At 41.7% G+C, this 144,179-nt stretch overlaps 2 protein-coding genes across 7 annotated transcripts; both read left to right on the forward strand.

Annotated features, from left to right (window-relative positions):
• Positions 1-11,871: 11,871 nt before the first annotated feature.
• Positions 11,872-107,516, forward strand: POC1B (POC1 centriolar protein B). Of its 6 annotated transcripts, none has more exons than XM_037885378.2 (12): positions 11,872-12,106; positions 13,325-13,409; positions 20,453-20,624; positions 21,474-21,653; positions 23,027-23,134; positions 25,346-25,461; positions 38,057-38,190; positions 39,189-39,257; positions 46,741-46,893; positions 60,324-60,410; positions 105,860-106,084; positions 107,327-107,516. In XM_037885378.2, the coding sequence occupies exons 1-12, from the start codon at positions 12,092-12,094 to the stop codon at positions 107,429-107,431; spliced, it is 1,449 nt and encodes a 482-aa protein (XP_037741306.1). In that variant the 5' UTR covers positions 11,872-12,091; the 3' UTR covers positions 107,432-107,516. The 6 variants fall into 6 exon arrangements, with proteins under 6 accessions (XP_037741306.1, XP_043402291.1, XP_037741312.1 ...); XM_043546356.1 differs by having other exon boundaries at positions 11,879-12,106; positions 20,431-20,624; XM_037885384.2 differs by having other exon boundaries at positions 11,879-12,106; positions 105,860-106,037.
• Positions 13,885-18,958, forward strand: LOC102937411 (polypeptide N-acetylgalactosaminyltransferase 4). Its single transcript, XM_043546349.1, has 2 exons — positions 13,885-17,803; positions 17,915-18,958. Exon 1 carries the CDS (start codon positions 14,146-14,148, stop codon positions 15,895-15,897), a length of 1,752 nt encoding a protein of 583 aa, XP_043402284.1. The 5' UTR covers positions 13,885-14,145; the 3' UTR covers positions 15,898-17,803; positions 17,915-18,958.
• Positions 107,517-144,179: the final 36,663 nt, after the last annotated feature.

Genomic DNA, 144,179 nt, shown 5'->3' on the forward strand with positions numbered 1-144,179 from the left:
TAATTCTTGGCCGCTTTCTAATTCTGCACAGCCATTCAGCCGATAACAGAAAGGGAGGCTGGGCTCCCAAGGTCATCTCTGTGAAATTTAAATGCAACATTTTACAGAACCAGTACTGTTTGCAACACACAGAACACTGATTCAGTGATTTAAAACACAGCCACTCTCACACCTATCACTAACTGGCTGACCTCAGGCAAGCACACGAGCCACAAGACCCCCAAAATGGTGAGTAGCTGCAGGGGCAGGGTAAATCACTCTTCCCGGATCCTGCTGTACACTGGGCACGAGGACAGAAAGCATGGTAGGGTGGGCCTGATAATCAATCCTGTCCCCACACTTTCCACAGGATGTGATCATTATGGAAGATATCTCGCTGCTGAAGGTGAGCAGGGAATCAAGGGAGAGTGTTCTTCAAGACTGCGGCTTCCGCCCTGGCCTTTATGCAGCTCGCCTGTGTGCAGCAATGGTCCCCTTCTCCCCCCATGACGGCACAGTGGTGCAGGAAAGTTACTGTTAACGGGGCAAGAAACAGAGCAGCTCTGCCAAAGAACCTGCAGCAATGGATTGTCCAGTATCTCCAAGAGAGTTTCCTGGAGATCCCCATGAAGTGAGGGAGTCAATCAACAGCCTGTTCCGCCACTCCAACTAGGCATGCGGTGGGAGACAAGCCTGCTTTCTGCAATCCTCCTTCCCCCAACAATTCGCTTCAGTGATTCTGAAAATCAAATCCACTTACCAGGGGCCTCCTCTCCTGTTTGTACTTTGCCAACATCCAACAGCTGTGACTTGCTAGCCTCCTCCGGGGTAGAAAAGAGCTCCTGGCTGCATGCATCTCTGACCGAGTCATCCTCTGTGTCCCCCTCCACATCCTCATCCAAGATTTCCTCCTCCTGGCTCGGTCCACTTTCGACTGGCATGCGAGCCACTGAAGTATCCACAGTGGTCTCTGCAGTGGAAGTGGGGTTGCCACCAAATATCGCATCCAGCTTTTTGTAGAACCGGCAGCTTGCAGGCGTAGCACCTCAGTTTGCCTCCTACGCCTTGTGGTAGGCTTTCCACAGCTCCTACACTTTGACCCTGCACTGCAACGTGTCCCAGTCATGGCTCCTTTCTCTCATGCATCGTGAAATCTGTCCGTAGGTATCATAATTCCTATAGCTGGAGTGCAGCTGGGACTGGACAGCCTCCTCCCCCCAAATGCTGATGAGGTCCAGCAGCTCGGCATTGCTCCAAGCGGGGGATCGCCTGGTGCATGGAGCAGGCATGGCCACCTGCAAAGACGCGCTGAGACTACTGCAAGCACCACCAAGCAAACAGGAAGGGGACTTTCAAAACTCCGAAGGAATTTACGGGGTGGGGATGACGGTTGGTCACCTGAGGGCAGGGCAGCAGAGTTCAAACCGATGACCAGAGAGGCGAAAACAGGCATTGTGGGACACCTCCTGGAGGTCAATAGCAGCGCTGTAATCGACCATGGTGTCTACACTGGCATTGCAGCACTGTAGCCCTGGCGCAGAAAGCTGTACGTCTCTCGCTGGGGTGGCTTTTTTACAGTGCTACAACTGCGCAGTTTCTGCGCACTAAGTGTCGTGGCAGTGTGTACACTTCGGGAGTTACTGTGCAGAAACTTGCACAGTGTAAACAAGGCCTAAATGTTAAGGCTGAAAGTTACATATCCTCCATCAAAACAGCTGTGAAAGGGGAAGTAGAAGAAATATGACCTAAATCCCACACTCCCTTTTGAAAACTCTTAAAGGGACATTGTCAACAGGAGTTCTTTAATTTCCAAAAATAAATGTTCAGGGAGCTCCCTTTAAATCAGGGGTGGGCAAACTTTTTGGCCCGAGGGCACATCGGGGTGTGAAACTGTATCGAGGGCTGGGAAGGCTGTGCCTCCCTAAACAGCCTGGCCCCTGCCCCCTATCCGCCCCCTATCCGCCCCCCTCAGAACTTCCCACCCATCCAACCCCCGCCCCCCGCTCCTTGTCCCCTGACCACTCCCTCCCGGGACCCCCACCCCTAACCGCCCCCCCACCCCCTATGTAATCCCCCCCGCTCCCCATCCTGCGTGGGAGGGGGGGCAATGGGGAAAGGGCCGGGGGCTAGCCTCCCGGGCCAGGAGCTCAGGGGCCAGGCAGGATGGTCCCATGGGCTAGATGTGGCCTGCGGGCCGTAGTTTGCCCACCTCTGCTTTAAATAGTATGTTCTGACCTTTTCAAAACATGGAAATCTCATTTCCTGTTCCATACTGATGTTTATAGGAGTCTTTTAGGCAGAACCAGGAGCAACAGCAAATGTTCAGAAGCACACCTTCTTCTCCCTCCCCTTCATCTCTGCATACACGTACCTGCTTTTTTTCAGTTTCAGCTCTTCTGCTGTTGAACACCCTTTCATGGGGCCTGGCCAGAAGAGGCACATGAGCAATGCAAGAGAAAATAGAGAAACTGCACTGACAGCACTTTATGTACAGTCAAAGCAAGAAAACAAACTGGGGGTGGAGGAGAAAATTTAACTTTTTTTTTAATAAAAATCTCAAATATTACAAGTAATACTACTACATGCAATTTCAAATGGAAACTTTGTTTTTTAAAATAAAACATCAGCTTGAAGTCAATCTCCAGTACCATATCAGAAGATAATGAGAGGAAATAAGAGATATTTCTTTTAACAGACTAAGGCCCTCAGTGAGGTTGCAGGAACGCACATGAATCTGCCCACGTGGTGCTCACTGCAGGATTGGAGCCTAAACTTTGCAAATGGAGGAGAAAGAGTGGTGGAGGAGAATTGTGCAGGGGAATGGCCTGAATTTTACTGTGGTGTGTAAGCTAACCATGAGCTAGAAATGATACTGGCATGTCTGGCATATTTAAAAATATCTGGAATGACCCATGCTCTGATACCTGTATTCAATTCTATATGCAGAAGCCAGAGGATGAGAGGCAGGAGAGGGAGCAAGAGCCAGGGACTTGAGGGTATACAGTAGTAGGGGAACTAGCATAAGAGCTGGGAATAAGGGAGAGGGGGCCAGAGGTCTATAACCATGAGTGCACAGTCCCCTCTAGAACCTGGAACTGAACCCAGGAGTCTTGAATGTCTGCATTTCTTTGTCAGCAAACAGCTCTGAAACTCACTAGCAAAGTGTGTTGCACTCCCTCTTGTGCCTATCCACATACTCAACCTACTACTGCAACCAGTTACTCTGTTAAAACTATGCTGTGATCAAAAGGTCTGACCCCTGCTGAGACCCAAGTTGGGGGTCAATATGGTCCCACGTAATAGGATTTCTGATATTTCAATTTTGTTTTAAAAATTAGGGAACTACAGTAAAAAAAAAATCTATAAAAATATCAATAAGGTTGCAAAGTAAAACACTCAAGCTAGGAAAGGACTGACTTAAGGTTTCTTCTGCAACTTTAATTTAGCCACCTTGTGGATATGTATTATAGTAGTCTTTAATTACATGAAAAATATGTGATCAGTAATTAACATTTTTTATCCTACTGTATATGCATAACGTGGCAAAATGTAAGGTTGCACAGGCACCCTTAGTTCTGTTCTTTCCTAACTTGAGTGTGTGACTTTGCAACCTTTTCATGTAGCATCGTTTTTTGAATGTTTATATATAAAATACAGTTTTTCCTAGGGATGTCAGCCATTAAAACAATGCTTTTGTTCCCAACCTTGGGAAAAGACATTTTTTAATTGGTGACTCTCTCATTCACAATGATGAGGATTTTCATGTTGGACTAACACTTCTAGCAAAAAAGAACCATTTTCACTCAGTACCTGAGGCCCTTCCACACAGCTACTGGAGTGACTGCCAAATGAAACATAGTATTTTGATGCTATTTTTTGAGGCATCATTTATTACTGCCATCGAAGCTGTGCAATAACTTGGTACAGTAGATGGCACTTTTGTATCACAGAAGAATCATTCTGAACCTTAAAAGGACATAGGCAAATATGAGAATTTACAGAATTATTACAAATTTTGTTACCAATAATCTCTGATTACTTTTTTTTTAAATGAGAGGGGAACAAATATTTTCATTTTTTATTATGTATATTTGCCAGCTCTTTGTGTATAACTTTAGTTTAACTTACTATCATGCACTGCTTTGGGGGAGCTCACCTGCACGTTCAAGGCCCTAGACCTTGAAAGAGAGTTTTTTACCAGTAAGAGGCAGAGCTCCTGCTGTTTCTGAATTTTGGGCCCAGTGTCTCTTTCTGGAAGCAATGAGAACTGACTGGGGAGCCCCCTATCTGCCCAAACCCCTCAACTCTGATAGGACTACAGAATCTGTCCCTTTCCCCCTTACTCCCACCTTGTGCAGAAAGCTAAGGACTTCATTTTTTATTCTACAGACATTTGCACTGGGAGGCTGAGGGAACCCATTTCTTCACTGCTCAGAACATACTCCTCCTTGCTCCTCACTGGATTGGGGAACTATCTCGGACATCCATGCAGGAGAAAGGGAAGGGCAGCCCTTTTTCATCTTCAGTCTTTCTTCTCGGCTATCCTTCTATTTCCTCTTCCAAAATCCTCCAGTCCCTCTACCCAACGCCTAATAATCTTCAACCCCAAAGGTTTCAAATTTACACCTATGATGGTCCACCACTCTGCCTCCCATGATCTCACTTTGCTTTATGACCCCTTTGTCCCTCATGTTTTCCCTATTTTCTTTTGCTCTGCTTCTCCCAGGGCTCCTGGGTCAATCCAGACCTCTTCCATATCTCCACAATCCCCCGCCTTGCCCAATCTCCCTCGCCTACACCTTCTGTTACCCATCTATTCACAAAAATGATCACCTCCATCCCAAAGGCTTTGTCTCCCAAGTGCCCCTGTACCTGTTCATCCATGCTTTGCCCCTCCCTAAGGCTTCCTCCTCTCCAGCTTACCCACTGTATCTGTCCCTCAAGGGGAAAGGAGAAGTAGCTGCGGCCTGCTGGCAGGCCCGCATCTGGGACTCCACTCTCAAATCTGCACAGCTCATTCTCTACTCAGGCAGGTTCCTAACTCTGCCCTATTGTGACACAGAGCTAGCTGGAAAGGGAAGAGGCGCTCAGGTAGGGAAAGAGTTGAGCTGGCTGTGAACAAGTGTTCACTTCTTAAACCCCCTGCCTGCCTACCAGGTGGAGGGGGAGAGAAAGGGAGGGAAGACAGAGGCAAGCCAAGAGACACCATTGCTGCTGCCTCAAGTCTACTGAGATGCTTAGTTTCAGAGTAGCCGCCGTGTTAGTCTGTATCCGCAAAAAGAACAGGAGTACTTGTGGCACCTTAGAGACTAACAAATTTATTTGAGCATAAACTTTCGTGGGCTAAAACCCACTTCATCGGATGCATGCAGTGGAAAATACGGTAGGAAGATATATATATATATATACACACACACACAGAGAACATGAAACAATGGGTGTTATCATACACACTATAACTAGAGTGATCAGCTAAGGTGAGCTATTACGGGGGGAGGGGGGGACCTTTTGTAGTGATAATCAAGATGGGCCATTTCCAGCAGTTGACAAGAACATGTGAGGAACAGTGTGTGTGGGGGGGAATTTTGTTTATTTCCCCCCCCCTACTGTTCCTCACATTTTCTTATCAAGTGCTGGAAATGGCCCATCTTGATTAACACTACAAAAGGTTTTTTTTCTCTCCTGCTAATAATAGCTCACCTTAACTGAAAAGGAGTACTTGTGGCACCTTAGAGACTAACCAGTTTATTTGAGCATGAGCTTTCGTGAGCTACAGCTCACTTCATCGGATGCATAGCATATCGTGGAAACTGCAGAAGACATTATATACACACAGAGACCATGAAACAAAACTTCCTCCCACCTCACTCCCCCGCTGGCAACAGCTTATCTAAAGTGATCCTCAAGTAGAGCCATTTCCAGCACAAATCCAGGTTTTCTCACCCTCCCCCCCTCACACACACATACAAACTCACTCTCCTGCTGGCAACAGCCCATCCCCCTTTGAAACCCCTCTTTATAATGCGCATGATAATCAAGGTGGGTCACCTCCAGCACTAATCCAGGTTTTCTCACCCCCCCCCCTTTTTTTTTTTTTTTCCAAAAACCACACACACAAACTCATTCTCCTGCTGGCAACAGCTCATCTTACAATGTGCACAGCAATAATCCAAGTTTAACCAGAACGTCTTGGGGGGGGTTTTGCAGGAAAAAAACAAGGGGAGACAGGCTACCTTGCATAATGACTTAGCCACTCCCAGTCTCTATTCAAGCCCAAATTAATAGTATCCAATTTGCAAATGAATTCCAATTCAGCAGTTTCTCGCTGGAGTCTGGATTTGAAGTTTTTTTGCTTTAAGATAGCGACCCTCATGTCTGTGATTGCGTGACCAGAGAGATTGAAGTGTTCTCCGACTGGTTTATGAATGTTATAATTCTTGACATCTGATTTGTGTCCATTTATTCTTTTACGTAGAGACTGTCCAGTTTGACCAATGTACATGGCAGAGGGGCATTGCTGGCACATGATGGCATATATCACATTGGTGGATGTGCAGGTGAACGAGCCTCTGATAGTGTGGCTGATGTTGTTAGGCCCTGTGATGGTGTCCCCTGAATAGATATGTGGGCACAGTTGGCAACGGGCTTTGTTGCAAGGATAGGTTCCTGGGCTAGTGGTTCTGTTGTGTGGTATGTGGTTGTTGGTGAGTATTCGCTTCCGGTTGGGGGGCTGTCTGTAGGCAAGGACTGGCCTTTCTCCCAAGATTTGTGAGAGTGTTGGGTCATCCTTCAGGATAGGTTGTAGATCCTTAATAATGCGTTGGAGGGGTTTTAGTTGGGGGCTGAAGGTGACGGCTAGTGGCGTTCTGTTATTTTCTTTGTTAGGCCTGTCCTGTAGTAGGTGACTTCTGGGAACTCTTCTGGCTCTATCAATCTGTTTCTTCACTTCCGCAGGTGGGTATTGTAGTTGTAAGAATGCTTGATAGAGATCTTGTAGGTGTTTGTCTCTGTCTGAGGGGTTGGAGCAAATGCGGTTGTATCGCAGAGCTTGGCTGTAGACGATGGATCGTGTGGTGTGGTCAGGGTGAAAGCTGGAGGCATGTAGGTAGGAATAGCGGTCAGTAGGTTTCTGGTATAGGGTGGTGTTGATGTGACCATCGTTTATTAGCACTGTAGTGTCCAGGAAGTGGATCTCTTGTGTGGACTGGACCAGGCTGAGGTTGATGGTGGGATGGAAATTGTTGAAATCATGGTGGAATTCCTCAAGGGCTTCTTTTCCATGGGTCCAGATGATGAAGATGTCATCAATATAGCGCAAGTAAAGTAGGGGCGTTAGGGGACGAGAGCTGAGGAAGCGTTGTTCTAAATCAGCCATAAAAATGTTGGCATACTGTGGGGCCATGCGGGTACCCATAGCAGTGCCGCTGATCTGAAGGTATACATTGTCCCCAAATGTAAAATAGTTATGGGTAAGGACAAAGTCACAAAGTTCAGCCACCAGGTTAGCCGTGACATTATCGGGGATAGTGTTCTTGATGGCTTGTAGTCCATCTTTGTGTGGAATGTTGGTGTAGAGGGCTTCTACATCCATAGTGGCCAGGATGGTGTTATCAGGAAGATCACCAATGGATTGTAGAACACTTCAATCTCTCTGGTCACGCAATCACAGACATGAGGGTCGCTATCTTAAAGCAAAAAAACTTGTTGCCAGCGGGGGAGTGAGGTGGGAGGAAGTTTTGTTTCATGGTCTCTGTGTGTATATAATGTCTTCTGCAGTTTCCACGATATGCTATGCATCCGATGAAGTGAGCTGTAGCTCACGAAAGCTCATGCTCAAATAAACTGGTTAGTCTCTAAGGTGCCACAAGTACTCCTTTTCTTTTTACGAATACAGACTAACACGGCTGTTACTCTGAAACCTGTCACCTTAACTGATCACTCTCGTTATAGTGTGTATGTTTCATGTTCCCATTGTTTCATGTTCTCTGTGTGTGATAGCTCAGTGGTTTGAGCATTGGCCTGCTAAACCCAGGGTTGTGAGCTCAATCCTTGAGGGGGCCATTTGGGATATGGGGCAAAAATTGGGGATTGGTCCTGCTTTGAGCAGGGGGTTGACTAGATGACCTCCTGAGGTCCCTTCCAACTCTGATATTCTATGATATATATTTTCCACTGCATGCATCCAATGAAGTGGGTTTTAGCCCATGAAAGCTTATGCTCAAATAAATTTGTTAGTCTCTAAGGTGCCACAAGTACTTCTGTTCTTTTTGAGATGCTTAGCTAATCAATAGCCTGCATACAGGGGGTGGTGATGTTTTGTGAAGCACATATTGTAGTTATGGGTAAATGCAGGTAAACAGAGTTTACCCACTATTTATTTTGAGGAACATTGAGAGTTTGCATTGTTAGTCTACCCACTTCTTTTTTTACCACTACACCACTGGGGAGGCCTGCAACAGCCATTCTCCTCTGCTATTTCTCTTCCTTTCTCAACTGAAATTTAGGAGGTGAGAGGACAGAGCCTCATTGCTGAGCAGTAGAACACAATAATTTCCCAGTTCTTGAGAAGGAAGACTCTTCCCTCTACTGCTTAAGACCCCTACCTCTGTTTCCTAGTCATATTCATAGCTTCCAAGTTTTATGCAGATCCATGTAACATTTTATGTAAATTACCTCATGAAATAATTTGCACATAACTGTAAATTTCAGTTTAAGGCCAATAAACCCTGCAGCGATCAGAGACTGGGGTAAGACATGGAGCTGCACAAAACTTGGCAGGTGGGTGGAGGCTAAAGGGTGTTGGGTGGGGGGAGGGGAGAAGGTGAAGGGAGAATTGTTAAGGGACAATGCCAGGACTACTAGCTTTGATTTTTGCTTCTCCTTTAGCTACCCTACAAAAGTGCTTTGGACCAGGACAGGAAAAGGCCTGTGATCCCAGGCAATCAAAAGAACTCAGGTAGGTTTAAAAGGGAACATTCGACCGAGGACAGCTGTTTAGGGGAAACAGATTGAGACATGTGATACTCCACTAAGGGTGCCTGAAGAAGTTAGTTCTGCCTAGGATACAATCAGGGGATGGGAATGGAAATGGAAGCTTTTAAGTAAAATCAATAATGTACACGTCTTAAAATCCTTTTTTCCCCTTTTAACTGCTTTGTTCCTACTATTAAAACAAACAATATTTTGGTTTTAAGAAGGCTGTCTCATTGTATACAACCAACTACAGCCTGCCTAAGGGAAGGACTGTGCAGGTACTCAAACACTGTCAGCCCCGCAGGGCAAGCCTGTTTTATAGACCAGGCTTTGAGCTTCTGTACACTGTGGGGAATGCAGTCAAAGACCAAAAGTGCCAGCTAGTCGCATAACCATGACACCAAGATTTTCAAAAGTGACTAATGATTTTTAGTATCCAACTGGGGACACCTTTTAAAGGAGCCAGGTTTTCAGAGGAGAGGTGATCGGCCCTTTCTAACAATTTGGACCTCTGAAGGTCTCAAGTTAAATACTCAGAATTACTAGGAAAATCAAAAGCTTCTGAAAATCTTGGCCTTTGGTATCTTCTGCTCTCCCCACAACCACTCACCTCTCAAAGCCCACCAAGGTCAACAAATTGAAAGAAACATGAAGTTTATAGACCAAACCATTTTAGAGATATAAGCCAAAATTTAAATTTCCAGACTAGATGAGATGTAGTATGTGAAATTTGAGGACGATTAACTTTTTTCGGGGGAAGCTGTGTGGGAGGGAGAAGGAATTTAAAATCAGGCTTGTAATTGAAAGCTAGCCCAAACTATGCAGTGGTTACTGCCGATGAAGTGAGCTGTAGCTCACGAAAGCTTATGCTCAAATAAATTGGTTAGTCTCTAAGGTGCCACAAGTACTCCTTTTCTTTTTACTCCATAATAAGCTCACCTTATCTGTCTCTCCCAAAATATCAAAGAATAACAAATAATGTGGTTTTTAGAGAGAGCTTCTAACTAAAATTCTCAGTGACTTATGAAAGTTTGCCAAACCTGTTTACGTAAGCCACAAAGATTTCATAAATGTTTACTATGAAAATAAGATTCATAAAATGACCAATAGAAAACTACGTGCAACCCAAGCTCCTCATAAATCTTGCCCTTTTCCTGGTCCCTAGCCTTCCCATATCCTGGCAGCACAATTTTAAGCCCCATCTCACCCTTTGCCTATTCGTTATCAAATGCTCAAGGTGCAACACCTCCTCCTTTTAGCGTTGATTCATTTCTTCTGTTGTGGAATCACCTTAATAACAGCCACCAGTTCCAATTACTTAAATAAAGCAATAATATTTGACATAGAAAATACAGAAAAGTAAATAGTATAGAACAAAAGAATACTAAGCTATCCTATATTAAATTACCTTTTCTATAAGTGTTTTCTCCTTTCCTTGAGATCAGTAAGTAGTCTCCTTCATGATTGCTTTATTTGGGGTTTATCCGTTTCTTCCTGTCTGGCTTTAAGGAATGCAACATCTGGGAGAAGGAATTTTTGTGATCTGATTCAGTCCATACCCCATTAATGATGGCTAAACAAATTTTGGATTCTGCCCATTTTCAGCCATTTTTATACATATTTTTATGGCAAGAATCAGTAGCTAGCACTGTTACCTGTAGGTTTAATGTTTCTCTTATTGGACAAGTACTGTTCAGTCTTGAAGAAATGCTGCTACTATTAGTTTTGCAATGGTTTTTTGGGAGGAGCTGTTGCAAGCAGCAGGAAAGTTCGATCTATCTCCGTGTCTCTAACTAGTCAATTTTGGGGTTAGAGTTTCTCCCTGGGTATTGGTGAAAGAAGGGGTTGCTTGTGTGCTGCTTGACTGCCTTTGTGGTGTAAATTGGTCTTAGAGGAGGGCATATAAATCCTCTATTACTGTAATTTCTGATCACCTCAATCTTCGACGTACTGATTTCATACGGTGTAAATTAAAATAAGTTACCCCATTTAAAATACTTAGATTCTGCATTACTGATTTCTTCTATAAGGGGAAACCAACATGGAAGTCCCTGAAATCTGCTACTGCACATCACATTCCCTAACTCTGTGGAATTCATTCAGCATCATACTTCTTCAAGTAGAAGTAGTCTTAGCAGAACTCAATTTTTAAAATTTTGGTAAATAATGTAGGTTTAATTTTAAGCATTTTTTTTTTAAAAAAAACCTAATTGAATTAAATGTTCACAGTTGTGGGAAGTTATGAGGGAGGACAATTATTTAATGACAATGAACAGTGAGATTTTAAAAGTTAGAGCTTTCTAACCGTTCAAACACAAACTGTCCATACCACCTGTTTAAAAAGTACAAAGTGACTAGCCTTCAGCTAAACTCGTGTCCTCAAGCAGCATTTTGCTTACTTTGTCTGTCCTACGTTTTGATGGGGGCAGATGAATGTATTTTTTTGAACCCTGTGTGTGAAATTTAAATTCACTGACATTTGCCCACATTTACCATACAAATCTCATCCTTCCAAGCCCGGCTAGGAGCCCCCAGCCCAGCCCCAAAGGAGAGTGAGTCCCTTCCCCCCCGCAACTCCCCCTCCACAACACGGATGTAGCATGGCTGACATGAGGGGGATTTGAGTCTAACTCTCCCTGACTCCTAAGGCGCTAGAAACGAAGGTGGCTCCCCCACTCCACGGGCGGCGGGTCAGCAGCTCAAGCATCGTTGCGAGGTCAGTCCCGCTGGACCCGTGCTGCTGAGGCAGAGGCGCCCGCGCTCTGGCGGGGTCGGAGGCAGGCCAGGCGCTGAGCTGCACGCAGGCCTCTCTGGGGGCGTGGTCCCTGACTGGAGGGGGGGGGGGCTGCGCAGAATGGGACATGGACGCTCATGGTAACCAAGCAACTGGGGGTGGGGCTCACTGTTTCTTTAAGGGCGAATCGAGTGCCTATCGCATGGATGCGGCTCTAAGCTCGGCGCCGCGCTCACAGGGGTGGATGGGGCCCTCGGCAAGGCAGGGGCTACGGCTGGGGTCGAATTCGGGGCTCGGCTAGTCGGGTCTGGAGCGCGGGGGTTTTGACTGCGCCGTGGGGCGGCCGCTGGCGCTGCAGGGCAGGGGATCGCAGCGCCTGGAGCGGGCGCGCTGGGCCCCTGTCCTATGGCGTCTGTGCTGGTAAGGGAGCGGGCGTGCCTGGGGGAGACGCTGCCCGCCGAGCCCCGCTCCTGGGGCAGAGGAAAGGGAGGGACCCGAGGGAACCCCGGGCAGCCGCCCGCCAGGCCCCGAACTGATGAGCGTGTCTCCAGCCGGGCACCGACCGGCGGAGCCGCCTGGGGTCCGCGCCTTCTGGCCCTGCCCCATGCGCTGCCCCTTCTCCACCGGGACCTGCTTGTCTCGGGCCGAGCTCTGGGTTCAAGTTGCCCCCCGGGGCGTGCGAGCCAGCGCCGCGGCGTTAGAGCACGTAACCCGGCCACCCGCCGCTCCCAGGGGAGGTGACAAGCCCCGCTAGTGCCCCGTGTTTTCCTCTACTCCTGCTGTTACCGCTAAGGGCAGCTCTCAGCTGTCACGGTGATGGGCGTCTGGGCAGATCGGTGATGGACGCTCCTCAGTGAGCGAACTGGCCACCTGGAAGGGAGCCTGGAGCCCAAAGATAACGGGGGACAGCTTGTCACAGCTCGCTCTGCCAAGGGAAAACCTCTGCCCTTGAAACAGGGAGGGCGAAAAGCGTCCAACAGTAACCAAACCAAAACACATTCAGAACGCCCGTTCACTTTGATTTGTCAGAGGAGAGTTACAGTCCCTTAAAGGGGAGCAGGAGGGTGGCCTTGCATATGATTTGCTATATCAGTCCTGTTTGTTGCACGGCATTTTTTACTGCCATCCAGGGCCAGATTCCACATGGGCAGCGGGTTGTTGTTCCGGAACATCTGTGCTATAATTGGGACATTCTGTAGGGCCTGTCTTCTCGGGATTTTTCTCCATGTCAACGTCTAGAGACCAGCACCTGTGCCTGGGCTTCTCTTGGCTGTCACCGCACTTCTCCGAGTAATGCAACCTTGAGCAGCGTTCTAGCTTTTAGGATGCTTTGCAATACTCTCCTCCCCCACTATTATAATAATGAAAGTAAGTTTTATTCTGGGCCACCGCGCTGCTGCTTTCCCAGAATCTTTCAATTGTATCTCAGAGAAGCTACCGCCTTTCAATATTAATCTCGGTGTGATCATAACATGGGGAGTTCCGGGTTGACAGAACAAATATCAGGTGATGACACAAAACTCAGTTCTCAAATATTACAGGTTTCAGAGTAGCAGCTGTGTTAGTCTGTATCCGCAAAAAGAAGAGGAATACTTGTGGCACCTTAGAGACTAACCAATTTATTAACTTCTTCTCCAGGAGGATCCTATCTTAATTCGTCCCTTTAAAGGCCATAAAGCTGCAGTCACAGGCGTTGACTTCAGCCCGAGCACCACGGCACTTGGTGAGTTTGTTACCTCTGTAGCGCGTTAGAGTTGCAGGCTTGTGCTGAACGCTTTGTGTAGGATCCAGACGCCCAGGTCCTGCAACGGGACTGTACTCAAGGAGGAGGGAGGATACAGTGCCGCTGGAGCGCACGGAGGGGGAGGAGCTAGAGGATGGCTACAGGTGGGTGGCCCCTACAGGTTGTCGCTTGGGCAGGAGGCGGTGTTTGCTTTCCAGGATGACTGAGGAAAGTTTCTCAGCGGCTTCCGGAGAAGCGTGCTCGTGCGGCTCCGAGTCTAGCTCCGGTCCCCGGCGGGTGGGGCCGGCGGAGGCGGGGCTGGCGCACAGGGCTGGGAGGGGGGGAGGCGTTTCTCTGTGTCGGACGGGCCAAGGGCTCCCTGCCCCTTTTTTAAGCGACAACTTTTTGAGCAAACCACGGGGCGGAGGGAGAGTGCCCGGGGGTGGGGTTTGTCCCGGGGACAGAGAGGAGGAAGTAAGGCACGAGAGAGCTGGGGCGGGGGCGCTCTGCACAGGAGGCGGGGAGCGGGCGGGCAGCAGCTTCGTTGTTTTTGTGCTGCTCCGCATCCCCGCTCCGGACGATATCCGGGAAGAAGAGGACCTGCCGCAACCCAGCCGACCCCTCCCCAGCAGCCTGGGCCCGGAACTGCTGCCCCCCCGCGGCTCCCGGCCGTGCCACGAAGGGGAAGAGCGCTGCAATAACTTACAGCTCTCCCTGCCCGTTTTAATCGCTTGCAATGAGGATCCATCTGGCCAGAAGATGGACTTGGCTTGGCAGAAGCTGCCTGTTGCTTGGCCTCTTGATGGTTGCCTACTTCGTAGTGGAGCTGTGTGTTTCTACCTTCCATGCCTCCTTCACCGGAGACAGCGTCACCAATGGGAGATGGGAGAGGCACTTTTCTGACAGACCAGAAAAAGCAGAGGATTTGGCTCGTCCAGTTTATGAAAAATCCCCTCCTGATTCTTCTGCGCTAGGAGAATGGGGTAAGGCCTCTCGTCCACAGTTGACACCTGAGGAAAAGAAACTAGAAGAAGAGCTGATTGAAAAATATGCAATTAATATTTATTTGAGTGACAAAATATCTCTGCATCGTCACATACAGGACAATCGAATGTATGAATGTAAAGCCAAATCTTACAACTATAGAAAACTTCCAACTACATCCGTTATAATTGCTTTCTATAATGAAGCTTGGTCAACCTTACTGCGGACAATTCACAGCGTTCTTGAAACATCTCCTGCAGTACTTCTAAAAGAGATTATACTAGTGGATGACTTGAGCGATAAAATATATCTGAAGGCTGAACTTGAAAAGTACATTAGTAACCTGAAAAGAGTTCGTTTGATAAGAACCAGCAAACGAGAAGGACTGGTTCGTGCACGCTTAATTGGAGCTACCTTTGCTACTGGTGATGTCCTCACATTCCTAGACTGTCATTGTGAGTGTAACTCTGGTTGGCTGGAACCACTTTTACAGAGGATTGTTGAGAATGAGACTGTGATCATTTGTCCTGTTATAGATACCATTGATTGGAATACATTTGAATTCTATATGCAGACGGGGGAGCCCATGATTGGGGGATTTGACTGGCGATTGACATTTCAGTGGCATTCTGTACCTGAACACGAACGTCAAAGATGGAAATCTAAAACTGACCCCATTAGATCCCCAACTATGGCTGGTGGGCTATTTGCTGTTAGTAAGAAATATTTTGAGTATCTTGGTACATATGACACAGGGATGGATGTCTGGGGTGGGGAGAATTTAGAACTATCATTTAGGGTGTGGCAGTGTGGCGGCACGTTGGAGATCCATCCTTGTTCCCATGTAGGCCATGTGTTTCCAAAGCGGGCTCCATATGCAAGGCCAAATTTCCTTCAGAACACGGCACGTGCTGCTGAAGTGTGGATGGATGAGTATAAAGAACATTTTTACAATAGAAATCCTCCAGCAAGAAAAGAAAATTATGGTGATATTTCTGAAAGAAAACTACTAAGAGAGCGTTTGAAATGTAAGAGTTTTGACTGGTATTTGAAAAATATTTTTTCCAACTTACATGTACCAGAGGATCGTCCAGGCTGGCATGGAGCTATCCACAGTATGGGAATATCATCAGAATGTCTAGACTACAATTCACCTGAACATAATCCTACTGGGACTCATGTGTCTCTCTTTGGATGTCATGGTCAAGGAGGCAATCAGTTCTTTGAATATACATCGAGTAAAGAAATTAGGTTTAACTCTGTGACTGAATTGTGTGCTGAAGTCCCTGAGCAAAAGGATTTCATTGGCATGAGGAACTGCCCAAAAGATAGATCCCCTATCCCAGAAAATATCATATGGCATTTTAAAGAGGATGGGACTATTTATCATCCTCATTCAGGAAAGTGCCTTAGTGCTTATCGTACTTCTGAGGGTCGGCCTGATGTGCAAATGAGGACTTGTAATGCTGCAGATAAAAATCAAATTTGGAAGTTTGAGAAATAAAATGGCCATTGATGATAGTTATTATCTGAAGAACTTCAGAGTAAATTAGTGGCTGGCTATGATTTGATACATGAATTTCCTCTGAGAGCCTTCCCTGTAGTAGTTTAGGAACTGAATCTCCTATGCTGAAGTGTACGAAAGTGGGTTGGCAAATACTGGGAATTAATGTTTAAAAGTGCCTTTTTGTACTGACTTAAGGTTTTTATTTTTGTAGGGTCTTGATTCATTATTGCTCACATTTCAGTTTATATTTTAGTTTTAGGAAAAACATGACTTGTTTTAGACCTGAAGAGTTCTTACATCAAGTGAAAGAAAATCTGTGTTACTTTAGATTAAGGTTAAGAATTTAAATCTAGAGAAGTTAAGGTTCTCACAGCAATGTTTACTTAGCTATATTGCAGATATGTATTATGACATAAATTCACAGAATAAATAATACAGTAGTACGTGGCTGAGTTAACATTGGTGTTGGAAGTAGAACCTTAATCCTTAGTACGTTGTATAATCATCCAGGTGTTTACTTTATTGGGGATCTGCCAACTCCTAAGGGTTTTGAAGAGGTCATATTATTTTTAAAGGAATGAAAGTTTCTATTGCCTAACTACGTGGAAGACAGGAAACATTAGGACTGGCCATGCTTCATTCCTTAATTCATATCCCCCTCCACATGTGAACACCTCTTCAGTCTTGCCCTAGTTCCTGAAAGCAATTTGATTCTTCAACACCTGCCCCGCCCGCCCTAATGCTAGAGGTAGTGGAACTAGAAAGATGGGCTAGCAGTATGAGAATGTTGGCCAGGTGGAGGTTGGGGGGTGGGAAGGGGATGGTTAGGGGTGGGAGACTATTGAGTGTGTGTGGCCGGCGAGCCCAAAATAGTGGGTAAGAACCTGGTGTATTTATCTTGAGTGTGAGAGAGAAAAGGGTGGGTGTCATGTTGACATTTGTCTCTCATCTTTGAATTCTCAGAACTAGTATGCACATTCTGAGTGCTCTAAGCAGTAGCTAGCACTCAATTTCTGGACATTTTATATCCTCAGCACTACCATTATGTTTACATAGTCTTTTGCATTCTTTCTTGTTTTTTTTTTCATATATGTAATATTTTATATACCAGTATGTTAGGAGGTAAAGTAAAGAGGTGCTTGTGTGGATAACAACATTAAGGCAGTGGTTCTCCACCTATTTACTGTTGTGGGCTGCATATGCAGCTCTCTATGTGTTATGTGGGCCACATTCACTCAATATGTATATGGCCTGTGTGGCCCTGAGGATGTCATATGGGCTGCAACTGTGTACTGATTGGACCTGCAGGCTGCAGGTTGAGAACCATTGCACTAAGGTGTTTGTTTAAATGTGTGACCATAGATAGGATGATCAAATAAAGTTTCTTAGGTGTGTGATCATTGGATTGCATATTCTAGAAAAAGTACAATGCCAGTACCAAGTGTTTTGGGGCCTCTACATGATTCTTCTAGGCACTGGCTTAAGCTTTGGCAAACCCAGGGGTTTTTTTTCGTTCTGTATTCGTCTTGTGCTGTCTATCAGTAGCCACCAGATACCAAATCTTGATCTTGGACTGACAGCTCTTACCTTCAGATAGAGAGCCACAAATTAGTGACAGAAAGTGAGCATAAAAATCTGGGGAAGGTCTAGTGGGTTATAGTAGGTGGTGTTGGTTCATTACTCCAGGGCTAGGCAGAAGGGAAAGGAGATGGCTGTTTGGAGGGAGAAAGTGGGGTCGTAAAAGGGCTAGGGACTTTCTAGAAATAATGAGGCAAGAAGGAAAAGGATGTGTGTTCAGAGGTATTTCTTAGAATTTGTGAAGGATTGGAGGGAGGAAGGGAAAGAAGTGACCAGCAAGCTGGGGCAAGAGTTGCTAGGATGGAAGGGTGACTAGATGAGTAAGGTTTCAGAGCAGCAGCCATGTTAGTCTGTATTCGCAAAAAGAAAAGGAGTACTTGTGGCACCTTAGTCTCTAAGATGCCACAAGTACTCCTTTTCTTTTTAGATGAGGAAGATTCTGGATTAGGGGTGTAGTGCAGGGCCATACTAAAAATGATTGCCACTATGTGGCGCTGGGCATTATAAGTCTCTGTAATTTATTTTAACATGACTAATTTGAAATCTGATTTGTATAAATTGATACAGAATAAGGGAATTGTCACATTATATTGATCAGCAAGGCAGTCCTTTGCACATTCCACCAAACCTGACGTGCCAAGGAATACCTCTGCATTCCTCTGTAGACCTACTACTTTGAGAGACTACAGCCCATGACATGCTGAAAGAGCAAGCTTTATATGGTCATATGCATTTGTGAAAGCCTTACCATAAATAAATTTGTTTCAGCATGCACACTTCCAAACGAATTCATGCTTGCATAGGCATCTACCTTGTATGCCATGCATACTTACTGTATTGAGGGAAATGAAGTACTGTGCATGCAGACTATGCAATTTTTATTCAATTCTAACATTTATTATTTTTTAAAAACCTAGCAAACAGTGTGTTCCTTTTGGAGAACTATTTTATGAATTGGAAATTTAAAAATAACTTGTTGGGCTGTCTGAGCAGAAAATAAGAATGAACAAGTTTCTTAAATATTACACTTTTTTCAAGGCACTTATAACTGACAAACCATTCAAGAGAACTTTCTTATCCCATATTTCAGGTTTTTTAAACAGAAAAATAAGGCTAAGAATGTAACACTTCTGCCCAATAGGAGCAATTTTTATAATATTATAAAGATCTGATAATAGGAACTTGGAAATGGCAATCTCAACCATAATTGAAGCATTGCTACTGTAATCTTTTAATTCTGTGTACAGATTTCTGGAAAATCTGATACTCTGCAAAACAAAGGTATAAATATATCTATTTTTAATTCTATCAGTTTTATGAGAATTTTGGGGAAAATAAAATTACTGTATGTGGATTTTAAACTACTGATTTTAAATGATAAAAGGAACTATGTAAATTTAACATTGATTAAATGTAAGCTTTTTGTTGTTGTTGTTTTTGAAAAACAGTAATAAAAATGACAAATGAATGTTGGTTAGTTTTCTGGCTTTTGTTTTGTTTTTGATCTTTGCCACTTATATTAGTGCCCACTACATTTAGAATGAACTCCAGTATTTTGGCATTTTATAAAGGTTAATAATAATAAATCTCTTTTGCTTAAAACCCAACGAAGATTCTGAATTTAAGCAGCCTCTCCATCCCTTTGGCAGAAATTTATTTTTCATCAAATAGAAACTCTTTAGAATTACTGTTGTATATGTATTTGCCATTGTAACTAATGATGAGAGAATATTTGATAGAGGCGTAGTTGTGTTAATGTTCCCATTTGATTTAAATATTTAAGTCCATCTACACTGTAATTCCTATTTTACTGGTTGACCTGGTTACAGCAAGGTAGCCTCATGATATAGTTGAGCATTAAGTAGATGGGACCAAATCGTGTTTTAACTGTCTAACAGTTCTACAAAAGGTCAAAGCTGTAGTACAGTTCAGTCCTACTAAATCTTGTTAACAATATCAGCTCTGCTGTGGAGTTCGGGAGGACTGGGTTGGAGTACAGTAGGAGTTCCACTCTCGATGGAACCTTACTATCTTTGGTAGACACATGATCAATATGGCCAATTATTTTTATTCTGAATTTGGCAGTACTGAGGGGTGGGAGAAGAGCCTATGTAGTTCTAGAAGTAAGTCCAGATGTCTTTATTTACTGCCAAGGAAGTATCCTTGATTGAAGGCTATTTTACTAATAATTGCAGCCCAGAAATGTATAAACCTGGTGTTTGCATAACTATCATTCCATTGTTGGATGTGCAAGTCTTTGATTCATATGCAGAAAAACAAAATATGTAAGGAAAAATCTATTCTTAATTTCTGTTCCTATTGCCTGTATCATTAGATACTTAAGTAAAACTGTGGTTATAATGTTGTTTTCTGTACATAGACAAGAATCAACAATGTTATGACGTGAGGTTTGTGCACAGTCAAGTTTTTGCCCTCTTAAAACATCGTTATTGTTGTAGTGTAGGCGGGTACTTAATTAGAACCATGTTCAAACATGAAAGGTGTTCACATATCTCCTGTGGGCAGTGCATACACCAGACCTGCTCATGTTATAAACTGTTTTTACAAAAGTAGTCTATGGACCAACTTACTGTGTTTAAAGGCTATAACATGGCAATGTATCATGCCTATATAAAGACCAGACGGCATTATACCACATTAGGAATTTATCATTAACAATTGTTAATTAACTATCATTAACAATCTATTAATTTTTAATATGGAAGTCAAATGACACAAAATGCTTACAAAAACAATGACTGCTGATTTTGTCAATGCCACTTAATTTATTATTAAGCATTAGCATTAACAATTGTTAACGATAGATAGGAATTTAAGGTACTGTCACCAGTTAAGTATGTAACTATAATACATGTGTATTTTAAATTTGAGCGGTTATCGGAGTTCTTATTATTTCAAGTGATCTAGTTGTTTGCTTTTAACAGAAAATAGCTTTCAAATTATTTCTTGCCAGCCTCATCTTCTTTGGATAGGTTTCTTATGATATGGAATTTGAGGCCACAGTCCAGAGCTTTCAGATTTGTGGGTCATGTGGAAGCTGTGACCAGTGTACAGTTTTCACCAGATGGACACCTCATGGCATCTGCTTCTCAGGATCGGACTGTTAGACTATGGATTCCCTGTATGTGAGTACAGTATAACTGAAGTATATTGGTTATATTTTATGATACTGCAATACCAATATCGGAGAAACTTCAGATCTGTAGATTATTGCCCCCTTTCCAAACATCAGGTCGACCTGAGGGATAATGGGAGTCTGGGGCAGCTGGAAGCAAGGTTCTTCATTCTCCTTGGTTTCTCTGCTGTTCTATAAGAGTACAGAAATTAGGAAGCCTTAGCTCAAGGCAGTCAAGCATGAGTGGGTGGCAGGAGGAGGAAGGCCTAAATTCATGTGGCAGTGTTTTCTTTCAAACTCAAAGGATACATTTACTTAAATGGGAGTTGTATGGCTAAAATCCAGTGCAACAGTTTGCAATTTGGGGGTAAGTGATGAAAGAAGCCAAGACAGCAACTTTTATTCATTCAATCAAAATTTGTCTGTTCCTTTAGAGAAAAATGGTAGTGATTTTGAACAAAAAATATTTTAAAGACATTTTACAGTATTGAGGCTAGTGTTTACCTTCATTCTTAAGATTGTTAGATTATTACAGTATATTAAAATATTTTTATTTCATTAATTAAATCTTCTGAACTAAGTAACAAGGCAAATGCTGGCAAGGCAAAGTACTTTTATATTTTAGAGTTAGTCGTCTAGATAAATAAACTTCTAATAGATCAGAAAACTCGGTTTTTCAAAATATCTGTGTGGCTTTGTCTAAAGCCCGTAATCAAGATTTACCAAGAGAGATTGTTCTTGTGTATAGGTGTATTCAGGGAAGAATTAATTTTGATCTTTTAATCAGTGTCAGATTATTATTGAGTTTTATATCCTCTATAAGGTTAATATTATGGAAAATGTTAATGTATTTTTTCAGTCATGGAGAATCTTCAGCCCTGAAAGCGCATACTGCACCTGTCCGTAGTGTGAACTTCTCACATGATGGCCAGTTCCTAGTTACAGCGTCCAATGACAAATCAGTAAAAGTATGGAGTGTTCACCATCAGCGCCTTTTGCTTTCCTTATCCCAGCACACACACTGGGTTCGCTGTGCCAAGTGAGTGTTGTGGTGTTGTATTCTTTCATAGTGAGTTTGTAAAGGAGAAACATTATATGCCAATTTCCTTGTTTAGAACTTTAAACAAGGCATTTTATTTTCCAGAGGCTGAACAAGCATGCAGAAAAATGTGTAAATGGTAGAAAGCTGTTAAATGTGAATCATGTATCATAAGAAGAAAAGGAATACTTGTGGCACCTTAGAGACTAACCAATTTATTTGAGCATAAGCTTTTGTGAGCTATAACTCACTTGCATCTGATGAAGTGAGCTGTAGCTCACGAAAGCTTATGCTCAAATAAAATGGTTAGTCTCTAAGGTGCCACAAGTACTCCTTTTTCTTTTTGCGAATACAGACTAACACGGCTGTTACTCTGAAATATATCATAAGGTATATTATTAAAATGACACAAGTTTAGTGCTATCGGTCCAGATTTTTAAAGGTGTTGCTGAGCTCAGCGTACAATGCCTAACTGATTTAGAAGCCAAAATCCCATTGCCAGTAGCTGGAATTTGGGTTCCTAAGTGCCTAAATCCCCTTTGAAAATGAAATTTAGCCTTCTAAATTAGTTAGGCTTTGTACATCGAGCTCAGCATGCCTAAATACCTTTAAATATCTGGGCTGAAATACTTAAATATATCTAGTTGTTCATTTATCACTATACATGAAAAATATTGAAAAAAAAATAGATATGGGAATTTTTTTGAAGAAAAAGTAAGACTTACTGTATTTTATCCTGGTTTTCCTATATTCTGTATGTATTCAAAAAGAGAAGTAATGAGTACTGGAGAAACTAGACTAATAAGTTTGACTTTGACTAATCTCATTTTTTTTCTTATTTTTAAAAGCAATTTTTCATTAATCAATCTGGGAGAGTTAGGGTAATTATTGAAGTATCATTGTTAGTTTAGAAAGACTTACCTAATGAAAATTCCCAAGCATGTGTATGTTTAATACTATTAAAATATTCATGGTAGAGAAAGCCTTAGTTTAAAATTTAAATGCAGAGTTCTAGGATGACCCTCTGTTTCCATTCACTTGTAACTTTTCTGTCAATTTTTCCTTTAGAGCTGAAACTTTCATACTTGGATTCGGCCTACAGGTCATTCTTCCACCCAGTTCAGCTGTGTGGGTGTTTAAAAAATATATTTTAGTTTTTAGATTTCAAGGGCAGAAAAGGTTTTTTTTTATAAATGGTATGGGAAGGGGTAATCTTTTCTGCCTAGTTTTGCAAACTTTGTTTCTCAGTAAGTATAACGCCTTTAAACTGAGATTGTCCTAGAAAATACCTTTTACTATTTACTATTCAGTTATCTGTATTACTGAATATTTGATACTACTTCTTAAATAGAAACCTTTTTTATACTTTACAGATTTTCACCTGATGGAAGATTGATAGCATCTTGCAGTGAGGATAAAACTGTTAAAATCTGGGATGCAGCAAATAAAGTATGCATTGATAGCTTTACAGACTATAAAGGGTAAGTGCCATGCAACAGAAGAATGCAGAAGTTTATTTACTATGATATGAAGTTCATCTTTTGTGCTGTCTTAAATCAAATTTCACCAACATCTCTATGCAGTATTTGAAAATAGATGCAAACTTTTCTACCAGCAGATGGAAATCAAAGAAATGCAAAGATTTTTTTATTTTTAAGAAGCCAGTTGGCTGTCTAATTGTGCCCATCTGTTTTTCTGTCTCCAGGAGATGAGACCAAACCTGTCTTGAGAGGATGGCTGGGTTAGACTTCTGACTACTTTTATCTTTGAATTTTTCCCCAATACTTTCCTTTCTGTTGATTTAGAGTAGGATGTTTTGTTAGTGAAGAATTCTCAATTTTTCCCCTCATACTCATTAATATTCTGCAAGCTACAGTGTGGAAAGTACTTTGGTACCTTCTTTAGTTGTGGAAAGTACTTTGGTTTCATATTGTCCCATATTCTTGTAAACATAAACGAGTCAGAGCTTTTGGGATGCATGGAACCTCCTGGAAGATAAGCCCAATATATGCACTTTATTAGTTTCACTAGTGCTATGCTATCTCTCTCCACCTTTTGTCTGAGCTGAAAAGCACTTCAATTTTACTATTTTTTTAAAAAGGTTCCAGAGGTGATCCTAGCAGTTACAGGCTTGTAAGCCTAACTTCAGTACCACACAAATTGGTTGAAATTATAATAAAGAACAGAATTATCAGATACATTGGAGAACAAAATATGTTGGAAAGTCAACAAGGCTTTTGTAAAGGGAAAGCATGCCTAACCAATCTATTAAAATTCTTTGAGGGGGGTCAACAAGCATGTGGACAAGAGTGATCCAGTGGATATAGTGTACTTTGACATTCCGAAAGCCTTTGACAAGATCCCTCACCAAAAGCTCTTAAGTAAAGTAAGCAGTCATGGGATAAGAGGAAAGGTCCTCTCTTGGATCAGTAACTGATTAAAAGACAGGAGAAAAAAAGTGTAGGAATAAATGGTCAGTTTTCACAGTGGAGAGAGGTAAATAGCAGTGTCCCCCAGGGATCTGTACTGGGACCAGTACTGTTCATCATATTCATAAATGATTTTGAAAACGGTGAACAGTCAGCTGGCTAGGTTTGCAGATGATACAAAATTAGTCAAGATACTTATGTCCAAAGCTGACTGCGAAGAATTACAAAGGGATCTCACAAAACTGGATGACTGGGCAACAAAATGGCAGATGAAAATCAATGTTGATAAATGCAAAATAATGCACGTGGGAAAACATAATCCAAACTATACATGCAAAATGATGAGCTCTAAATTACGGTAGCTATTGCCACTCAAGAAAGAGATCGTGGAGTCATAGTGGATAGCGTTCTGAAAACATCTGCTCAGTGTGCAGTGGAAGTTTAAAAAAAAAAAAAAAAGCTAACAATGTTAGGAACAATTAGGTAAGAGATAGATAATAAGATAGAAAATATCATAATAGCACTGTATAAATCTGTGGTATGCCTACACCTGGAACACTGCATGCAGTTCTGATTGTGCCATCTCAAAAAGGATATATTAGAATTGGAAAAAGTACAGAGAAAGGCAACAAAAATGATTGGGGGTAAGGAACAGCTTCCATATGAGGAGAGACTAGGACTAGTCATCTTAGAAAAGAGACAACTAACGGAGAATATGATAGAGGTCTATAAAATCATGAATGGTGTGGAGACAGTGAATAGGGGAGTGTTATTTATCCCTTCACATAACACAAGAACCAGGGGTCACTCAATGAAATTAATAGAAGTTTTAAACACATGGAAGTGCTTCTTCACACAATGTACAGTCAATCTGTGGAACTCATTGCCAGGGGATGTTGTAAAAGCCAAAAGTAGAACTAGGTTGAAAAAAGAATTAGATATATTCATGGAGGATAGGTCCATCAATGGTTCTCAGCCAAGGTGGTCAGGGACGCAACCCCATGCTCTGGGTGTCCCAAACTTCTAACGGCCAGAAGTTGGGAGTAGATGATGGCATGGATCACTTGATGATTGATCTGTTCTGTTCATTCCCTCTGGAGCTTCTGGCGCTGGCCACGGTTGGAAAACAGGATACTGGACTAGATAGATCATTCATCTGACCCAGTATGGCTATTCTTGTGGTCTTATTAATTCTCTTGAATTATAGATATTGCTGTTAAAAGAGCAATACTCATTAAATCTATTTTCATAATTTCCATCTAGGTTTGCAAACTATGTTGATTTCAATCCAAGTGGTACATGTGTAGTTTCTGCAGGTTCTAATCATACAGTGAAGCTCTGGGATATTCGAATGAACAAGTTACTGCAGCATTACCAAGGTAAAAGCTTACATAGCTCATGGTAACTAAACCTGATTACTTAATTCTTTTATAATTATATTATATTATAAATTAAATTATATTATAATTTCTTTAAAATGGAAGCAATAAAATGTCTTGTAACTTTAAGAAATATTACCTTAACTATCCTTTATTTTAGTGCACACCTTGATTTCATTTTATTCTGCTGAGAATACTTTTCCTTTTCATTCTGCTAATTCTCCTTGAGAGAAGAAGGATGAAATTATGCACAAAATGGAATTATAAAGTGGCCGAACAAGGTTGATTTCATTCAGTTTAACAGTTGACTTGTGAGGTTTTCTTGGCAGGAAATCCCATTGCCTCTTGGATTTGAAGACAGATGCTGTTTTCTAGTTTTTAATGCCAAATCTTCTACCTGGCCATTGTGAAAGTGACATATGAGCTAGACTCCTCAATAACATAACAAACAGCTACAATAACTCCTCGCTTAATGTTGTAGTTATGTTTTTGAAAAATGCTATTTTAAGTGAAACAATGGTAAGCGAATCCAATTTCCCCATAAGGATTAATGTAAATAGGCGGGGTTAGGTTCCAGGGAAATGTTTTTCACCAGGCAAAATACGTTTATACACACACACACACACACACACACACACACACACACACACACAGTATAAGTTTTAAACAAACAATTTAATACTGTACACAGCAATTATGATTGTAATTGTATGGTTGAGGTGGTGGAGTCAGAAGGTGGAAGAGGATAGGATATTTCCCAGGGAATGCCTTGCTGCTAAATTATGAAGTAGCACTCGACTGACCCCTCAAGGGTTAACACATTGTTAATGTAGCCTCACACTCTACAAGGCAGCACAAATGGTGGTAGGAGACACAATAGATGCATGGCAGTGGCTGCAAACATTCCCTGCAGAAACACAATGTGATGGTGAACCCATGCTATCCCACTGGAGTGTACCACTCCCTCCACTTTCCAAAGTGCAGGGGAGGTGCATCTCTGTGTGAGTCAGAGACATACACTCTGTGTGTGTGTGTGTGAGAGAGAGAGAGACACGCTGTGTGTGTGTGAGAGATACGCAAGCATTGCCCCTTTAAGTATGCTGACTCCACTCTAAGTACACTGCCTTTTTAAGTAGATCAGCAAGTTGAGACACCACCTGCTGCCAGCAAGCTCCCTCCGTCCTGTGCCCTGTTGTGTCCGTCTTCCTTTTGCACAACTCTGTTAATGAACTTCTTGAATGCAATGTGTTCATCTTTGGTGGCTTCTCGTATGTCCAGAACTTTCATTCCTTTAATTGATATGCTCATTAGTTCATTCACATGATCAGGCAGAAGGCGACTTCTTTTAGAACACAAAATTCTATTCAATGATGAAAAAGAATGCTCAACTGTAGCTGTTGTGACTGGGAGTAGCAAGAGATGAATTCCCACTTCTTTCATCCCAGGAAACCTAGCATAAAGATCTGGTCTAGCCACGAGTGACGATCAAATAGGAGTTGAAGTCAAATCTTCATTAATTCGTCGTATGATATTCCACTCTGTGTTCAAATTCTCTGTTCTGTCCTGAGCACATGACTTTGCTGGTAGTGCCTCACTCCACTCAACTGTTGGTGTATTATAGGACAGAGATCTGTAAAAGCTACGTAGAGGTTGAGTAGAATCTAGAAGTCACTGTTGTAAACAATTATATAAAGATTTTTAAGAATCAAGTCTATGTACTTTTTCAGATGTCTTAACAAACATTTCTTGGTCTCTTCACTTAAGGATTCAATATAAATGCCTTCATTAGTCAACTTCTGGACTGAAGTCTTTGCTTCTTCCAGTATTTTTTCAATGGATAGCTCTCTGATCCAAATGTAGCTTCTATTGCTGGACACAGATCTACTACTGTTGTAGCAGATGCCTGGATGGCATTGTTTAATGACCCAAGTGGTTTCAACAGTAGACGTACAAGAGAGAGAATGGCAATAGTCTTTTCTGAATGTAGTTGCAAAAGTAATCCACCAGCCTCACTACTTAGATCCATCCCATCTTGGTAGATACTTGCCAAAGCCGGTAATCTTCTATGTTTTCTAAGATATTCAGTCTTTTTGGACTCTTGCTGAAAAAAAAACATAATGAAGACATTAAATTTATAGTTTTCTAATGTCTTTTGAAGAGTCTGCAGCTCATACTAGTGCTAGTTGGAGTAGATGGCCTGTGCAGTGTGTATAGGAGAGATTAGGGTTACACTTTTCTCTGAGCAAAGCTTGTACTCCACCATGTCTTCCAGAGAAGTTTGCAGCTCCATCAAATGCACAAGCAGCCATCTGTTTGGGGTCCAATTGACAAGCATGTAACTCTTCTAAGATGTGGGTTGTCACAGATGCAGCCAATCTGTCTTCTATAATTTGAACATCTAGAAATGCATCTACTGGCCTACCATTGGCATCAAGATAACGTACACAATAACTTGAGGCCCATTTGCATCAGTGCATTCATCAGCCATTTATGGAAATTTTTTGAATGTGGTGAGAGAACTCTTCACTTTTTCAACTGTTGAGTCTTTCACTGTTGCACCACATGCTGGTAGCCAGTCAGTTGAGTTTCTTGCAGAAAGATAGTGAGCATTTGCTGGTCTTGTTCGGAACCAGTGTTCAACTTCAGGATGAACAAGTGACAATGCACTTAACATTGGCCTCCAGTTTGTAGTGTGTGGTATCTCTTGCTTAAATAGAAAGTATGATGCCACAGCCATGTTTGTTCGCATGAACTGTGTTGTGTCTCCAGCATTCTTAACAGCCTCATTTACTCTCACCGGTGTTGTCTTTGGTCAGTGGAGACTCAGACTTCAGAGGTGCTTTCACATGAATTCACCTCCCAGGTGGGGGGCAAGAAGGCACCTTGCTCATTTCTCCAGCTGCTCGCTGTTCGCTCTGGCCACTGTTGTTCGTTGTGCCACCGTTCACTCCATCACTTGTTGCCAATGGCCCTGCGCTGTCTCCTTCTGCTGCCACCTGCCACTGTGACCTCTGTGAGTTGGTATCTTGAGGTTCCACACAGCTCGCAGTGATTTCAGCTGAGCTCTCAGTGGAGGAACCTTGCTGCTAGTGCAGACTGGGCCATCTCTTCCACAGAAACACTGTCCCACAGCAGGTCTAAGCACTTAGGCCTGATTATCAGTGATTTCAGCTGTAGTCGTACTTAACAGAACAAGAAACTATCTATGGAGCCTAATCAGCTCTATCTTTAAACAGTGGAGAGGGGCAGGTCAAAAAGTACTTGTGACTCAGGCAGACCAACAAGCAAAACACATGTTCCCACCCTCTTGATGCCCTGAATCAGCACAGGCTGAGTACAGTTCTACTGCCCTTTACTCCTACAATAAGAACAACAACATTTAATTACCCCCCGCATTCAAGTGATTTGTAACCCAACCCCAGCCAAAATCTATCACTTGAGCAACACAGCTCTGTTTGCTGGATACCTAGGTAGATTAGGTGTGACTGTAAATACAATCTGGTCCTAAAGCCTTTCCCCTCCAGCCACCACCTCATCACTAGCTGTTAGGGAGAGCTCATTTAGAATTTTGATTACAAATCATAATTTGAAATTATTAGGTTGGCCAACATCCCTGAAATGAATGTACTGACACTGTCATAAAATACAACAGCTGTATAAGGAAGCTAGTCTATGTTCACACTTTTCAAATCTATTATTTTTTTCAGATACACTTATTTTATCATACACTTTATATGCTTTTAAAGTGTATATTAATGTTTCAATTTCAATTCAGATGTCCAAACAATCACTAAATTGGCAACGCTGCATGTAAGCAGTTCACAAAACTGGGGGGAGAGGGTGGGTGTTGGGAAAATTCGGGGGGGGGTAGGGAAATCCCTGGGTACAGGAGCTGGGGGGAGGGAGACTCCCTGACATTAGCACCCCTTTTATCCACCCCACCCCCAGGAGCAGCTTCAGGGCAGGAACAGCACACAGCAGTGGCGGGAAGGACACCTGAACTGCCCAGCAATTGATAGCCTGCTGTGCGGCTGCTGCACAGGGAACTTAGGGGAGCTGATATGGGGGCTGCAGGTCCACCCTGGTTCCAAGCCCCCACCAGCTAGCTGCAACAGGCTGCTCTTCCTGCCGGCAGTGGACAAAGCAGGCGGCTGCCAAATGACATTATAAGGGAGCATTGCGCAACTTTAAATGAGCATGTTCTCTAATAGATCAGCGACGTGACAATGTTAAGTGAGGAGTTACTGTATAAGAAATGTTGCTTAATAACAGCTAACTCTGAGAAAGTGTGGTCCAGTGGTTAGAACATGAAACTGGGAGTTAGAGCATGGGACTTCTGTCTTTTAATGCTAATTATGCCGCTGAGTAGTTCTCCGGTCTTGGACAAGTTACTTATCCTTTCAGTGTTTGGCTTTCCATATAGGAGTTTCAAGTAATAGTTAACATTTGAAAAGTGCTCTGTAAAATAGTTATGAAAAGATAAGTATTTTTATTATTTAAATAAGGCAGAATGTGGGAGAAATAAACGGCATGAAAATTAGCATTCAAGTAGTTTTCATGTTACTTTGAAATAATATTCTGAATTTCAAGTTCTAGTCTATCATGAGAAGATAGAAATTTAGGAAAGGCTGGAGATATGGGGAGGAGACAGATTCATGATGGGGGAATACTATTCAGAATTTTTATTTAGAACTATTAGCTGAAAGCTCATCCTGTTGCATGGGTGTAATTCCTAAACTCGTGTGTCAAAAAGCTGATAAAAAGGGCTCTTGTTTCCATGTGTTGTGTTGCAGAGAGCAATGTTGCTGTTTGTATGTTCCCCAAAGTTTGTACACAGAGCAGCCCCCTGGTTGGTGGGACAACCATCTCCTTGTTACCCCATGTAGCTGTTACTCCTGCTTTCTGTGATCAACTGTCACATTCCAACCACCACGGAACCTTTGGACTCCAGCCTTCCATCTGGTTCTGACAGCCCACTGATGCTTGAACCTGGTGATATTCCAAATAAAAAAGAGCCATCAACCATGGTTCTAGCTGTTTCACTTCACAATGTCTCACCAGACATGCTAGGCTTCAGAGTGACACAGAGAAAGAGAGACAATCCTGGAAGATTTGTGTTGATTTGTGCAGGTGGCATATGAGCAGTGTGCGCTGCTGTGAGGGGCTCTGTGTGTGTGTGTTGGTTGTGTTGTTCTGTAAGAGATTTTGAAAAACTGACAGTTGGGCCGAGTAATCCACCTTCTGTGCAGTCTTCCTCATACAACCAATTAAAGTGTTGCATACAAATTAGTTGTAAGGCAGTGGTTTTCACCCTATGGTCCCCAGACCCTTCGGGGTCTGCCGTTAATATCTAAAATTTCCAAAGGGATCTACACTTCCATTCAAAAATTTTTAGGGGTCTGCAAATGAAAAAAGGTTGAAAACCACCTTTGTAGTGTAAGGATGGCAGTTGGTTGGGTTACCTCTGATGTCACAATGGTGTAGTGTTTATTGTATGCCAAGAGACCATGCCTTACTATAACTATATTGCACACTATAATTAGTAAAGTCAGAGTGGCTGAGAACTTAAAAATTGCATGGTAACAGACCGCAAAACTCCATGATTAAGCTGGTGATATTCTGAACAAAAAGGGTCCTCAGTCATGTTTGTAGCTGTTATCAGTTTTGCAGTGACTCTGCAGACATTCTAGTCTACAGTGACAATCTGTTAATCTTATTAGGTAGGTGTTATTTTCCTTTGTCTTCCTACTTTTGATTTTCAGTACAGTATGTTACAGTATGAAAGTTTTAGGAAAACATACACATCTGTGATTAATAGCATAATTCAATATTTATAGAATATCAGTTTCCCATTAAGGCCTAGTCTACACTACAAACTTAGGTCAATGGAAGCCACGTTACATCTACCTAATAATGTATGCGTCTAAACTACCAGGATCCTTCCTCTGACCTAACTCGCCTGTAACATCGATTTAATTACTCCACGTCCGTGAGAGGCGTAGTGCTTAATGTGATGTTGATGGGTCAACAGAGAGGCAGTGAAGACACAGCATTGTATAAGTTGACTGAATTGGCGGCCAGGAAGTGTCCCACGATGCTCTGCTGTCACCGCTCTGGAGATCATTTTCAACTCCGCTGCACAGCAGCCAGGTACACAAGAAACAGTCCCTCCCTTGTTAAAGCCCTGGGAACTTTTGAATTCCCATTTCCTGTTTGATCAGCGTGGAGAGCTCACCAACTCAGCTGATCATGGGGACTCAATGCCCCAAACACACTCCAGCCTGGAGTACACAGGAGATGATGGGTCTTATTGGTCAGTGGAGAGAAGAGTCTGTGTGGGCACGGTGCCGATCCAGCTGAAGAAATATAGTCATCTACGCAAAGATTGCGCGGGGCATGGGAGAGAAGGGCTACAACAGGGACAGGCAGGAGTTCCACATGAAAATCAAAGAACTTGGGGGGCGTATCAGAAGACAAGGGAGGCAAAGAGTTGTTCTGGTTCTGCATCACAGACATGCTGCTTCTACAATGAGCTGCATGAGATTCTCAGCAGCAACCCCATTACTACCCCCAAACACCACGTGGATACCTCCCAGGAGTCTGAGTCCCAGGCCACCTCAGGCAACAACAAGGAGGACATTCTGGATGAGGAAGAGAGTGGGAGACAGGAAAGCAGTGAATCCATTCTCCTTGAGAGCCAGGAGCTATTTTTAACCTTGGGGCCCAGCCAGTCACAGGACAACATGGTGGCTGAGCATGATGCCAGGGAAGGCACCTCTGGTGACTATGCAATTCCAATCAAACTGTAGGATTTACATGCTCTTCTATTTTGTTTAATCTGAAGAAAAAGTGAGGTGCAGTGGGTATCTGCTTCACAGTGGCTGCTCCAGCTACACAGAAGGTGCCCTCCAGACAATACTGTGTGTGCACAGGGATGGCCCGGGAATCCTCAATGGAGATTTCTAGGAAACTTTCATGGAAGTACTCTGCAATCCTTTGCAGAAGGTTTCTGGGGAGGGCTGCCTTATTTCTTCTACCACGGTAGGACACTTTTGAATGGCACTCCAGTATTAAGTCTGCTGGCATTGCGATACACAGCATAGCAATGTAAGGACTGGGTCCATTTATAGACACTTGCAGTATCTGTTTCCTTCAGGAGATTGATATCACATAAGGTCACCTCGGGGAGACGGTGGAAGTTTTCATTACAAGTGCTCGTACCGCAAATATTAGAGCATGTGATCTACCACCCATGGTGACTTCCGGGTCCCTCAACCACATTTTCTTTAACATGCTGGTGGTTTTGTTGGCAGGGATCGGCACGGACCTTACATTCTGCAAGTCCAGGGTGATTATTACCAGCAGCATTAAGAGAAGTGAGGAGTGGGCTTCTGTGTTCTCTTGTGGCCACAAACCCCTGCCCCACTACCTTGGACAAAGACCGCAATTTGGGAGGCTTAATACGGGTCCCTGGTCTCAAAGCAACATCCATATTGCTAGGGGGCGTGGTCCACATGTGCTCCCGATGTGAGTTTCCCACAAGTTGCAGCACAAGGCCTGTGCCCGTGCCCATGCCCCTGAGCTGTACTCACCATGGGTGGAACAGCAAGTCAGTTCATTGAATAGCTAGGGATTCAGATTCTGTTCTGGCTTGCATTTGAGTGTAATAAGAGGAGTGATTTTTAAATAGCAACCTTGCACTAGATCCAGGGTATGCACTGACAATGGTTGCCTTGTGCTTTGTGTGCCTTACAGTGGAAAGCTTGCCCTTCAGCACATCCTCCACACTAGCAGAGAGGCTTTCACAGATTAGGAGGAGGAAAAAGAGAATACACTGTAGCGAAGCAAGACTCATCTGTGTGGCGCCTCCTGCAGATTGCCCTGGGAATTAGCTCGATTCCAGCTCGGCGCGCCCTCTCCTGGCCAGTGGCTCACCTGCCTCAGTCATCCGTGTCCCTCCTGGATCCCGTTGCCCCTTACCCTGGGGTTCTGCACCAGCAGTACCCCCACTCTGTGGGTCTCCCCTCCCAGGGGAACCCCCAACCCTCTAAGGCCACCTTGCCTCAGTCATTATTGCCAGTCATTATCTAGCCCCTGTTCACTGGGGCAGACTGCAGTGTAATGGCCACTCATCATTGGCAAGCGGGGTTTTGAACCACTGCCTTTCCCTACAGCACAGTACTTCTCTAGGCCTTCCTGTCAGGCTGCAGCCTGGGAGGCGGCCAGGCCTGAGCTCCCCAGCTCAGCCTGCCCCTTCTCCAGCACTGTTCTGTCCACGGTACTCTTTGCTCCTTCAGGCAGCTAGGTCCATTTCTCTCCAAAGCTAGAGAGACACTGACCCAGCTCCTGGCTCACAGCCCTTTGATAGGGCCAGCTGTCTCCTAATTGGGCATGGCCCCAGCTGTGGCTGCCTTCCCAATCAGCCTACCTTTTCTCCTTGTTTTTCCCGGAGTGGGGTAACTGCCCCGCTACATACGCAGTGACATGTTCAGTGAGATAATGAATGCCTCTGGGACTGCTGACATGGTGCTAAGAGCCTGGAGTATTTCATTGTCTGAAAAACAGGACATGGAGGGCATCCCAGGAGCATGAGGGTGGCATGAAGGATGAGATATTGCTGATTATGAAGGACCAATCAGACATGTTGAGGCATCTGGTTGAGCTTCAAGAAAAACAGCTTGAGGCTAGACTCCCTTTGCAGCCTCTGCAAAGATGCCTACAAGCATCGCCCTGTTCCCAATCCCCCTCCCTCAAACATTCCAGGAGGTGGGGTGGGGGGGGGGGAAGTTCAGTATCCCTTCCAGTCAACTCTGGGAGAGGGTACAAAGAACAAACAAAGACTTTTGATGGGCAAGACTACTGTGCTTTCACAGACAAGCTGACTTGGTTTCTTCCCTCCCAATTTTATCACATTGTTTGCCCAAGGTTAAATTATATTCCTGGTCTTTGTTTCTTTATGCTTGTGCAATAAAAATCAATGTTTCAAGAATGAAATGCTCTTTATTTATTCCAATCGTGGGGACTTGGGAGTGGGAGAGGGGTACAGAGAAACTGATGCAACTGATGGGATGGTATGAGAAGGCACAACACAGATAAGCAGTGCACATTACTGAAGCAGGTTTTCAAACCCTCCTGGAGATGCAGTGCTCCTTGCTGGGCCCTTCTTCTTGCCCTGGTATCTGGGTGCTCAAAATTAGCTGTGAACCTGTCTGTTTCCATGCCCCACCCTTGCGCAAACTTCTCTCCCTTTGCCTCACAGATATATTATGGAGTGCACAGGAGGCAGTGATAACAATAGGGATATTGCTTTCACTGAGGTCTAACCTAGTAAGCAGACTGTGTCAGCAACCCTTTAAATGGCCAAAGGCACATTCCACCACCAGTCTGCACTTGCTCTGCCTATTGTTGAACCATTCCTTACTGCTCCACGTGACCGCTGTATGGCTTCATGAACCATAAGAGCAAGGGGTAGGCTGGGTCTTCCAGGATCAGTATTAGCATTTCAATGTCATCCATAGTTATTTTGTGATCTGGAAAGAAAGTTCCTGTTTGCATCTTTCTGAAGAGACTTGTGTTCCTATAGATGCACACGTCATGCACCTTTCCTGACCATCCCACGTTGATGTTGGTCACACGGCCCCTGTGATCCACCCACACTTGCAACACCATTGAAAAGTATCCCTAACGGTTTATATACTCTTTGGCTAAGTGGTCTGGTGCCAAGATAAGGATATGCATTCCGTCTATCGCCCCACCATGGCAAAGCCATCCACTATGTTCTGCACATTGCCCACAGTCATGACCCTTCTTAGCAGAAGTTGCTAATGGTGCTGCACACTTGGATCACAACAGCTCCCACAGAGGATTTAGCAACACTGAATTGATTCTCCACTGACCAGTAGCAGTCTGGCATTGTAAGCTTCCACGGAGCGATCACCACTCGCTTCTTCACTGTCAGAGCATGTCTCATTTTGGTGTTGCTGCATTTCAGGGCTGGGGAAAGCTCTACACAAAATTCCTGGAAAGTGGCGTTCCGCATTTGAAAGTTCTGTAGCGATTGCGTATCATCTCATAGCCGCATAACAATGCGATCCCACCAGTCAGTTCTTGTTTCCCAGGACCAGAAACAGTGTTCCACTTATGTTCAGCTGCTGCGTGACTACCAGAAGCAACCAAGAATTGTTTCTTTCAATGGTTTTCAGCTGGGCTGCTTGAATGACATTGCAATGTTCCGCGCTGCGGCTCCTGTCTCAGCTCTGGAAATACTTCAGGATAAGGCACAAGGTGTTTGTAATGCTCGCAACAAGAGTGCACAGCTGAGCAGGGTCCCTACTTCTTGGGCTATTGCATATGCGTGGCAAAGCCAGGCTTTCGAAAAAAGATACAAGAAAATATGGGTTGTTTGCCCCTGATATCAGAGGAGGGATGGAGGAAACTGCATCATGGGAGGCCGAAGCCATGTTCCCATTCCTCCCTGTGACAATGTTTTGATCCCATGAGATGTTGCAAGCCCTTCCCAACCCCTCTGCAGCTAGTTACACTGTGGGCTAGTTACCCATGATGCACTACTCTGTGCATCAATGCAAGCGCTGCTAGTGAGGACACACTCCATGGAAACAACCGACTGACTTATTTACTGCGGTGGCTGGGTGTCGACTTACATTTAAGTTGACTTAACTTTGTAGTGTAGACATGCCCAAAATCTATTTTCAAATGTTTAGAAAACAGCTAAGATATAGACATCTCCCTCTCTTCCTCCAAAAACAATTTTTCCTTAAAAATAATCATTTTGAACTTTTTATAGTGGCATGACTGCACAAAGACATTTTGGGGGGAGTGGAGTTTCATATTAAACCACTTTTTTTCTGTTTTTGTAACTATTAAAAATAGCTGCTACCCATTTGTATATTGAAATTCTCCAAGCCCTTAGCTTGTAGCAAAGACTAATATTTTCCACCAAATAGCCACGTTTTAAAAATGATTAAAAAGAGCTGTAGTTAGTGTAATACTTTGTTTGTTTATTGGGGCAAGGAAAGGAGATTCTTAATCTGTTTTTTATGCCTGGGACACCATCCTTATGACCAAATAGGAGGATGGGCTCCATTCAGTGCCTGTTGCCACTCAGTAATGGGCAGGTCTTACAATGTGCTGATTGTCCAGATGCAGTCAGTTTAAAGTCACTAGGATCCAAGGAAAGTCAATGGAGATGAACGTGCTCCGCACCTCACAAGATCCGGACCTGATTGACTAGGGCCCTGATCCAGTGAAGCACATGTTTAAGCATATGTTTAACTTTAAGCCTGTGCATAGTCCCACTGAAGTTAGCTGTGTGCTGAAGTATTTTGCTACATCAGGATGTGACAGTGTGATTAATGTGACTCAGTCCCTCTTCTCCAAGAACAGAAATTGACAATACAGAAAAATAATAATGTAAACATTTAATATTTATTAAATATGTCTTTTCTATATGTTTTAGTGACTCAATATTACTTTTTGTAAACATTTTTAGCTTTCAGAAGAATGCCATTTGAGTTAAAAAACTGCAACGTATTTCAACTTGGTCCCTTTGAAACTGTCCTTTAATTTTACAGCCTCTGAGAAGTTGCTATAATCTTAAGAATTCTTATTTATTTCATTTAAAAAAGCCACATGCTGTGAAAGTCAGCTTAACCGTCTGAGTTTGGCCAATAAAAGATGGGACATTCAGTGCTAAGGCTTGCTTTTCATCCTAAGCTCATGTTATTGGGTCTAGGTACCAGAAAACACACTCACTGGTACATGATCATAAGGAGTTTAGATTTAACAGTATGAAATTAATCACAGAGAATTGCCTTTGCTTTGAATTGCTTTATACTTTTTGGTTTGTCAAACTCTTTAATATCATGATTTTTAACATGCTATATTAGTGGTTCTCAAACTTTTGTACTGGTGACCCCTTTCACACAGCAAGCCTATGTGTGTGGACACTCCCCCCCCTTTATAAATTAAAAACACTTTTTAAATATATATTTAACACAATTATAGATGCTGGAGGCAAAGCAGGATTGGCAGTGGAGGCTGACAGCTCATGACCCTCCTCGTAATAACCTTGTGATCCTCTGGGGGGTCACGACTCCCGGTTTGAGAACCTCTGTGCTATATGTTAGTGTCTGAATTGTTGACATCATGTATTAAATTTATAAAGAGACAAAGAAATCTCCTCCTACACCATAAATGCTTTTTTGTAATCAATGAATTGATTATAATTACTATAAACTGCAATTATACTTGGATATTTTTTCTTTGTTAAATTAATATCTTTATTAATTTAAATTAATTCCCCATGCTAACTGGAAAGCAAACAAGTCTGCATCCTTTATTTCAATAAAAGCATTAATTACTTTAACATCTCACAATTTTTCTTCGTTTTATAATTTTTCTGTTGTATTAGCATGGAACTGAGTAACTGCTTTCTTTTACATTTGTTTTTCTTTTCTCTCAGTAATATTGGGAGTTGATTATTGTTTTTGGCACTAGGAAGCAACTACTACAGGAAATGTAGATTTTACTTCCAATAGTTAGTATCAGTGTCTGAATTTTGTCTCTTATGAATTAGTTCACAGAGCAGGAGTTAATTGTGTATCATTCCATCCTTCTGGTAACTATATCATCACTGCCTCTACTGATGGTACCCTTAAAATTATGGATCTCTTAGAAGGAAGACTTATATATACGCTTCATGGACACAAGGTATAGCAGTACTGTAGTAGTTCTTTTTTAACTGAAATGTGAGTAGATTTTATCATATTGATATGTTTAATAACTTCATTAGAGGAAAAATAATACACTTGCATGGTGCACTAATGATGGCAGTTATTTGCCAATGCATGACATTTTCAATGAAAAACAAAGTCTTGCAGTAAATGTGGCTGGTCACAAGTTGACAGAAATTGCATAACCTTAAGTGACAGTCAATGTGCTTAATGCTGGGTAACTTTTCATACTGAAATAATATCTGAAATCAAGAGGGTTATGTTCAATAATTTTCATGTGAACAACTAATCATCTGCTAGATAAGTACATGTGCTGTATAAACCTTCTGTAGTTAATGGGGGAGTGTGTGGTAATCTTAACAGGAACCTCCTATCACCACTTTCCTTTTCTCTTCCTCCCTAATATGCAGCAAGCCCCACTTTCTGATTGAATTATTTATGATAAAAATATCAAATATATAGTAAAGTAAATATAAAGTAAAATAGATATAGGAAAGATTGTGTTGTTTAGAACAGTAAGTAATACGGCAATAATCATGACCTAATATTTTCCTGTGATTTGTAGTATTCATTTTTCACTCAACTTTAATTTTGTAGAAATCATCATTGCAGTTGGACTATTTCTCATTAGTAGTTTGCAGTGTTGTTGTAGCCATGTTAGTCCCAGGATATTAGAGTGATAATGTGGGTGAGGTAATATCTTTTAGTGAACCAGTTTCTGTTGGAGAAAGAGACCAGTTTTCAAGCTGTATAGAGCTCTTCCTCTTCAGAAAGTTTGAAAGCTTGTCTCTTTCACGAACGGAAGGTGGTCCAGTAAAAATATTACTTCATCCACTTTGTCTATCTTATTCATTAGCATTAGAAAGTTGTTGGAGTTCTGTTGAACAATAGATGGCTATCTGTATTTCAATGTAAAGAGAGACTGTAATAGAAAAAAATTTTAGCACATGACTGAACTTGCTTTTAATTTTACAGGGACCTGTGCTTTCTGTGGCCTTTTCCAAAGGTGGGGAAAAATTTGCATCAGGTGGAGCTGATGCACAGGTTTGTTTAAAAACTTCATGTTCTATATAAAACAATTATAGTGAGTGAATGAGTTAAATAGTGTTCTGAAACCATGAGAATTACAGTAGACTTATTTGATCCATTTTGCATGTTTTTAGTAATTGTTTCTAGGTAGGCTTATATATAAAAGTTTAATTTGTGATATACTATTTTTGTTTTGTGCAATAAAATTACATTTTTTACATTCACCAGTTCCAACTGAGTATTACAGTAAAAAACTCCATTTGTATTTTATGAGTCCCATATCATAAGAAAGACACCACAAGTAATGATTCGAGTTCAGGGAAACAATGTGGATCATAATACAGTAATTCAAACAAATCTCTTCAATTCAGAAGTGCACAGCAGGAAAGCAATTTGCTGTTACTAGTGTGCTTTGGCTAAAGATGATTATTTTGATGATGATGCACATAGGATAGGATATATCCTATCTACATAGATGCTCTGTTTGCTACATTACCCCTTCTAATTAGAGGAAGGTACCTAGTCTTAGTGCACAAATTAATGAGATATTAGAAAATTTGGGCTGAGATAGGGAAAAATCTGTTTAGATTGTTGTTCTGCCAGTTTAAATTAGCAAACACACTAGATTTCATGCAGAATATCAGTTTAATAATTCTAGGGAAAATATGTTTTATTAAACCACTGAGTCATATCATTAATCCTTATCCTGACTATGGGTGCAGTAGATTGTGCCACTGTGGGTAAATCTGGTCACTATGAAATTCTACCATGTCTGGTCTTAGAGCTGCTTCTCCAGGTCTTTACATGGTAAAAGAATAAAGGGGCACAATTAAGGAAGATAGAAATAATCTACCACTTGGATTAGAACTTTAGAGTCTGTAAAATGCATCCTCAGTATTATGTGGCAACTAAAAAAGAACAATATGTTTTGGGAGCCCATGATGTAGGCGCAGAGAACAGCTTTGTGGAAGTTAACTCCCTGGAGTGTACTACAAACATGTTTCATATTTTGTTGGGGGAAGAAAAAGGTGGAATTTTACTCAACAACTAATAGAAAACACAGCTTGAAGGAATAAAGTTCAAACTAAAAACTCGGGTGGTATTAGAAAGAAGACACTGTCTTACTCCTCAAGTGCAATCAGATGCAAAGTACCAGAGATGTTGCTTCGTGTGGCACGTTTTCTAGAAATGAGTTAGGGGAACTCAAAGGAAATAAAAGAACAGCTGACATGACAATGAATCTGTAGCAGCAATCAAAAGACTGGCAAATATTGGAGAGAAACTCAAACTGAAGCAAGGATATTGTTGCTGGAGGATTTTGCTAGCAAAAAAGATTGAAACTTGAGATGTAGAAGATTTGCAAAAAGACGTGGTGGATAAATTTAAATTATTATGAAAATGAAGCTAGATGTAACAATTAAAATATTTGAGCATAAAAGGATGAAATCTTACCAAACTCATGCAAATGCTTTTTTCACTTTACTATGTGCTAATTAAAGACTGCAGTTTGGAGGTGAAAAGAGTACACCATATAATGGAATAGTGAAACTGCTATGGTAAGCTTAATAGTCCTCAAAAGGCAAAAAGTTCTTATGAATTTACCTGTCAAGGAACACACCGCTTTGTTTATCCACACTTCAAGAAGATAAACAGGGTACTTTGCAGCTCTTGGTGCTATTTTCACAACCTTGAGGGATAGAAACTTTTTAAATCTACAGTTTCTTGAGCATTTATTCAATGACAAAAATACTCCATTATTTCAATGTAAGTAGAAATGGTTAAATATAAATGTTAATTAAAAAAATTTAAAGTAGCCTATACCTTACATTTTGCTGCACATGAAAAGTGAGTCAGACTTCAGATCTGAAGTCTATTAGGAATTTTATTTGCATTAAGGAGCCAAAACAGAGTTAGCAAAAACAATTCTTAAAGGGATCATTGTAAAATTATAATTCATAAAACTAACAGATTTACATGGAAATTCTGAGAAGCGTGTTTCTTACTAAAAAGAATAAGTGCTGTTCTCCAGAGGATATAGTATTCTGTGAGGGGAATATAAATCCTCCACTGTGACAGCCAGGAAGGTGTGAATGGGCAGAACAGTTACTTCCAGAGCTATGACTAAGCTGACCACCAACAGCTGAGATAAATGGCTGTTCTTGGAGAGAAGAGCCTCCAGAATAAAAGAGAACAGGGAGGAGAACTCTGCGGAAAAAGAAATTTAAAGAGACTTCCCAAAGAGTTGGAGAAGGCTCATGGTGCAAGGGGCTGCATGCAGCCAGAGAACTCAAGGGGAGAGTCCCCTGGGGCTCTCTGGCAGCATGCAGCCTCTTGCATCAGCCAGCATCAACCGGACAGCAGGAAGTAGCACAGAGAAACAGCAGGGAGTCTACAGAAGCACCCAGACAAGAGGGAAGGCCTGGGTTCTCCCACTGATCCTCCAAAGTTATCAAACCTACAGTGAGGCTTCCAAGTCAATAGACTTCTGGTTTATTGGAGTCTTTATTACCCTGGAAGGGATAGGACTATAGATGACCCAATCAGAGGGCTGAGTCGTGAAAAGGGGCACAAGCCACCTCAGGCTCGGAGTGAGCAAGGAAGGGGCACCAGAGACAAAGCAACTGCTAAGCTATGCTCAGCAATGGGAGGGCGCACTGGCCAGCCAGTGACCCCTCTATAATTGTTACAAGAGTTTAATTTCTGGTCTAAGTTGAAATCTCAACTCAACTTTATGGAACTGCTAAAGTGCTTCTCTAATAATCTCTACACTAAATGTATTCATTTTAGGGGATGTCTTGAGGTAATTAAGACTTTAATAAATAGCTACAGTTCATTGCACAGATAATGGACATAAAGTACACAGATTTCCCTGTAGTAATGCCTTATCTCTAGTTACAAATGTAGTAACATTTGGCATCTGTTGAAAAAGCTACTTTATGTAAAAACAGTAGACCAAAAATGTTCTCCAGAATTTGTCATTATGAAGTGGATTTTGTCAGATTACATGGAATAGATAAAACTCAATCAGCTGTCACTTGCTTACATTTCCAGTCTATATGGAGGTTAAAATTGGAATTTGTTTTTGAATTTTTTTCCTTCCTTCCTTCCAAAATGCTTAAGGAGCATGATTGAGTGCTGCTTTTGCACATCATCTTGAAATTCTACTTCCCTCTCTCTCCCCCCCAGTATGTTTTCTTTATAGCTGTCTTCAAGCTATTATATGTTATAGTATTGGCATCTCTTGTTAAAAAATATTTTTTAACTTTCACATAAGTCACTGCATCGTAGATATTTTCAGTTTTTAAGGGAGAACTTAATTTAATGCAAGAGAATCCTGCATAACACATGCTTTTTGATTTTGGGGGTATTATTACATGGCATTTTTTTGAAGATTTTCCATAGTAATATACTCAATATCATGTTGGCTATTGCTTTCTAAAATGTATAAAGTCTTGCTGTCCAACCTATTTTACCCCCCTCCCCCTTTTTTTATTTACCTTTCAAAGAGCTCTCTTCCTTTTCCCAATCATAATTCTATCCGGAGATCATTTTCTTGGTGCCTGGTGTTTTTTGCTACAGTTTATATTAGTATATCTTGATCTTTAAAGTTTGGCACAACCAACCATGGAACTTTTTTTTTTTTTTTTTTTTAAGAGGAAAAATGAGAGTAGCAGGCTATAGTTATTCACATGAACAGTGTTTACCAAATTCTCTCCAGTAAGAAGAGGAAATGGTATAGTTAAGTTGAGTGGCCACCCACAGAGATGAAAGGGGAACTGTAATGAGGTCTACAAACCCCCTACTGAATGTAGACAGAAGGGGGAGGAGAGTCCCTCCTGTTTACAAGCAAGCATCTTGATCACAACCCTTGCAGCTGCCAGACCTGCCAATGATGGAGGCAGGCACCCACAGCTGCAATCAATAAAGGAAATAGTGTCTGCTATAAAGATAAGAGGACAGAGAAAGAAGGGGAGGCAGAAAGGCTTGGGGTAGCAAAGTGGTGACAGCCTTGCACCAGGCTGCCTACAAGAAAACAGCCAGGAGACTAGCAGAGAGACGCACTTAGGAAGTGACAGGCTTTAAGGAATGTAAGGGTCCAAACACTGATCTCACTGACAGCAAGTTAAGGCGGGGAGGACAGTTAGGTGAAGCTGAGGCCCCTTGAGAGGCCACCCCAAGAGGCCATGATGGAACAATTTTATAGGGAATGTGTAACCTTCTAAGAGAAGAGTTTCAGATGTTTTGTACAGTTAACACTTTAGGTTTCCACTCAAGCAGCAGCAGTATGGAAGAGGTGAGACTTGAAAAAATCTTGTAATGCAGATTACCAGTCAAAACTAACAACAACAACAACCCAGTTATTTGGGAATGGAGTAAAGATTGAACTGCCCCAAAACTACTTATTAATTCTTGTAAGACTAAAGGGATGAGCACATTCTCTGTACCTTATCTGCCTCTGACAAGAGCATGTTCTGTGAAAGCCCCCAGTCATGGGAGTAGTCAACATTACTGAATTTCCATCAACCCTTTTTTTTCCTGCTATACACAGATATTGTAATTTCCTCCCCACAAACATTTTAAGTACTGTTTCCCTAGTGTTCTGTAATGACTGCAACAAATAACTTTTGAGTAGCTAGTCAGGCAGCTATAAAATGAACATGTGAACAGGGAACTATATTGTGTCTTCTCAATATCAGTCTTTCTTAATTTGGAGAGAGGCTACATAGTTGTCAACTTTTGTTCAAACTGGCATGTTGGAAATAAATTTCCCCAACAGATTTATCAAGGTTTGCCAGGATTTTTTCCACACAAACGTTTCTTTTGTACTCCAGAGTCCATTTGGTGTTAGTTACATCCAAAATAGCTATATACATACTTATACTCTGTATTCTACTAACAATTCAGTTATAAGCATTGGCCAAAATACTTAGAACAGGATCAGGCCCTGGGTGATACCTTCCCATTATGGTGTGATTCCAGAGGGGTAAGGAAAAGCTCTCATGAACACATTCATTTCTAAAGAACCCTGCTTTTATATACTATAACGAACAAGTGATGTCATTGCTGGTAAGTGGACTTTAGCTAAAGCCAAAGGCAGGAATTTTTGGGCTGAACGCTGCACCTGGCACCTAATTGACCATGTTTTCTTCATTTCTGTTACTTGAGCCTAAACCTTAAATAAGATAACACTGGTATTTCAAGGGTCATTGCATGTTTGATACAAACAATCCTCCTTTCTTGTGATCTCATTCTTTTTGGTCAACTGACCTATCACTCATGCTAATATCTAAACCCCACTTGAAACAATGTCTCACTCAAGCCAAAAATAGTCCTACATGGAGTCCTTCCACTAAAGAAATTAAAAGGAAACAGACATGTGATTTGTTACTGCATGATGTTTTAATTTAAAAAACCTAGAATATGCAATTAACATGGCCCATGTTAAATAGATTAAAAACTAGGTCTCAAAATGTAACTGTAAATGGGGAATCTGAGCTGTGTTTCTAGTGGGGATTGATTCTTGGCCCTAAGCTATTTAATTTTTATCAATGATTTGTAAGAAAACAAAATCCTACAAATAAAATTTACAGGTTACACAGATTAGGTGAGTGGTAAATGATGAAGACAGATCATGGATACAGGTGATCTGGATTGCTTGGAAAACTGGACACAAATCAAAAATGCATTTCAGTATGGCCAAATGTAAGGTCACATATAGAAGCAAAAAATGGGGGCCTCTACCCTGAGAGAGAGAGAGAGAATCTGAAAAGGACTTAGAATTATGGTGGATAATCAGGTGAACCTGGGTTTCTAGTATGATGCTTTGGCCAAAAGGGCTTGCACAATTCTTGGATGCATGAATGAGGGGATATTGAATAGGAACAGAGTGGCTGTTTCCTTCATATTTGGCTTGGGTGGGACTGCTGATAAACTATTGTGACCAGTTCTGGAGTCCAAAATTCAAGAAGGATTTTGAAAAAATCCCAGGGCTTAGAGAAGAGCCATCTACTGACTGAAGGATTGGAAAAGCGTTTATAAGAAAAGACTTAAGGAGCTCAATCTGTTTGGTTTATCAAAAAGAAGGTTGAGTGACTTGACAATAGTCAATAAGTATTTACACAGGGAATTAAATTTGATAATAGAAGGCTCTTCAGTATAGCACAGACCCATATTACAAGATTGAATGATTGGAAGTTGAAGCTAAAAAAATTTCACTTTATTTTTAGTCTGAATTTTTCCCAACTGTGATGGAATTATCTATTGGAACAGTTTACCAAAGATGGTGGAGGATTCTCCATCACTGTCAATTTTAAAAATCAAGATGAGCATATTTTAGAAAAAAAATCCTTAGTTCAAACAAGAATTAAGTCAGGGAACTCCTACAGCGTGTGTTTATACAATGGTCCCTTCTGGTGTTGGGGTGGGGTGGGGGAGCCTAAAGTAGGGAAACTGAGTCACAAGTCAACCTGGTTTAGGCTTAATCAATTTTTTCCCTTTATTATACAATTTCAAACAAAATTGTCAGTGTCTGAACATATTTATGCCAGACAATAACAGAAGATGGAATTGTTAAATGACACAAGTTACCACATTCTGGGGCACAGGGAAGTCCTTTCACCTTCCATGGTGGTCATTGCTTCCTCTGATCTCCTGGTCTGGTCCTTCAGTCCTGTACTTCAGTTTCTGGTTCAGTGTTTCTACTGTTTTGGCCTTGTTCACTTAGGTCTTTTGTACCTTTCTACTTTCCAAGTTACTTCATTTTATCCGACTGGTCTTTAGCACATCACCTCTTTAGGTTTTATGTACCCATACATTATACACGAGTAAGCTTCCATTACCCAACTTCTGCATTTTTCCGGATTCAGAACAATATGATCCAGAACCTGCAAAAGTGTCACCCTGTTCCTGGATCTTCCCGGAAAAAGGGTTTATCTATCTTTACATGATTGTATATCTTACTTTCATCTTCTAACACATTACTTATCTTGACAGCAAATACATCTTTAACAATTCAGCAATTTTATATCAAAAGATTAGACAAAACCACACTCATGCCAGGCAAGGGCTTGAATTAAGTGTTATCTTATCTATAATTCATTATTCATAATTACAAATTACTAAAACATAGCTATATCAGAACTCAATCTTATTTAACAATCCTTCATTTTCTAGTTCAGTATGTTACCCTGTTTTATCCTTTAATCTATTAGAATTGGGGTGGGGACTGGAGAAATGCTATAATTCATTAACATTTCTTTATCTTCTGCAAGCATAGAATTCATGATATTGAACCATTATTTTAAACAGTGTTTTGCCTTTAAAATGGTATTGTAAGTTCTTTATGGAAATTGCATATAGCTATTGTATTGCAATTTAGAGAGCAGTAGATTTGCACCATTACTTTTTGAAAATCAAGTTCTTGTAGTTTTCCTTTTGAATAGTCATTTTCCTTAGAAAAAAGTGTTCCGTTTTAATAAGATTGATGGTTGATTTACAGGTATTACTGTGGAAGACCAATTTTGATACATTTAACTACAAGGAAGTTCTTAAACACCATATTAGAAGAATACATACTGATGACCCACCTCACCTTCTTGATATTTATCCAAGATCACCTCATTCCCATGATGGGAAATCTCAATCAATTGAAGTAAGTTCCAGGATTACACACAATAATATTTGCAGTTTTTCTATCTAACATTGGCTGTCAAAATACCATTTATACTGAGATGAGGTCTGTGTGGCAACAGATAATGCAGTGCTAAGCAATCTCTTGTCATTTATTATCAGTATCCACATTTTATTTTGTTTCAAAAAATAACATTTTTAGAAACAAAGACAATGTATTGAAATATCTTTTAGCCTTTCTAAAAGTTGATATCCTCATTTTCTACAAGAAAATGAGACTTATGATTGTAATTCAGAAATTTCCTCTCATTAATGAAACCTAAAATAATGTATACTGTAAAGATTTAGAATTGTTTAAAGTAAATGATCAGGTATGGGTTGATCCATTTTTTTCCTATCCCTGCAAATTTTTTTGATCCTAGTGAGGAAGATTTGGGTCTATATTTTGGATACAAGCTCTGTGTTCTTGTGAGCAAGTAAGTGCAGAATGCTATCCCTTGGCATTTCTCATTAGCACTAACTATACTTGAAAGGTTGTGGTACTTGTTGGACCTCATGTTTATAATCAGGTAGAATCATAGAAGATTAGAGTTGGAAGAGACCTCAGGAGATCATCTAGTCCAACCCCCTGCTCAAAGTATGACCAACCCCAACTAAATCATCCCAGCTAGGGTGTTGTCAAGCCGGGCCTTAAAAACCTCTAAGGCTAGAGATTCCACCACCTACCTAGGTAACCCATTCCAGTGCTTCACCACCCTCCTAGTAAAATAGTTTTTCCTAATATTCAACCTAGACCTCCCCAGCTGCTTCTGCCACCCCTGAGAACAGCCCAGTTCCATCCTCTTTGGAACCCCCCTTCAGGTAGTTGAAGGCTGCTATCAAATCACCCCTCACTCTTCTTTTCCACAGGTAGTTTTTCTAGCTGTAGATTGTCATATTAAAAAAGCAGTGGTCTCAACATGGTAGCACAAATAAAAAATGTGACAAACTCAGTCAGCAACGATACGTAGGTGACCAATAATGACTTTGGCAATTTGTTGTTGGTTCTGTGATTTAAGTCCTCCATTTAATGTCCTATTCAGTCAGCAAAATTAAAAAAAAAGTTAAGTCACCAATAAATAATAATGAAAGATACAGTAACTTCTCTCCAGCTGTCTCATATGATATAAATGGTCTTTGATGATTCATCAGAGCAGCAAACAATGCCAATGATAGCAGGAGGTTGCCTTAAAATTTTGAATGACCAGTTAATAGCTAAATCTTTGAGGTAGCATTTGTTAATAAAAGCATTTACCATCTCTGAAAGTTTGCAGACCCAGTGTACTCATTTTATATGTGAAATAAAGTGATTTTAAGAACATTCAGACTTGCAAACTAAGTTGAAGATTTGAAAGTCAAGCTGTCCCTTTCTGAGTATGCATAACCAGTAAGCCTTGCCTTCAAGTGAGGTGCATTATATAGCAGGTACAATTAATTGTGTAATTGAAACACCTCAGTTGGTTAGAGTTCACTGCTCACGCACTAGTAATAACGCAAATTGACTTTCATATCCCATGTTCAGTTTGCATGGCTAAGAAAAAAGTTTTCTAAACTGAGTTAACTTGACCTGGAAGATACATCATCCCCTGTCTCATTATGCCATTTTAGAGTCACTTTTCAGATTATAACTGCACTCTTCTTTTGTTCATAATTCATTTTTTCTCCCTGAAATAGCCCTGTCATCCTCTGCCCCGCTCCCCTTCAACAAATAGGGGTATGTAGTTTATTTCAGCTGTAGGACAATCTGGTTATGATACTTAATCCTTCTAGTAACTCATGTCTCCGGTGCACAGGTAAATGGAGACATTAAACAAAATGCAGAGCTGCTTAGCTTTGACAAACAACAAATGATATCTTATGGGGAATGGCAGTTGGAGAAGTTTGTCCTTAACTAAATCTAAGGCTTATTTATATTTAAAATGAAGCCAGTGATGCTTGGCATTGTACCGCATTAAGAGGCCCCAGGAGCTGCTTTTTGTATTCATTAGAATGTATACAAGCATTAAGGGCGAAACCACAAATACATTTTAAGTGGCAGTAATAAAAGAATGCATGACCTTTCAAGCCTTTACAGAGACAGAAATGCAGTCTAGCAATAATCAAGAAGGGTTGACTATATTACTACAAAATGAGTCAAGAAAGAGACCTACACACCTCCATAGCAGGAATGAAAACTATTTAATTGCTTTTTTCACTTAGGAAAAAAATGTGAACACTAAGGCCTGGCCTACACCTAAAAATTAGATGGATCTAACTACAGTGCTAAGAGCTGTGAAAAATTCCATGCCTTGTGTGATGTAGTTAGGTTGACCTAACCTCCACTGTAGATGCATCTAGTTGATGGTAGAATTCTTCCACCTCTTTGAAACGAGGTATCCATGTCAACGGAATACCTATATGTACAGAAAACCCCCTTCTGTCAATGTAGGAAGGGTGTACACTACAGCAGCACCACTGCAGAGCGATAGCTGTGCCGGTGCAGTCACTCTAGTATAGAGATACCCTAAGACTGAATGACTGTATATGTGGGAATACAAGAATACTGAAATCGGACATGTTCATAAAAAAATAATTTGTTGCACAACTTATAAACCTCAGGGACTTCTATAAGTGGTTCATCTTGTGGTATTGAACCTCTTATAATGACAAACCTGAAGCTTCCAGGGAAGGTGTGAGTACATCCTAACTGCATCTTGATGATTGTGTAATGTTGTACACAATAATGGCACTAGTGAAGGTATCTTTCTGAATCTTCCAGGTGATCACTCCACTTTTTAAAGCTTAACTTGTAGCTAGTATAATAATACATGATCACAACTAGTAAGGAATTTATCCAGTCCTGCTTAAAATTCAGATCCATTATGTGTCGTAATGCACGGCACCAAATTCCATCTTTATAGCTTAAAAAACTTTACGATTCGATAAATTAACATCATTTAGGAGTAGCCAGAGCTCCAAGTATTCTGCAGTTCTCAAATGTAAGTTTTCATTTCAAACAAAAAAACCCACACACACTCTGTAAGGCCTCTAAGGAATATGTCTACAATGTGATAAAAGACCCATGGCTGACCAGGGTAAGCTGGCTCAGCTGTGGGGCTATAACAGTACAGTGTAGATGTTCAGGCTTGGGCTGGAGTCTGGGCACTGAGGTTTTTTAAGACAGTGTAGACATACCCATAGTTGCTGTTGTAGTCTTGAGAATGTCTATAGAGTGTAAATAGATCCAGTGTTGTCTTCCTGTGTTAACAAGAAGCCTGAAATAATAGCTCTGAGTTGTCCCATTCATCTTAATCAAGACCTCCTGGTTGTGTAGCTGCAGATATTGGCATTTTTCAGATATGCCATATGTAGGGATGCAGGACTCACTGCCGCAGCGCCTCCTGCTGGTTGTCCAGGGAATTAGCTCTTGCAGCCTGGAGCACCCTCTGCAGGCCAGTGTCCAGCTTGCCTCAGGCCCCCATGTCCCTCTGACCCCAGTGCCCCTTTATCTTGGGGTGCTTCCCCCTCACAGTACACACTCTCTCTGGGTCTCCCCATCCAGGGGAACCCCCAACCCTCTATCACCACCTCACCTCAGCCTATGGCTACTGCCAGTCACCATCTAGCCCCTGCACACTGAGGCAGACTGCAGCATACAAGCCATTCATCATTGGCAGAGGGGGGTTTGTACCTGCTGCCTTTGCCTAACCCCAGTACCTGGTTTGGTCTTTGACAAGGCCTGTAGCGCTGTCAGGCAGGAGCTCTCCTGCTCCTCTCACCTTTCCCCAGCCCTTCTCGGTTGCCTGCACCCTCAGCTCCCAGGCAGCTAGGTCCTTCTCCCTCTGAAGCTGGAGGGAGAGTCCTGCCTGAACACCTAGCTAGCAGCCCTTTTATAGGGCCAGCTGTGGCCTGATTGGGGCGTGGCCCCAGCTGTGGCTACCTCCCCAATCAGCCTAGCGTATTGGTTCCCCTGGGCAGCCCTTTCACAGGGCTGTTTTAACGCCTTCAGGGCCGGAGCGGGTGACCACCCCACTAGACATAAAATTTACCATTTTGGTTGATGCAAGCGTCTGATATTTTATTTTCTGTCTCCATGACCTGGCACCTGGTTATAGCTCCGTCTTGCTACCCATCTTCCCCACAAGGGGGAATTAATTGGATTACAGGTGACACTCCCTCCATGTTCATAAACTAAACAATTTAAGAATCTCTCATAATAGATCAGACTATAGGTCCATGGAGCCAGGAAGTTAGGGAGCCAGAGATGGAGTCCAGTTGACAGCCTGTGAGCAGAGAAAATCAGATACATAGTTTGAGCTACCTAGAGAACAACACAGAAGTCAAGGCCTAGAGAAGTGAGTTGTTGAAGCCAGCTGCAAGCTACTCTCTTCCTTGGCATAAATGGGGACAAGAAGGTTCTGAGCCAGGCCACCTAATAGACGGCTCTGCAGAAGCTGAGGCCCACAAATTGGAGCTGCATTCCCGTACTTGAAAATAAGCATTGACTTATTTTGCATCCGAATATCGTAAATCCCTAAATTGCCATTGAATGTTTTTCAAGGCATAATTGGATGAGAAACAAGAGTGTTTGGACTACAGAATAATTTAACATTACTGTAGAATTTAGGCATTCTTGCCATGGAATTTGGTGGAATGGAATACAATTATGCTATGGAATACATATGGGCACTGGGAGTAACCAAATAAACAGCTATAGGTGCCTAGTAATTAACATCATAATTATCTAGATGTTAATCTAGAGTTGTAGTGGGAAACACTGAACAAAAAGACTAGATTAAAATCTGCACAATACAAAACTGGCTTAGATTTACAGTTAAACTTTTAACGGGAAAAACATGTTCTGAACATAGGGACTTCTTGTCTTTCATGCCATATGTTTTTTAATGGATTTTCTGTGAAAACATAAGTTGTGTATTATTTGTCGGGAGATAGCAAGACTTGCTTTAAGTTTAATTATTCAGGGGTCCAGTTGTAGTGTAATATGCTAAGTTATGTGCACCACTCTGGAAGAGACTAAGTTGTGTTTTTTGAGCTTTCTGTATTTCTGCTTTAATTGAATCCTCAGTATGTAGTCGAGGTTTTTAAATTGATGGAAGGTTGAGCTAGTACATTATTTTTAAAAGATGTTCAAACTTGAATGTTATATTCTATTATATTTAAGTGTATTGTGTTTGTATTATGAGTTTGAATATGTTTTGCTTATCCAGTTGCACATTTAAATTTTTTGTATAATTTTAAATCAGCATTTTCCTTAGATGAACAGACTACTAATCCACACTAGGTGGCAGTAAAAATCAGAGAATATTTTCTTGGTTTGTTTTACCTTGAGGACTTCAACCCAACACAAAATCAGATTTTCAGATTAAACCAGGCAACCTTTTAGAAGTGACACCTTAGAGACTAGCAATTTATTTGAGCATAAGCTTTCGTGAGCTACAGCTCACTTCATCGGAGCTGTAGCTCATGAAAGCTTATGCTCAAATAAATTGGTTAGTCTCTAAGGTGCCACAAGTACTCCTTTTCTTTTTGCGAATACAGACTAACACGGCTGTTACTCTGAAACTTTTCAGAAGTGGTGTGCCGAGTATTCATTTATTCACTCTAATTTAAGGTTTCGCATGCCAGTAATACATTTTAACGTTTTTAGAAGGTCTCTTTCTGTAGGTCTATAATATATAACTAAACTATTGTTGTATGTAAAGTAAATAACGTTTTTAAAATGTTTAAGAAACTTCATTTAAAATTAAATTAAAATGCAGACCTTATCAGTTTAGTGTGATCCTTGCCCTTATTTTTCCTTGCTGAGTTTTCAAATATCTGGCACATATTTGGATACTTTAAGCTGCGCACTGGCTTCTGAGTGATCAGTTGTTAACCGGTTCTGAGAAGGACAGAGGACAGATTTCATGTATGAAAATACCTGTTCACACAGGTATGTGGATCCAAATGCTGAAAGCATTGCAAATGCAATTTTCTTCAAACAGTTAAATTTCACTGGTAAAGACATCCAGCAGGTCAGAATAGAAACCCCCATGATCTCTCTCAGTAGCTTCAAGTGCACTCCGCAGATCTCCAAACTTTAATGCCCACAATTCTGAGCTTTTTAACTGAATGAGCTGCATTTTGAAATCTTCAACACCAATCCACTGAAATACAGACAAATCCAAGTTGTCTTCATTGAACTTTTTGGGTTTAATTAGAAAAGAAAGCATTGGGCCAAGTCTCTGGAAATCTTGAAATCTGTCAGAAAATTCTGATTCCAGCTCTTGCATGTACATTCTAATCTCAACGTCAAATGCAGTGCGCTGTTCCACGTGGTGTGATAGTGATGTAAACAGCAAATCAGGACTTAAAAATATTCCAGTACAGTGGCACTGGAACTATTTTTAAGGTGGGGTGCTGAGCTGCGCCCCCTCTTGCCCCGTCTGCACCCCTCACTGCCCCAGGATGGGGCCAGCTGCAGAGCCCCGGGCCAGCGGCTGGGACCCCGGGCCAGCAGCAGAGCCCCCCGGACCGGTGGCCGGGACCCAGGGCCAGCAGCAGGCTGAGCGGGGCAGTGGATGGAACTGCAGCTGGCAGGCAGCCGGCGGCCAGTACCCAAGGCCAGCAGCAGAGCCCCCGGGACCCGTGGCCAGGACCTGGGCAGTGTGAGTGCCACTGAAAATCAGCTCGCATGCCGCCTTTGGCATGCGTGCCATAGGTTGCCTACCCCTGGATTAAACACACTATAAAGCTATAGTGTGTAACAATATTTTTGTGTTTAATCTCTTCAAACCAGTTCATGGAGGTCAATAGAATAACAGTCATTTGGTTAGGAGTAGGAGACAGCAGACATTGATTCTAGTAATTTTTTTCTGCCATACTTTTTCCCTGTAATCTTCAGCAAATGACCTAACCTCTGTGTACCTCATTTTCTTTAGCCATTATCCTCTACTTTAAGACCAAGTTCCCTTTAATAATTAATACTCAAAAAGTGCTGAGAATGGAAATTTGAATGGAAATTTCTGTCAAAGGTTAATATCCTTTAGAAATTATTAGAGTCGATTAATGAACATGCTTAATATTGTAACCTAATTGACTAGGTACTGTTTTAATTAAGGAAGATTCTCTAGTCAATCTCCCTCTCAATGGAGAATTATTTGATACACTGTACTTTCTAGGGTTTTGGCCAGTCTCACTCTTTTTTTTTTATTTTTTTATTTTTTTTTTAAAGTTAAATTAAATTTCCACCAATACCCTTGGGGAGACTATTCTACAGTCTAGTTCATCTTGATGTCAGGAAACATTTTGAGAGATTTGTCTTAAATATTCTCTCTTAGCATCATTCCATTGCTTCAGATTATGCTTATATGTATTACACTAAATAATTATCCTCAGTATTTATACCCTTGAAATATTTGTAGACTGTTTCATGTCCTGCCCTCCTTACTTTCTTGCTTTATCTATACATATTTAGTTCTCTTTTTTTTTTTTTTTTTTTTTATCTTGTAGATAGGCTCGGCAGCCCTTATTTTTGTTGTTGTTCTCTGAATTCTCTCCACCTTGTCACTATCTCTCTGATGTGCCCAGAAAGCATATTACAGACTCACAGAGAGAGAGACTATTACCTTCCTGCTCCAGGATGAGATTGCTATTGTATGAACAGTCCTCAGTCACCCTGCCTTCTTTAGTCAGATCACGTTATCTATTGGCTTTCCAATATCACTTCTAGGTCTCTTTCAGGATGACCACTTCCCATGTTCCCTTTTAAGTAGAACTGGGTGGAAAATGGATTTTTCAGTGTGCTGGCACTCGTGAAAAATCATGGGAAAAATTGTATTGTGTTCAACCAAAACCAATTTTTTTTGAAAATTTTCTGCACTTTGGGGAAGTAAAAAAAATGTCAAGTTGGGTTAAAACAAAATATTTTGGTTCATCTTGCTCTGATGTTTTTTGTTTCAATTTCAGACATTTTCAGAAAAGCCAAAGGGAAGGGAGGAAGACGAGCCATTTAACTTTTAGCCCTTCTGTTAGGGTACTTTCCTGGGATATGGGAGACCCAGCTTTAATTTCCCCCTCCGCCTGATATGGAGAAGGGATTTGAACTTGGCAAGATAATGCTCTAGCCACTGGGTTATGGAATATTCTGTTGTGGGTCTTTCTCAGTCTGTCCTGTTGAAGCTGTTCCATTGTGTATAAATAAAGTCATTAGAGCAGGGACATGAACTTGGGCTTTTCACATCCTAGGTGAGTGTCCTAACCACCAGGGTCTAGAATAATTCTTGCACTTTCCATGGGCACATATATAGTGTAATACATATAAGCATAATCTGAAGCAATGGAAGCAATAGTCATTCATGTCTAGAGTTGCCTCTTGTTTATAGTTATCAAGCCAGGTTTTGTCCACTGCATTAATTTCTTATCTAAGCCAATTTTAATTAAGTTTTCATGAGACAGCAATAAATGTTTTATTAAAACCCAAATATATTACATGCACTATGCTTCTATTGTTAACTGATTTTGTGATTTTATAAAAAAAAAATGCAATCAGGTTTGTCTGGCAGAACTTATTCTTTATTAGCCTATGCTGCCTATTGCTTGTGATTCACCTTACTCTATAAATGGCTAAGGGATTTTTTATTTTACTGAATTTCCTTTACATACTGTACAGCACAGCTGCATATTCTGTTCTGTAACTATCTTTGGTAAAAAGCCACATGAAGGAAAACACCAAATACTTGATTTTAGTGGCTTGCATGGATGAAAACAAGTATCTTCACATATTACTGGAGATTACAGTTATAGAGAGGAACAGGAAATTGTGCCTACATTTTTCATTCTTATTGGTATCTACAGCTTGCTCTAAACAAAGTTGCACCAGTTTAATTCAAGGTGCAATGTTCCTTCTATTTAGTTAAACTGGTGCAACTTTGTGCACGGACACACTGGACACGCCAGATTAAATCTGTTTTACATGAGTTTAGCTTGCCTCTCAAGATGAGCTAAACCAATGTAAATCAGATTTAAGTCAATGTAGAATGGTCATACACAAACTTGCACCAGTTTAAATCAGTACTACATCTTTTCTTTAGTTAAACTAGTGTAACCTGTGTGTAGACAAGTTCTACATATCTTTACCGAAAAAAGTTTAGAAATAAATCTGTGGATGGTTAATTCAATATTTTTGGTTATTACATAAGCGTAATAGGTTAGCTGTAGTCTAACCAAATTAAAATAAGATAATTTTAAAATGCCACTTGAGCACAAATGCTAATTTCATTTTTTTTTTTTACAAAAGTGTAAATTATGCTCTGTATACAGATTCATTTTCTTTGCTTAATATTGTTGCATTTGCCTTGAAATGGGAAATAGTTTGGTTTCACTATAACTTCTGTAAAATAGTTTTGTGTCCTCTGCTGAAATGTTAGTTTTGAACTAATGACACCAATACTCCTCAGTGAATCACAGCAAGTACCCCTAATGTTTGTAAAGCCATTGGAAAATGGAAAAAGGTGGTGAAATGTGCTTCTTATTGTATTTTATTTGCTTTAAGATTATATTGAATAGTGTGCCCTTGGAATTGAAATTAAACTATGGATGTGGTTTGTCATGTATGTTGTTGTAATGATCCTTGAGAGAAAGTAGTAAAGGTGCTACAAGCAATAGTGAGAAGAGAGATTGGTTGAACAGTTACAGTTGGGGGCCAAATTTTGATCTTATGTACACTGGGGTAAATTCAGCGCAACTCCTAGAGTTATTCCCTCAATATTTTAAGTGTATTTTGTAAGTTTTTTTGATTAAGTTAATACGTTCAACTCAATTGTGTTGAACAATAAGGCTTGCATTATGATATGCCACAGCTGTACATTGCATAAGATACTTTCTTTTTACAGGTACCCTATTCCGCACACTGGGCACGCACTTCATTTACTATTCCTTAGCTCTATGACACACTCTTCTACTTTTTATCCAGTCCAAATATTTGGACTGGAAGAACATATTTGGACCAAACATGTTTGAACTGAAGAACATATCAGAGCGTTTGATGCTCAGATAACAAGGTGATGGAAATGGTATAAAAACATGCATAGCACTTCACATAAACAAGACAGATTCCCTAACCAGAAAAATGTAGTGTAAGGTCCTGATCTGCATGCTGCTTCATGTAAGCAGGCCCCTTGCTCCTATGTGCAGCCTCACTAACTTCGCCGGGCCTCCTCATGGGTGTTAAGATCCATCAACATGAAGTATTCAGAGTAGCGGCTGTGTTAGTCTGTATTCGCAAAAAGAAAAGTCTGTATGGTAACACCCATTGTTTCATGTTCTCTATGTATATAAATCTCCCCACTGTATTTTCCACTGAATGCACCTGATGAAGTGAGCTGTAGCTCATGAAAGCTTATGCTCAAATAAATTTGTTAGTCTCTAAGGTGCCACAAGTACTCCTTTTCTTTCAACATGAAGTAGTTTGTGTGACTGGGGCCAAAATAAACAAAAGGGTAGGAAGAGGAGAAAACAAAGGGAAAGGATGGAGAAAGAATAGGACAGCACTGAGAACACAAAGATTATATAGTTACATGGGGTGTATGTTTTGGTGGTGGTTTAGATTTCATTAAAGCTGTGGTTTATAGGCAAGCTTATATAAATTGGATTTTAAGAAGGGATTTTAAGGAAGACAGAGACTGTAACACACAAGAGAAGCCGATATCTGGTTTTATAGTAATTTTGATGTTGACGCTCATGAGTCATTGATGCATAGGGGATAAGTTTCCAAAGTCTTCAGCCTATTTTGGAATAGTATATGACCTACATGACATAGCAGGAGTACAGGGCTCAGCATTCAGTGGCTCCAGTTGTTCCTCTCCAGCAGAGGTCTGTGTCATGATGGGTATTGCTCTTTCTCTCCAAAGGCTGCACATGATGATCCGTATTATCTCCTCTTTTCAATATCTACATGAAATCAGTGCAAAAGATAGTGAGATGCCATGTACTCAGATGTCAGCAGTATGCTGATGACACTCAACTCAGCTGCCCCCTTCACCCAGAAACTCTCCCAGACAGTAACCTCTCTCAGCACCACCTGGTGCTGGTAATAAACTTAGACGATAGTCCCCCACAACATGGAGTAAAAGGGTTCTGTACCATCTGGGCTCAGCTTTCAGCTGTTGCCTCATCTGCTATAGAGCTCTGACTCTCAGGGCTTTTCCCCTGTGGGCAGAGGTGAAAGTCAGCCGGTACGCCCCAGTACGGCGTACCGGCAAGAGCCGATGCACCGTACTGGGGCAGCCCGGCTTCCCCAGGGGGCAATTTAAAGGGTCTGGGGCTCCCAGCAGTGGCTGGAGCCCCAGGCCCTTTAAATTGCCTCCAGACCCTGCTGCTGGAGCCCTGGGGTAGCGGCTGCAGGGCTCCGGCAGCTATTTAAGGGGCCTGGGACTTCCCTGCTTCTACCACCTGGGCCCTTTAAATAGCCACTGGAGCCCCGCCGCTGCTACTCCAGGGCTCCGGCGGCTATTTAAAGGACCGGGGCGGTACAAGCAGGGGAGCCGCGGGCCCTCTAAATAGCCCCCAGAGCCCTGGGGTAGCGGGGGCTCCGGGGCTATTTAAAGGGCCAGGGCTCCAGCTGCCTCTGCCGCCCCGGTCCTTTAAATAGCCGCTGGAGCCCTGCCTCTTCCCCAGGGCTCCAGCGGCTATTTAAAGGGCCAGGGCGGTAGAAGAGGGGAGCTCTGGGCCCTTTAAATAGCCCCAGGAGCCCTGGGCTGCTCCTGCTACCCCGGTGCGGGCGGAGCACTTACCTTACAGCGTGGGCTGGGGCTGGCTCTGACCCCCTCAACCCCGCCCCTTCCGGGGGCCAGAGCTGGCCCCAGAGTACCGGTAAGTCACTCGACTTACTTTCACCCCTGCCTGTGGGAGTCTTACCTCATCCTCTTCCAGGCTGTCTGCCTGGGAGTTATTCTTCTCCAGGGCCTGCCAGAGGCGCCATTTGCCCTTCTGCAGCTCCTCTCTCCAGACTGAGCTTTCTCAGCTCTCCACAGGCATCCCTTGCCCCCTTCCCAACTGTGTCTAATAATTAAACAAGGCCATCTGATCCTTAGCCAGTCAGGTCAGCTGGGACAGTAGCTGATCTGTCACAGGCAAGGCTGCTTCCAACGCCCCTTAAGGGGCCTGCCAGCCTGTGACAAATTTCCCCCAAGTAGAGTTTTTACTAAAAAACAAAATCACTCTGTGAAGTCCACAATAAACTATTATGTGTATTTTACATAAGATGCTCAGATACTATGGTAATCGGCAGTAATATAAAACCTTATGATAGATGTGAGAAGGATTTTCCTTCTGTGTTTTCATGAGGTTTTTATATTCCATTTACATTAGTATTTCTCTTAGTTCTCCCATTTTAGATAAAGGAGATTTTCAGAACCATGACGAAAGGTACAAATCAAGCACTTCTAACTTCTGTTCCAAATTTATAGAACCAAACAATATCAAATAATTTTAGTACCTGGACAGCACAGACTTCGGATATTTTGTGGTGTGTAGCTATGTAATGCATTTCAGGCAGAATGCAGCCCTTCATAGTCAATCACTTTCATATAGTAGCTCACCATGAATCAGTTTTTGCATGTTTTTCAGACATCGTGACTTCTATTCAGACACTTAACCTACCACAGAAACCACTGTTGCCTCATAACCTGAAAAACAAACATGATTTGCAAATAAGAATTAGAGTTCTTTTGAAAGTAGGGCTTAGGCTCCTAAATTACTTCGATGCTTTTGGAAATTGAACTTGTAGTCTAGCTATGTGCAATCATATTTCCAGAGAGGAAAAAGATGAAATCATAGCAGAAATTTTACAAGGAATCTTCAAAAGAATAGGCTGCAAAAACTACATACTGCCCTTTTAGTTTGGGCTTCAGATCACATGAAAAAATATATAGAGGCCACATTTGGAAACTTGGAAAAAAGCTTCCTGGAATGCATTTGTTCAGAGGTCATTAGTGATTCTATTGGAGATCAGCAGCTGGCTTAAATTTTGGGTAACATCAGTGTTAACTGACCCAATTAAATCAATTTTATAGTTGCTATTTTCATATTTCTATTATAAAATTTAACTTCTTGATTCCTAGCTCCTGTGCTAAGAATAGGATAAGAACCTCTGAGTCAATTACTTTTTTGGGGTGTTTGAGGTTTATAACAAAAGTACGGACTATAGACCTATTTGATATGATCTATATTAATATAATTGGTTTCTTTAATGTGTGGTTACCAATACATTATGATTATGGTTACAGGAAAGGCTTCAAAGAAAGCAGTTTCTTTTATGAATATATTACCCTTACCTGTAGCTGTGTTGATAGGGATGCCCTCATTTAACATATGGTTTTTGTTTCCATTTTCTATTGATATAGAAATACTAACATCAAAATTTGTTTTTGACAGATAGATCCTAGCTTCGATGTGACAGATACACAAACGCTTGACCCACCTGTCATAGATATTAGTTCCTCCATGTATTTCAGTTCTCCGGTAAGTTTCCTGGGGGGGGGCTTGTTCGGAAGGACAAAGCGTAGTTTAAATCAGTAGGTTAGTGGCAATGTGGACTTTCTCTAAATTGATAAAATGTAGTCAGAGTCCAGTAAATAGTTTTACTATTCAGAGAGTCTTAACTTCTTAGCCACCATGTTCAAATCTCCTTCCACAATTCAGAGTGTTAACCAGAAGATGGTGCAAGAGTGAAGTTTTCACTTTGCTTAAGAGATTTAATCTTTTATTGTACTAAGAGAATCTCATAATTAGTTGTTGAAAAATCACATGATATTTGTTTCTATGTAAATATTCAATTTATGAAATATTTGATTTTGCAAACTTAAGTTTCAGACAAATAGACATGTACTGGAAAACAAAGAACAGTCTTTTTCTTGATAAAGAGTGCCCATAATTATATGATTTGATTTTTCTCCTTTTATGGTGTCAGCTAGCACACATCATTCTAAGAAGGAATGATAGGATTAGCTCCTTTTAGTGTTCACTTTAATGTAACAGTGGTGTGTGGGAGGAAAGAAAGGCAATATTTAAATGGTGCTTTCGTAGGAGGAGAAAAATGCTCACTCGGTGTTGGATAATAAAGGATGTACTGTTCTAGAGTTAGGTTAAAATGAGAAATCTTTTTCTAGGATGAGAATGTTTCCTCCTTCCCTCTCCCTCCCCATGAATTATTAGCTCTGAAATTGTTCCACTGAATTTAATTATTAGATGACAGGATTTGTAAAGAGTCTGCTGTCTAAGGCAATGGTAATCATCATAAGTAGCTGGCTAGAGTGGATGGATGATTTTATGCTTAAAGCACCGGACTGTGCAACAAGACTGTGTTTTGCTCCGTCTTTCCTCAGATTTTGTGTGACCATGAATGTCACCTGATCTCTCTGTCCCCATCTATAAAATGGTGGTAGTAACCCCTACATACAGGTGTGTGGTAAGAGTTATTTAATGTTTTAAAAGTGATTTGAGATCCTTGGATGAAATGCTCTATAGAGGTTGTAGTGCTGTTTAACCGTCTTTCCTCCCCAGCCAAACTGAAATCCTCACCTAACATTTGGCAAGGGCTTTTGTAATTCAAATGCTTTGATCTCATTAGCAATTTTGCTGTTGTGTTTTCAGCGTCACCAAGAAAATTTAGCTTTTTAACCTAGCTGGGGTCAAAATAATCCACTCACTTTACTGGGTATTTATTTTATAACTCTTGTAAGTAGTGGAGAGAAAATACCAAAAAAAGACCACCATAGTAGCATTTAACTTCAGAAAGATTAACCATACAAAAATAAGGAAGCTATTTAAGTGAAAATTAAAAGTTACAGTCACAAGAGTGAAACAGCAAAAAAAATTAAGTGCATCAGAAGTAGGAAGCCTGCCAAACAATCAGTGGGACCACTGTGATCATTACATTTCATTCTCTACTCTTTCAGTTCTGCCATCTTCCTAGCTCAGGGGTGGCCAACCTGTGGCTCTGGAGCCACATGCAACTCTTCAGAAGTTAATATGCGGCTCCTTGTATAGGTGCTGACTCTGGGGCTGGAGCTACAGGTGCCAACTTTCCATTGCTCAACCCCATGCCCCGCTCCCACTCCGCCCCTTCCTGCCCCCTCCCCTGAGCCTGCTGCACCCTTGCTCCTCCCCCCTTCATCCCAGAGCCTCCTTTACACTGAGAAACAGCTGATCACAGTGGGCAGGAGGCACAGGGAGGGAGGGGGCTGGAGGCACAGGGAGGGAGGGCTGCCAGCAGGCAGGAAGTATTGGGGGTGGCGGGGGAGGGAGCTGATGGGGGCTGCTGATGTATTACTGTGGCTCTTTTTTTGCCATGTACATCGGTAAATTCTGGCTCCTTCTCAGACTCAGGTTGGCCACCCCGTCCTAGCTGAACAACTCTACTTGTCCAACTTAATTACATTCCACATTCTCAATTCCAGCTGCCTTTTTGCCACCTGTGACTCATTCCTCAAATCCTCCCCTTTTCTCTCCTCACAGGACCTCACTGATTTTTTTTCCAAGAGAAAATTGACAAAATACAATGTGACCTTCCCTTTTCTCTATCTCCTCCTACAACTCTTTCCTACTTCTTCTCTACTGTCACCCCTTCACTTGCCCTAGTCACTCCATCTCATCCCAGCTCTTGATCTCACTTTTGCCCACTCTCATCCTCTCCCATACTCTTCTCCTTAACATCTTTCTTTTCTCAGGCTCTTACCCTCACAATACAAGCATGCTTTAGTCTCTCCCAACTTAACAAAAAACAAAACAAAACAAAACAAACCCCAAAACCCTCTCTCTCCAACTGTCCCTTCTTCTTTTCATCGGTAAGCTCACTGAACACACTATGTGAAGTTCCTCTCCTGCAATTCCATCCTAGACCCTCTCCAATCCAGCTTGTGCCCCTTTCACTCCACTGAAGACACTCTCACCAAAGTCTCCAATGGTCTCTTAGCCAGATCTCAGAACCAATATTCCATCCTCATCCTCCTTGGCCAATCAACCACCTTCAACGCCATTGACCATGCTCTTCTTGAAATCTTGGCCTCCCTTGGCTTCTGTAATTGCGTCCTCTCCTGGTTTTCTTCTTCTACTTCTCTATTTGCTCCTTCAGCGTATCCTTTGGAGGAGCTTTCCCATCCCCCTCCTGACTGTCTGTGAGCATTCCGTCTTTGGTGTCCTTCACTTCTCCTTCGGCACCTTAACACATGATAATCTCATCCACAAACACAAATTCAAGTATCATCTCAATGCTGATGACTCACAAATCTACCTCTCTGCTCCAGACTTGTCTCCTTCTGTCTAAACTAAAATCTTGGCCTGTCTGTCTGACATCTCCTGGGCTGGTCTAGCCATCAGCTGAAGCTCAACACGACTAAAACAAAGTTCCTAATCTCCCAACCACACTCCATCTCCTACCCACAACCTCCTTTCTTGATCGCTGTGGACAACGCCACAATCTTGCCTGTCACTCAGATCTGTTACCTGGGTGTCATATTCAACTTGGACCCGTCAGTAGTCCTTACATCTAGGCTATATCTAAATCTTGCCAGTTCTTTCTGCACAGCATATCCATTCACACAGCTATAACTGTCATCCAGACTTCATCATAGAATATCAGGGTTGGAAAGGACCTCAGGAGGTCATCTAGTCCAACCCCCTGCTCAAAGCAGGACCAATCCCCAATTTTTGCCCCAGATCCCTAAATGGTCCCCTCAAGGATTGAACTCATAACCTTGGGTTTAGTAGGCCAATGCTCAAACCACTGAGCTATCCCTCCCCACAAATCATCTCATGTCTCAATTATTGCAACATCCTTTTTTTCTAGGGCCATGGCAAATACAGTCTTGCCCCACTCAGCTCTGTCCAGAATTCTACTTCAAAGATCATTTACCCAGCCTGTTGTTTTGACCATATCACTCCCCTATTTGCCGCCCTCCACTGGCTCCCCTTTTTATCACGTCAAACATAAGCTGCTTGTCTTCACTTTTAAGTCTCTCATTCACTATTGAGATGTTGACTCCCACATCCAACCAACCCATGATACTAGCCTCCATCTCCCACTTGTTCATTTTTCATAAACCTTCATGCTTTCTTTTATGCCGCCCCTCACATTTTGGGCAGCTCCACAAAGCAACCTTATTATTCTCCTTCAAAGCCATCCTTGAAATTCTCCTTTGCTGTGATGCTTCCAAGTAACGTGACAATGGTCAGGCTGCTGCTGTGTTGAAACTACTGCCTATCATGCTGAGCAATATTGTCTCATCGTTCACTTGTACTTCCCCATCTCTGTATCCATCTGTTATTTCCTGTCTTATACGTAGACTGTAAATTCTTTGAGGAGTAATTGTTTGTTTATTCTGTGTTTGTACAGCATCTAGCACAATGATTCGTGACTAGGGCTCCTTGGTGCCATGGTAATATTAATAACAAAAAACTTTAAGGAGAAGATAGGGTATTCCCACTTCTACATTGTGGTTTGCGAGGTTGCTTGGAGGGCAAAATCTACACACTCCTAAGATCTCTAGAAAAGGAGCTCAACTTCCCCCAGCCTTGAGTGCATTAATCCCTTGGAAAGCCACAGAAGGCTTCTTTCCCCAAAATTCTTATAAATTTTAGGAGATTAGTTGGGGGAGCTCTCACTAAACTTTCCCCTGGCGAGCCTAGTCCTTTGCTGCTTTGAGGGCGATCTGTATCCCTTGCCTTAGGACCCTTGTATAAGGGCCCTGTAAATCATAGGAAACTCAATAAGGCCCCAATCTTCCAGGAAGGATGTTTCTATCTATTTTTTTGGTGGGGGTATTGCTACAAAGTGTCAAAAAATGTTAATTTTTAAAATTTTGAACTACCACCTTTTTAGGTATTCTAATTTATGAATTCCCCTGTCCAATTCACCTTTCTACTTGGTGGGAAAATTCTACCTTGAACCAAGATACATCCTACCATCTTTGAGTGATATGACTTCTTGTGTATTTTAGATGAAGGGACAGAATGAGACTTCTAATGAGAAAAGTCTCTATAACCTTAATTATGGAGTGTCTTGCTGCCTTATTGTAATTATGAAAGCATTGGGAGTTATTGAATTACATGTTGAAATAGGTCTTGGGCACTATGGACTATTGATTATTAGTTCTGTTGTCTGTTTCAGTAGAATGAGGAAGGAAAGCAATCCCTAGATGTGTCTGTGTGTTAGCTTTTCTTTGTTTTTTGTTGTTGTTCATACAAGAATAATAGGATAACTGGAATTTGCACCATTGTTAGCAAGAAGAGACTGCCAGTTCTGAATATTTCCCCCCTGCAACCAATAAATACTACAAACTGGGCGGGCCTGGGGGGGTGGGCAGGGAACATTCAGAGGGACACGGCGGGGCCCAGGCTAGCCTCCACATGGGGCTCCCCTTATCCCAGCCGCAGCTCCGGCCCCAGCTCCAGCGCTCCCGGCCCCAACCGCAGCCCGACTCCCAGCCCCGACTGTGGCTCTGCTCCCAGCCTCAGTTCCCAATCACAGTTCTGAAGGGCAGGGCGGGGCCCAGACAAGTTCCATTATAGATGGGGGTGGAGGGTCCCAGAAAAAGTCTGGGGACCACTGAAATATTACTTTATGGACAAAATACATATAGGAAGAGAGAGTTCACTTGTGAAGATAAAGAGAATATTTCAGTAAATGTCGTGGCACCGGGGTATCCTAGTTACTAGACAACATTGCAAAACCAGTTCAGAGCCACCTCCTAACACTTACGTAAGCAGAGATTTAGAAAAACCTACTTGAAAGAACGCAATTTATAAAGATGTAAAAGTGAAAAACTAAATTTTGTACTATCTTCAAAATCAAGGTGGAAAAAGTAATTCACTTATTGTCCCCCTCAAATAATGCCAATAATTTGTAATTAATTGTAATTTGTAATTAATTAACTGCTAAATGTATAATGAATAGTAAATGTACCTCATTAAAAACACATTGATCTTTCGAATAACAACATTCTTCATTGGCAAGATATAGAATCACAGATTACAGTTCTTTAATGTGTGAGAATCTCAGACTGTTTAGCTTGTTTTTGTTATAAAGGTGGCTTTTTCTCTTCCATATTATTGAAGCCCCATTCAAAACACTACTTGCCTTCTCCCTCCCCCACCCCTACTGTACAGCTTAGTATTGTCTGACAATTTAGTATTGTCTTTGTGTTCCTGAGTTACGAAAAAGTAAAAGTTGGAAAGGACTTTTGTTTTTCCTGTAGGACTGTTTCTTTCTGCCCCACCCTCTGATTTTTGCTTTTATGTTGAGAGTGTATTTATTCAATTAAGCATGCAAACCAATGCACGGTTAACCTCAGGTCCCATGATAAACCCAGGGTAAGTTGATGTCTCGTTAGCTGTTCTGACAGCAGCAGGAAATCACTGTGAAGGCTCTCTAGTGTTCCATCTGTTGACCTTGCTCGTATAAACAGGATTTGAAGGAAGCAGAGCAGTGTGAAGTCTGAACCAGCCATGCTGCCTGTAATACACATTTGCTGTCCTCTCCTCCATTGATAGTTATCAAAGGCATGATGTATTTGTTATTCGTACACAATATCGACTCTACAGTTAAAACTGTGTGCTAAATATTTTAGGGGGGGGGATAAGAATTGTTCCGTTTTTCTTGGTGAGGAGTAGATTAATTTGAAGGTTTGAAGGGATCAAACTTTTTTTTTTTTTTTGAAACAGTGTAACATTTTAAAGAAGGGATTAGGAACAAAAGTTAATGCTCAGAAATTATTATTCAGAAAGGTGAAATATTGCTAACTAGTCCATGCCCCTTTAGTAGTAGGTGTCTGGATTTCTCAATGCTAAACGCAGAAAAGATTTTGTTTTATTTATTTTCACAGACATTAACATAGACTCCCCTTCCTCGCCCACAACCCCTCCCGAGAAAGGTACCTATCCAGAACTCTAGCAGTTTTTTTGACACACAATTGAAATTACATTCTGGGATGTGACTACTACCAGTATAGATGAATTGTCCTCCCCAGCTCTTTCCCTACCTTACTGGAAGAAGCTGTCATTGATACCTCTCTTCCTGGGGCACCAGCTTTCTTCCCTGGCTTCATGCAGCATCAGAATTACATGGAACAGAGGAGAACAAAGAAAATTTCCTCTAAGAAAAAGTGAAGGAAGAAGGGACCCTTCTGTTCCTCTTTCTACAGTTTTGAACAGGGATCCATACTGTTCATCAACCGTCCCCTCTGCCCTGGCCTGTACAATACTCTAAATTCGTGTGCTCTTAAACTTCCCTTGGTCAGTGTATGCTACAATACTGTCCTTCTCTCTTTGGCCTCTCTTGCACATTTCCTGGGCACAAGCTTTCTTTGTTACTCCTTCAAGAAAATGGGATCCTGAAGCCCAGCTGCTCTAGGCCCCAGGACCAGTGCTGACCCACCCAGCCTCCCCAGTAGCTTAAGCACACTCATTCCCTCAGCTCCAGCTGTGTGGGTACACTAGGTTTATGGTTTAACTCTTCAGGAGCATGTGATAGATGAAGCAAACAGACACAGATAGGCCTTGCAAAGGTTTCCAAGCACACTTATTCTTTTTATTTAGATAGCATAGAAGACCTGCAGATCCAGAAAAATATAATAAAACCCTATACACACTTTCCTGCCTCAGTTTCCTCATCATTCTGGAGCATTTCCTTTGCTTATGTCAGAGTTCTCTGAGGAGTTCTGAATCCTTCTCCTCCAAATCATGGAGTCTCTCCTTCTCCAAGTCAGCTTCCTTTTACCCTGCCTCGTTCCAGAGTTAAACAGCCCTGGCACTCCCTGTGCCCTCCTCCCAGAATAGCATGCCCCTCTCTTTCTTTCTCTTGAGTTTATAAGTCTTACCACTAACACCTGGCTCCTTTTGTTCTGCTGCTGGGAAAATTCTACTGCTCCAAATCCTACCCCCTCTGCAGACAAACTAGGTTGTTAGTCTCTAAGGTGCCACAAGTCCTCCTTTTCTTTTTGCGGATACAGACTAACACGGCTGCCACTCTGAAACTTGTAGGTTGAGCTAGTTTCAACTGGAATATAGTCATTAGCCTTAACAACTGTCCGTTGTCCCGGTCTTGGAAATGCATAATACAGCCCCATGGCTGACTGCACATACAGTGAGACATGAAATTGTTGTATCATTAGATAATTTCATCAATCAGAATTCATAAATTGTACATAGACCGAATCCCCAAATTGTCACAGGTTTTGATTCTCTGGTTCTGACCCCATCACAATTACTTGACATGTGTAGTGTACCTGACTTTAAGAGGCATGCTAGTGCAATTGATAATGGATCTAAAAATTAGCTATACACAAGAGAGAAGTAATACATATGTAATAAGGGAGGAATGTGATCTTAATGGCCTTTCTTTGCACTGTTTATAATGATGATATTCTAACAGGACATATAACTACTAGTATACTAAGAAAGAATTGGGAATGTATGTTGCACTGCTGCATAATTAAGTAATACATGTCAGGGTGTTCATTAATAGTGCTTTGAGTGAATTGAAGACTGAACTTGACTTAATATCCTAGATAGTTGGAGAGGAAGATTTCCTGTTCTATTTTTAAGTATGTAGCCTATGCCAAATAATTACATTGGTTCAGCTACAGTATTAGTTAATAAGTAAAGTAATTAATCATGTTTATAACAGTAGTGCTTAAGGGCCAACGAAGACCAAGGCCCTATTTTGTGAGGCACTGTACAAATGCAGAGTAGATTTGTACCAGATGTAGTCAAGCTCCCCTGGCTGGACACTTGCAAAACGGCTGCTGTGGGATCCAAACTCTGCATTCCATGTACCACTAGTGTTCTGGGGCTGAGCACAGTTTAGGCACTTTCCCCGGCTTTGGGCCCCTAGGAGGGCACACCAGGTGCGTGCAAACCTTTTGTCTGACACCCCATCCCCTCCCCTTGGCAATGGACACCCTGCGATCCCATTATCCAAAGGTAAGCCATTAGAAGAATAGCAGCCAAAGCAGGGATCTCTGGACAGTCAGGGCTTGTCCACGTGGAGATATAGTATGCCTCCTGCACCAGGATGTGAATGTACAGTGCTCAGGGCCGGCTCTACAGGTTTTGCCGCCCCAAGCAGTGAAAAAAAACTGCCGCTGCGGATGGCAAAAGGGAGAAGCTGCTGCCATCTTGCCACGGCGGCTGGCGGGACAGAGGAGCTGCTGCCAAATTGCTGCCGCCACAGAAACACTGCCTCCCCTTTTTAGCTGCCACCCCAAGCACCTGGAGCCGGCCCTGACAGTGCTATTGCCACACGCTAAGTCGCTATGTGGTCCCAGCTACCACACGCTAACTGTGCTGTTCAAACAGCAGCAGGTCAAACCTCATGATAGAATTTGTGTGTGTGGTAGTAGGGTCCACACAGTGATTTAGTGTGTGGCAGGGTAGAGCATAGCAGATTTACATCCCAGCTTGCCACACCCTAACTGACCATGTAGACAAGCCCTCAGAAAACTTTTACAGTTCTGACTGGACTTTCTTTGCCCTGTGTTGATTGGCAATTTGCTCCACTCCTCTCCTTCCTATTTCCCCCTTCCTCACAATTTCTTCACCTCAGCTTCACTCTGTACCTGCACCTTTTACCCTCTTCTCCCCTGTCTCTCTTCCTCCCATCTCTTTCCGTTTGTTTCCATTTAGCCAATCCCCTCCTAAGTAATCCCACCCAATGGGTGGAAAGAATCATGGAACTGACATGATGTTTGCCACCATCATCTTGTTCACTCTGCTTGTGTGTTATACTCAATGGTGGATTATCCACTGGGCCAACGGGGCCGGGGGCCCTGGGCAATTAGGGAGGGGGGCCCTGGAAAAATGCCCCCCCCAACTTTCTCTGCCCACCCGGCACTCCTGCCAGGGAGCCAGGCCCCGACCCCATGCCCTGACAGGAGCGCTGGGGAGAGGTGGCGCAAGCCCCCGGCCCTTGACCCCATTTATCCAGCAGGAACACCGGGGAGGGGCAGGTGGGACTGCAGGCAGAAGGGGTGGGGACGGGCTCCCACTTGCTCTGGCCCAGGGCCCCACAAAATCTGCCTCTAGTTATACCCTTTCCCCAATCCTGTGTCTGTCTTGTCTATTTAGATTGTAAGCTCTTTAAGATAGGGTTGGCAATGGGGCCTCATTCTTGGCTGGCCCTTAGGCAATACTATAATAAACATGATTAGTAATGAAATTCTTAATATTTTGTTTCATGTTGTAAAACTAACTGGTTATTTTCTAGTAGTTGTGTAGGTGAGTTAGAGCTGGCAAAAAAAAATTTATAAATGTTTTTTTAATGTGGCAGCAAAACACAGTGTTAAGTGAAATGGTTAAAGAAAGTTTATCAAGTCAGCCTATTCTTTTTTGTAGTTCCTTTAGTAAATCAGCACATTTCTGGGAACTGGAGGTGTAAAAGTTCCAGGTATTATTTCTGTCCCATAACTTCCTGAGATACTGTACTTGTAAGCTGTCATAGGAATGTTTTCCCTGGGCTGGGAATCTAAGCTGTTTATCCAAGTTCTCACAGCTGATTCTGAGACACGTAGAAAATGTCCGACAGCTATCAACCCACATCCAATAACAACTGGTTCCTTCCTCTTCCTGTGGAAGAGTAACATCCTCTGAGAAGAACTGTACCCTGAGGAATGCAAAAACCAGCAGCTAGTCTTTCACACAGGAAATAACTACTAAAGCACTTCCAGAAAAGCGTTTCTTTCACTTGGACTGTCAGCTTGTAATGATCTTTCTGCTGACCTAGAATATGATTTATTACTGGTCTAAATGCCATTTGTGAGTCTTAGTTCAATGGAAAATAATGAAGCTTGTGTTCACCAGTTCCGTAAATCTTTAAAACCCCTCTTGTTTTGGATATAGTGGCACAAGTGAATGTAGTTGAATATTTTATTATTCAGTTAATTTAACTGAATTTAAAAATGATGAAAATGTTTGGTGGTGGTGGTTGTGTTTATAGTGTGTGTAATTTGTGTTTAAAAGTTAATGGGTTATATTTTTTGTCTGAAGTTGTATGCTAAGGCTTTGGCACAAACTGACACAAAGCTAGGGAACAAGACATTGAGGCTGGAACAGTGCCCTTGACTTACCCTGTTACTCCTAACCATTGCATGAGTCTGAGGTTGGTACAGGATGCTAACAACCACGTGTGCTGCAAAATTTGAATGAAATGCTTGTTTAACAAAACAAAAAATAAAAATATTTAAGATTCAAAATGAGTAATAAAGCACTTTAAAATAAGGTGTATTTCTCTTTGCAGCTGATTTAAAAGCTGTTCCTCCTTTGCTTATCTAACAACTCTCAAGTCAAGGCCGTAGAATTCTTTGCCGTAAATTTTTTGTTTTGTTAAACAAGAAATGCTTGTTTAACAAAACAAAAAATAAAAATATTTAAGATTCAAAATGAGTAATAAAGCACTTTAAAATAAAGTGTATTTCTCTTTGCAACTGATTTAAAAGCTGTTCCTCCTTTGCTTATCTGACAACTCTCAAGTCAAGGCCGTAGAATTCTGTTTATCCTGTTACTGACTACACTGCTAACATCTCGTTCAGTCAAGGAATGCAGCCACCTGCTCCACTTTAAATGATGGACGTGACTTATGTCCATGTCAGCTCCATTACAGTGGCTCTCCCTGCTGCTGTCATGGTACTCCCTATGTGGTCAATAACTAGCAATAAGAGCAGCATTGGAGTGCCTGTTGTGTTTCTATGCATGAGGAAAAAGTACTTATTAATAGTTAAGAGCAGAAGGGACCACTGTGATTTTCCAGGCTGACCACCTGCATATCTCAGGCCAGGGAATTTCACCTAGTAATTTCTGCATGAAGCTAACATCTGCTTGAGCTAGAGCATATGTTTTTAAAAAAGATCTCCAATCTTGACTTAGATTTCAAGTGATGGAGAATCCCTTGTTATGCTTTTATCTGTTACTATCAGAAAACGTCTCCTGTTTTAGGTGTTTATGAATCCAGACCACGTGAGCTCTTTTAACCTTCTCTTCAATAAACTAAATAGTGTTTTAAGACTCTCAGGGTATGTCTACACTACGAAATTAGGTCGAATTTATAGAAGTCGTTTTTTTAGAAATCGGTTTTATATATTCGAGTGTGTGTGTCCCCACAGAAAATGCTCTAAGTGCATTAACTCGGCGGAGTGCTTCCACAGTACCGAGGCTAGAGTCGACTTCCGGAGTGTTGCACTGTGGGTAGCTATCCCACAGTTCCTGCAGTCTCCGCTGCCCACTGGAATTCTGGGTTGAGATCCCAATGCCTGATGGGGCTAAAACATTGTTGCGGGTGGTTCTGGGTACATATCGTCAGGCCCCTGTTCCCTCCCTCCCTCTGTGAAAGCAAGGGCAGACAATCGTTTCGCGCCTTTTTTCCTGAGTTACCTGTGCAGACGCCATACCATGGCAAGCATGGAGACTGCTCAGCTCACTGTCACCGTATGTCTCCTGGGTGCTGGCAGACGCTGTACTGCATTGCTACACAATAGCAGCAACCCATTGCCTTGTGGCAACAGACGGTGCAATAGGACTGGTAGCCGTCATCGTCATGTCCGAGGTGCTCCTGGTCGCCTGTGTGAGGTCGATCAGGAGCGCCTGGGCAGATGTGGGCGCAGGGACTAAATTTGGAGTGACTTGATCAAGTCATTCTCTTTAGTCCTGCAGTCAGTCCTATTGAACCATCTTATGGTGAGCAGGCAGGTGATATGGATTGCTAGCAGTCCTATTGCATCATCTTCTGCCGGGCAGGCAAGAGATGAGGATGGCTAGCAGTCCTATTGTACCATCTTCTGCCAAGCAGCCATGAGATGTGGATGGCATGCAGTCCTTCTGCACTGTCTGCTGCCAGCCAAAGAAGTAAAAGATAGATGGAGTGTATCAAAACAAGAAATAGACCAGATTTGTTTTGTACTCGTTTGCAAACCCCCCCCCCCCCCGTCTAGGGGACTCATTCCTCTAGGTCACACTGCAGTCACTCACAGAGAAGGTGCAGCAAGGTAAATCTAGCCATGTATCAATCAGAGGCCAGACTAACCTCCTTGTTCCAATAAGAACAATAACTTAGGTGCACCATTTCTTATTGGAACCCTCCGTGAAGTCCTGCCTGAAATACTCCTTGATGTAAAGCCACCCCCTTTATTGATTTTAGCTCCTTGTAAGCCAACCCTGTAAGCCCTGTCGTCAGTCGCCCCTCCCTGCGTCAGAGCAACGGCAAACAATCGTGCATCTGAGTTGAGAGTGCTGTCCAGAGCAGTCACAATGGAGCACTCTGGGATAGCTCCGGGAGGCCAATACCGTCGAATTGTGTCCACAGTACCCCAAATTCGAGCCGGCAAGGCCAATTTAAGCGCTAATCCACTTGTCGGGGGTGGAGTAAGGAAATCGATTTTAAGAGCCCTTTAAGTCGAAATAAAGGGCTTCATCGTGTGGACAGGTGCAGGTTTACATCGATTTAACGCTGCTAAATTCTACCTAAAGTCCTAGTGTAGACCAGGGCTCACTATAAGTTTTCCAGATCTTGAATCATTCTTGTAGCTCTCTTTCTGAACCTCTGTCGGTTTTTCCACATCCTTTTTGAAGTGTGGACACCAGAACTGGACAAAGTAATCAGACAATGGTCTTACCAATGCAGTAATACATATGTAATACCAACTTCCTCCTCCTACTTGATATTCCCCTACTTATTATACAACCAATGATTACATTTGCACTCTCAGCTGTTATATCACACTGCAAACTCTTGTTCAGTTGGTTATATATCATAACTCCTTAGTTATTTTTAGTGTCACTGCTTTCCAAGGTAGACCCACTCCCACATCCTGCCAGTTTGATCTAGGTTACTTGTTCCTAGACCATGTGTCCTTGTATTTGGCTATATTAAAATTCATGGTGTTTGAAGGAGCCGTGGTTACCAAGTGACCCAGATTACTCTGTAGAGTTGACCTGTCTTTATTATTTACTATTCCACCAATCTTTGTGATCTGCAAACTTTTTCAAAAATTATTTTATGTTTTCTTCTCGATTATTGATAAAGATATTGACTACCAGTGGGTCAATAACAGATTCTATTGGAATTACTAGAAACACCAGCATTTGTTGATGATTATCCATTTACTTTTGGAGATTCATCAACTAAACAATTTTTAACCTATTTAATGTGCTACACTGACTTTCTATAGTGCTAATTTTAATCAGAATATTGTGCAGTATGAAATCAAATGTATTACAGAAGTCTAAGTATATTTTGTCAACACGTTTCCTTTTTTTCAACCAAGATTACAGTCTAATCGAAAAAGGATATTAAGTTTGTTTGACAAGATCTATTTTTCATTAAAGCTCCCTGATTGGCATTAATTATGCTACCATTCTTCACTGATTGCATCCCATACTAGCTGTTCGCTGATTTTTTTGCCTGACATCACTGTCAAGCTATCCTACCTAAAGTTACACAGGTCATTCTGTTCGCCCATTTATAAATATTGATGCACTAGCTTTGGAGAAATTCCAGAGGACTGGAAACAGTGTTCCAAGATATATTAAAAAATTAACAGTGGTTCACAGGTTCAATTTGTATTAAGATTTTGGGGTGCAAGTTATCTAGTTCCAGAATTAAAAATGTTTAAACATAGATGCTGTTTAACACACTCCTTAGTTATTGTTGGAATAGAAATTATTTCTTTACCACTGTAAGATATGAATATACATCCATCTTTCAAAATAAAGAACAAAAATACTTATTAAACACACACTTTTTATGTATCATTATTAACAATCTTAACACTGCCATACTATAAATCTACTGTTTTGTTTTGTTTTTGTTCTTGGCGTATTTAAGAAAAATTCTTATTGTCCTTTGCCCTAATAGCTATAGACCTGTTCCTTGATACCTTTAGCTTCCCATATCAAATGTCTACATTTTATAGCTTCTGATTTACAGTGATTGGTGTCAACTTCCCCTTTGTTTATATTTATAACATATTATTGCTTTACAATACCTATGAAGACACTAGACTCCCAGCCAGCAGTGTGGCACTTTCAGCTGTTGATCTGAGATTATAGTGCCAACTGCTGAGCACTGAAGGTTTTCTTTTTATTATCATTTTAACAATGCTTTTAAAAACATTGTATTCTGTAACATACTGTATGGGTTTATCTGATCCCATCTCCTGACCAGTAGAGAGTGTTTTATCTCCAGGCTCTGATTGGAGAGGGCGTGTGTATCTCTCCATGCCCCCAGAGGGGAGGAGAAGCTTGGAATTACACTGTCCTTCATGACAGGAATTAAGCAGCCAATTACCAAACCTGTGTGGGGTATTGTGAAAGCAGGAGGGAGAGCACCCGTCACCCTGCTACTCTGTTGTTAGATGCAGGCTTTGTGTTTTAGTGATATCAACAACTGTTGCAGGAGATGCAAAAACAAAAAGCAAACACCCACACCACTCTTGGGGCTTGTCTGCACTGCAAAATTAACACAACTGTTACTCCTAACTTCAATCCTGTCTACACACAAAACCCCTTAACGCAGGATCTGTGGTGCTATTAATTTGATTTGGTCAGCCCAAAAGGGGTATAGGCTAAAACTTAAGTGAGCACAGCTTGTCAGCTACTAACACAAGCATTCTAATGTAGACGCAGGTTAGTGCCACTCATGTGCTGCAAGCCCTCTAATGCCATCCCACAATTTCCACAATGGGAGTGCGCAGGTGGAGACAAGGCATGAAGAAATCTTGTTTTCAGTGCCCAAAAAGACAGACCAGTTTCCCCATAGTCCACTGGGAAAGAATTCAAAAGCAGCTTAGCTTACTGCAGTGCTAAGAGCCAGAGGATCTGCGCCACAAACAAGTGAATACCATCTCAGTGTGGACACAATAATGTGAGCGTTGTTTCGCAGTGTGGTTGCTCTCTCTTGAGGTAGACTAACTCAAGAGCAGTAGATAACTCAAGTTAATTCTTGAGTGAAGATTTACATTCAAGGCATGTCTACACTGTGTTAAAACATCCATAGCACTGAATCTCACAGCCTGGGCCAATTGACTTGAGCTTGCAAGACTTGGGCTGCAGAGCTATGAAATTGCAGTGTAGGCATTCAAGCTTAGGCCTTAGAGTCTGTGCTCCAGCCCAGGCCCAAATGTCTGCAACTGCAATTTCATAGCCTCAGAGCCCAAGTCTTGCAAGCTTGAGACAGCTTATGGGAGCCAGCCGTGGCCATGCTGCCAGTCTTTTAATGCACCGTAGATGCACCATAAAGGCCTGAACTTAGAAGGAAAAAAGCTGTCAATTTCCCTTCAATCTAAATAAAGATGTTAAAAGTAGTCTGTTCGTGTTCTGGGATCTCAAACAGAGGGGAGCTGTATTTGATGGTAATGGGGGTGAGATGGAAGTGCTTGCAGGGAGAATCAGAAATGAACTGGGTATGGGAATGGGCAGGTTGAATGATTCAATGGCCATTGTAGTGTCCCCTGGGTGTTTCTATTCTGGCATTTAGCTGTGATGGTTGCATCCTTTGACTGGCCACCTTCAGGTGGCTGTGAAGGTGGAACAGTGCTGACATTTACAGGGGTTATGGGATGGTGTTTTTGGTTATGAGGACTTTGGCTGCTCAGTTAACTTGGGAGTGGACCGGTGGAGATAAGGCATGAAGAAATCTTGTTTACAGTTTAAACCAGAACCTAAATGCTTATTTTCAGCTCTGGATATTTCACCGCTAGGTAAGTCTCAACTTATATCAGGCACCTACAGTTCTAAACTTTTAAATAAATCATAATACATTTGCAATTACAGCAATTAAATAGGTAGTCAAATCTTGTATTTCAGTATGTAAACTGATTATCTGTGGGGATCAGAAAGTAGTTCTCTCTCCCTGTACAAAATTAGAAAAGTGCAATTTATAATTTTCACATTCTCTTGAAGCAACAGGTTTTGGCTGCTGTTAGAGGCTGAATATCAGGCTAGAAGGGCTGATCCAGTATAGCAGGCTCTCTTCCCACATTGCTAAGTAAAAACAAAACATTTTTCATGATGTCACTGTAGCGTTTGGTGATTTTTTTTAAGTAAACATCTGATGCCATGCAATACGTGTATGATAATTAAAAATTGGTAGCCTGATTAAATATTCAAATTGGTCCTGTTTGTAAATCTGGTCAGCATTCAACAAATGAAAAGTAGTAATAAATGGGGAGTAGTATAATGTTCCTGTTAATGCATGTCTTTCCTCTACCACAGTTGATCTTAATGTTTCCCTTAGTTATTCCCCTAGTATGTGATGTATAATGTACTATTAATATAATTACTTTAGTAAAGCAATTAAGTGGCATCTTTAATTGCTCCTTGACATGTTGATCTCATATTGAGCTTTAAAATGTCTTTTAAATATAATTGAGCCCCTAATCCTGCATTCTAATCAGCACAGGTAGACCCTTGTGCCTGTGTAGAGACCGTTCATATTTATGGTACTGCCACATGGGTGGGCCCTTATGCTTGCACAAACGAATGGCAGGATCTGGACCAATGTTTGAACCAACAATATCTTGTGTGTAAACAAACTGTGCATTTAATCTGATCTCTGTAGATGGTCTCTGCGTATGTCTCATTGTTTTAAAAGGGGTTAGCGCATTTTACTTTGTCTAATATAGGGAAGCATGTAGATTGGATATAGCATTACAGTCTGCACCTGCCTTAAAAAATAGTTAAAATCAGCAGCCCAGACTTAAAATTCTTGTGTCTTTCATGCTGCAGCTGCTGCTTTTTGCATTAATTCAAAAACAATGCACTCCAAGGTTAATGTGCTTTTCTTGTGAATAATATCCTTGCACTTACATAGTTTCATCAGAGGCTCTTGTACTGATAAAAAGGTGGGTGAGCATTATCCTATTTTACAGATGCCTTATCCTACAACTCATTGAAATCTGTGGCAAAATTCCCATTAGAAATAGAACCCAACTTTCAGGACTCCATTTATCCTGTTCTAACCATGAGAGCACAATTTTCTAGACCAAATCTCCAGTTGTTTATTATTGTATAGCAATACAAGAAACTCATATTGTGGTACGTCATATTTAAGCTTTGTACATACTTCGACTTTCTATCCTAGTCTTGGTATGTACCTGTATTTGTGTTTCAGGTGCTAATGTAACTTAATCACATTAAAAGGAAGTTCATTTAAACTGGAAAAAATGATTTATGTTAGATCTGAAATTTTGTGTCAGGGCTTTGACATGGCATTTTTAGGGGGATACACCAATTTGTGCAGATCTAGCTAATAAAAATTGACACTGAGTAATATAAGTCTTGACAGTTCCTATCTGGAGGTCACTGATGTGAATATAACATTGCATGCCACTGTATTGTGGAGCAACAGAAGAGTGAACAAGGTTTGAGCAATGTTTGTGAATATAGTAGTGGATAAACTTCACTTTGTTTTTTATTTTGAGCACAAAGGGAATGCTAATCTCTACCAATACTGTATTTTTCTGTGTAGTTGTGTGTTTACCTAAACCCTAACCTCCAAATGTTGTTAATTGTCCAGTGATATATTTATTATTTTTAAATCTGCTATTTGGTGATGCTGCCATTTTGTGTAAAAGATCTGCAGCAATGTTTGGGGAGTTTGCCTGGGTAAGAAGTATGAATAAAACACATCTATAATATTGCATTCGATATAGTATCTTAGTACTCAATGTTCCTATTTTCTTTATACTTAAGCTTTTATACACACATACTTTGCACAGTACATAGTGTTATACCATTTACATTATGGGGTAATAAGGATTAAATTTTTCATTTAACTACAATATTGCCACACAGTTAAAATTATGCACACCATTAAATTGATATGCTACATTTACATGCATTTAATGATGTGGAATGTACACTGAATATGTAGTGTATTTCTAAATACTAATCAATCCACAGTGAACCTATTCTTTACTCTTTTTTTTTTTTTTTTTTTTAAGTTGTGGCACTAAATTACCACATAATTACCATGTTGGTGAATGATAGAATGGGAGTGTCTGTGTTGGTTATAATTTTTTTATAAATCTGCAGCATCCCTGCTATGCCTATTTGTAGCATCCCATTTATATCTATTATGTGGAATATTACCACATACGGGAATGGAAACTCCACACGTTTCAACACGTGAACTTTCCTTTTTATGCTTACATTGCAGTTGAAGCCTATGTTTCAATTCACTAAAATTGTGGCGTTCTGGGGATCTGCTAGGACCACTATCCTGTTCTATCAACTGAATTCTTGCCTTTCTGCAGCTATATGACAGCATGGCTCCTGCAGGAGCCCTGGGGCAGGACTTCCTCTAACTTTGTCGCCATGTTGCAGAGAGAAGGGGAACCTTGTGCATGATTTTTTCCCTTTGGGTTTGGAGGGAGGAGATCACACTGCAGCCAGTCCGACCATCTCACAACATCAGTGGCAGGTTTGAATCCCTCTGGAGTTTCCATACTTGGCTTCTACAAGATCTCAGAAAAGGGGTACCATTTAATGGACCCATTTCTTCCCTAACCCATCCCACCTGTTTCCTTGGCCCACACCTGCATATTTTGGTTTTCCTCTAGTGCCACTTATGGAGAAAAGCACAAAGCCTTAAACATTTTAGCAGTATACATTTGTACTTATTTTGAGGGTAGTTCTCCAGTATTATTCTTTAGTTTAACAGAACTAATTAAGGTTACGTTCACTAAATAGCTGTGACCCTTGTGTCTTTTACTGAGACCATAATCCCTATTAACTAACTTTTTTCCTTCTTAGGCCGAAAACATGCACACTCTGACTTCTTTTTAATTCACAAAATTGAAAAGAATTATTCTCAATTTACCAAGAAAAATATGTGAATGTCAGATGTTGGCAGTTAGAAAATAAACCAGCCCACTCAGTGATACGTTTTCCTACATAGAAAGGTGTGGGGTACAAACAGCATTTTATAATTACTTCTAGATGGGCAATAAAATTCCATATTTTTATAGTTGCTTATATGATTATATGTGCAAGATAATTTGAATATTAAAACTAACTTGAATATTAAAAGTAACAGATGGTTTCTAACGCTTATTCTCTAATATTATTTCCCTAATGTTGGCACATCAGCTAGGCAAAAACTTCCTAAACATACCAATAGTGGCATTAGTTAGTATGTAAATTTGATCTTCAAACTCCACTAGCCAACAAGTTCCCTGGACAATTGCTCACATTTGTTGTCTTGTCACAGTTGTGACTTGAATTGCATCCTGGTGCTCTTTCATGGGCTGCTGGAACTTTGACCCTTCTCCTGATACCTAGGTATCTGTTTCAATTTGGGGTTTTGTTTTTTCTTGAAGTTGCAACAATAGCAGCCCAAAAAGCTCTAGTCAGCTATAAAACATAGTTCTTTACAGCAACCTTGAAAAATTACATCCAAAGTATTACCAGTGAATTCTCTGGTCTTAGTGCAACCAAACAGAACTTGTCTCTCTATACCTACCAAGCTTGTGTACCACCATGTTTAACACTTTAATTGTTGCTGGACAATGTACATGTTTTGATTGAACTTCTAATAGAATACTAATGACAATAAATGAGATGTCAAAAATATACCAGGTATGTCAGACCACCTTACAGAAACGTTTCTTGAACATTTAGGATGAGATTCTCCAAAACTTTCAGCAACGGCTTAATTCTTCTTCCACTGGCTAAATTCTTCTTCCACTGGCTACAGTAGAAGCAAGGTTAGGCCATTGCTGAGCACTTCTGAAAATCCCATCCTTGTGTTCCACTAGGCTGCACTGAGTATTACATTTATCCATACAAATTAGAGAACATGTCCCAAATGGTCTATGCATTACTAAAACTCCCCAATGAAATGGATTAACATGACCTTTTTCCTCTTACTCCAATTATTGAATAAAAAAATTAAGAAAAATAGCATATACATATAGTTTTTCAAAATAAATTTTCAAACATGTTTTCACTTCAAATGTTTTCTCGGACAAGTATTGTTAGAGCACTTTTTATCCTTTTGAAACCTTACTTCATCTGCCATTTTAAATGTAATGTAATGTTTATTAATAAAACTTGAGTCAGGTCACTGAAGTGCTGTCACCATTACATAGTACTATTTCTCATTTTCCTGGCTTGTAGTCAGGGGTTTAGATGGCAAGCTGTGAAATACTATTTTTCTGGCACTAGCATCTGGCTCTTTGGCTGACTCCTCAATCAGTTGTGCTGGCAGCATTGAAGTTGTCTCTGGGTCTCTTATGTGGCTGTGTTGCAGATGAGTTTCTTGTGCTTCTAACTCCATGACATGTTCTTGAAAATGATTTGACTTGGAGGGATTTGCTTTTCTTCACAGAAGTCAAGCTACATATCTTGTGGTGTTGTAGATAGCTTCCTGTTGATAAATTCTCCCTCCCCCATCTTAAGGGGAGAGTAAACTCGAAACTGATAGCTCTTTTACAATCTCAGATCTGCCAATGAAGCATGTGTGGGGGGCGGGGGAAATCTCTCTCTCAATGGAAAGTTAGGAACTGGGATGCCAGGTTCCCTCCTGACAGCAGCTAAAAATGAATTCTAGAAAGATAATATCAGTGAATTTATTTTTATATATAGTTATCTGTTGTATGGCATGGTACCAGAGTATCTGAACACCTCACAAACATTCATTAATTTATCCTCACAAAACTCTTGTGTTGGGAGAGAATTATCTTTGTTATACACATGAGGAACTAATGTACTAGTGACTCTTGTTTGCTGCCTGCTCATGCAGGGATCCAAGGAGCCATCTTATTCCCCCTGCACTTGCTACCCATATCACAAGTAGCAGCATTCTTCCTCCTATACTGAAGAATGAGCAGGCATAGGTGAATCTTAGCTCCCTGCCTTCCTTCCACGCCCATGTACTGGCCAATGCAGTGTAAATTGTGACTCCAAGTCACTCCTGGTCTGCTCCTGAGCTAGTGCAACTATGCCCTACCCCTTACTCAGGGCAGACTGTAAAACTACAATCTAGCATAGTGCAATTGTAGATAGTCACATTCACATGGGAAGTGTCTAGTATATCAGGAAGAGAACAGTTCTGTCCCAGTCCAGTGCCTTATCCAAAATACCATTTTGTGTGTGTGTGTGTGTGTGTGTGTGTGTGTGTGCGTGCATGGGCACACGCACATCTACATGATCAGAAACACCAAATCTACAGAAGCCACATTGTAGGAAGTCTTCCTAAACGTAGTTGTGGCTCTAATTGGGCTTTGTGTTCTAGAAGAGGTTGTTGTTTTGGGGTTTTTTTGTAAGAGAAAATAGTTAAATTAATAGGAATCTGAAAAGTGCGGTTTGTTTTAGAGACCTTCTGATGGAGGCAACTATGTGCCCTCATTCAGTACCCAGCTACTCAATATGGGAAGATTCTGTCTAAACCCCTCCAAGAGGGCGCTGCCAGACGTAGCAGCTTCTCTGTGCCAAAGGGAGTGGGATAGAAGACACATTTCCCCATTTCCAGTGCTGTGTAAGCACCTGAAGAAGTCTGGTGATTTAGCTTCATCTAGCCATAAGAAATCTGGGGTTTTCACTTCGTGCAGCCACAGTCTCTTTCCTTCAAGGGCTAGATCCTTGTCAGACTCCCATAAGGAGAAATCAATTCCAAGGTTGGCATCATTGATCAGGTGATCCCCTTTACTGCATTCTGCCGTAAACCGTACCAAGTTGTCAATTCTGCCAAGTCAAGGGATACCATCAAAAACGACTCAATTTCCTGCTTTGTCTATTGCATTGAATTCTGTTCCCCCTGCTGTTTTATCAGTACCACCTACGGCCAAGGTGTATGTGGTGGCATGGGATCTGTTATATTTGTTAGTACCGGATTTGCTACTCGTGCAGGATGACTCTGTCACAGTTTCAAGATAACAGCACCTGTATTCCTCCTCCATAATCCACCAAGGACACCTATTTAAAGGTTTCCGGCTCCCAGCTGTTACCTCCTGGGCAAAGACCCATATCTCTCTTCCTCCTGACCAGAGATTTCTAAGTTGTACAGCTCCCAGGATTTACACTGTGATATCTCCAGCCAGCCAGACTGCCTAAAAGGCCACTATTTGTGCTTTGCTTTCTCCTTGAAGGCTAGAAACAGTGTAACTGCAAGTTATCACACAGCTCTTTCTAAGCAAGCGTATTTATTAAGGTGAAAGCATTACAGAAAAAGCATACTAAAAACAATAAAAAACATACACATGAGCTAAAAGGCTTACCAGAGGTCACCCCAACTGCAACCTCAGTCCCTAGTAGGTGTCAGTTCTTCAAAATCCACAACTGAGTTTTCCCGATGGTTGCAAGTTCACAGCTGTCTCAGATTCAGAACCAGAATTCAGATTGGGCAGTTCAGCTGTTTCTTCATACAGCTCGGGCCTTTGATTTTGTCTCAGGGATCACATAATCAGCAGACAATGACCCACTCCTCAGGACATAGCTTCGGAAGGCTGGTGTTTAGCGTAGCCAGAGCTGGGGGATTTGCATTAACCTCTCCCCAGGTATTCCCCAGGGAATCCACTTCACATAATTATCCCAAAAATCCAGTCTTTTCTGACACATTTTCCATATAGTCCTCTGAACTCCCAGGCCTCAGATCACTTTTCTCCTCTAAAGAGGTTTCATACAATCCTAGTCCACAATAATACATAAATTTTGCATTTATTACAATGGATCCCAAAGATACATAAACTTAATTCAATAATGTTTTTCAATGATATTGTAGGAAATTGGCCCTTCTGGAAGTTATGGGGAGTTCCCCCAGATTTGAGGTCCTCTTCTTGTTGGCACTGGACAACGAGATTGTCCTGCAAATGCCATCCAAAGTCCTACCATCCTCGATACTTATGTGACACTAGACCACCTTCTAGGTGCTATTTCCCAACTGGAACTATCCTTGATACCAATGATGGGCCAGCTTCACCAACAAGATGCTATTCTCCAGCTTGGTACTGCCTCTGGTACCCGTCAGCTACATGAGGGTTTGTCTACAGTTATTCTTCTTCCTTCTTCGGAGGTTCTTACACTAACAAACCAGCCTGATACACTAATATACTCCCTGATGAGTCTACTGTCTTTGAGTCATCATCTCCTGTCACAGATGACTACAACATTTACCAGGAGCCTTTGAAGAGGATTGGGAAATTCTCTGGGGATTCAGGGTGTGTTGGTTCAAAATGGCCACCATTCATGCCCCTGCTAGTGTGGCTTTGGGGCTCACCAAAATCCTTTGACAGACTCCCTCTTCTTTAGCACACATGGCCAAAAGAACAGAGAAGAGGTATCAAGCTCCATCACAGGGGCATGAATATTTTGACTTGTATGTTATCCTAGTGTCTTTAGTGGTGACAGCTATAAACAAAAAAATTGAGGCAAAGCCAGATAAAATTGATTCCCAAGGACAAAGAGGCTAAAAAATTTGATTTGTTTGGGTGAAAGCCAGTTTACAATTTAGAATGGTAAACCAGCACCAAGTTTGTTCTTGGACAAAATGGATGAGGCGTAGCTATGACCTAGTTAACACGGCATTAGCTCACTCCACAAGGACTTAGGCAGCTTCAGTACCTTTCTTAACTTATATTCCCATTTCTGACATTTGCATTGTTGCCCCTTGGTCTTTGGTTTGTACATTTACCACTCATTATACCATCTCCCAGGCCTCCAAAGACCATGCTAATTTGGGAGAGTAGTGTTGCAGTCCTTGTTTAGATAGACTCTGATACCTTCCTCCATCAGGAACTGCTTGTGATTCACTCAAGTGAAATGGACATGTGTAATGACTTAAGGAAGGCAGAATAGTTATAAACCTGTTCCATAACTGCTGTTCTTCCAGACGTGTTGCACACATCCATTCTACAACCCCCCTCCTTCTCCTCTTCATCTGAGTTATCACGCATATGGTCTTCCAATTTGCGAAGAAAGTGAGAGTGGTTGGGGCAGCCTGCCCTTTATGCTCCTAGCAGACAGCACAAGCACGTGGAGGGTGCATGCTCTTCCCCAAAGGGTATTGCTATGGGAAAAAGTGCTCCAGTTCCAGTGCACTGGCATGCAGACAATTCAAGTGGACTGGCCATGTACAACACATCTCGAAGAACAGTTACAGAAGAGGTTTGAAACCGTTTTTTCTTGTTCTTAGCCCAAATGTGAACTTGCTTATAGAGCCTGATAAAATTCTTGTAAGCCATCAGTCATAATGTTTTCTAAGCAAGTAAAAAAAGGAGTTTTTTCTCACTTATTTTTTCTCACACACTTTTTGTACTCTGACAAATGACAAAAGGCTTCTTTTTGGAATGTCAGTCTTCCTATGGACTTCAGCCTCAGTGATGAGTCATACTTTTTTTCTGATAATCAATGCTTTGTTGTTCTGTGTCATTGCAGCTGCTATAGCACTATGAGTTTGTGTGTGTATGTGTGTATGTAGATAGATAGATAGATAGATAGATATTTGATAAGCAACACAAGTAGTGCTGCCTGTACTTAAAGTTATAAAACCCTGTTAAGATTCTTATTGACCCTGTTTTTTATTTGCGTATAACTAGAGCTGAATGAAGTTTTTCCACCAAAACTTTTTTTTGATGAAAAATGCATATTTGGTGACACTGAAACATGTAGCAGATTCCTGTTGATTTTGCTAAATTATTTTGGCTAGAAGAAAAACCAACCTTAAATCTGAAAAAACTGAAATGTTTTGTTTTGACATTTTTGAAATGAAATGTTTTGATTTTTGATTCAAACAACTTCATTTCAAAATTTTCTCTTTAATTTTATTTTAAAAATGATCAAACAAAAAATGCTTGAAATCAAAACAAAACATTTTGTTGCAGGTGGAAGAAAATGTTTTGACCAGAAATTAATTTACTCTTTGATTTGCCCACAGAAAATGGAAAAATTTCATTTTTGGTTCAACCGAAAGCTAACCTTTATTTTATTTTATATTTTATTGCCAGTATATACAAAAATCCATTATTCACCCAGCTGTACTTATAATTTTGCCAAACTTAAACCATTTTAAACTAGAGGCAGAGTGTTGTTTTTTATGTTTCAGCTTAAACAGCTCTGCCATTTCTGAGAATACAATTAGGGGAAAATGTGTTTTGCCCAGGTTTTAAAAAACGCTGAGAGCCATTTCACTGAGAAACTGTAATGCCTCTATCCTTGAAATTTAGCCAGAGATTTCCCTTGGTGTCAGGATGTGCCTTTTGCCGTCCCTTTGAAAATTTCCTGAATGTGCCCGAACTATAAGCCTCTGGAAAACAGTGTTTGCATGTTCTCAGTAGAGACTTGTTAGATTTTGGCTGCTAAATTTTCTGAAGACTCCATCTGCAGTGAACTCACAGCTCCTGTCTGTGACTAGACTGGTCCTGTAGAGCAACTGAGCAATGTGGGGCTGAGCAGGGTTTTGCCAACGGTTGCTTCTTCTGAAGCCACTCTGACATAGGAACTGAGAGTCAGGAGAGCACAGAGGAGACAACAGTCTCATTCACTACACAACTCCGATTGATCTCCAGAGCAGCTCCATCCTGTGTACTGAATGAAGCAGCAGACCCATAGGAAAAAATTATATGTGGTAATATAAATGAAGAGTGTCTCATGCACACACACAAAGTGGCTGAATTAAGGTTTCACAGACAGTCTTGATTCTGGCATTTTCTAACTTTTGAGTCACTAACTTTGCCACCTTATTGTTCTTTTAATGCTGCTTTTGTATATATAATAATATAATGAACTGCTCAAGCAGATACAATTATATACCATTATAAGAATATAATTCTTTTTCTGTGAACTTTCACTTTCCAAACTGTAGGAACCAAGGAAACAGGTAGAATCCCGAGGGTGAAAGTGTTCATTAGCACGCTAGCAAACTGCTCCAAGGAATTTGTGTCCTCAAACACACAAGAGGCGTGGAGTATACTTTGAAGTGCTCCAAGGTACTGAAGTTAAATCATGTGAACTACTGGATTTGTTTTTGTACAGAACATTTGTATATCCAATTTAAAGGAATCACTACTTAAATAGGTTCTAAGACATCTTTGAAAATTGATGAAAGAATGGAAATGCAGCTGCAAACCCAAACAAATTAAAGGAAGGGAAGACAATTGCATATTTGGAGAAAATATGAATCCAATAAGTTGGAAATATCACTGTACTTATGTACGGTTACTTGGCCTAAGGATAAGTTAATATATAACATGTTAATGAACACTAACACCTGGACTCGGCCATGTTTATGCTAGAAAAAAGCATCATGTTTTAAAAGTGTTAACTAATATATTAAACACAATTTTGCTCTTAGTGTAGACCAGGAAAGTTGTTCTTAAAAAAAACATGCTAGGTGCTAACTCATGGTTACGTACCTCATTTTAAAACACAATGCTTTTTCTTAGTGTGGACATAATCTTAAAGATATACCAGGGAGAAATGGAGCTAGAGAGAGAGACACTGGCTAGAGACCAAAGGCTCTTCTTCTTTCAGGGAAATATTGGAACTCAGTTTATTGGGCTACAAAAGAAAAGACACACATGAGTAATATATAGTCTACAGAAAACGTCCAAACTTCTGTTTCTAAGCTTGGGGTCTTGCTAGCTAGACTTTTGAAGTATTTTTCATCTAGCTGTTTTATGTGCTATATAATGTGTTTGATTTTTCTCTTTTCTTTCTACTCTAAAACAAGTAAACTACTTTTATTTAAGATAACTGGAACTACTTGTGTTTTAGTTGTGTAGACTAATAGCTAGGGAACAACTGCTGTCAGGCACCCCAGAGAGGAAGAAACTGATCTGTGAATATCCTGCTCAGTTGGTGGTACAGGGAAGCTGAAGGATGACGGGATGAGTCACACTTGCTATGTTTTTAGAAAATGTCCTTAGAAATAATAAAATGTAAAGGGAAAGCTGTGTATTGAATATGCATGATAATGGCTCAATTTGTGAAATTTAGACAAAGCCTGGTCTTGGGCAGGGGAGCAGCACCAGGAGGCATTTTGCCTTAGGGAGGTAGAATAGAAAAGGAGTACTTGTGGCACCTTAGAGACTAACCAATTTATTTGAGCATAAGCTTTCGTGAGCTACAGCTCACTTCATCGGATGCATACTGTGGAAAATACAGAAAATGTTCTTATACATACGAACCATGAAAAAATGGGTGTTCACCACTACAAAAGATTTTCTCTCCCCCCACCCCACTCTCCTGCTGGTAATAGCTTATCTAAAGTGATCACTCTCCTTACAATGTGTATGATAATCAAGTTGGGCCATTTCCAGCACAAATCCAGGTTTTCTTCCCACCCCCCCCTTTTTCCCACACACAAACCCACTCTCCTGTTGGTAATAGCTTATCTAAAGTGATCACTCTCCTTACAATGTGTATGATAATCAAGGTGGGCCATTTCCAGCACAAATCCAGGGTTTAACAAGAACATCTGAGGAACGGGGGGGGGGGGGTAGGTTCCTGGGTTAGTGGTTCTGTTGTGTGGTATGTGGTTGCTGGTGAGTATTCGCTTCAGGTTGGGGGGCTGTCTGTAGGCAAGGACTGGCCTGTCTCCCAAGATTTGTGAGAGAGACAGGCCAGTCCTTGCCTACAGACAGCCCCCCAACCTGAAGCGAATACTCACCAGCAACCACATACCACACAACAGAACCACTAACCCAGGAACCTATCCTTGCAACAAAGCCCGTTGCCAACTGTGCCCTCATATCTATTCAGGGGACACCATCACAGGGCATAATCACATCAGCCACAGTATCAGAGGCTCGTTCACCTGCACATCTACCAATCTGATATATGCCATCATGTGCCAGCAATGCCCCTCTGCCATGTACATTGGTCAAACTGGACAGTCTCTGCGTAAAAGAATAAATGGACACAAATCAGATGTAAAGAATTATAACATTCATAAACCAGTCGGAGAACACTTCAGTCTCTCTGGTCACGCGATTACAGACATGAAAGTTGCGATATTACAACAGAAAAACTTCAAAACCAGACTCCAGGGAGAGAATGTTGAATTGGAATTCATTTGCAAATTGGATACAATTAACTTAGGCTTGAATAGAGACTGGGAGTGGCTCAGTCATTATGCAAGGTAACCTATTTCCCCTTGTTTTCTCTCCCCCCACCCCATTCCTCAGACATTCTTGTTAAACCCTGGATTTGTGCTGGAAATGGCCCACCTTGATTATCATACACAGTGTAAGGAGAGTGATCACTTTAGATAAGCTATTACCAACAGGAGAGTGGGTTTGTGTGTGGGGAAAAAGGGGGGGGGTGGGAAGAAAACCTGGATTTGTGCTGGAAATGGCCCAACTTGATTATCATACACATTGTAAGGAGAGTGATCACTTTAGATAAGCTGTTACCAGCAGGAGAGTGGGGTGGGGGGAGAGAAACCCTTTTGTAGTGGTAAACACCCATTTTTTCATGGTTTGTATGTACAAGAACATCTTCTGTATTTTCCACGGTATGCATCCAATGAAGTGAGCTGTAGCTCATGAAAGCTTATGCTCAAATAAATTGGTTAGTCTCTAAGGTGCCACAAGTACTCCTTTTCTTTTTGCGAATACAGACTAACACGACTGTTACTCTGAAACCGGAGGTAGAATAGCTACTTTAGAATAGCTACTTGGAGTGGCTGTACAGTGGCTTTGCACTAATATGCAAATGGCCCTTTGAGGGGTGCAACATAGTCTTCTCCGATGCAGCTGGCCAGCTCTGCTGTTGTGTTTATAAGGAGCAGCTTATGCCCAAATAAATTTGTTAGTCTCTAAGGTGCCACAAAGACTCCTTGTGGACAAAGACTCCTTGTTGTTTTTGCTGATATAGACTAACATAACTTTCATAACTTTCATAATGACAGGTTTCAGAGTAGCAGCCGTGTTAGTCTGTATTCGCAAAAAGAAAAGGAGTACTTGTGGCACCTTAGAGACTAACAAATTTATTTGAGCATAAGCTTTTGTGAGCTGCAGCTCACTTCATCGGATGCATTCAGTGGAAAATACAGTGGGGAGATTTATATACACAGAGAACATGAAAAAATGGGTGTTACCATACACACTGTAATGAGAGTGATCAGGTAAGGTGAGCTATTACCAGCAGGAGAGCAGGTGGGGGGGAAACTTTTGTAGTGATAATCAAGGTGGGCCATTTCCAGCAGTTGACAAGAACGTCTGAGGAACAGTTCAAGGGGGGGGGGGGGGGATAAACATGGGGAAATAGTTTTACTTTGTGTAATGACCCATCCACTCCCAGTCTGTATTCATAGCTGTAGCTCACGAAAGCTTATGCTCAAATAAATTTGTTAGTCTCTAAGGTGCCACAAGTACTCCTTTTCTTTTCACTCTGAAACCTGTTTCCTTGCAGAGTCTAGTTAGGTGTATGTGGCAGTTTGTCTAAGGTTTATTTTTAGCTTATCCCTTTCTAATATCCAAGACAGGACAAAATACCACTCCCAGTACTGGAAATCAGGATCTGGCGCCAAGTAGATATAATTTTCTGATTCAGATATTTTTCTTATGTTGCCAGTTACTGGAAAAAGAACATTCTTTTTCTCATACAGCTAAGAGAAAGTTCTGTAAGCTGAGTCTGCTCTATCAAAGCACTTTTTAGCACAGAGTTCAATACATAGACAAAGCCAACTCATCATATAAAGCTTTGCTGTTAATTCTACCTATAAGATGTTTCCTTGAATGTGTACATATATAGTCTGAAGTAATTCGCTGTAAATTAAAATTGGCTAGTTTATTTTGATTGTGAATAGTGGGAATATTTCAGTGATTTCATGTTATCCGTCCTCAGTTTTAAGAGCTTCCTGCTGCATCTATTTACAGATAAATTGAGGACCAGCCTTTACTACATTCCTTTACCTTTTTTACCATCGTGTGCACATTGTTATTTTTAGTCCCTGAGGTCTGCATATGTATTTTTGTAATTTATTAAAGTATTTCAATATGCTTCTTCCTGAATTGTTATATTTAGAATTGACTGTCTGGTAGGGAGTTTCCCACCTTTGGAAATGGAACCTCTAATGGTTTCAGTCTCCCGTGTGGTGGTTGCATTTTTTGTTTGATTTTTTGTTTTTTTTCACCAATGTTGCTTTGCTGGTGGAAGAAAACTGAACCTTAGCCAATTTGTTTTTTCTCTAAACACTTAAGTAAATGGTCAAATCTGATTAAAATGGTGGGGGGGGGGGTTTCTGTTACTAATTCCAATTATACTTTGTTTACATAGCACTTGTATACTTGCAGTAACTTTATCAAAATTTAGTTGTAGGATAAATCAAGAAAATAAGAATATTAGGGAAATGGAGTCAAATAACAAAAGAAACTAACTCCGTCCCTGATCCTGCGATGGGATTTGCATGTGTAAATCTATATTCATCCAGGGAATCCCATTGATATGAAGCATGTGAGTCCATGCATGTGGATCCTTTTGCAGGACTGGGTCCTGAATATACAGGGAAAACTGTGATTCAAGCTATAAACAAAGTGCTGTCAGTTGAACAAAGTGAACAAGCTGTGGGGGGGAAAAGAAACTCTATCTCTGACAGCTATAGAAATTGTGGGTATTAGTGGTAACTATAGGAGGTTTTAAAAAAACAAAACTTCAGACATAAGTGATTTGTTTTTAAGTTGACTTTGATCCCTAAAGTATATCATATAGTTTTGTGTGTGTGTGTACAGAAATCAGGACTACAAAAGTTTTTGTCATTTGCAAGCAAAACTGCATTTCTTTCGATTTGGGAAATAAATTATATATACTTGATTACCTACACCTACACTGTACTAGTGTATCCATTACAACCTAGATCTCATGCTCTCCACAGTGAACGGAACATAAACATTGCCACAAGGCCCCTGGTTTCTCCAGCAGTCTATTGCAGCAAAATTTTTAAAATGGATGGTTTTACTGAGTTAAATATGAAAATACCTTTTGCATATTTTGATGTTAAATGCAATTTGTTTTACTCTCCCCCTAAAATTTTGATTTTTCAATATGCTGTCAGGTCTTGTCTTGTATTGTACAAAACTCCATTGTAAAGTTGTCACTGTGAAGCTGGAGATTTTAATAGCTGGGTACAGGGAAAACTTGGGGACTTGGTATCTGGAAAGTTGAGGTGCAGTTTGGGGTTATGGGATAACTACAACTTGATGTTTTTGTCTGTCAAATACTTAACAATGCTAACATTTTGTCCTCACTTGCTTTCGGAGTAAATACCCTGTGGTCTTAGGAAGAGAACAGTGTTTACACTTGGTTAACATTTGGAAGGTTTCATGATCCTGGGGACTATAAAAATAATTTTTGTAATGAAAGTTTGAAGCTAGAGCAAAATTCTGTGGCATTTGATGGATTCTGCAGTAACCTGTGCAGGCATGGAATCGCACAATATACAGTGCACTGATTATAGGCAAGTGTATTGTATCTTCTCAGTGGATAAGTATTGAGCATAGTCACAATCGTGGAGAAATTAGCAATAGAAAACTGTTATTTTTAATACTTGTTTGAAACAATACAATGTCCTGGGCACTTTCCAGACATATAAGAAGGGTCAATCCCTGTGCCATGCAACTACATCTATTCAAAATACTCCTAGGTCTACTTATTGCTATGAACATGGCTCAGAGAAGCTTGCTATTTGATGCTGTCACAGCTTTGCTAAATTTAACACAGCTGTAATTCTGGCAAAATAAATAAATAAATAAAACTGATTTATCGGTGCACAGCTGCAGATGCGACAAGGACTTAAGTTTGTTTTGCATAGCTACTTTTTAATATTACCAAGCCACTAGTTTTTCTTGTTCTCCAGTGACCCAGTCACCTCTAAAAGTTCAGTCCGCTTAAGGCTGAATTTGTTAGTTGAATGAATAATAAAGTGCTCAGCCATGTTAGGTGAAACTATCTGCTTTACTGAGGAAAATAGTTTAACCCTTTTCAGTTTGTTGGCTGTGAATGTGGGTTCCAGTACTGCCACTCAGAGTTGGGCTCTAAATTAACACACGTACTACTTTCAGTGCTCATTGCCTCACTGGAGTGAAAGAGACCAAATGTTTACTCTCTGTGTGGGTAATATGAGATATACCTACACTTCAGAGTTCTTTTGATTCTTATGACTTATTTAATTCAGGTGCTCTCTTAAGATTTGGAGGTGACTAAGATGGATAAGAGACCATGCAAGACTCTGCGTGTAATTTTTTGGGCTGAATTTCTGTATTATGGTCTGGTACAAGAGAGTTTTGCTTAGACTAGGAATATCTAGCTAGATTTTGGGCAAACTATTTAGCCCACCTCTGTTTTATTGATATGACTGCAAACTCTAATAACTGATTTGATTACACAAACTAAATACTGTATTTGAACTGCCTCACCAACCAGTGAAATGCAGCAGTCTCTAAATTGGAACATGGAGAAGGAAGTGAGAATGAAACTACAGAGAAGTTTAGGTCAATAGAATATACTTGATATGGATTCTGATTAGGATACTTGGGTCACCCTCATACTTGATACAAGTGCTATAGGGTCTTTAATGACCACAAGACCATACCACCGTGGGACAACATCATTTTAAATTATTTATCATTTTAAATAGGAATGCATCTGTCACATTCTCTAGATATACATATGTAATCACTAAAGCCAAATAAATTAAAACTTAACAATATTGACTCAACTATAGAAAAATCGACTAATTCTTCAGTAACATAAACTCAAACGTCTCTTAAGCCATGTTGTCAAGCAGAAGCCTGGGTAAATAGATACAGCTTGCATCACTTCTTTGAAGATGAACAAATGCTCTGGCTTTGTCCAGCGAATGAGGAAAGCAAGTTCTGGAAAAAAGGACCCTCCTCAAAGGCTGCTCTGTCTCCAGCTTCAGACATACAAATCTAGCGACTGCCAGTGAGAGCCATGTAGCTGGTCTCAAATGTCTGGACAGAACATAAAGTAAGACACAGTCTAAGAGCCAAATTGACCATGCTGAAGGATTGTTATAACATAGTGATGCTTTGACCATACTGTTAACACAGCATGGTTTGTCTCTATTGAGTGAACTAAACCCCATAGGTTTCAGAATAGGAGCCGTGTTAGTCTGTGTCCGCAAAAAGAAAAGGAGGACTTGTGGCACCTTAGAGACTAACAAATTTATTTGAGCATAAGCTTTCGTGAGCTACAGCTCACTTCATCGGATGTTCATAATATGTTACCAAAAACTTTAGAGGGCAACTTGTGGGATGCTGTGGCTTCTGATTCACTCCCCCATTTTAAACTGCCGTTGTAAATGAGCTGTAAGATACCTAGTGCCTAAACCATACTGGGCTTTAAAGATTAAAATCAGGACCTTGAATGGCACACAAAACTAAAAAGAAGCCAGTGCAATCTGTGCAGTGCAGATGTAATATGTTCCAAGTGAGAAACACAGTTAAATGGGGATACACATTTTGCACTATAGCAGCTGATAATCTTTTAAGCTTGCCCCACGGAGAGCACATTGCAGTAATCCATTTTGGAGGTGACAAAAGTCATGGATAACACTGACAAGATCTGCATTTGAAATGAAAGGTCACAGCTTCCTGGCCAAGCAGGCACCTTTAATGTAGCTGCCACTACTACATGATGATCCAGAAGCAACTGAGAATCTAACAAGAGACCCCAAATATGAACCTAGTTAGCAAAAAATATTGTCCTAACCTTACCTCCCTTCCCCCAGCTGTACTTCATCTAGCTAGCTCTAACCTAAGTCCCACAATACCATCATTCTTTTGTATTCAGCTTATGGACAATTTTTAATAAACTGAAGTGTTATATTGTGACTTAACATTATCTTGGGAACTCCAGGATTGCCATTTATGTGACTGGGTAGGATAGTCGAGATCGTGTAATAATGTGAGGGAGGGAGTTTTGTAAACTGCCAAATACAAAAATAACATTAAAATTCTTGCTCATTATAAGCCCATTTTATTGATGGGTTGTTCATTGTATGTGGGAGATGGAAGGCTAGATTATGGTGCTTTTGTTCTTTGATCTATTTGGGCTTGTCTTGTTTGTGACACATTGTTTTTAGTTATTTTAATGTTAACAGGCAGGTAAACCATATGCTCATAACTAAAAGGATGATTATTAAATAACAGGCCTTGCCAACTTTGAGATTCATTAGAAAGCTGGTAAGTTCTACTTTTTACCATTACTTATCACTGGTAAGTTCTACCACTGGTAAGTTCTACCTTCAATTCCATCCTTGTTATAAGACGATTAGGATATTCCACAGGAAGCTATTGAATATGCTTTCTATATGTGAAGATTTACAGAAGATTAAAGACAGATGTTTTGCAGTTTGTGTGGGTTGGGTTTGTGTTTTTCCCATTCGTTCTCCAAAAGCATTTTTTTTTAAAAGTTTATTTTTCAGTAAACAAGAACGTGATCCGATCAACTATACATATGAATACATCCATCTTAATCAATTATTATGATATATGAGGGGAAGAGAGTCTTTGCAATATTTATTTCTAGTTAATAAGTGCCAAAGCTCCATGGGAAAACATGCAGGGGTATGCAAGGGTGATCAGGTTACATGAAAGCTCCTTTCACAGATTTCGAGTGCCACCCACAGAGTTTGGGCCATTTTGCTTGACAAAAAGTGAAGATGATCAATTATGGTGTGCTGACTATGACATCATTCATAGTCTAAATTTAATTTCCTACTAAACATCCGCCTGGTAATGCTATAGAAATAGCTTCCTATTGATTCATTATCTCTGCTCCTTGTCCTTCTAATTTGTCAGTTACATGGAGTTGCTCAAATGTGAATCAGTTTCACTGTTAACAGGCAGTGAATGGAAATACTGAACCTATTTTAATTTTCTTTTTAGCTTTGTTTAAAAGTGATAATTCAAAATATGGATAATTCTTGCCTAGTCCAATTGTATTAATTGAAAACAAGCTATTTCTCTAAAGTCTTACATAGCAGTCAGTTGTTTGAACAGTAACCTAATTTCCCAACCTAGTTTGTAGTAAATTGAATTATCTGTGTTTATGAATTGTTAGTATTCTGTGTGCTCTAAAGAAAGAGGCTGCTTTGAAGGGATGGGGGCACTCAGACTTCATTATATAAACCATCCCATGAAAAACAGCACTGTTAGGTAAAAGCAGTTAATTGAAAAAATTGTTTATAAAAGATCACTTGACAGAGTAAAAATGATGGATATGTACTAAAAATGATGCATATGGACTTATAATCAATAGTTTTCTCTTACCACTTTAATAGCATTGTGTCATTCCTTGACACCGAACCTTAGCCATTTGAATATTGATTTGGATTCTGTTGCACAGCTTCTCTCTGAGTTCATTACTCATGGGCTAATGCCTGCCACCTGTGGAATTCAGTGGCGGTCCACTGTTGTTGCTGGAGACTCCAGGACAAGTCTCCAATCTTCTGCTCATGGAAACTTTTAAATAACACCATAATACAGGTTCAAACTAAATGTATACCCCAAATTATTTTTTTTTAAAAAGCAGGAGGAGCAAAAATATACCACCATGACTAAACAACAAAGTAAAAGAGGCGGTTAAAGACAAAAAGACATTCTTGAAAAATTGGAAGTCCAATCCTACTAAGGAAAATAGAAAGGAGCATGAACTCAGGAAAGTTTAATGTAAAACTATAATTAGACAGGCCAAAAAGAATTTGAAGCGCAACTAGCAAAAGAAACAAAAACTAAGCAATACTGAAATAAAACCTCCTCTGAGCACACACCCCTAGTTGTTACCTACCACCCCACACTGGAAGCCATATGAAGGATCATCAAATAACTACAACCCATACTCCATGAGGACCCCATCCTGACAGAAACCTTCCTGATATCCCACTTCTGGCCTTCAAACAACTCTTCAACCTTTCCAAGCTCATCAGAAGCAAGGTCTCCATAGACCAGGACACCAACTCAGAGCAGCACCAGACCCTGCCAGAGCAACAGATGCAAAACCTGCAGACATATCTTCACTGCTACAGTGATCAATACTCCCCCCAACACACCTTTCAAGATCCATGGATACTACACATGCCTATCACAAGTGGTATTCTTCATCCAGTGCACTAAATGCCTCAGTAACAACTATGTGAGTGAAACCGGACAATCACTATGCTCTCAAATGAACTCACACAGGAAAATAAGACAAAAACACTGGATCGCCTGTGGGTGAACACTTCACAGAGGAGTCACTCTATATCTGACCTGTTAGTCCTCATCCTCAAAGGAAAGCTGCACGAGACCTTCAAAAGATCAGCCTTGGAACTTAAATTTATAACTTTGCTAGACTCTAAAAATCATGGACTGAACAGAGACACTGGATTTATGGTTTATTACAACAATCTGTAACCTGCTAATCCCTTTTTTTGTCCTATGACTGCAGAGGTGTTAACAGGCCACTCTACTTGAATAAAGAAAAGGAGTACTTGTGGCACCTTAAAGGCTAACAAATTTATTTGAGCATAAGCTTTCGTGAGTGGAAAATACAGTGGGGAGATTTTACATACACAGAGAACACCCATTGTTTCATGTTCTCTGTGTATATAAAATCTCCCCACTGTATTTTCCACTGCATGCATCCGATGAAGTGAGCTGTAGCTCACAAAAGCTCATGCTCAAATAAATTTGTTAGTCTCTAAGGTGCCACAAATACTCCTTTTCTTTTTGCAGATACAGACTAACATGGCTACTACTCTGAAATCTACTTGGAATAGTCCCTTACAATATGTGCTAACTACTTATGCTAAACAATCTGTTTCACTCTGCGTTTAGCTGTAACGCAAGAGCTTCTGTGTGGCTTGAAAGCTTCTCTCTCTCCTCAACAGAAGTGGTCCAAAAAGAGAGATTACCTCACCCATCTTTTCTCTCTAATCTGCCATTTTGTCACCCACTTAATGAGATCCCTTTGTAACTCTTCACAGTCAGCTTTGGACTTAACTATCTTGAGTAATTTTGTAAGGTCTGAAAACTCTGCCACCTCATTGTTCCTCAAAACTGGCATTTCAGGCAATCGGTGACTAGAACAGAGGCACTTGAGGATCCCACTCCCAACAAAATTGCACCTTCCTGGGATTACAGAGGGGTAAGTGAGAAATCTCTTCCCATATTCAGAATGATTCTGATTTACTGAGTAAAGCCCTAAATGGTACTAAGTTACTCCTACAGTACTTTCTTGGGTGTTAGCCAGCCGATGGGAGCAGGCAGACCGCCTTTCAGGCTCCCAAGGCCATCTAGCAAGTTACTTCCCAGTTGAGATATGTTTACCGGTAATCTCTCTGTTGTGTGGTTCCCATGCCAAGATGAATAGAGTACTGCCTTCCCCCTGTAAACAGCCAGGGAAGGTATTACCACATATGCATCATCCCCCCCACACACACACACACAAAAGTAATAATTATTAATGCCTTTGAGGGTATCATAAGATCCAAATGTGAACATCTGATTAAACTAAATGTTTAACTAAAATGTTTATATAAAAACAAAGAAATTGTGTACGTCTGGGAAGCCTAAAATTGGTGCAGCAATAGCTTTATCAGTGAAAAAAACAGTCATACCTTCAGAAAGTGACTTCCTTATCCTAAATGAGTGATGACACACTGCACAGCAATTTCAAAGCCTTGGCTATAGATTTTCAGGTGAAAGCTTTTTCATCTATTTAGTAAGGAAAGCCTCCATTGTGACAAACAAGTGGCTTATTGTCTAGAGGTATGAGCCTTGCTTGGAGTTTTCTCGGACATCTCAGGTTTTCTCTTGGTTAAACCTTTGGTGTGATTTGTAATGAGCAATGAATTCTAATTTGGTGGCTACAAGGAAACCATTTTATACGCAGTAATAGCTATTACTCATTCTAAACAGATATCCTGTGAATGCGGATTTGCTGGTGTGGAGTTATTGGGGGGAAATATTAGAGAAATTAGTAGCTGAGATTGCAGAGAGCCTTCAATTCTCACTGTCAAAGCTAGAATAGCAATCCGTTGGTTGCTACTAACACCAAGAGTATCCAAGATTACTCTGGCAGATGGAAAAATCTGGAATAAAAGCTTCCAAGGAAATCAAGATAAATTTTTCTCCAAATCAACAAAATCCTCTGCACCACAGAGACAAAAAGAGCATTTGTGTACAAGATCTCACAATTCCTATTCAAGACTCTTCCTTTTGATCCACCCTCTTCACCCAGAATTTTAAGAGGCTGGTTGTAGTCACAGCAGAGCATAGATCGCACATTACGCACCTTTTCGCAGATACAGACAACGTGCAAATCAGTACCCTGTCCAAAGAAGCAGACCTCTTCATAAAGGAATTGCTGCTGGAAAAGATTCATAATCACCGCTTCTTCAAAATCAAGAGAAGCTTCTGATCCCCCTAAGGTCAAATTAGACATGGTTCTGGCTGAAATCTTACCATCATGGTAAAGATTTGCTAAAATCTAAAACTTCATTGCATCAGTCTTTTCCTGAAATGTCATCAGTAGTCAATTATTTCCAATGGCTAGGATTGCTGGTACTATGCATCAGCTTTATCTCCTGAGTGGGTTTCTCAAAATGCAACTACTAAAAATCTTTCTGAGGACATAGAACAATGCACTCGATGCAATGCAAAATTAGATATTCTCAGATAACATCCAAAAGCCTCTTTGGGTATGTCTGTACTGCAATTAGCCATCCTCAGCTGGCCCATGCCAGCTGATTTGGGCTAAGGGGCTTGGGCTAAAAGGCTATTTAACTGTGGTGTAGACATTCATGCTCACTGGGACCCTCCCACCTCACAGGGTCCCAGATCTCAGGCTCCAGCCTGAGCCCAGATGTCTACACCACATTTGAACAGCCCCTTAGCCTGAGCCCTTTGAGCCTGAGTCAGCTGGCACAGGCCAGCTATGGGTTTTTAAATGCAGTTAGACATGCCCTTTGTGGGTAGAGAGGTACAAACAATATGCTAAAAGCCAACCCAGCTTCCACTCTAGACCCTTACATACTCACTGTGGAAACAAACATGCTTTCAAGACAATTTTCAATCCTTTTAGTACACATCATTTTAGTTCATTAGATACCGCTATCAGGATGTCTTTTTTAAAAAAATAAACAGCAAAACCTGCAAACGTGGCCATACGGGGTCAGACCCATGGCCCATCTAGTTCAGTATCCTTTCTGTGACAGTAACCAATACCAGATCCAACAGTAAAAGGTGCAAGAAACCACACAGTGGGCAATTATGATACTGGCAGAGGAAGTCTTCCCCTACTTCCCATTAGAGGTTGGCTTATGACTGAGGCATGAGTTTTTATATCCCTTTGAAAACTACGGAGTAAGCAGAGATCATAACTTCTCTGTGGCATAGGAAATAATGTCCTAATTAGAGAAGAATTTGTTACCTTTCAAGACAGTTCACATAAAGGATACAGTTGGCATGTTAGGTTTCCGGGAAACTATTCAAAGAAGTCCATCAGAGGCACTGGGTGGAAAAGTATATGAACCCTCATCTCAGGAAGTTTCGCAAAGTAAGTTTCCATTCCTCTGCAGAAAGCATCCTTTGCTAGGAAGGTGCTACCATGTTGGTTTACACATAACTTCTTAATTTGTAAAGATCTTGCTTCTCTGGGAGGAGCTCCCATTCCTTCCTATTATTCTTCTGGAATAATTAAACTTTGTTTATCCTTTTTCCCCTTCTGGCATTTGCTCGCTACTTTCCATGAATAATGAAGGAGTAGAGAAGCTATGCAATGGAATGAGAAATGTCTTACATGATAATTTTCTTTCTGCTAGCACTTCTCTCTGGATTCAACCCACCCTGGCAGTCTGGTAAATGACCAGAATGTACACTGAAATTTTTCTCTAAAAGGAGACCGACATATGTTGCCTTAAGGTTAATTTAATATATTAGATCAAGTTGTTTTAATTCTAGTAATTGGTTACTGGAGTTTGGCTATGGAAGAACTCTTCTGGTGGCCTGAGCCTAGTCCTGGAGCCTCCAGCAACATGGGACTGCCTCCAAATTCCACAAGTGGGAATCATTGGCCCATGAGTAATGAATTTGGAGAGAAGCTGCAAACAGAAAATTAGATAAGATTTCTCATTTCTACAGTCACTGAAGTGAAGAAGATGGCTGCTCTTATACCATCTAATGTGGATCATATTTTGTCAGAAACATATCTAGATGTCTTTAATGCCATTAATCGTTAGGTACCTAGTCATACTCGTAAGTTATCTGATTGAAGTTTGTAAACTTTTTCCAGTGCTCTTTCCTTGTTTATAACTAAGTTACAGATTCTTTGGGCACAATTTATCATACATACATATATATATATTGAAGAAAACTGGTTTGTCTTATTTTTGTGCATTGCTTGTTTTCCTTTCAGTGTTTGATCCTTTCAAGTTTGACAACTATTAAGTCTTTGTCTCCCACTTATTTATTTAGCCCTTCCCTGCCATGTCATCTCCTGAAGTGTTTGCAGACGATATCAGTGTCCCAGGGGTCCTACTCAAGACACTAAGATAGTATAAGACTTTCTGCCTAAGGAAGCAGTACATGTTGAATTGACCAGAGGCGCTGATGTACTGAGCTGCAAAACACTCTCCACTGCCCGTTCAACTGCTAATGTCCTAGAATGTTAGAGCATTGTTCTGTTGTTAAATCAACAAAAAAAATATCTTTTTTATTTATTTTCTCATGCTGCTTATTCAAGTTGACAGATTTTCTCCTTGGAGTTTTAAGGATACATTTGTATTGGGTTTAGTAACAAAAGTTGTGGGAGTTTCTGAAATTTCTGTTTGATTTACTTACAGTCTGCAGAAATTCAAAAATACATCTGTTGTATCAGCACCGAGACTAACAGGAAACCTCAGCTTCCAAGTAGGTCATTGTTTAGGGCAGAGATTCTCACACTGGGGCAGTCAGAGTGGAAAGTATTCTGCAGGGTGCATGAGAAGCTTAAGTGTGGGGGAAAACGTACTGCACACATTTTACCCATAGCAATGAATAACTAGCAAAGCTGATTCCTCCAGATACATCAGGTCCTCAGGTTGCGCTATGCATTTGACTCTAGATGCCGCTGTGCGTTTTGATGGATTTCTGTTAAGCTTGCATCATACAAAGTCATTGCCATCTGTACATGAATCAGTTTCCTATGACGCAGTGTGGATATTTAATTGAAGGTAGAAGGGGATCTCTGGATAGCTGTCTCAAGCATACAGCCCAGTATGGAATTGCTGTGCTCCAAAAAACAGGTGCACCCCTCACAGTGGTAACAACATTGTGTTGCAAGTAAGCAGTATCTCACTTAAAATATATATTACTCTATACTTAAATGTCTCTGTTTGAATCAATGCCTTACTGTTTTTAATATTTAGTAGGAGTTGCCTATTTTTTTTAATTAGTATATGTACTTGTATAGTGGGGAGAGGGGGCATAAACTACTACAGACACAAAGAAGGGGGACACGATCAAGTATGTTTGAGAACCACTGGTTTAGGGTAGACTTAACTTGCCAGTGTCTAATACTTTTAGAATTCTTCTTCCCCCACTCCCAAAAAGTAAGTGTGTGTGTGTGTGTGTGTGTGTGTGCACGCACATGTGTGTGTTGTTTTGAACTACTTGGCAATCATTTTAATAGCTTATCAAAAAGCTTGATTTATAAAGCAGTAAGCATTAAGAAAAGACCGGGACTGTGTTCTATATTGCTTAACCACATTTATAATCCTTTTGCTTTTGTCTCATAAAAAGATGTATTACTCATGCAGCAAAAAAATGAATTTGCTTTTCAAAAATATTATCAGAAAAAAATAACATTCTTGCCGTTTCCTGTTACAATTAAACATGAGAATCCTCTTTCTTCTGTTTTATTAATAGGTTGTAAGACGAGAATAATTTTTGGTACATAGAACCACAATTTATGTTTCTTATTTTTCTTCATTAACCAATTTTGGAGAACTTTTCCAGTTGGTCAGCTGGCACACATGCAAAAGAGCCTTATTATTCCTATTTCCTAAGGATCATAAAAAGCTAAAAACATCTTAGTGAGTTTGAGGTCCTTTTATGATCTGGGGGAAGGGCATTCCACATACCCAAAGCTACAGAGGCAAGATATGAACAGTACCCCTTCTGCCACAACAATTCTCAAGCTACAGCAGCCCCATTTTCTTCTTACATGTCTAAAAATACATAAAGTGAACAGCACCGACTTTCTAATATGCCGGTAGAGGGGGGGAGGCTCAACCCCCTGGTTCTGCCCCAGGTCCCGCCCCCACTCTACTCCTTCCCCGGACCCCTGCCTCTTCCTGCCCCTACTCCATCCCTTCTCTCAAGCCCTACCCCACCCCGCTTCTTCCCACCGCTTCACCCCCGCCCTGCCTCTTCCCACCCTATTCCGCCCCTCCCCTGAGCGTGCCCTGCCCTTACTCCTCCCCCTCCTGCCAGCGCTACCTGCACGTGCCAGAACAGCTCATCCGCGGTAGGCAGTAGGCGCTGGGAGGGAGAGCGAGGTGCTAATCGGTGGGGCCACCTGCAGCTGGGAGGTGCTTTTGCGGGGAGAGGGAAAGATGGCTGCTGGTGGATGCTCAGCACCCACCATTGTTTTTTCCCTGGGTGCTCCAGCCCTGGAACACCCATGGAGTAGGCACCTCTGCATAAAATTACATACGAGCCAGAAGGCAGCGAGATATTTTCAGGACCCAGTCAGTTAGGGGCTTTGAACATTTTAGAATTGAAACCTAAAATTGAATCCATGCCCAAACAGACAGCCGATGCAAAGAAGTGGGAACCCAAATTTCCCCCTGCCCACCTTGGACAACTATTGAGCCATTTCTTTCTGCTTTAGTTGCATGCAGAAGATCAGCTCCTTCCCAAAATAAAGCTAAACTGGAGTAGTTCAAGTGTGATGTCACGAAGGCATACATCACAGCGATCAGATCACCAGAGATGGCTGCAGACTTGTAACATTCTCAAAATGGCAGTAAGTCTGCCATATCCATGGCTGCTAAGTGATCTTTATAATCTGCCCTGGTCCAGGAGGGGGTTATAAAGGAAAAAAGCAAGTGGGAGAAATACAGATACTAACCTTTAAAAAAAAAATCTCCAGTGTACAACTAGAATACTATATTCTTGACTATGTACAGTGTTGATGCGTATAAATTAGTGGTTCTCAACTCCGGTCCACCACTTGTTTAGGGAAAGCCCTGGCACGCCAGGCCAGCTTGTTTATCTGCCGCGTCTGCAGGTTTGACCGATCATTGCTCCCACTGGCTGTGGTTCGCTGCTCCAGGCCAATGGGGGCTGCAGGAAGTGGCGCGGGCTGAGGGATGTGCTGGCCACCCTTCCCGCATCCCCCATTGGCTTGGAGTGGCGAGCCACGGCCAGTGAGAGCCACAACTGGCCAAACCTGCGGACGCGGCAAGTAAACAAACTGGTCTAGCCCGCCAGGGACTTTCCCTGAACGAAGGATGGACCAGAGTTGAGAACCACTTGTATAAATGTTATGGATTATCTGATAGTAACAGCTAGCAAAACTATACTGAAAGTTCTGTACACTGTATCCTTTATAAACTCTCTCTCCTAAATTTATAACATTCACTTGTGAGAACTTGCTGCAGGTTCAAGCTTTGCAGGCAAGGTCTTGACTGGCAAACAACTTTAAAATAAACTACATTCCAAATGCCAAATTTTAGACTCTGGTGCTTAACATTTGGGCATCTAAATCTCTATTTAAACACCTAAATCTCTTTTTTACTGATCTGGTCCAATTCCTATGGAAGTCAGTGTAAAGATGCCTGTTCATTTCAATGGGATTTAGATCCAATTTTTAGCTAACTACTGGTTGATTTGCCGAAATCAAGACCTAGCGCCCCAACTTTGAAAATTGGACACTAAATCAATTCAACGATATAAGTTGCTAGGAATTTATATTGGTCATGAGCAGGATCTTTTATAAATTAAGATGTATTTTACAATTCTCTAATTTGAAAATATATCCAGTTTTAAATTATTAGTATTTTGGAGGATGAGAGGTAAAATTTCAGAATTTTCTCCTACCCTATTTTCAGCTTATAGGGTCATTTCACAAGACTTAAAGAACCGTTAGAGAAGCAGTTACAATTTTAACTTCTTGTGTATTCTATTTTCTTTTTGTAATCTAATGGATATTACAAGGCTAATTTGTGTAAGAACAAAATGTGGCTGCTATCATTAGTTTATTTTGGGGAAAGATATATGAGGCATTAAAAGAATGTGACTCTTGGCATCTTGATAGAGCCAGGTAAAGTTGATGTGAGTGACCATCTGGTGACTGCTGACTTTGCAGCCTTTTCTCGCAAGAGAGTGCCATTAGGACTCCTGAGGGTGCAAAAAAAAAAAAAAAACAGAAATAAAGCTGCATGAAAGGAACTGATACTGTCACTGTGATCTTGAGGCAATGCTCATATATCAGCATTGTTTGATAGTTTAATCTCCTCTCTCTCCCTCAAATTCAGGTTGTGTGTACCCTTTCAACCTTTTCCTCCTCTTGTTCTTTGAGGAAGTCAGTTTCCCAGGAAGATGTAGCTGAATGAGTAACTAAAAACTATCTATGGGTGTTTTTCATTGTATAGGATACCTTTCTCTTTTATTAAAGAAAGAGTTACATTGACTTTAATCTCCAGTAGTAAAGCCTCTAATCCCTCAGTCATACTTACCCAAGATGTAGTAGTTGGTGTTGACATCATCTGTGAGGATTGCTGAATTTTCTCCATATACTGTGAACTTTTGTTCCCTCATATATCTGCCACAGCCAAAATTCTCTCATTGGTGAGAATGAATGGATGTGATATAAAATTGGACCTTATACAGAAAGCAAGACTGACTCTTTTGTATGTGCTTATGTATGTGCCAATATATTTTTGAAGCATAAAAAAACAGATCTTTATACCTTCCTTTCTCTATGATTCCAACTAAATGAAGTCAAGGACAACTGGCTCTTCAAATGGAGTTTCCACATTCAAAGATGATGTGAGCAGTGAAGATCTGCGGTATCGTCCTGCTTTGTTCTCACCAACAAGCTCAAGAAGGAGGCTGGAAGACAAGGTTGAACCAGCTGTGTGTACCGTGGACAAGCGCATAGACATCTCGCCAGCTCTGGGTAATGCTTTAGAGCACATTGTGGAGCAGCTGGATGTTTTGACTTTAGTGAGTATGCAATGGACTAGTAACACTTCCTTAATTAATATGGTAATTCCCTCATTACTGGGTAAAAAACCTGGAGCCACACTCATAACTCAAAGTATTAAAATGTGTGGGCTGACTTTACAGATGGCTAGAGCCCTGCTGAATTCTTTCAATCTCATGAAATGTTGGCCATGTGAATTAAATTCATTAACGTCAATGTAGAAGGTTATTTAAAAAGCTTTTTCCTGTTATGCAACTGCCAATGGCATTTTAAAACTTTGAAAGGCTATTGTTATATTTTTAACTCTTTGGCTAGGGAAGTTGGGATTTTTCAGTAGTAACTGCTAATGTTGATTTACCAGAAGCCTGCTGTTGACTAGAGAGTGTTAGATTCCAGCTTGAACAATCATGCTCTGGCAGAGGATGAACAAGATAAGAAAGGCAGAACAGTTGAGAGAAGAGCATCCCCATCTTTTGGTAGTTCCAGGACTATAGAGATTTTCAGCTTGAGGGCTCCAGGTTGTAGGTATCAAGGTGGAGTCCAGGCACTGGCATAATTCAAAAAATCATTGTGAGACAGAGCAAATACCAGCATTAATCAATGGCTTCTAATTCAGTTGAAAATTCTCAACATTTCCTTTCAGTAACTCAGCTCCAGCCAATTTATATTTAAGGTATTGCACTTTACTTGGTAATTTATTAAAAGTGTGCCTAATTGAAATGGGGTAATCAGATAAATGTAGTGAAAGAAATGCAGAGAGAAAATGCTTAATTTATCAGAAGAATCAAAAGGGCTATAAGTTAATTGTGGAATAATGTAGATTAAAGCAGAGCTGTCTAGAAAGTTACCTTTCTAGAAATAAAGTGAATTCTTGGAGGATGCCTTTTTATTTAGTACTTAAAAAAAAACAACTTTGTTTCTGCAGTGCTCATTTTTGTAGCTGGAGACCCAAATAATATGTTCCGTTAATGGATAATATTTTATTTTATTTATATTAAAGCTTGTGTAAATGAATAATTATCCTGTGATACAATACCTTCCAGTAAGTTTTGTTGAGGCAGGTTTATGCCTTTTGACAATCTTCTTAGTTAAAAAGCCATAGTATTAATTTTGGGTTTAAACGGTAGACTATCTGAAGCCACTATTGCATTCATAGTATTTTGTTGTTCAGTATAAGCCACTGTTTTTGTGTGTAAAGCATTGTGTACATTTATGATATTGCAGAAATATTTTAAAAATACATTACTGTCCTCTTCTTGCAGACTATTTCAATCCTGGAGCAGCGACTGACTTTGACCGAAGATAAACTGAAAGAATGCTTAGAAAATCAACACAAAATGTTACTTCAAGCCAGGCAAGGAGAATAAAAAGTACAAATGTAGTTGATCTGTACTGATGAATATGTTTCATACATTCTCAGGGAACTAATAAATGATGTCTTATTTAGTCTCACAATGAGCAAAAAGCAAATTTTGTCTGTTATTTTAACCTGTTCCTTTCAGGAGAAAAAAGTGAATAAGCACATGCAGTACATTTTAAAGATCAGTGGCAAGCTAACATTTTGTTAACATATTTAATAAAATGTAGTTTAGCAGAAGATTAATACAATTTTAAAACACATTTTGAGTGACTCTTTGACATCCATAGAGCGAGGATTTCACTCTTTATTTTGTTTGTTACCTCTCAACCTTTTATCCTCATTACATTCTACCAGTTGGCAGCCTATACTTCAATACTTCTATAAAAGCACTGAACAACAAACTATGCAATTTTAGATGGAAAGCGTTTATTGTGAAAGGAGGTAATGCAGCTTTTTCAACCTAAGTGAGACTTACTTCAAATAAAGTTGCCTTAAGAACAGCAGGTAGAAATTGTACACAGAGAGAAATGACAAGACCTGCCCAACTGCTAAGAAATTGCAGGGGGATTTCAGGGAATTCCGTTTTTTAAGGGTAAACAGATTTTTGATGACAAATATGAAAATAAAGTATTTTAAGTTTTTATCCAGCACTTGAAGCTGTACAAATCCAGTTGTAAGTAAGGCCTTATTTTGTATTTCCATTTATTATATATGCCATTAAAATGTAATTTTCCTATTTAAGATTAGCATTGAAGCAAAATTAAGTTTAATATTTTTGAAAAATACCAAACATCAAAGTAAAACTATCCCTATACTGTAAACCTTTAAGGCCCTGATCCTCCAAATACTTCTGCAGTGCAAAACTTTATGCACTACAAGTAGTCCAATGAAAAGAAGTTAAAGAAACATAAATTAAGCACCTCTGTAAGCCAGTGCAGGATTAGAACCTAAGAGAGTGAGGATTTCTACAATCCTAGTTTGCATTTTAAAGCTTGGATGCATGTGTAAATATTGCTGGTTTGATTATTTTTAATAAAGAGAAGAAAGCAGAAAGGAGACTTTTATTGTAAACATGAATTGCCAATCATTAGAGAGGGATAAATTCTAGCTTCTCTATGATATGAAACTTTTACTTTTTCTTTACATCTTCCTGGTGTCATTAAATGGCAGTTGCAGAGCATCTCTCCTGTAAAATTTACAATCAAAATTGTAAATGATTACAGTCTTTCCTTTCTGCAGCTTCGTGCTTACATTGTGAATTTGTATTTTGCATAAGACAAAGTGAAGATCATATAAATAATGCAAATTAAGACCTCAGTTGTGCAACTGAATCTGTATAGCTCAGTGGTCACCAACCCGTCGATCGTGATCAACTGGTCAATCCTGGAGACTTTCCCAGTCGGTGTGGTGGTGCATCGGGGCTGCCTGCCTCTAAGGCAGGCTTCCTGCCTGCTGTGGCCCCACGCCACTCCCGGAAGCGGCCAGCACGCCCCCATGTGGGGGAGGGGCAGGGGTCTCCGCGCACGGCTCCTGCCTGCAAGCACCATCCCCGCAGCTCCCATTGCGGGGAATGGGGAGCTGTGGCCAATGGGAGCTGCAGGGGCGGTGCCTTCAGAGAGGGGCAGCACACTGAGCCACATGACCCACAGGGTCTGCAAAAGTGCATTGGCCCCTTCCGGGAGCAGCATGGTTACATGGTGCGCTACTGGCTGGTAGGGTGGTGGGGTGGCCCAGCTCGTGATGGGGAGGAGGTGCTGATGTGCCTGAGTGGGGCCAGGGAGGCAGGGAGCCTGCCTTAGCCCCACTGTGCCACCAACCGGGAACCACCCGAGGTAAGTTCCCCCCAGCGGGAGCCCGCACCTAAACCCCCAGCCCTGAGCCACATCCTGGAGCCACCACTCCATACCCCCTCCTGTACCCCAAACCCCAGCCCTGACCCTCCTCCCAGAGCCAGCACCCCATACGCCCTCTTGCACTCCAACATTCTTCCCCAGTCCGGAGCCCCTCCTGCACCCAAACTCCCTCCCAGAGCTTGCACCCCTCACCTCCTCCTGCACCTTAACCCCCTGCCCCAGGCTCAGCCCAAAGCCCTCTCCCACACTGCAAACCCCTGGGCCCCAGCCCAGAGCCCGCACCCTGTCCCGAACCCCAACCCCCTGCCTCAGCCCGGTGATAGTGAGTGAGGTGGGGAGAGCGAGCAACGGAGAGGGGGTGGATGGAGTGAGCAGGGCGGGGCTTCGGAGAAGGGCCGGGGTGGATCCTGAGTTGCCCTTAAATTCAAAAAGTCATCTTGGGCGTAAAAAGGTTGGAGACCACTGGTATTGCTGAACCCCTTTCCCGTGTTGAGCCGCACTGAAATCACTAGAGCTCTGCTTGAGCACAAGAGCACACCCGTGCAGATTCGATTGCAGAACAGGGGCCAAGGTGGCAAACGACATATCTCAAACATTATTATTTAAAACTCTGGTATGATCACCCATTTCTGACCATGCAACACCGGAATCTGTGACGCATAATAATCTGTGAATTTGGTCTATTGATATATAGGGAAAAAACGTAATCAAATCACACATATTTACATTTTGGTCTTGAACTGTACTTGTAGTTGGGGGAAGAGGTATTTCATAGGGAACTAGCCTTTCAATTTGGTCATCTGGGTGCATATATATATTTCTGTGCAAATATGTACTTGTAAAATGTCTTCCATAATGAAAGTCATTGTTGCAGTCCTATCTATAGCTTTAAGATAAATCTGTCCTTGGATTATGCAATTATTTATACCACTATACAATGTGTGGCTGCATAAATGCTAGCTTTTAGGTCAATGTACTTTGCTTATCATATTTTAATATTTTCACATTCTTAACACTGAGTTTTCCTCATTTGAGTGAGAGGACTAAAGGCTTGTCTACACAGAGCAGCAATGCACATTACAGGGTGTGATTTCTGAGGCACACAAATGTGTTTCACATTAATTTGTCCATATAGACCCTGCTGGTGTACATTAAAGGTTCCATAGTACACTTTAACAAAGTGCTGTTTGAAATAAAAATCACACACCCCCATAGGATGCATTACCCCACCATGTAGATAAGCCCTTAGAAATGTAACCCTTTAAATCTCATGCAGTTGCTATTTTCTCCTAATGAGCTATCCTTTATTAAAAATAAAAATCAACCTTATCAGCAGAATCATTTTGTTGTTCTTTGAGTGATTGCAGATGTCCATTCCACTGTAGGTGTGTGAGCGCTCCGGTGCAGTTCCTGAAGAGTCTTTCCCTGAGCCGTACCCATTGGGGTGGCACGAGGACCCTCTGGTGTCTTGCACCTCACATGCAAACATAAAGGGCTGAGCTGCCCCCGATCCCCTAGTTCCTTCCTACTGCCCAAGATGATTTGGAGCGCCCTTTCTTTGCTTCTGTAAGACATTAGTGAAATCTATAAATAGTACCTGTTGTATAGTTTTAAAGTAATTATTTGGTTAGTGTAAAAAAAAAATTGTTTGTGTGGGTCCATCACCCAGTCTCGATACCAGCTCCAGTACCGGAGATATGCCACACTCTTCATCTTTCAAGCACTGCCAGTATTGTGGTAAGGCAATGCTTGATGGTGACCCTCATTCCAGTTGCCTTGGGGGAGCTCATGTGAGCAACAAATATGATGTTTGTAAGGGCTTTAAGACCCACTCCAAAAAAGACAGGGCAGCTAGATTGAAATGTCTGCTGCTGGAATTGCAGCTATGACCTGAGCCATCTACCACGGTCCAGGCACCAACAACCTTGGCCTTGGTTAATAGTACACCTCCAGCATTACTGGTTCCAAGAGACTGTTTTCCTGAGGGGTTTGAGGCTATGAGAGAGTTGTTAAACCTCTCAGTGCTGCCATCACCAGCAGTTCAAGAGTCTTACCTAGCACCGGTGCCCAAGGTACCAATGTCAGCGGCTTCACCTCCACACCAGGCAGTTCTAACTGATTTGGCCATTAGGACACCAATTAAGGCGGTGTCATCTAAGGGAAAGCCACAGATGATCTCCCCAGCTCCCCTTTCTTCAGAGTCTGAACCTTTGTCTCTGGTACTGATGGTTACAGTATCGCCATGGTCACAAGGAATAAGCTTCTTCCTCAGATGCTGAAGTGGGATCCCATGTGTCCCAACATAGCCAGTTCCACCATATACCACATGTCTTTTGGAACCCAAGAGGTTCTCCCCTCAGTCAAGAGTGTCCCCACTACCAACGCAGTTGGCTCCATCTACTGGCAATCGGGAGCATCGATGCCACAAGTAACCTAGCGTTGGTAATGAGCTTGGCACTGAACAGATTCGGGATCCTTCTCATGAGCAGCTGTAAGAGGAGCAGGAACTGGACTAGCTCTCAGTACCGTTGGCATCCACTTCCTCATCCCCTGATGAGACAATCGTGCTGGAAACTATTTCTCTACCTCCTGATGATTTTAAGACTCATCAGGATGAGGAAGATGGCGATGGTCCTTGACATCCACCCAGAGGAGCTCCAGAAAACCCCCCACAGGTTGGTGGACATCTTGGCATCTGCAGCCCCAGATAGAATAGCTCTCCCTATTAAAGATGCTATTTTAGAGCCTACCAAGGTCCTCAGGCAGACCCCAGCTTCCCTTTCACAGACTGCAAAAAGAGCGGAGAGAAGGTACTATGTTCCCTGTCAAAGATTCAAACTCCTATATAATTACCCTTTCTGAGCTCCCTTGTAGTAGCGGCAGCCAATGAGAAAGACAGGGGCACTAGGCATCAACCCCTAAAAATAAATTGGCTAAGAGGCTGGACTTGTTTGGGAAGAGGCTTTACTCCATAGACAGATTACAGCTTTGTATTGCAAATCAGCATGCTTTGCTGGGGCACTATGATTTCACCCTCTGGGATATGGTTTCAGAGTTCAAAGACAGGCTCCCAGATGAGTTGAAACAGGAGTTCCAAACATTAATAAAGGAGAGCAAGATGGTTTCCAGAACAGCTCTGAAGGCCTGGCTGAATACAGCAGATTCTGTAGCTCGCAGCCTGTCCTTTTGCCATCACAACGAAGAGCTGTCCTGATTACGCTCTTCTGGCCTCCCTCCAGAGATTCAACAGAGCGTCCAGGACCTCCCTTTTGAAGGACCATTGCTCTTTCAGAAAAGACTATGAGATTGTGCATAATCCCAAAGACTAGAACAACACTGAAATCCCTGGACATTGGAAGTGGCATTCTGTCCTCATCAGTCCCAGCATTTCAAGGGTTTGCCCCTCAAGCCCAGGACCTGCCAAGGAGAAACAGCAGAGATTATGAAAGATGCCTACCAACACCCTCTGCTTCAGCTGCCACCGGGTCATTTACACAAGTGGCATCTTCCAAGAGCTCCCTACCAGTTCTTAGAGTGCCATCTTTTTCTTTTCCAATTTTTGCAAACCACCTGTCCCACTTCCATTGTGCTTGGGCCCACATCACAACAGATCAGTGGGTTGTAAGCATGGTGGAAGTGAGATATACACTCTAATTTATTTCTTCCTGCCTCCCATTCCCCTTTCTCTTCAGCAACCTCTCCCATGAGGCAGTGTTATTGCAAGAAATACAATCGCTTCTCCTGGTAAGACCTATAGAAGAGGTCCCTCCTTTGTTCCAGGGAAAGGGCTTTTACTCCCAACACTTTCTGATCCTGAAAGCAAAATGGGGTCTCTTATTTTAGATCTAAGGGAGTTAAACAATTTCCTAAAAATCAAAATTCCAGGTGGTCTTTCCAGCCTCCATTATTACTTCCCTGGAGCCAGGGGACTGGTATGCTGTTCTCGACTTAAAGGATGCTTACTTTCAGTGGCAATTCATCAGAGCCACAGAAAATTCCTGAGATTTATCATCAGCATTCGCCATTGTTTGCTCACGACCCTTCCCTTTGATCTCTTGGCTGCCTTTTATATATTTACAAAGTGTATGGCAATGGTAGCAGCGTTCCTCTGGAGGTCAGGGGTCTATGTCTTCCCTTATCTAGACAACTGGCTGATAAGAGGTTGATTCAGGTCACAGGTGATATCCAGCATAAGCATAATCTGATCCAATTGATGCACTCAGCCTGCTGATTAACCTAGACAAGTAACTCCTGTCTCTGGTAAAGAAAATAGAATTTATTGGAGGCTCCTGGACTCGACAAAAGCTAGGGCCTTACTACCTCAGGCAAGACTTCATGCAATGGAAAACTTCATTCTAGACTTAAAGGCTTATCCCCTCCTCATGGTGAGAAACTTTTCAAGGCCTCTGGGGCATATGGCAGCATGCACCTATGTAGTTCAGTACACCCTGTGTTTCAGACTTCTTCAAGTCTGGTTAGCAGAGTTGTTTTCTCCAAGAAGGTACCACAAAGACATGTTAGTGCATGTACGAGGTCATCTGTTATCCTCCCTAGTTTGGTGGATAGACCTAATCAGTGTCTGCAAGGGAGTTCTTTCCCCCCACCTCAATAATCTCTTACCTTAGGCCTGGTCTACACTACAACGTTAGGTTGATACAAGGCATCTTATGTCGACCTAGTCGTGCATGTGTCTACACTTAAATTGGTCTCCCACTGATGTAAGTGCCCTGTTAGGCCGACATAGTAGCACCACCTCTCTGAGTAGCGTCAACGTACTTAGGTCTATGCAGCAAGTGTAGACGCTGCGTTACTTACATCAACCCTTACTGTCCTCCAGTAGCTGACCTTCAATGCCCTACACTGACTGCTCTGATCACCATTGTGAACTCCACTACCCAGGGTCACCGAGAGCAGAAGCCCCCCCTCCCTTGTAAAGCCCTGTGAATTTTTAAAATTCCTTTGCCTGGCTTGGCGAGCACACCTAGCAGTTCTCCATTGTTGAGTGTACGGTCCAGCTGACCATGCTGGCTACATGCTCCTGCCTGAAGTAGGCAGAAGTTATTGGCTCTCCTGGCCTGTGGAGAGAAGAGGCTGTGCCGGCACAGATCCAAACCAACCATAGAAATGTCGACATCTGTGAGGAGATTGCTGTTTAGCATTAGTTCTGCTCTTGGGGTATTTCAAAGAGTAATTGCACAGATCTTTGAGGGATCACTAAGTGCTGAAGATATAATGGATGATGTTTTAATAGTAGGGGCCTAAAAAACACAAAAGGCAAACTGTGCAGAGAGCAAGCGCTCTTATTCCTAACACTGAAATATATGAAATGACATATTGGCCTAACAGTAGTTGTGTATAAATTGAGAGAAAATGTCTTATTTGCAGATTCAAGTAAAATAAAACAGATCATTGAAACGTCCGCTTTAAACTGCCTAATGGCTCCTCAGAAGTTTAGTGCATTGATAAACTATTTGGCAAAGTTAACTTCACTTCTACTTATGGTCACAGTAACATTATCACTGGGAAGACAGACAAAAACAAGCATTTGAGCAATTAAAAACACTGGTCAATCTACAAATTTCACAACATTATGACAGGTTTCAGAGTAACAGCCGTGTTAGTCTGTATTCGCAAAAAGAAAAGGAGTACTTGTGGCACCTTAGAGACTAACCAATTTATTTGAGCATGAGCTTTCGTGAGCTACAGCTCACTTCATCGGATGCGACTTCATCCGATGAAGTGAGCTGTAGCTCACGAAAGCTCATGCTCAAATAAATTGGTTAGTCTCTAAGGTGCCACAAGTACTCCTTTTCTTTTTACAACATTATGACTAAGTCAATTGCATTGTCAGATGCAGGAAGAGAAATGGTTACATTTCCCTAAAAAAAGGCAGAACGCAACTGGTGTCGAAGTTGACAGAGATGCTGCAAATTGCTAGATTGCCTTAAATATTGTCTATATAGTTGTAATCTCAAGTTTGAAAGTTAGATAAAAGTTTCTTTAAACTATCTTTAGGTACTATCTGTTTCACCGTTGGTAAGTCAAATAATTTAAATTTGTAAACTCCTATGGGCAGGAATCATGCCTTCTTTTCATTATAGGAAACATTTAGCACACCTTCGGGTGTTCACAAAAATAATACTACTACTTAAATACTGGAAATTCCTAGATTCCTATTGATCCAGGAGAAAAAAAGGGGGGGAAATGATGCCTTAAGCAACAGTCAAGACAATTAGAAAGCATGTGTCAATGCTGGAGCCAGCAGAATCATTGGTCACTAGCAATGCTGAAGTTGCCAAGTCCAGGCTGAATCTCTCTGAGACTGCAATATAATATACCTGGAGTGAGTCATGTTAGCAGTTTGTCTTGGGGGGAAAAAACAGCCAAATACATACAGGATTGGAATAAACTGGAATTGACTAATTAAGGGATTTTGAAAAATATTTCCATATATATTGATCAGTTACATGTTTTCAAATAACAAGTGCACAAGAAGAAGGAGTTTTAGTATGCAAGCGTGTGACCCAAGGACCTTTTGATGCCAATTGGCAGAGGGCACAGGCCTACATAAGGATACGGGAATCTCCTGGATTCACAAAAAAAAAGTCATGTAAGGTTTCTAATGAAAGCCTGTGTCACTGGTCATCATAGTCCTTGGAAGATGTACGTATGGAAAATATATAAGAAGTTATGTATATGTGCTGAAATTATGTTCTCTAGGCCTTGTAGCTAAAGTTGGGTCACTCAAAGGTACCATGCCTGGAGAAAAACTTCTCCAGGCATGGTATCTTTGTGGACCTCTGTGTATTCTATGGACCTCTGTGTATTCTGTGTCTCACGTAAGAAGTTTATGAGCATAGTGAGTCAAATGCTAACAAAGAACTTGTGGAGATGTCAGAATGAAATTAACAGGAAGAGGTAAATAATGGGAGGACACAGGTGCCTTATTTTCAGATGAACATCAAAGGGATGGGCTAGTCTATTTAGGGATGCAGAGAGATGATCTGCCATCCTTCCATCTGTGAGGACAAGCTGCCACTGTGCTTGATCTTATGAAAGGGGAATCTCAGCCACCCTTGCTGAAAATGCTGGGAAAAGGACTTGGGATAAGCGATTCTGTAGGAAATGGGGGAATGTCTAGTGAGTTTAAATTTAGGCTCCAGAAAGCATGTTATGATTTTTGTTTTAAATTTAACCATTTGTTTCCAATATTCTTTCTTACTGTCATTTGAATCTCTGTTCTTTGATAATAAACTTATTCTTGTTTTCACTATAAATATATCTAAGTTCTGTGTGTTAAGCAGACTGATGACCCAGAGTTAAAACTAGTCAGCTGGTGTGTACTATTCCTTTGGGAGCAGTGCATCAGAGTTCTGTGAGTGGTCAATGGGCCAGGGGCTGGGCACTCCAGTGGGATGCTTCAAGGGCTGGGAGGTTGATGTGTACCTATTACTTGCCTGCAAAGGGACAGCGTAGCCTGCAGGGGCTGAGAGGGGAGTACTTGTGCTGCCTGTGGCTGGGGTTGTCTGAGAGCTGACCCTTGGCAGGTACAGACAAGGCTCTGCTGAAAGCAGATGGTAGTAAGGTGCCTCACCCCTGTGAAGCATCATCGAGTGACTATGTTACAGCCTATCTTAAGCTTCTAACCATGCTTAATGTGAACTAGATGTTTCTAGATACCACAGCAAATTCAGATTGAGGTAACTGTTCATGCCATTAATAAAACATACTGCACCTTTTCTCTTGACTAAAGCTGATGAAAAATTTGGTTCAGGAGCCGAACTAAAAAGAACTGGAAAAAAATTTGGTTTGCTTCAGACCATATCTGACTTTTCAGTTTTTCTCACCGAAAAGGAAAATATATATATATATTGTTTGACCCAAAACGAATGGGGTTTGGGGGGAGGGCATATTTCATTTTTGGTCATTTTGTGGTGTTTTTCACCCTTTTTTTTTTTAAAAAGCTACATTTCTAAATGAAAACACCATTTTTAAATTAAATCAAAATGCAGGTTTCTAAAATGGTCAAAATTAAATGTTTAGTTTAAAAATGCTCCACACATTTCATTTAGAAATGGCCAAAATGAACAGTTCTGACTTTTTTTAAAACAGTTTTTCCATTCAGTTTTTGCCTAAATTATTCACCAAATTGAACCCGAATAGTTTCAATGCCCCCCAAAATGCATTTTTGGCTAATTTATTATTCACCAAAAATCTTTCACCCAGCTCTGCAAACCTGATTCCTGAAACATTACATGGTGTCAGATATTATATTGACCCAGAGCAGTTTCTTCTTCCAAGGCACCTAAGTACGTACTCAACACAAGTGTCAATGTATCAGTTATCATCCTTGGGCTTCAGAGCTACAGTTCCTTGAGATGAAGGTACATGAGATACTCCCACATCTCTAGGGATTGATTGTACTTAGTTGCAGACTCATTAAGAGCAACACTGCATCGGTTCACATCCATAATCTTTAAAACTAGAAACTTTTACAATGAAAGCGTAATTTCTGAAGAAACTAACAAGCCCAGGAGAAAAGTGTTGGTTGAGTTTACAAACTGCTATTGACTCAATCTGACCATTAATAGAAAGGTCAGGTCTCTTTACCCCTCTGCAGTCTGGTAACTTCTCACTTTTCTGACATGATGATTAGTCATGAACTCCGAATGTTTAGCTCTTAGAGTTTCCCTGTGAAATTTTACTTCTTGTGCTTTTCCCTGGGGGAGCATCATCTGGCATTAAATAGCTCAATTATAATAATTTATGCACTCGGCACAGTCTCCTGAAATACAGCCATCGCTGTAACCTGGGCAGGTCACAGTAGTATGAAAGGAGGGGGAATTTGATTAAGGACATCCGGGCAAATGCACAGTGCTGGGGGACTTTTACCGTCCATATAAGCAGGCAGAACTTCCTTCTTAAATATTCTATTACAGAGACCATACCATTGATCTGAACATTGTCTCTCACACACCTCTTTGAATACTCTACTGGACTTGCAATGGTGTGAGATCAGAAACTAGCCCCAAGACTATCGTCGTTCATTTCTACTCTATGTACTTACAAGCTTTGTGAAGTAGAGCAATTCTGGACTCTTTGCTCCAAGTGGTTAAAGAATGCGTGCATGCGCATTGGATCCAGGAACACCATGTATTTGTCAGAGTGTTCCCTCCGGGAATTTTTCATGCTTCAGATGCATAATACAATAGAAGCCCTTGCTTTGTGGGAAAACTAAAGGCAGCTGTTAATTGGAAAAAGCACAGAAAGGTATTTTTCTTTGCAAGGAACACAGCTTGCATTTGTTGTGACTCACTTCCTAGAACAGGTTCAATACCCCAATACACTTTATCTGGGTTACAAACCTTGCTCTCCAAGTACAATATTGATTTTATTGTAAATTTTAAAATTAAGCTGGAAAATTTGTTCCCAAGCCAGTTCAGTGAATGGTAAGTAAACTGCATTTACTACTCAGTGTTACAAGGCAGGTTCATGACACATTAATGTAGTTGCTGTTATTTTAGTGTCTTTTTAATAATAAAGACACAAGACATTCTTTTATTTAACCATATATTGATGAGCTATGGTACTTAGCACTGATGCCGCTAATACAACACAAAATGACTTTTTATCTCAGATTATTCTGTCATGGAAGTTAGCAGTTCCTTGGGCAGTACTAGGTAAGGTACCTTTAACATATTCATAAATGCACATTATGGGTGTATTATAAATAATCAGAAAATGGTTCATTTTCAGCTTTGTGCTTTACTGCCTCTACATTCTCTCAACCTCCTTTCGGTTCCTGCCTTATCAGCAAAAGGAGAGATGGAGTCGGGTAGGAGGTGTGACATCCTGGTATGGGTGGGAAAAGAAAAGGGGCTTAGAGCCTGACCCAGAGCCTATTAAAGTAAATAGAAAGACTCCTGTTGATCTCAGTGTCCAGAGCCTTTGGATCAGGCTCTTATTCAACAAAACATCTTCAGCTATGCTAAATTTCTCAGATCACTTTCTTGAAAAAAATCCCAATTGCAAGTCCTAAAAGCAACAAGGATTTACTGACTTGGTTAAAATAAATGAAGCAACTTATTCCGTTCAGCTGCCGAAGGGGTAGTAATTGCCAAGATGGGAAAAAAGGACTTCTGTTATATAGTCACCTTTTTCATCCTTTCGTGCTTTGTCTTGTAATGACCTCTATCTCAGGTTGCTTCCTACTTCTAATCCCCAGAGGAAATCCCTATTCCTTTCAGAGAGATAAAACATTAGAACAAAGGGAAAGTAGCAGGAACTTGCCAGTCTCTGTACTATAGAATTTCACTGAAGCCTTTCCAGGCCCTGATGATGGAACCCAAAGGCTTACGGTGTTTATTCCTACACCTGTATTGAATATCAAGGTCTGGGGTAAGATTAATCATTTAGAAGCAGAGCATGCTTGCAGGGGCCATTATTTATTAGGGCTTTACAAACAACTGTGTCAGAGATAGAATTATGTGATGTTCAAAGCTGTCAAACCTTCTGCCTGCTGATTTTTTTAAAAGTAGGTGAAATCCAGAATAGACTCATGCGAAAGGCCTGCTGCTTCATGTTACCTTCATCTTGCACATTTTGGAAAATGAAACATTAAAGATGCAATATTCTGGAGATGAAAAGGACAAAATACTCCAGGGAGCATTTCTTCCTCATGAGAGCATCTGTCTAACACATTAGGAGCTTTTTAATCTTCTTTTTTATTTATTTTTTACCCTAAAATATATGTTGCAAGCACAGAACCCAGGGTTTGGGTTAGAACATAAATAGAGTGATTTAAAAGAGGAAGGGCAACTTAAGATGGATAAATTCCTAATTTATGACCAAATTCAGCATTCAGTTACACCATAGTACATCTAGAGTAATTCAATTAAAGTTAAATGGCGCTACACTAGATTTAGAGTGTTGTTGCTATGGTCAGAATTTAGCCCTTAGTTTTTATTTGTTGCAAACACTTATCCTGGTAAATTCACAGTTCCCCAGAGAGTTTTGCACTTGCAGTAATCTGTAGTTAAACGGTAAATGTAAACAATGGTGGGATAATGGAATACAGATTTAAGCACAATTAACCACACTTGGTGCCCTCAGTCCAGTAACTAGTGCCTATTTATCTACATCACAAAAACACTGCATGCTTTGGCATGATTTATGCTATTTACTCAGCAAAAGGTCTAGCCTTGGAATAGCCACAGTGTTACAGGGCAGCAATGAGATTCACTGGAGAAGCTTGGACAGCACTTGTTATGCTCAATTCCAGCTAGTGCTAACATATTATAACCCTGATTCAGTGAGGTACTTACACAAGTAAGTAACTTTTGGCATAAGTAGTCCCATTGAAGGAATGGTTCCATTGAAGTCAATAGGTCTATTTGCATTCTTAAAGTTATCCGCATACTTAAATGTTTTGTTGAGTTTGCCGTCTTCTTGAGAACTACATTCTCCGAACTCAAAAAAATTAATAGCAATTGAAGACTAACTTTTCCATATGGTAAATTAAAGACAGATTTATTAAGTAGAACTTAACCCCCTGTTTTCTTTATTGATATCTACATAACAAACAGTCATTTGTTGTTTGCTTCATAGTTAACTGATTTAGGACCTTCAAGCTCTCGGCTCATGGAACTCCTGCTGAACTAAATGGAGAGCGTGCAGGATTGGGCCCTTAACTTGAACAAATATGTTCTACAGCCTCCTGGATTCGCTTTAGGAAGACCTGCAGAAATATAAAGCTTTTCCAATGTAATTAAAAATTATAACAAATGAAGAGTCAGTAATTTTGCCCGGATTTTATTAAGAAAGAAAATTGCTCTGGAGACTGCGCTGCACTGCAATGATAAGTTAGACATGTATAATTTACACTCTGAGATTTAGTCCTCTTTTCTTGTGTCGAATAGTGGCTACTGTAGGAATTTCAAGGTGGGAGAGTTGTGCCTTTGCTCTGTATTTTGAGTATCTGAGAGGTCTACATGCAGATTAGAAGGGAAATACCCAGGAATGAATTTATGCTTCTACTTAATAGATTTGGCACGGCCAGAGAAGAATATAAACCCAATTACTTATAGGATTTGAAAGATCCCACTTAGAACAAACTATTGATCAGGATAAAATGATCACTGAACCACCAACTATCTCATAATTTCTTTTTCTATATGCAACTATTTAGGAAGTTCTAACGGGCTTACAAATCATTGCCATGTAAACATCAGAAATAAAATGTTAACTGTTGCAATGCAGAGTTTACCATTTGGTTTAGAGAAATAGGCTGTAATATAATGATCAAATCTCTCTGTTTAGGAGATTATTTACCATATTGAAGAGTGAGCTTCTATACACCACTCAGGACACGTTGTTTCTGGTGATTTTATTAAATTAAATGAAACTATTGACTCAACTCATATTAATCAAACCAAACATGTCTATCAAACATTAAAATTCCAAAAAATAGAACGGGGTGCTGGGGGTGAGTCTTCCCCCACCCCCTGCAGGCAAGTGTACTTTGTCTGAATAGTGAATAAATGGTAACAAAATATTTAAGTATCTATTTGTCCTCTGTCTATTTTGCTGGATACATAATTGATTAATTTGTTTTTCTATAATAACTTTCTATATTTTTAAAAACAATTTCTCTAATTTTGGGCAGCTTTTCATTGGAAAAAATGTCAGTAGCCTAGAAGCTACTAACAGATGAGAGATTAGTTCTTCATCTCTTTGGGTGTGATCATTTCTGCAAATGAAGTGTTTTTGCACAAGATCTGGTTTTCTCCTTCAGTATTCACAGGCAATCTCTTAATTCTCATATTGCTTCTCCTCTTTCTATTTGCTACACCATCTAATTTAAGATAAATCTCCCTCTGCTCCGGCAGTGCCATCAGCTCTGTCTCTCACACTTGTTTCTGGTAGGCCATTTTCTAGAACAGTGACTTGACCTTCCCAAGTCAGTAACTTCCTGCTTTACTGCTAGAATCTTGGACGTGCAATTGTTTCTCAGAGATGAACTCCCTGATGTCTGCCATTGTGGCCAGTTAATTTACTGTCCTGTCATTTCTGCCAGTTTTGACCTCCATGTCTTCAGTTAGAGTCAGAGAGGTCCATGTGCAAGCCTGAAAGGCTCTGCTTAGTGAGATTTATTTAGTATTTAATTTTCCGATTTTTTTCTTCGGAGGTGGGGGGCATTCTCTGCAATTTGTGCTCTGCGCTCTTGTGTGGGTAGGAAAATGAGATGTAGGAGATCAATGGAAGCATATTATTTTGCTATCCACTGACAGCTCAGGCTTCAGACATCCATCCCAGTGCAGCCCCTTACACTAGTTCCCCTATCTCTCAGTTTCTAACACCCTACAGTTGATTGTTTTTCCTGTTTCAGCCTACCACGTCTGCCCATCAGGGTGTAAATTCTACCCACTTATTTGCACCTCCACTTTTGGTGTCTTAAATTCACTTAATGGGGATGATTTGGCCAGTGCTGAGTGGCTGTGACATTTTAAGCTCTGTTTTTTTTAGCGCAGTAGTTACCAAACAATGTAGAAGCTTGCAGTGAATATCATTTTTAGTCTTGTATTTTAACCACCACATTTTAGATTGGCATTTTCTCATTCAGGAAAACTGCTTCATAAGAAAGATAGACTGTCCATCAAGCAGGCCCACCCAACCTCATTAGTCTGTATCCATCATAGTTAGGCATGCTACATTGTTTATAAGATCATAGTTCTTATTCTTCCCAAGCACAGCCTCTGCTTCCCTGCCTACCAATCCTTTATCTGATTCCCTGCTGTGTGTCCTATTCTCAGTCTACCAATTCACTGATTATCTTTTCCCCTCCCTGTTTTCAGCAAGTCTTCTCTCAGATCCCTTTCCTCTGAAAATATTTTGGAGCTTGCAGTCGTGCACTTGGCTGCTACCTCGTTGGGCATATCAAGAAGCTTTCCTGATCCATGATGGGTGGAGTTTCCCAAAAGCGTCAACTCAGTATTAATGTATAAACAACAGGCCTGCCAAATGCTGTAAAAGTGAGAGACAGCATCAAAATACTGTGCTTGCAAATTTCTCTTTGTGTTGGTTACAGCCTAGCATGGGGTAGAAATCTTGATTTTGTTCACCTTCACGTGGCATATCTCCATTCAATGGAATTACAGCAGGAAGAAAATTGGTTCCCTTGGTGTTAGTCATTTGCTTTGGATCAACCTGTAGCTTCAGTTTAAAACTTCTTGGTAACTGAAATTACTAAGGTCATTTCTGCGAGCTGTCATGAGATAAATTGCATAATAAGGACATAATTTGCAGCTCTCGGATTAAGTTTGAATCAGAGCATTGTGTTGGCAGGAGGATTTTGAATTGAAATTACAATTCAGACAGCGTTATGTAACCTTGAATTACTTGGTTCATTTGAGAGTTTTTACCCCTAGGGAGAGAGAGGGGTGGGTAAGAAGTCTCAAATACTTTTAACCAGCAAACTCTACGTCTGTGGGATTTTTATTGGTGGGGCTGGTAATACCACCTGTTATTAAGGTTGCCCAACACTTCTCATTCTAAGATGCTGTTCTTCTTTGAGTGCCTGCTCATGTTAATTCCAAGTAGGTGTGTGTGCGCTGCGTGCACAGTCCTCGGAAGGTATTTCCCCTAGCGGTACCCATCAGGTTGGTTCAGGTGCCCCCTGGAGTCGTGCCTTCATGGCACCACATATAGGGCCCTGCCGACCCGCAGTCTCTTCCATTCCTTCTTACCATCCGTGACGGTCGCTGGGTGTTTCTCTTCTCTTGCTTCAGCAAATGTTCCCTTAGTGGTCACTATTGTTGAAACCTGTAAATAGTTAGATTAGAGTCAGTGTTTTTATAGTAGTTTAGCTTTAGTTAGTTAAGTTTCTGTTTGGGGAGTTTCCCTCTCCCTCCCCCATCACGTTTTCCCTTCCCTGGGACCAGGGCATACCTTGGTCCCAAGGATTCAAGCCGTGCAGGACCTGCCATAAACCTATGCCAAAAGGCGATCCCCACAAATCCTGTTTGAAGTGCCTGGATGAATCCCATCAGACAGATCAGTGCAGGATTTGCAAGGGATTCTGACCCAGGACTAAAAAAGAGAGGGACTTCAGACTAAAACAGCTGTTGAAACAGCTAGGTCTGGCGGTGTCGTCTTTAAAGGTTCACCTTGCAGTGATCTCTGTGTTCCATCCAGGGATTGACACTCAATCAGTCGTTGCTAGTCCGATGGTGGGCCTTTTCTCAAGGGACTAGATAGGTTATACCCTCAAGTTCAATATCCAGTATCTGCATGTGACCTTAACCTGGTGCTTTCTGAGCTAATGGCCCTCCCCCCTTTTGAGCCCTTAGCAACATGATCGCTCCTCTACCTTTCACGGAAGGTGGCATTCCTGGTCTTGATAACTTCAGCCAGGAGGGTGTCTGAGCTCGAGGCCTTGACATCTGAATCTCCATACACAGTTTTCTATAAAGATAAAGTCTAGTTACAGCCTCACCCAGCCTTTTTTCCAAAGGTGGTATCACAGTTTCATACAAGCCAGGACATTTTCCTCCCAGGTTTCTACCCTAAGCCACATGCCAACAGCTGGGGGCAAAAGCTCCATTCCCTAGACATCTGGTGGGCACTGGCTTTTTATATCAAAAGAACAAAACTGTTTTGTAACTCAAACAAACTCTTCATCGCAGTAGCGGACAGGAAGAAGGGCTTCTCGGTGTCATCCCAGAGATTTCATCGTGGATCACGCCCTGCATTCGCACTTGCTATGACTTGGCAAAGGTACCAGCCCCTCCACTGACAGTGCATTCCAGGAGGACGCAGGCCTCCTTGGCTGCATTCCTGGCACAAGTCCCTGTACAGGAGATTTGCAGGGCTGTGACATGGTCATCGATCCACACTTTCATCTCACATTATGCCATCATCAGCAGGCTGGGACAATGCAGCATTTGGCAGAGTGGTGCTTCAATCAGCAAATCCATGAACTCCAACCCCTCCTCGTAGGGACTGCTTGGGAGTCACCTACTTGGAATCGACATGAGCAAGCATTTGAAGAAGAAAAAATGGTTACTCACATTCTCATAACTGGTTTCAGAGTAACAGCCGTGTTAGTCTGTATTCGCAAAAAGAAAAGGAGTACTTGTGGCACCTTAGAGACTAACCAATTTATTTGAGCATGAGCTTTCGTGAGTGAGCTGTAGCTCACGAAAGCTCATGCTCAAATAAATTGGTTAGTCTCTAAGGTGCCACAAGTACTCCTTTTCTTTTATTCTCATAACTGTTGTTCTTTGAGATGTGTTACTCCTGCCCATTCCAAGACCCACCCACTTACCCCTCTGTCGGAACCAGCCAGCAAGAAGGAAACAAAGAGGCAGCGGGTCGGCAGGGCCCTATAAGCAGTGCCATGAAGGCACGACTCCAGGGAGCGCCTGAACCAACCCTATGGGTACTGCTAGGGGAAAAGCCTCCTGGCAACTGTGCATGCAAAGCACGCACACCTAATTGGAATGAACATAAGCAACACATCTCAAAAAAACAATAGTTACAAAAGGGAGGTAACTGTTTTTTTTGGGGGGGGGGCTTCAGTTGTTTATAACTTTGTCTAACTTTAACCGTTTGGCTGTAATTTCCCATGCTGAGTGTCTGCCTTGGGCTGAATTTTTTTGGAATTTGAGCCAAAATGGTTTATTTCTGAGAACAAAACTATTGAAAAAATGTTGTTTTACCCGTGCTAAAAAATTTGGGTGACCTTTTCTTTAAGAAGCATTAAGATGCCTTATGCTTTGCAGCAGAGACTTTACTTTTGGCCAGGGTGTGGCCTTTTTGTCAGTAATGTGCTCTTCACATCCCCATGAAAATCCACTCAAATGTGGCCAAGTTATTAGCCTTCTGTCATAAATATAAAGGGAAGGGTAACCACCTTTCTGTATACAGTGCTATAAAATCCCTCCTGGCCAGAGGTAAAACCCTTTCACCTGTAAAGGGTTAAGAAGCTAAGGTAACCCCGCTGGCACCTGACCCAAAATGGCCCATGAGGGGCAAGGTTCTTTCAAATCTGGAGGTGGGGGGGCAAAGGTTTTGGTCTGTCTGTGTGAAACTTTTGCCGGGAACAGATCAGGAATGCAGTCTTACAACTCCTGTAAAGTTAGTAAGTAATCTATAAGTAATCTAGCTAGAAAATGTGTTAGATTTTCTTTTGTTTAATGGCTGGTAAAATAAGCTGTGCTGGATGGAATGTATGTTACTGTTTTTGTGTCTTTTGTAACTTAAGGTTTTGCCTAGAGGGATTCTCTATGTTTTGAATCTGATTACCCTGTAAGGTATTTACCATCCTGATTTTACAGAGGTGATTCTTTTACCTTTTCTTTAATTAAAATTCTTCTTTTAAGAACCTGATTGATTTTTCATTGTTCTTAAGATCCAAGGGTTTGGGTCTGTGTTCACCTATGCAAATTGGTGAGGATTATTATCAAGCCTTCCCCAGGAAAGAGGGTGTAGGGCTTGGGGGGATATTTTGGGAGAAGACGGCTCCAAGTGGTCTCTTTCCCTGTTCTTTCTTTAAAACGCTTGGTGGTGCAGCATGCGGTTCAAGGACAAGGCAAAGTTTGTACCTTGGGGAAGTTTTAACCTAAGCTGGTAAGAATAAGCTTAGGGGGGGTCTTTCATGCAGGTCCCCACATCTGTACCCTAGAGTTCAGAGTGGGGAAGGAACCTTGACACCTTGAAAAATCATGTTCTCTCTTGCTAGAACTTTGCAGATTAAAACTCTGAAGATTCCATCTGCACTGGACATGCTCTGGTCCAGGGCTCAGCAGGACATTTCTTTACAGCTCTGGGCTTTTGTGGGTTGGGGCTGAGTCTGGGCACCAGAACAGAGAGCAGGGAACTTCTGCCTCAGGTGAATGTATGCAAGGACAAAGTAAATCTGTTCAGTCAACTACAAATCCCACGTTTAACTTTGTTGTCAAACATCTTTGCTCTCTGGAGTGTTAAGCGGAAGCTTGGGAGAAGAGAAAAATATAAAATGAGTTCAAACACACTTTGACTGGGATAATTGGCATATTGTACAATGCAGTTTGTTTTCCCCATCCTCTCTCTGTATTTGGGCTTTAATACCTTTGCACAGTGTTGTCTTCGGTGGTGGTCGAAAATGGAGATAATCGGAGTCTTCTCTTTTTACAGCGTAAAGCTTCACTCTGAGCTTTGCCAAGTGAATACATTTAGTTTTCACATGAAATGAGGCCAAATCCTGAAAAGCAAATTAAGCAGCTTTTTTTTTTTTTTTTTTACTTTACAGCTGTTTGATAGAGGCTCCTGCCATCTTTTAGCAACAGATTAAGGAGCAGAGTAGCAATGAGTACATGGATGATGTCTGCAGTTCCATATGCACATAGTCCATTGACAGCTGGCTGGTTAAACTTTTACTGTTATTGTGGTATATTTAACATTATGTAGATGGCTACTTAGGGAGCTGTTCCCTCAGTTGTACTGTCATTTGTTAGTTGTAAGATTTAGACATAAACCTTTAATTGTGTCTAGCATCTTTTGAGAAAGTAATTTCTGGTCTCTCCTACTGCACCCAACTTCTTGGGGTGCTGGTGTGGGTGTGAGCAAGATACCCTTTAATATGGCTTTAAATGATCACAGCAATGTTATTTAACATCTATTAGAAAAGATTGCTCCTCTATGCCCAGTTTGTTTTCTTTGGACAGCAGTTGTGTAAGGGAGGCAAATAATTTCAGAAACTTTTTTACAAGGTTAGATGTAGTGGGTCAAACCTTCGGCTGGTATAAACCAATGCAGGTCAATAACAGGTAAGGATCTGGCTCAGAAACATTATTTAGAGATTAATTGCAGTCCTTTTTTAACATATAAGCACCTTTCAGAGTATTCAAGTGAGGCTCCTTTAGTTGTTTTCCAAAAACTGCATTCAGATAATGTCTGAATAATAGGAATAGCCAGAAATAACTAGCTGTATATTAAATGTAAAGAGAGATTGGAGTTAAAATTTGCAAAAGGGCCCACGTGATTTAGGAGCCTGAGTCCACTTTCAAAAGTGACTTATTCACTCTAGTGCCTGAGTCTCGCTCTAAATCAATGGGACTTCAGCTTCTAATCACTTGGGTGCTTTTGAAAATTTTAGCGGTATTTTTTTACAGATAGTTTGGAAATGCAGGAAAAACTGCAAAATTATGGTTCAACATAATTCAATATATTCTAGATTTGCTGGATACTTGTGGTTTCTTTTATCCAGATGTTTCCTTATTAAACAATTAGGAAGAAGTTATGTTAAACAGCCATCAAAGAAAACTTATGGAAGCAGCAGGGTGAGTAGCAAAAACATGCATAATATGACCACTGAACAAAGGAATCTGCACCTTCAGTGTCAGAATGGATTGCATATGAACATAAGTATTCATTAGAGCACATTACTTACAAACTCAGAAGTAATTCAGAGAAGACTTGGGACCCATATCTGAGGTTAAATTTGATATCCATTTTTAAATGTTATAATAGTGATTATAATGTAGTTTTTTGTAGATTTGTTATTAGTCACCTCTGTGTGTGTGTGTTTGTATATATATATATATTTATATACATATATATGTACACACAACATATTGTGTTGTATATGCTTTTATATACAGGATGTTGTGGAGGTGTACATTTTAGGTATTTAAAACTATAAAAATATATTTGCATGAAAGATACTGAACTATTAACATTAATGGACCCCCTGCACCTGCCCCCTCACCGAATTCAAATAAACTATTTAAGATTCCAGATATCTAGTGAAATGCGTAGCTAGCCTCAAAAGATTTACCTTTCATCTAAAACTAAGGGTACATCTACAGTACGAAATTATTTCGAAATTATTCTATTCGAATTTTCAGAAGCTATTTTATACATTCGGTCTTCTGTGTCCCCACTAAAGCGCATGAATTTGGCGGAGTGCGTCCAGAGTACCAAGGCTAGCATCGAATGTCAGAGCGGTGCACTGTGGGTAGCTATCCCACAGTTCCCGCAGTCCCCGCCGCCCATTGGAATTCTGGGTTAAGCTCCCAGTGCATGATGGGCAAAAACATTCTCATGGGTGTTTCTAGGTGTGTGTCGTCAGTCACTCCTCCCTTTGTGAAAGCTATGGCAGACAATCATTTCGCGCCTTTTTGGCATGCAGACACCATACTGCTTTCAGCAGACGGTGCACCGCTGCTCTCCTGCTACTATGAATCCACCTGTCATTTCCTCTCATCTTCCTATGTAATCTCTACTATCTACTCTTTCTCTTCCTCATCAAACGCTTCCACTGCCTACTCTGCTTGGCCATCGAGAACTGAGCAGCGCAGCTTCCACCACCAACCCTGCTCTCCCGCTATTGCCGCGCTTCCGAGCTTCTCCATGTTGCCTGTCCTGGGCTCCTGCCTCTGTGAAAGCTACAGAAGACAACCATTTCCTGCCTTTTTTCAGCTAACATGAACCGAACAGCACCTCTTCCGCTGCCACTCTGCTCTCCTACGTTTCGCCCCCTTTTTCCAGGATTACCTGTGCAGGTGCCATAGCCATGGAGCCCGATCAGATCTCCACTGCAGTTTTGACCATTGTAAATACCTCACACATTATACAGCAGTATGTGCAGTACCTGCAAAACTGGGCAAGGAAGCGATGACAGCACGATTACGATAGTGATGAGGACATGGACGCAAACGTTCCTAGAAGCATGGCATGTGGCAATTGGGAGATCATGGTGGCGTTGGGCCAGGTTCATGCCGGGGGATGCCGATTCTGGGCCTGGGAAACAAGCACAGACTGGTGGGACTGCATAGTGTTGCAGGTATGGGATGATTCCCAATGTCTGAGAAACTTTCATATGCGTAGGGCCACTTTCATGGAACTTTGTGACTTGCTGTCCCCTGCCCTGAAGTGCAAAGACACCAAAATGAGAGCAGCCCTTACAGTTGAGAAGCGAGTGGCCATAGCCCTGTGGAAGCTTGCAACGCCGGACAGCTACTGGTCAGTCGGGAATCAGTTTGGAGTGGGCAAATCTACTGTGGGGGCTGCTGTGCTGCAAGTAGCCAACACAATCATTGACCAGCTGCTATCAAGGGTAGTGACTTTGGAAATGTGCAGACCATTGTGGATGGCTTTAATGCGCTGGGGTTTCCTAACTGCGGCGGGGCGATAGATGGAATGCATATCCCTATCTTGGCCCCGGAACACCGGCGCGGCAAGTACATAAACTTTGGGGTACTTTTCCATGGTGCTGCAAGCACTGGTGGATCACAAGAGACGTTTCACCGACATCAACATGGGGTGGCCAGGAAAGGTGCATGAAGCTCGCATCTTCATGAACTCTGGTCTGTTTGAACAGCTGCAGGAAGAAACTTACTTCCCAGACCAGAAAATTACTGTTGGGGATGTTGAAATGCCTATAGTTATCCTTGGGGACGCAGCCTTCCCCTTAATGCCATGACTCATGAAGCTGTACACAGGCACCCTGGACAGTAGTAAGGAGCAGTTCAACTATAAGCTGAGCAAGTGCAGAATGGTGGCAGAACGTGCTTTTGGATGTTTGAAAGTGCGCTGGCACAGTTTACTGACTCGGTTAGATCTCAGCACGACCAATATTCCAATTGTAATTGCTGCTTGTTGTGTGCTCCACAATATCTGTGAGAGTAAGGGGGAGACGTTTATGGTGGGGTGGGAGGTTGAGGCAACTCACCTGGAGGACCGTTTTGCCCAGCCAGACAACAGGGCGATTTGAAGAACGCAGCAGGGCGCGCTGCACATCACAGAAGCTTTGAAATCCAGTTTCATGACTGGCCAGGGTACAGTGTGACAGTTGTGTTTGTTTCTCTTGAAGTTACCCGCCCCCTATATATATATAAAAGGAAATAAAGTCACAATTGTTTAAAAACCGTTCTTTATTATTTGTTGCACAAAACATTGAGAGAAATCAGAAGCTAGACAGGGGAGTGGGGGTATTGGGTTAGAGTGGAGGAGGAGGAGGAGGGAAGGACAAGTCCAGAAACCAAATCAAAATTTCTGATATGCCAGCTTTCTGCTGCTTGTGCAATCCTCTGGGGTTGACTGTGTGGGTCCCCGTAGCCTTCTCACCTCCACCCCCCGTGTTCTCGGGCATCTGGGTGAGGAGGCTATGGAACTTGGGGAGGAGGGAGAGTGGTTATACAGGGGCTGCAGTGGCAGTCTGTGGTCTTGCTGCCTTTCCCGCATTGGATCCACCATACAGTGGAGCATGTCAGTTTGCTCCCTCATGAGCTTGACCATAGCATCCTGCCTGCTCTCATCGTGTGCGTCCCTCCTGTCTTCGTATTCATGTAACGCTTTAAGCAACTCTGCAATTGTTTGCCTCCACGCATTCAACTGGGCCCCGTCAGTGCGGGAGAACTGCATATGCTCAGCAAACATGTCGTCCCGAGTTAGTTTTTTCCACCTTCTAATCTGGACCAGTCTCTGGAATGGAGTAGATAGGGGCTGCGTTGAAACATTTGCACCTGTGGGAGGAGAAAAAGGGAGGGTAGTATTTTAAAAGATACATTTTAGAGAACAAAGGAGACACTCTTTCTCAGTGAAACAGGCTATTCATAGTACACAGCACATGTTCTTTCTGTACAAGGTCTCATTTTGCCTTATACTGAAGTGCCTGTCACTTTGGTGTGAGTAAGCCATCACATGCGGCCGGGCAACAGCTTGCAGGCAGCCATGGTAAGCCCTAGGGGCATGTGGGGTTCTGCTTCTTTTGCAGTCATTTCAATGCTTTCAAACTGCTAGGCCCCCTTTCCATAGCAAGCAATGCCTGGTGGGTTTGGCATATAAAAGGAGGATCTGCGGGCTCTCTGGGAAGATCAATTCACACAACACCTTCCCCACTCAACACACACACCGCGTGGCTCCGATGAGGCTGTGAGCAGGGATGAGCCCTTTAAACTGAACGCGAACAGCCCAGCGCTGCTGGGTTTCTCCCCACCCCCCACCACGTGGCTCCGATCAAGCTCTCACTCACCAGAAGTGCCTTCTCCAGGGTCATGGTCCAGGAGCATGCCTTGGGAGTAAGGGAAGGCTATTGGCTCCAGTGTTAAGAACAGTTCCTGGCTGGGGGGGGAAAACAGATTCCCCACTTGCCTCCTGTGCACTGTCCTCCTCCTCCTCCTCGTCTTCATCCTCCAATAACTCATCCTCCTCCCTCCGTGCAACTCCCCCCTTACAGGTGTCCACGGACAGTGGTGGGGTAGTGGTGGCGTCACCCCCCATAATTGCATGCAGCTCACAGTAGAAGTGGCATGTATTGGGCTGTGACCCAGAGCACCCATTTGCCTCCCTGGCTTTTTGGTACGCTTGCCTGAGATCCTTGATTTTTGTACGACACTGTTCTGTGTCCCTGGAGTAGCCTCTTTCCGTCATGGCCCCGGAGACTTTAGTGTACTTATTTGCGTTTCTTTTTTTGGAACGTATTTCTGCCATAACAGATTCGTCTCCCCAGCATGCGATGAGATCCATTGCCTCCCATTCGGACCATGCTGGAGCTCGTCTGCGAATCCTGGACTGTGTGGTCTCTTGTGATAGTGGACTCTGCATGGTCGCCTGTGATGGTGGACTGTGCTGATGGGGACCAAACAGGAAATTCAAAAGTTCCCAGGGCTTTTACTGCCTACCTTGCTAGTGCATCGGAGTTGAGAGTGTTGTCCAGAGCGGTCACAAGGGAGCATTCTGGGATAGCTCCCGGAGGCCAATAACGTCGAATTGCGTCCACAGTACCTGTAATCTGGAATTGTGATCTCGATTTTAGCGCTACTCCACTTGCCAAGGTGGAGGTACAGAAATCGGACTAAAGAGCCCTTTAAATCGAAAAAACTGGTTTGGTCATGTAGATGGAATCAGTTTTATTTCAAAGTAACTCGACTAATTCCGAAATAACCGCGTACTGTAGACCAGGCCCAAATGTCTGAAATCAGTTCCCTGTATACTTGTAAACTAGGCCCAGAACTCATGGGATCATGTTTCTTCCACAAGAATTTGCCAAGTCAGCTTTTGCTGGTGAAAATTAGATCTTGGGAAAGGCCTGCGGCTCTGTATGGGTGAAGGAGGCCACTGGTGCAGAGCAGCTTTCAGGGCGAGGGCCCCAGATCTGAGTGAAGGGTTCTTGTTCTCTCTTGCAAGAACTGATGACATAACAGTCTCTCACAGAAGAAACTCTGACTCTTCGATACAGACCCTGGTTTATGAGGAAACTAATTTAAAATATTTCATGTCAGAAATGGTCATGCTTGTAATTTGTCAGCACTTCCCACATTTTTGTTAGATATTTGGAATTTTAAACAGTCACTGGCAATTATTTAGAAAGCATCTCAGCTTTCCATTAGCAGCAAATCTGACCCCTTCCGTTTCACCACCACCCCACCCTGAATCAGGAAGAGTGCCTGATTGGCTGGCACTTGGGGTCAGAGTTAGAAGGGCTCAACACCTGCATTTAGGGTCAGATTCCCAAAACAGCTCATCACTCAATAAAGTGAGCTCTTTTAAAAACCCAGCCCCTTATTTTGGTGCATAAAGTACTCCTGGGGGAATTCTGCACCAAAAAATTAAAAATTCTGTGCACAATATTTTAAAATTCTGCATATTTTATTTGTCAAAATAATGCAATATAATCATGCTGGTTCAATTATTTTGGTAATTTATTTAGACTACAATACAATGGATGGAGAATGGGAGTTGGGATCATTGGATGAAATCCCCAAACCACATCTGTCTAATAGTAATGTAGCTAGGTTTGACCCTTTATTTCTAGTTATTAGTCAACAAATATATGCAGCCATATGCTCCGTGTTACATCATAGGCAACTGAAGAGCAAGTGAGGGCTGGGGAATCAAACTCAAAATTTATATTGGCTACTGACCATCTCCAGAAAGGTCAGTAGCAAACAGTTCATGGAGAACATTTTGATAAGAAATTTTTTCAGTCAAAAAATTTAGACCAGTTGTAATCACTAAAGCACCACAAGCATTTATAGGGCCATACTGTCCTTTACACCTCTCTGGCCATGTAAAGGAGCCTTAAAACTTTTACACCTGTTTTATACTCCTGGGGGAATTCACAAAGACAATGGGAACAATTCATTAAGCAGGCAGGCTGCTACGTTCTCCTCTGCCTGAGGGGGCAGCCTGCACCATACCTACCTCCTTAGATACACCCTGAAGCCCTGCCCCTCCATGCCGAGCATGCTGCAATAGTAAGCAAGAAGGACAGTGTCTCTCTCTCTCTGTCACTCACAACTCCTCACCCCTTCACACACTCCGAGTGGAGATTTATGTCTCTATTGGCTGCTCCAGGCGCCTGAACCAACCTGCCTGTGCTGCCAGGGAGGGACACATAACTACTCTTATGGCTTCCCTTTGCTGCTCTGTCAGAAGTCATTTTTCTGCGGGGAAGCAAAGAAATGTGCGGGGGACATGAACTCTGTGCACGCACAGTGATGCAGCATTCCCCCAGGAGTAATAAATGGGAGCTGAGATCTTTTGAAAATCTGGCCCCAATTGTTCATACTGAGCTCTTTCAAATATCTGTCTCTGTGTCAGTCACAGTGCTGCCATTTGGTGTTTAGTTACAACTATGCTGTACATAGTTGTCCTGGGTCTGAAATGTCTGCTCTGGATAACCTGAATCAGGCAGATCATTTCTTTTTTTTTAATTAAAATGAGGTCTCTTCAAGACTGTGAGGCAGGCTGGGCCACTGAGCAGCAGAAAACTGAGACTCCTGAATGTTTACACAATGATGGAAAAATCCACTTATACTGGTGCAAATAGCATGTTACCAAAACCAGATATCTGGCCCATAGTGTGCAGTGACTGCTATAAAATTTGCCACTTGAGTTACAGAACCTTACACCTAAACATATTAGAATTTAAAATCAACCTTAAAATAATGGCTTTCATGCACAGGGACCAGTAAAACTTCTTTTGGTTCCCTTTGCCTGAGTAGGCTTCTTAATTTATCCTCCCCAGGATTGGGGCCAATGGTGAAAAGCTGCCTAAATGACAACCTGAGGATATGGAGTTCTGTTTATCGACAGGCCTGATGGACACCTCTAACTTGACCTCCAGAACTAGCCCACGTAGGGAGCAGAGTAAAGGTTTGCAGGTTAAGAGTTTAGAAACCCAATCCCCGCCATTACAAAAAGCCTAAGAGCCCATTTACTCAGGCAAAACTGCTGTGTCTGGGGATGTTGTCATAACCCAATATGGTCTTGTCTATGTAAATAGAATTATTTTCTAGCACAGTTGGGTCCCATCCCCCGCATCACCATAGAGTTGTGTTTGTACAAGTGTTCTAACTCTCTGCAGATATTCAGTCTACTGCCAGCAAGCTCAGGGCAATGTTCCCACAACCTATTAATGGAAGGGTGGAGAAGACAGGGTGAAATCCTGGTTCCAGTGAAGTCAATGGGAGTTTCGCCACTGACTTCACTAGGGCCAGGACTTAACTCCCCAGTCTTTTCTTGGCTTGTAGTTGGCTCTTATCTTTCCCTGACTGTGAATGGATTAATATGTCTAGCAATAGCCATTTGCTCTCTCCCTCTCGTTTTAAAAATAGTGAGCGGGAGGGCCTGCTGCCACTGAAATCTCATCTAGAGTGTGCAGGTGATCATCAGCCCCCAGAAAAGAGAATTTCACGGCTGGTACTTCTTGGCTACAGGTTGGTTCCCAGCACTACGTTACATTTTGGTTATTGGTTTGGTTATTTGTTAGATGCTCTTTTTTTAACATAAGTTCAAAAGACAGATTTGAAAGATCTCAACTGGAGGAAAAATATGGAGAAGTCTTTGGCTAAAGGGGTGTGAAAATTCTCCCTTCCTATTGGATGCCTCTGCCTCCATTTGCAATTGAAAAGGATCAGTCACAATCTGGTCTGTACTTATGGAACAGGTACACAAAATAGAATTGGCAGATGAGAAATTGTCATGTGGTTGTCTCCATATATGCACATATACACTGGGTGAAATCCCAGCCCCACTGAAGTCGATGGGAGTTTTATCATTGACTTCAGTGGAGCCAGGATTTCACCCGCTGTCTGTATACACACATACTGTGTACATACTAGTATAGCCTATCAAATAGGAAAGCATCCTCCTGTATTTCATGTTTTCCACTCAAGTCCTGATTTCACACATCCTATTTACCTTGGGCTAAGAAATAGGTTAACTGATGGACATAATTTTTGTCTTAAATATATGTTTCTTGCTTTAGAGGATTTAAGTCAGACCCTTATATAACATCGTTTCTTGTGGTTTAATGGAGTAAAAAAACCCTTCTTGCTTCTGAGTTCTGCAATAACAATCACATTCTCAGGAAGAGGAAATGAGCAGTGTAGTACACACTGTATCTTTTAAACATTAACCATTGTTAAGAGCATGTTGCTGCAGACAGAGTGGCAGCAGGGCAGGAGGGTGGGAAGCAGGTGTTACCTGCAGGGAGCACAAGGCTAGCAAAAACAGTTTAGTAATTCAGATAAATTACCCACCCTGACTCTACCCTCTACCAAATGGAAAGACTTTTTAACACCACTAATTGCCAGTATGGGAAAGCTTAACAAATGCCTGAGGGAAATGGACAGTTAAATTTCTCATCTTTGGCCTCTTATTGGAAAAGACCTTGATCTCCTTCTTTCAGTCTCCATAGGATTACATTTCACACCTAATACTATAGTCTGAGATAACTTGGCTTCCCGATGCCCTGCTATGGATGAGTTCTTTGCATTACAAAGAAATCAAAACTCTCTCCCTTCTTGCTAATCCTTCTTTGTCCTTAACCTAGCCCTTTCTCCATCTCTTCTACCTCAGAAAGTGAATGGCTTCACTGCAGAATGAACTCAGACTTGCCTATCCCAGGTGGAGCATCTCCATTGGAAAGCCCTCCTCATACCAGACCCATGTAGCTATGGCTATGCTAGTGCTGTATCAGACTTGGGTGGGATACCCCAAAGTTACATTTGCCAAGAATGAGGCTGAATGTAGGTGAAGTTGACCAAGAGGAACTTTATTAAACCCTGTGCACTGCTCTGTCCATGTGGCTCTGTTTTTTCTAGCATAACTCCACCCATTTCTTTTTCCCCTGGTGTCCCATCAACATCAGTGACTCCAGAGAACATGCGCCTTCTGATTCCACTTCTACTGATCATGATACATCTGTCCTATTTTATAAACATGTTAATATAAATATTAAAACCAAATAATTGGCACCCAGACACCAAGCCATTGTCCTTTCAGCCTGAGGTAGCTAGCATGTAACTGAGTTGGAGTCTCATCTTTATGACAGACTCAGATGGCTACATAGTCTGGGCTACATAGTCTTGAGATAGTCTGGGCTCCTCAACTGGCAACCACACTGGGAGCGACCTTTCTCTGTCTCACTCTCATGTGTCTCCAAGTCCAGCAAACTATCTCTGTGGAGTCTCCTCCCGCCCTTGTGGGGTCAGCCTCCGGATGGTTCACTGCCTCTCTGTTCTGGAACGATCTCTGTATCTCTATAGGCTCTATCTGGGTGTGGTGTCTGCTGCCTCCTGTTCCCTTGGATCACTTGTCTCTCTGGCATAGTTACCTTATATGACCTGGGTACCACTGCACCCCTCACGACTCCTTTATTCCACCCTTCTGGTGTCTCTCTCTAATGGCTAGATCATGCCAGTCTCCGGGGCTGGTAGGTCATGGGCAGATCTGTCATATTCTAGTGCCTGCTTTCTCAGATTGTTGGCCATCTTCTCTCGGCAGCATCTCCATCCTGCTGTCTGCAAGAGGTTTTTCCTCACTGGTAGGAGGCTTTTGGTCCTTTGCTCCACCAGTGCCTGCGCTGGATGTTTTGGCAACCCTGTAATGAGGTATTCCTGTGTGCCAAAAATGCTAACAATGCTAAGTCAGAAAAAACATCCTTGTGTAACAGTCTCTTAGCTGCTTTCACAGCTGATTCCACTTTACCATTACCCTGGGGGGATCCTGTGGGATGAGGTAGCATGGAGGAGAGACCACTGGAGCAGGCTGGACTGGGAGTGGGGCAGGGGCTGGCACTTTCTGCTGCCCGATGGCCATCATGCCAAGCAGCCACTCCATCAACTCCCTCCGTTGCTGTTGCTCTCCCCACTGCAGCTGTCAGTCCTACTCCCTCATGGCATGGTCCTGGGTGATGTAGTCCACTACCATCTTCTGCTCCCTCTCCAGTATCTTCTCAGCTGCAGCCTGGCTCTGCCAGTCCTGCTCTGGGGGCTGGTACACCCAGCTAGCAAAGTCTCTGTGTATCTCCTGCAGCAGCTCGTCTCTGGCCTTTTTTTCTTTTCCCCTGAAGGTTCTTGTACCTCTCACTGACAGTCAATGGCATTCTTGAGTGGGGAGGGGGATTCATCCGGACTGGTGTAGATGTCTCAGAAAAACATCATTTGTCCTTTTTGGGGAGGCATTGTCTCTCCTTTAAGTTTCTGCACCACAGATGTAAAAAGTTGCAATTTTTCTCTCATTGGCATGTGGACTCCTCAATTCCTCTGCATTTCTCTGCTCTGTGGCTGTTGTGACCAGTTTCTCCACACCAAAAGTATGGCAAGTGATGATATGTTGTTACATTATACAATCGCTATATGTATATAAAAACCTGAACCTTGCTTGTTGTGGGTTGGGTAGTGGGAAAAAGCACCCAGCAAAATATATAGGCATCCTTGCATTTGTGGGCATGTACTAATGCTCCCTGCTTTGCATGCATGCAACACTGCATGCCTCAATACGACACTGCTTGCATTTTTAATTCCCCCCACCCGTTTGGAATCCATCTTAGATCACAGGTGACTGGGTAAGAAGGAGGGGAGGATGGGGAAACAGCAATTCTTCAACCCTCAACTGAAGTTTTGCAGGCAACGCCCAGCCCACAGCATGCATGATTGAGACTGGTCATAACCAGGCAAAGCCCTGTCCTCTTATTTTGTAATATCTCCCATAGCAATCACAGACAAACATAATTGCTTCTTGCCCAGCTGCAGTGATGCTGGTTCCTCTGCCTGTTCCTCTTGGGTCTGTCCCCCCATCACATTCCTAAAGATATCCTGGGTGTCCAGCAAGAGAAACTCATGGGTGTGCCTCAAAGCAGTTGAAGGGGTGAAAGGTACACATCAGCTCTATGTCCTCTCCTCCCTTTGCCCCCAGTCCCTGCTGCTCCACTCCCTCTACCCCTTCTTCATTTTCCAATAGCTCATCCAGCAGAAATGATGGGTCTGTACTCAGGGCAGGGCCCATCATCGAATGGGCATGTGTTTGCTGAGCTGGACATGGCATTGTGATCCTTGGTCTTCCTGTATGCAGTCTTTGGGGTTTTGAATTTTCTCTCTGCACTAAGGTCCTGTCTGCTGAATCCACTGCCAGCTTCTTGGAGATCTAAAATTGCTGATTTCAGATACATCTGTCCAATTATGGGTCTTCACAATTGACTTCGCAACAGAGGTTCACCAGAACCTTGGTGTCAACTCTTGGCCAGCTGGCAGCACGCTGGGAGGAGAACTTCTCAGATGGCATCTGTTCAGATGCCATGGAAGTGCAGCAGAAGTATCACAGGCAAACACGGGGTTTAAACACTAAGCCAGTGTCATTGACTTCCAGTGCAGAGGAAGGGAGGAGGTAGAGAGGGAGAGGATGGTAAAATGCAGCCCAGGGGGAACAGTGGGAAGGCATTAGAGGACTATCAGTACCTCAGCTTGAATAGCCTGTGTCCTCTCTGCAAAATAGGTGGATTGCCAGCCCAGAAAGAGGTCAAACCTGGGCCCTAAACCGTGAGCCAAGTATGCTAGCCCATGCTTGAAGCACCTTCAAATCTGGGTGAGAGCTTTTTCTGTGTAGATGAGGGGTTTAAGGGCAACACCTGGGTGAGAGCCTGGGCTAACTCTGCAATAAAGATGTAGCCTAAGTGTTCTTATATGCATTCCTTCCAGTCTTGATGGCCTCCAGCTGATTCGGGTTGAAAGCTGTCTCCCATTTCACGTACCTAGCACCTGTAATTGGAAACTATAATATAGTACATAGCCACTCTCTTACCTAGTGCCTTCTTAGGTCATTCCTCAAGTTGTATGTGTTAGGATATAAGCACTGACTTTAGCATGTCATTGTTTATGTGAGGGAAACAGACTCTCACCATAGTATCCCATTGCACTGACTGCTCCCACACAACATGGTTATGCAGTGCAAGAGTAGAGAGTCATAGGTGCTACTTCCCTGTGGAGAAATGCTGTTCCATTCCCCACTATCATGCTTGTTTTGTTCTGTGGGATGTTCAAAAGCATCCAGCATTGGCCTCACTCTTCTCTCATTGAAGTCAATGGGAACTACAGCAATAGGCCAATGCTGAGCACTTTTGAAAATCCCATGCTCCTTGATATTAAAAAGTCATTGCAGCCGTCACTCTGGATTTCTTTTATAAGAACTAGATGGAAATCATTTTTAATTCCTTACAAAAGAAGCAAGCTTGTGGCATTAAGCAGAGGAAATGATGGTCACCCAGGTTAAGTATTTATAAATCTTTATGATTGCAGAGCAGAGCTACATGGCTACATTTACCCTCTTCCACCACTACAGCCAAGAAAACGGCAACAAAATATTTATACCTACTTGAAAATACAAGGGAAAATTACATAGCTTGAAATTCTGCTTCTCTGAAGAGATCCGCTTGTAGGATTCTCATTCCTGGCTATTTACGCCTTAGCATGAGACTGCCGTAATTCCCCGAGGGTTTGAGCCTGCAGCATTGAAATCAATAGGCACAGGGCCGAACAGCTAGCTCCTAGAGATTCTTGACCCTTGATGGTAGCAATAGCGGAACAGAGCACAAGTCAGATCCCCTTTTAGTTGTTTTGGAATGCCCACTGCTGAGTATAAATGCTGCCCTCCGAGGGTTCCAGTCACTTCCTTGAACTGAACAGGTGGTGAAGCTCCCGGGAGGAAAACTCAAGATGATCAACACAAGATCAAAAATGTGCCTCAGAGAAAATTAAAAAAAAAAATACGGAAGCATATCTCCAAAAGGGTAAGCGCCAAACTTTGAGGGGAGGGGTCTGTGTGAGAGGGTGTGAGAATCCAGCCAAATGATCTCATCAGAGAAACAGAATTGCAAGGTAATTAATTTCCCCTTCTCTAAAGTTACCGTCTGTGCAACATTATCTCTCTCCTGGAGAGGTAAAATCTCAAGGGATGTCCTCAAAGAAAACTGAGTGTGGAGCTGCAATGAGCAAAAATAACAAGGCCAGTACCCACTGTGTGAAGAGGGAAGGTTTGTTTATATATGGCTGTTGTTGAGTGAGGAGATCTAAAAGATAGCAGAAAACAGCCAAAAGAATGTCTGAAGTACTGTAAAGAGTCTGGTTCTATGGCTATGTCTTTACTGCCGAATTAAAGTGAGTTTTTACATGGAGATTGCTAACTCGGGTTATGTATCTCACTGTAAAAAGCCTTGCAGAGACAAGGCTCAGGAATTTTTTATCAATGTGGCTACAATAGTTAACCCCCACCTGAAGTTAAATTTGACTGTATTAGGGTAAAAGCTTTAATGCCTTGTCTCCACTAGGATTTTACAAAGTGAAATCGCTAACTTGAGCTAGCTATCTCCCTGTAAAAACACATCTTTTTGGTCAGTCAAATGTAGCCTGTGTCCGGCAGTCTGCACCCACAGACCATGGAACTGGCCAAGGAACTGACTGATAATGGCCTCAGCAAGCATCAGGTGGGTCAACTGTTAAAATAAAGTGGGACAAACTAAAATGTAACTACTTCAGACCTATGACTGAGCTACGGAAAAGAATAATAGGAAATTTCAAACATTCGAGCAAGTCCCTGAACTATTCATTTGCAAGCTTAAAATTAACATTATCCTCTGCTACATGCCTCATTTCAAAAGCTGCTCTTCCTGCTCTGCACCTTTGATAAATCTGTAATATGAATAGAGATCTGCCAAGTTTCACTTATTTTGCATTCATTTTAAGGCAGTATTTAAAGCAGCTCTCACTTATGAAAAAGTCTTTTGCTTTGTTTTTTCAATGAGGCATTTAAAATCTCACACACACTGATTCTGAAGTCCTTTTTTTTAAAATCAGGCTGTCATGGTTCTGACAGCTCTGTGTACAGCTTAGAATTTTCTTCCACCAGTGTGAAAGGGTAGGATGATGATAAGCAGCAAAAACAAAACATCTTGTAGCGGAATAAAATTCCTAAGGTTCTTCCATCAAACATCCTCTCTTGCCCCCTCCCCAAAATAGCTTATATTTTTAGATTAATCTCTAATTTAGAAGAAGAAGAATACCTACCTCTTATAAAGCACTTTTCATCAGTAGATCTCAGAGCTTTACAAAGCAGGTCAGTGTCATTATTGCTATTTTGGAGATGAAGAAACTGAGGCACGGAGAGGCAGTGACTTGCACAGTATCACCCAATGGGTCAGTAGCAGAGCAGAGAATAGAACCCAGGTCTCCTGAGTCCCAGTCCAATGTCCCACACTGCCAAACCAAATGTGTGCACCTAGAGTTTTTATGGGGAGAAAATTCCAATAATTACATAAACAACCCTAAACAAAATGGATGGTATCATTATCCAGCTTAATCTGCTAGGAAGTGTAGAGTTAACTCACAAGTGTTTAGAAATTTCATTTTATTTCTTCCTGTTGGAAGGAGATTTTTCTGTTCATCACAACTATTATTGGGTGGTATAGAACAAAAAAGTCAGAAATGGGCAATAATGCTGAAACTAAAGGGACTGTGAGGAGCAGCAGAGACACTGAAAGGTGAATGGGGAGAGTGAGTGGAAGCAGGACAGTGGCATTAGCATGAGGCAGATTTAAGAGCTGCAGGTGGAATGGGGTGCATGGGGATATGGAGCAGGAGGGAGGCTGAAGGAGATGTAGGGGGCAGAAGGGAGGCTGGGGTGGAGCAGAGGGCAGTGATGGGGATGGGAGACGGAGAAGATAGAATGGCAGCTCCCCCAGCTAGTGTTGGTGAAGGGGAGACCCCTCAGAGCAGCCAGTGGAATTCAGTGTTGCCAACTCTCATGAATTAATTGTGAGTCACAGAATTTTGGTATATGCAGGAGGAGCTGTCACAAGGACATGATACACTCCTCTGAGCTCACCGTTTTCAGGGCTGGGCATGCAGGCAAAGCTCTGTGCAAGAGCCTTGGGGCTGAGGACGCAGACTAAGCTAAACAGGGAAGACTTGGTATAAAATGTCACTTGCTAGGTGAACTCGAGGGCCGTGGACAGAGGCGGCTAACAGGAGAGTTTCAGAGAGAGTTTGGAGCAGGAGTGTGAGAAGCTTTCCTTCCAGGATCAGTACTATGTGTGATACCAAGATGGCCAGTGATGGAATGGTGGTGACCTGCAAAAAACATGCCATGTTCTCTCCCTGAAGCCAGATGGGATTTCCTTTTCATGAAATGCAAGTTGGGAGATGTGTTAGAGGAAAAGATTCTTGGATTGGAAGGGCAGATTATGCTACTGAGATCAGAGAAGCTGATTTGTTCCTAGACAACCAGGTTCAGGTTCAAAGAAATATGGAGCTGGCCACCAAGAAGTCAGAGAGAAAGGAAGTCAGAGAGGAGGCCTGGCAGATTGTAACCACCAGAGGCAAGACATCACGGTGGCATTCTGCACAGCTGGACACAGATGAAGATAGGCAGGCTGTGACTACCAGAGAGAAGAGAACTGAGAAGAATTCCACACAGCTAGAAGTTCCAAATCAATACCAGGCCCTTGATATGGAAACTATGGAAGATGCATCTCAAGATCCAGCAGATCCAAGGGAACAGAGAGATGAATGGAACACACATGTGGATGGCAGTTCTGCCCAACCTGTAAGAAAATCAACCTTGCCGGCAAAGAGTTTTCCAACT

This window comes from Chelonia mydas, chromosome 1, assembly GCF_015237465.2.
Source record: "Chelonia mydas isolate rCheMyd1 chromosome 1, rCheMyd1.pri.v2, whole genome shotgun sequence".
NCBI lineage: Eukaryota > Metazoa > Chordata > Testudines > Cheloniidae > Chelonia > Chelonia mydas.

Excerpts from the sequence above, each read along its gene's own strand:
- POC1B (XM_037885378.2), top strand. Across the intron at positions 20,625-21,473 it reads AGACTATGGATTCCCTGTAT|TCATGGAGAATCTTCAGCCC; the intron begins GTGAGTACAGTA and ends GTATTTTTTCAG. Across the intron at positions 23,135-25,345 it reads AGCTTTACAGACTATAAAGG|GTTTGCAAACTATGTTGATT; the intron begins GTAAGTGCCATG and ends ATTTCCATCTAG.
- LOC102937411 (XM_043546349.1), top strand. The coding sequence starts at position 14,146 with ATGAGGATCCATCTGGCCAGAAGATGGACTTGGCTTGGCAGAAGCTGC.